A 144,179-nucleotide genomic window follows, 5' to 3' on the forward strand; every position below is an offset into this window, starting at 1 on the left:
CTTTCAGTTCCAACTATTCAACATGAACGTATTCAGGGAAAGTAAGCACTGTTCAGGACATCCAGTTCCTTATTAATGAGGTCAATAATAGTTTTTTTTTAATTATCTTACTTTGGGACCCATGGGCCCACATGCATCCTTTTACTCACTGTGTGTAACAGCTTCCACACTTCCACTGGGTGCCCTCAAGGCCAGGTAAGTGGTAACTCACAGCATAAGGAGTTGTCACTTCTGGCTCCATTCTCCCTGCTGATGTGGGGTTAGACAGAGAGGTTCTGCCCTAGACAGCAAAGGCTGGCACCTGAGGTCACTGGGTCCCACCTTTTTCCCTGGTCATCCCGTTGGAGTTACGTCAAGGGCGCACAGAAGGCTCAGAAACTTTCAGGACTATTTTTTTTTTAGAGATATTGTTGAACAGTGCTTACTTTCCCTGAATACGTTCATGTTGAATAGTTGGAACTGAAAGATACATTTGGAAGCCTGATTTGGAAGTAGAACCGCATTATTGTAAATAATGATTATTGAGACATGTTGAAGATAGAAGAAAAGAACTTGCATTTATATAGTGCCTTTTATGACCTCCCAAACCACCTCACAATGCAGTTGGTGTTTTAATATATGGAAATGAGCCAGCCAATTGGCACACAGATAGGTCCCACAAACTTCAATAAGGGTCTGAATTTTACCGGCCCTTGATGCCGCGGGTCGCGGTGCAGGGACCGGATAAATGCTGTGGGCAGACGCCCAGCCTCGACCCGTGACGTTGAGACGGGCCCGCCACATTTTAATGACGGCCACCCCATATGGTAATGCTTACTTACCTATACTGATTATGCAGCCCAACGCCTCTCCACCAACACTGCCGCATTTTTCGTTAAACGGGCGGCCGTCTCCTGCCATCCCGTTCATGATCTGAAAAGCCGGCAGGTCCTCACTCTGCGTTACGGAATGAAGGAGGGAGGGGGGATACACGAGGGTCTAACTCTGCATCCTTAAAGGGGGGATATGCAGGGGTCTAACTCTGCATTCTGAAAGGGTGGAAGGAGGGGGGATACACAGGGGTCTAACTCTGCATTCTTAAAGGGGGGATATGCAGGGGTCTAACTCTACATTCTTAAAGGGAGGAGGGAAGGGGGATACACAGGGGTCTAACTCTGCATTCTTAAAGTGGGGATATGCAGGGGTCTCACTCTGCATTCTTAAAGGGAGGAGGGAGGGAGAATACACAAGGGTCTAACTCTGCATCCTTAAAGGGGGGATATGCAGGGGTCTAACTCTACATTCTTAAAGGGAGGAAGGAGGGGGGATACACAGGGGTCTAACTCTGCATTCTTAAAGGGGGGATATGCAGGGGTCTCACTCTGCATTCTGAAAGAAAGGGGGTCTGGGATTACTGGAGGGAAAACTGTGTTGCCATGAAGGGAGATACCGTGTACCATCCCTCCGTTAACAGTGTTTGGTCTGTGTTTGTGAGGGGACAATGGCACACTAGGCACCCTGTGTGTGGGGAGGGTGCCAGAAAGGGCAGGTGCATTAAGGTTTTATAGATGATGGGGGCAATCGATTCAGCTGATAGGATCTTGATGTGGTCATGCTGTGCCACTCTGAGTGTTGGCCAAGATGGGCAATGCCATGGCACGCCACATAGTTGATCCAGGAAAGCAGCTGATGTACCCATCAACACCAATCCATGCCCTGTTAGGAACCTGCGAATACATGAAGGGTTCAACTTTATTTATCACATGAAAATAGGTATGGCTCATCCTACATTGTGTGATCCTCTGCACGTGATAATCTGTATGCGCAAGAGGCAATACCAACAGGCAGGTGCAATCCACATAGGGACCCCCAGTCGTGAGCAGCAGCCCCCAAGGGGAGCCCGCCATTATGGTTGCTTTGCATCTACAAGCCTCACATGACATGTCATCAGATGTCAGAGTACCAGTGTTAGAGGAGATTGCGCATATAGAGAGGGTGGTGACACATCCCTGTGCCCAGCTCAAGGATGACCTACAGCCCATGGGCTCCGGTGGGCATCCCATGCCTTTGTTCCTCATAGTGGCAGCGGTTCTTATGCCTGATGCCTCTGCAGCCTTTTAGGGGCCCACCAGAGACCTTTGTGGGGTCACACAGTCAGCAGTGCACCGCTGCTTCAAGGAGGTGACCAATGGCCTGCACTGGACGGCCAGTGAGGATGTCCGCTTCAGGACAGACTCTCACAAGCAGGCCCAGAGGGCCATTGGTTCTGGCACCAGTGCCGGAGAACCATAGGTTATAATGTTCATACACTGCACTCATGTAGCCATCAGGCCTCCCGCCAGGCTACCACCGGCAGACGTCACCATTAAAAGAGCCCTCTCAATCTAGGTGAAGCTGGTATGTGATCACCGCGGCTGCTTGCAGCGAATGTGTGACCGTTTCTCAGGCAGCTGCCATGACACCTGGTCTTGTGCCAGTCCCAGTTATCACCACTGTTCACTGAACTGGCTCAGATGGAGGGGTTCTTGGAGATAAGGGCTATCCTTTGCAGACATGGCTCCCGACACCTGTGAGAGACTCCATCAAGGCTGCAGAGGAGAGATATAATGCCAGCCACTGAACTACATGAACCACCATTGAGCAGGAGATCGGCACACTGAAAGAGCGCCTCCAATGCCTGGATGGATAGGGTAATGCTCTGTACTATGGGTCAAAAAGGCCAGCTCCTTTCTTTGCTGCTCTGCACAACTATGCACCCAATAGGAGCCAGGCCTGGCATGATGAGGAGAGACATCAACAGGATTCCTCCTTGGACTGTGAGAACGCTGAAGACCTACAATCTGAAAGATGCATGGGAGGGCAGATGGCACCCAGGCTCTGCACACAGGGCTAGCAGTGAGGTAGTGACATACTGAAGTGGCTTATCAGTCAATGGCTGTCTGCTCCATAGGAACTGACATGAGCTCTGCAAGCCACACATCACCCTCGCTCACCTGCTGTGCACCAGTCTACATCTGCAGCATCCCTGTGTAAACCATTAGAGGTAGCAGATGGCTGAGCCAATGACCATGTCACTGAGTCCGTGGAGCCGCTCATGAGTAGTGGTGGCATGGCAATGATGTTATTACATATGAAATGCAATCCTGAAAGGCCAACAGTGCAAAGGGACGTGACATTGGCGCTACATGCTGGCACACCTCATTCCCACAGAGAAAAGGACACACATGTTGGTGAGGAACATTTAGTGAAAGACATATTTACATTGCTATGACACCCATGCATTCCCATTTGTGTCAGTGTGTTCTCTGTAAACCTCTGTAATACCTTTTATGGTCTATTTAAGTCTCACGTCCTGGAATGTGCAAAATTAAGATTATTCACCCAGGTGCAGCTACAAGAAGGAATATTACTCTTGAGTGGGAGAAGAGGATCGCAACTTCACAGGACACTGGGACACAGCAGGGTGAGTATGTGGCAGCAAAGTGGAAGGTGTTGGGGTAACTCAGCAGTTCAGGCAGCATCTATGGAGAGAGAAGCAGAGTTAACTCTTAGGTCTGTGAACTTGGATAAGTTAACTCTGCTTCTCTCTCCACAGATGCTGCCTGAACTGCTGAATTTCTGCAGCACTTTCTGCTTTGCTGCCAGATTGACAGCAGCCTCACTCTTCAGCAGTCAGGTAAGTATTCCTTTGACAGCTGTCAGGAAGCAGGTACTGGAGCGCTTACAATAGGGCCTCAGCACCTGCTGCACAACTGTCAAAGACTTTCCCACTGCGCCGAATGTCCCGCCTCTCCGCACATAATATGGGGAGGGTGGCTCGGCGCCGTGATTCTATTGAGAACCCGCGATTAATATCGCAGGGGCTCGGTGGCGGCCGGTGAATGCGGGCGCCCCGCCAAGTTCAAAGGGCACCGCCATTCATGCCGGCGCACCAATAAAATTCAGCCCAAGGTAATTTAACAGATAATTTATTGTTAGGATTGAGAGATAAATGTTGGTAAGAACACCAACAGAACTCTCCTACTCTTCTTCGAATAGTAGCACAGGTTGTAAATACATGGATAATATCTCTCAAGAAACTGCTGATATACAAATAATAATTTCTGGATAATGTAGGTTGTCAAAGTGCCTTGTAGTATTAAAGTCAGGCCTGAAATCTTCCACTTACCAACTGATTTCATCACTTTTAAACTTTAATGACCCGTAAAATGGTTTGAGAAGATTAAGGGGTGAATTAATAGACATTTTCAAGGTGATGATAGAGTAGATAGAGAAAAATAATTTTCCCTCTGCAAGTGGGGCAGTAACTAGAGGTCATAGATTTAAAATTATTGGTAAAAGATCTGGAGGGGAGATGAGGAAAAATATTAATTCATATTCATTGAAATATTCATTCAGGAACAGTCTGCCTGAAAAGATGGTTGAAGTTGATTCCATAAATAATTTTCAAAGGAAATTGGACTTGTTATAGACAAAAAGCGAGGATGTGGAACTAAGCATGACTGCTGTTTCAAAGAGCCAGCACAGGAATGATGGGCTGAATGGCCTCCTTCTGTGATATAAGTTTCTATGTTTCTATTAAAAAGTCAAGTAATATTGGCAGCTTTATCCCTATCTTCAAACTTCTCTGTTACTTTCTATTAGTTCTCTTGGTGGATCCATTTGTTAGGTGCACTGCCTACTGTAGAGCTGATCCATATAGAATGAGTTTAATTACCAGTCTATGCTGACTTACCTGACCTCAAGCAAGGCAAAGGATGATGTCCCACAATTGGCCTGGTCTAAGAGGAAGAAGAATAAAATCAGCCACTGTTTCTGCTCCCAATCTTTCTGTGGTGGTTGTAGCTGGAAAGATGCTCTACTTCGAATGTTGAGTGAAAACAGGATCAAGCTCAGCTGTGATGTCCCTTATGGCCATTGAGTGTGCACAGGATTAGGCTCAGTAATGATGCCCTCCAAGGTCAAATAGCTTGCCGATGCTCACTTCCTAATCTCACACAAGTAATAGTCATTTGAGTGAGATACCAGAGTGCAAACATCATCCATGAAATTGAGGGGCCTGGAATTGTTCTTCCTTGTTTTGCAGATACAAGTGTAGTGCACAGGATGTGCAAAATCTGGAACTTCATCCTTGCACAATGAAATTGTGCTCTGCCTAATCTGGTCTGTCACATATTTTAATTATTGTTCATAGGCATATTCTCAGGTCTGTTAGAGGGTAATTGTTGTTGCTAAAACAAGTTTGTGGATTGACAACTGTGTCCATTTCAACATCTTCAAGTCCAAAGTAACCAGGCGTATCTTTTTTTCTAACTTTATCTCAAGATTGCATTTCTTTGATAATTTGTTCATTGGGACACAGACTTCCCAATTCAAATGAAATCACTAGATTTAAGACTTTTATATGTATGAGCAGATGTCCCATGATCAATTATGTTAATGCTGAGGTTACTCTGTTTTATGCCAAGCAAATATAACATTCTGCTGCAAAGCTGGAGCTGTGTCCCTTCAAGGCCATAAGGTTTCATTGCTGTCAGTAGGCCTTGAAGTAAATAGAGGCTGAGAGACAACCTGAAATTAATTAAAGGGTGATTGAGAATGGCAGTTGGTTGTAAGCCATTGGCTGCTGCTGGAGGTCAATTGAACTTGTCTTCAAATAATTGCCTGTTACTTTTTCTTTTCTTCAATACTGGTTTGCACCTGTACCACCTGAAATGTGATATTTGGAGTGTGAGAAACCAGAATGGTAACAAGAATTTGACATATATAACTGATAGATGTGGAGATCTTCTTTCCCAGAATACACTCTGAGCTATGTCAATGTCCACATTGCTGTCAATGACAAAATCTTGTCTAATTTTTAACAAAATTATACATCACAAAGATGTGAAAGCGGACACTGTAAAAAGTAAAAGCTAATTACCTAATTGAGGCAAGGGCTGCAAGCTGTCTGGAACTGCTTTGGAAAGATGTGTGGTCATTCTGAATAATGGAAGTGGTATGTGCCTTATTGAACGACTATACTTAAACAGCTTTTGACTGAAATATATAGATTCTACTAACAATCAGGCACCAGCAGCAATAATGTATCCTGCATATAGCAAGTATACAAAATAAAAAAATCACTCATCCAATGTATAGCAGTTAAAATGCTGTTAGATATTCTCCCTAGTCTGCCAGTTTTATAAGGAATAAAGAATGTGTATTTATATTGCGCCTTTCACAAACTCAGGACATCCCAAAATGGTTTACAGCCAATGAAGTAGTTTTGAAATGAAGTCACAGTTGTAATGTAGGAAACACGGCAGGTAATCTACACACAACAAACTCCCACAAACAGCAATGTGATAAATGACCAGATCATTTGGCTTAGTGATGTTGGTTGAGGGATGAATGTTGGCCAGGACACTGGGGAGAACACCATGCTTTTCTTCGAAATACGGCCATGGGATCTTTTATGTCCACCCTGTTTTCCATGCAACTCATAAAGTCAGTATTATCATCTTAGCGCTTGATGATTTGGTTATGAGTTTCATTCCTGATAAATGCATCCTTTCATTTCAGTCAATTTTATACACAGATGGAAAATTCAAAAGAATGGAGCCACATCAAGTGTACATTCTCAAATGGTTCTTGCATGCACACTGAATAAGGAAAAAGACTTGATTTGCATCAATGCGGTGCCATATCACATTGCTTACAAATATCCCAAGATGTCTCACAGACAATGAATTACATTGTGGTGCAGTGACCATTGCTGAGCATTTTGGATCAAGCCAGCGTTACAACCTCAAAATGGAGCCGGTAGACTTATTGCCCCATTAATGCCAAAGTACCAGTTACCGCTATTTTTAAAGGGGTCTAACACTGGGTGCCAAATGCCTGCCTTTTGCAAGCAGTCGGCCCTATTAATATGCAAATTGAAGTCAAAGGCAGGCACAGAACCCTAATTATCATTTTCAGACACAAGTGACTGCAGAATGCACCATGCACTTTCCGGCCAGACATATTGTTGAAACTGCAGAAGAGGGCCCAGAAGGTTAAGCTTTAAAATAATATTATGGGGCCAGGAGGAGCAGGAGTACTTCTCCTGGTCCCACAAATGCAATCTGAGCTACCACAAAATTGGGCTCCCTTCAGTACCCAAACCCCTCCCCCTACAATACAAAATACTACAGATGCTGGAAATCTGAAATAAAACAGAAATTGCTGGAAATATTCAGCAGATCTGGCAGCAACTGTGGAGGCAGCCTTCAGGAAGCCTGATATTGTGGCCCCAATCTGGACAACCACATCGGGATGCCTACTTGGCACCTGCAGCACACCTAGTCTATTTAAATCAAGGCCAGACCTCAGAATGGCTCCTGCTGATTGGCATTTGTAGTGTTGTAGTGTTTTGAAATTGCAATTGCATTGTGCATTCTGTACACAAGAGACCGCTATGGAGCATACATGCTAGCAAAGGGAAAGTGAAAGTAAAAACAGAATAAAGAAGACTCCATTATGTTCAACAGCTTGCTGCTTCTGTCTCAGTCTCTGTCTCACATATCTCTTACTAAACTCGGTAAACCTCACTCCCGTCCTGAGGACATCACAGCATCCTGCTGGTCAAATGCAGAAAAGCCATTTAGTCTGCAATAAGTCTCTCATTTGGTTCTCCTTTCTGGAAATCTATATATAATTTAGGGTTAGAATTAGCTGTCAAAATAATGGAAAGGCTAATGGTTAAATGGTACAGCAATTACAGGTGCGGGGCAGGTGCACAGTTCAATGCAAATATTCTAAAGGTTGCTGTTCAAGCTGCACCTCTCTGCTATTAGCTTCACAAAAATGGCATCTCGTAAAGCCTGGCTCGGATATAAAATTAAAACCTGACCCAGGCCCAACCCGACCACAGCCAACCCGAACCCAACCCGAGCCCAAGTCCTTTAATTTTTTTTCGCGCCCGACCCGACACGAATATCGTTCATTTGTTCTGGCAGCAGGCTATTTCTACAGATGGAGTTGTGGGGAATCGTGGGTGAGCTTGATCCAGTGACTTCCCGGAAGCAGCACTGTCCAGCTCGACCTGATCCGAGCCTGAATGCTGGACTCAGAATATAGACCGACCCGAAACCAACATATGTAGTCGGGTCTAGTCGAGTTCAGGTCGGGTAGCCAGGCTTTAGCATCTCGCCCTTGGCTTCCCCATTTATCTTTAGGGACTTGCTGTATTTGCCCTTTAAACTCGCCATAGAAAGTGAAGTCTTGTCATTACAAGTTTAACTACCATATTAACAAAGTGATATGTGTTAATTACTGCCAATCAAATTTTCTGGCACTGAAATTCATTATTACAAGGATTCTCATTCCCTCAGGTTTTGAATTTTTCAAGGAGATTTTAAAAATTACATTTAAAATCTTTTCTTAATTTTCCTCTTATCTCAGTCTCTTAATCCAATTTTTGTTTCCCTGTCTTTATTTCTCTTTATGTATCTAATTTGACACTGAATTCATCCACTCTAATTTGCACTTCCTTTTCTGTCATGCTACTGTTTATTTCCCAAACATTAAATTTGATTGGTTCAGGAGATACCCTGTTCACTCAGGTCTCAGATACTGTTTCCTTCACTGCATTGTTGTCAGCTCACGCTTTCAGCAGCCTCGTGGGCAAAAATGTTTTGAGCTGGGTGGGGCAATTCTAACTAACAGCACACACCGTTAAATGTCCTACTGCAGAAGATTCTCGCACTAATGTATAATTCAAGAATATGCAATAGATAACATTACAAAGTGTTTCTTCAGGCAGCACCTGTGGAGAGAACAAAAAGTGGCAGCTTATATATAAGTCTTTATTTTTATTTTCTGGTGAATTCTACACTGATCAAAGATCGCTGATCATTGCTGGGGTTTGGCTCATTTTTGTCCTTTTTTGTGCTGTCATCTCTTATAGGCCAGTCCTACCATAGATCACATGGGAATGGTAAAGCTACATCTCTTCTACCCCAATGTGTTATAAGTCACATCCTGAGTAGTGCATTCCTTCCTGCTCTATAATGTGACATTTTCATTTCCTGTCTCATCTATCCTTGTGGCTACTTTGATTGAGTTTACCAATCGTGCCAATTTGTTCTAATTTTTTCTGCTGTGGCCTCACGCACACTAGAAACTAGGTCAAGACTGCTCTTAACTCATTTCGCTTAAAGCCCTACAGCCAGAAAGGGACTGGGCTGAATTCATATCAAGATTCAGAAGATGAAAGGATGGCTCTGTAATCCACTGCCCATTAAGTCCCCTTGAACTCACTTCCTTTTCAGCGTGTATTCTTGGAACCATGTGTGACATCATACATAGGATATTGGTTTGAAGAATTGAATACCATTCCGCACTTTTCTTAAAAACCCAGCCACCCTTCGACAGCAAAGATTAATAATGCAAAAACTCAAGAGTACAACCAGTGTCAGAAGTTGCAGACTGATCTTTTATGCTGACCTTGAGACCTACAGTTATCAAGATGCACCATCTCAATGTTAGTTTGGATCATGTTCTAATCTCTCATTGTTAGTTTAACTTAAATGTGAATTAAATTAATTCAAATAAAGCTGGTGAGAATGGAGCAGTCTAAAATCCTACAATCCTCCTGTACGCCACATGTGACAGGTTCGACACTTGACACCATCCACTGCTCAACCTAGTTCAGTCAGAGGTAAGTGTTCACAGTAGGCAGATTGACCCTAATTTGGATCAGTGTGATCAAATTGAATTCATTCCCCAGAGTGAAGGTATGTATTCAGATTAAAGTTCAGCGCCCGAACCAATAGTTCCTCCATGAACCAGTGCTAACTCTTAAACTATTCCCTACGGTCCTAGTGTAAAACAGATATACCAGCAGGACAGGCTATCCTAGTTACATATCTTCATAATAAATAAAGTAAATTATTACAGGATGTTAGTTTATCTTAACTCTATATCCACTATAAGTAATTGCATGTGTTTCATGGAACCTTGGGTTCATTCCAGATTTTATGAATTTTATGTTCAGCCAACTTTCATGAGACTTAACACTCTACTTAACTGTAAAATACTCTAGGTATTCAAGGCCCTGATTCAGTTAAAAAGAATGTAATATACTTAGATCGCAAATGAAAAATTTCATTAAATAAAATACCAATTTCACCAAGGAAACCACTTTTGGAAAGAACTCTGTTTAATATATTTCCAATTGCCAATCAGTTTAAGACCCTTTACCCACAACATTCTTGTGTTCACTGTCTGTGTTTTTTGAATCTGTTTATCCAGCACAGGGTAGTTTATTTTAAGGATTTCTTTTCTTTTTAAACTCTGTTGGTAACTGTAGCGTAAACCAGGCCATTTTGAGGACTGTACATTTTACAACTCTATATAGATTGGCAAACTTGTTTGTGCCTTTTATACTCGTCTAGGGAAGGAATGCTGTGGATTATTTGGCACCGTGTCACCATCAATTACTCTTAAATTATGTAACCTATCAGCTCAATTCAGAGTAAAGCCTCTCTATGCTGTCCCCGGCCTCAGAAAACCACTGCCTTCTCTATCAATGTGACTTCTTCACTCTCTTTCACCAGGGGCACAGGCTCAAGGGGCTAAATGGCCTTCTCCTGTTCCTAGCAATGATTTCAGCTTCTCTGGGTCAGATTCTCAATTGGTGCCATATTACAAGCAGCTTTGTGCTGTGGATTCACATTAAACACCTAAGGGGTGGATTTCTGCAGTGGACCTCCTGGCGGCCAACCACAATTGCAACAGAAGAGCCATGGGAAATCCAGGCAATTTACCCTCTTCATTTCATACCCTTACGTAAAAGTGCAAAGACAGAAGACTTTTTGTTGCAATAGTTTGTTTTGGATTTAAATCCAAGATCTAGAAGTAAAAACTGTGTTTTACTGTAATAACCCATCCTTTATCTACAGTGGTACCCTCAACAAAATTCCATTCAAGCATGACCAACCCCTACAAATTTATACTGGCTGTGCCAGATTAGCTCATGCCTTTCTCAGTCAAAATAAATTCTTTGTCCGTTTTATTGTGCACATGTGTACAAGACCATCTGTGCTTTACATGGAACAGGCACTTCATACAGGTCTCACAATTAGACTCTGCTTGAAAGCTCTTCCTGCCTGCAATTGTGGTTCGACAGGCATTTCTATCAACTCATGCACTCCTCTGTCAATGATGGCAGCTCACCCAGCTCCTCCAACTGATCCATGGTGAAGTTTCTTCTATGATTGTGCAAATTGCAGCATTCGATAGTGAGCTTTGATTGGAGATAAGGGCATTTATGCACTTGCATGTGGCAACAGTAACAACGTGAACTTTGCGGAAATCTGCCGTGTCAGAAAATGCACTGATCTTGCAATGCTGCTGCCTGCTTTCCATGGGGAAAAGTGAAGAAGGAGGTAGGCTGAAACCCAACCCTTTGTGATGGAAGTCCTCCTTGCCTTATTATTGCAGCAAAACAAACCTATAAAGGTAAGACAGCATCTTCAAGAGTGTATTTGCCAAAGAAGCTGCCCGGTCCTTCTCTCCAGTGCATGTTTAAAATGATTACTCAAAAAGATTTGTGCATTCCTGACAAAAAGAAATGCAGAAAATGGCACCCCATCGTAACTCAATTGGATTGAATCATTTCTGGTTCTTAAAGGACATGGACCCCAAGGGCCGAATGGCCTCCTTTGCCTTTATGACTCTACGACAAGAGCCCTCTGTGCTGAAATCAGGATCTGATGTAGGCCTAAGCCTCATTTTCCATTGATCGGGAAATTGGCACTGTGATCTCTAGTATTTTTATAAAAGATCATCCAATATCAGAAAGTTTGGCACAAACAGTGAGATTGCACAGCTGATGTGTAAAGGCCTCATTTAAGCAATTAGGAGACTTGCTGGGAGATCACTCACTGCAATAATCCAGCTAGGATCTGGCAAGAGGGATTTAACACCTGATTTCCCAACTCCCACTTATAGGATCTGCATTGACCCGATTGATACTGCGGACTTGTGTTAGTGAGGTAGATAAAAACCCACTGCTGGGACATCAAGGTCTGCCACAAATTAAACTGAATCAACAGGGAATCAGACATAGCAACATAGGAATAGAAATAGGCCATTCAGCCCCTTCACTTCCACCATTCAATTAGACCATGGCTGATCTGTATCTTAACTCCGTCCACCTATTTTGGTTTTTAATCCTTGCCTAATAAAAATCTCAGTTTTGAAATTCTCCATTGACCTCGGCTCAAGGGCTTTTTAAGTTCCAGATTTCCACTACCTTTTGTGTGAAGATGCAAGGGAAGAGATTGCCGCGCCTTTGGCGATGATCTTTGCGTCCTCACTGTCCACTGGAGTAGTACCGGATGATTGGAGGGTGGCAAATGTTATTCCCTTGTTCAAGAAAGGGAATAGGGATAACCCTGGGAATTATAGACCAGTCAGTCTTACGTCGGTAGTGGGCAAATTATTGGAGAGGATTCTGAGAGACAGGATTTATGATTATTTGGAAAAGCATGGTTTGATTAGAGACAGTCAGCATGGCTTTGTGAGGGGCAGGTCATGCCTCACAAGCCTTATTGAATTCTTTGAAGATGTGACAAAACACATTGATGAAGGAAGAGCAGTGGATGTGGTGTATATGGATTTTAGCAAGGCGTTTGATAAGGTTCCCCATGGTAGGCTCATTCAGAAAGTAAGGAGGCATGGGATACAGGGAAAGTTGGCTGTCTGGATACAAAATTGGCTGGCCCATAGAAGACAGAGGGTGGTAGTAGATGGAAAGTATTCAGCATGGAGCTCGGTGACCAGTGGTGTTCCGCAGGGATCTGTTCTGGGACCTCTGCTCTTTGTGATTTTTATAAATGACTTGGATGAGGAAGTGGAAGGCTGGGTTAGCAAGTTTGCCGATGACACGAAGATTGCTGGAGTTGTGGATAGTGTGGAAGGCTGTTGTAGGTTGCAACGGGACATTGACAGGATGCAGAGCTGGGCTGAGAAGTGGCAGATGGAGTTCAACCTGGAAAAGTGTAAAGTGATTCATTTTGGAAGGTCGAATTTGAATGCAGAATACAGGCTTAAAGACAGGATTCTTGGTAGTGTGGAGGAACAGAGGGATCTTGGGGTCTATGTCCATAGATCGCTCAAAGTTGCCGCCCAAGTTGATAGGGTTATTAAGAAGGCGTATGGTGTGTTGGCTTTCATTAACAGGGGGATTGAGTTTAAGAGCCGCGCGGTTATGCTGCAGCTCTATAAGGCCCTGGTTCGACCACACTTGGAATATTGTGTTCAGTTCTGGTCGCCTCATTATAGGAAGGATGTGGAAGCTTTAGAGAGGGTGCAGAGGAGATTTACCAGGATGCTGCCTGGACTGGAGGGCATGTCTTACGAAGAAAGATTGAGGTTGCTAGGGCTTTTCTCATTGGAGCGAAGAAGGATGAGAGGTGACTTGATAGAGGGGTACAAGATGATGAGAGGCATAGATAGAGTGGATAGCCAGAGACTTTTTCCCAGGGTGGAAAGGGCTATCACCAGGGGGCATAATTTTAAGGTGATTGGAGGAAAGTTTTGGGGAGATGTCAGAGGTAGGTTCTTTACACAGAGAGTGGTGGGTGCGTGGAATGTGCTGCCAGCGGTGGTAGTAGAAGCAGATACATTAGGGACATTTAAGCGACTCTTGGATAGGTACATGGATGATAGTAGAATGAAGGTAGGTAGGTAGTTTGATCTTAGAGTCGGTTAAAGGTTCGGCACAACATCGTGGGCCGAAGGGCCTGTACTGTGCTGTACTGTTCTATGTTCTATGTTCTATGTTCTAAGATGTGCTTCCTGACATCCTGAATGGCCTAGCTCTAATTTTTAAGTTATGCCCTCTTGTTCTGGGCTCCCGCTAACTTAGGAAATAGTTTCTCTCCATCTACCCATAAAATCCTTTAATTATCTTAAACATCTCAATTAGATCACTTTAAATCTTTCATCCTCAAGAGAATACAAACTTCATCTATGCAACCAGTCCTTATAAATTAACCCTTTTGGCCCCAATATCATTATAGCAACAAACTTACCACTGGAATCATACAAAAACTGACCACTGTAACAACAGTAACAGGAATAAACTCACAATCAGACCAACAGTAGAAAGACACAATCTTACCATTAGCCCAACAGGAATCAAATATAAACCCACCATTGGGTCAATAGAAATCAAATATAAACCCACCATTGGATCAATAGGAATCAGATGTAATCTTACCAGTGGGCCATCAAGGAAATCTGACGTATATGCCTAGGAAGTCACTGGGGAAGTAAGCACGTATCACCCTGGACTTTCCAACAAATTGGACACAAATCCACAACTGGACCATCAGGAAAATCAGGCATAGACCCACGTAGACCATCAGGGAATCAGAAGCAGACTCACCAAGGCAGCTAGGAGCTAACTCTATACAAAATTCAGTGCTTTGAATGGAGATGGATCAGGATATATACTCTCTGCGTTGATCAGATGTGCAGAGTATTTCTTAAATGGTCAGCGATTAGAAAGTGGAGATGTACAAAGGGACCTAAGTGTCCTCGTCAATAAGTCACTGAAAGCTAACACGCAGATGCAGCAAGCAATTAAGAAGGCTAATGGTATGTTGGCCTTTATGGCAAGAAGATTTGAGTACAGGAGTAGTGAAGTCTTGCTTCAATTGTATAGAACCTTGGTTAGACTGCACCTGGAGTACTGCGTGCAGTTTTGTTCCCCTTACCTTAGGAAGGATATGATTGCCATAAAGAGAGTGCAATAAAGGTTCACCAGACTTGTTCCTGGGACGGCGGGACTGTCCTATGAAGAGAGATTGGGAAAACTGGGCCTGTATTCTCTAGAGTTTCAAAGAATGAGAGGTGATCTCATTGAAAGCTACAAAATACTTAAAGGGATAGACAGGGTAGATGCAGGTAAGATGTTTCCCCTCATTGGGGAGTCTAAAACCAGGGCATACAATTTCAAAATAAGGGGGAAGCCACTTAGGACAGAGGAGAAATTTCTTTACGCAGAGGGTTGTGAACCTTTGGGATTGTCTACCCCAGAGGGCTGTGCAAGCTCAGTCATTGAGTATGTTTAAAGCAGAGATTGACAGATTTCTAAGTACCAATGACATAAAGTGATGAGGGGATAGTGTGGGAAAAAGGCATTGAAGTGGATGATCAGCCGTGATCGTATTGAATGGTGGAGCAGGCTCGATGGCCTACTCCTGCTCATATGTTCCTATCAAAGTGGTGATTTGCAGCTCCTGGAGTAATATGGAGAGAGATAAGGGCCCATTTTTTAAAACTCCATTTTGCTCTGAATCAGTGGCCCTGAAAATCTGTGGTTCTTTCACCAGTTTTACACTGTAACTCCTGCAGGAGACAGGTGGAGCTCACCGGAAAATGGCAAGGACTCAGTTGCACTTGTTCCTTGCCATTGCTGGGATTTTCCAAGCTGCCTTGTAAGGGGCCGAATCTCCGCTCATCCTATCCAAGGCAGGTGTCTACAGGGGTTGGAGCCAGAGGCAGGGGGTCCCTACATCAGAGTTCCCACTTCTTTTACTCATTTGGGCCCAACATAGTACTGAAGGCTGAGGGAGGTGAGGTAGACCAGCCTCCAGATGAACTGTAGTGGGTGCACTGAGGGGACCGGAGGGACAGTGAGGGGACTGAGGGTTCCAGGGAAGTGACCTGGAACCCCAAAGAATGACTCAAATGTTATTTTTACAAATCGGGATTCACATCCCTGGGGCCTGGGAGCTGGAACCTGGACAGTCTCTCCCCCCTCAACCAGATATTATGGGGTAAGGAGATGATGCAGATACAACCATATTGGTTCTTTCACCCCACAGATGCGTCCACCCCCCCCCCTCCCCCCCCCCCCCCGCCCCCGCAGACATTACAAACTCCCACGTATTTTCAGAGAAGAGCAGTTTTTACTTCAGTCACATCTCGCAGCAAGGGCTGTTGACTCTCTAGTATTGTCCAGGAATCTGCAAGAATTAAAAATTAATCTCCAGGACACTGCAACCAACACAGCAGAAATATCACAGGGGTGTTAAGAAAAGTTGTGTTTTTGTCTCATTTTCTTTGAACTGTTTTATTTAGTGGTTCTAAAATATTGGAGATGAGGAAAAAAGTTTGTTTCACTGGGCCGAGCAGTCGGAGGCGGGAGGTCATGTGACGAAAATCCATGCATACGGGTCAACCCAAATTGGAAAGCCTACCATATCTATCTACTTTAATTGTTACAATTTGAAATCCTAACACATTTGTGAATTTTACACTTTAATTCCAGAAACCTTTTGTTTTTGTTTGCTATTTTTCAGGAGTCTTTACCCAGTCCTGAATTCAAAGAAAGAGAAATGCCTGAAGAATCCCTTGAGGTCAGATACACCCATTTTGTTTCAAGTAAGTTTGAGCCTTTGCTCAGTGTTTTAGGATATGTTTGGCTTGTGTGGTCTAAAAGTGATTAAATAACTGCTGAGCTTTAGATTAGAAGCAACAGAATAATATAAACAAGAATGTAAGGTCATGACATTCGGATAGAGAAAAAGCTTAAATTTTCTGAAACTTCTAATGATTCTTACTGAGCAACAGCCTTTGATAAAATCCCGCCACTGACACTTAATACTTATTGTAACCAGAATATGTTTTTTTGAGTAGAGTGCAGCTGTCCTTTGCTGATAGGGACATGTCAAAGAAGTCAGTTGAAGAACGGTTTGAATTTCTTTTCATCATCTAAGTGAGAGTGATGGATAGCAGGAAAGTGCTAAGGACAGATGAGGATGAAATTGTCCTTCCTTTTTGAACCTATATTCACCAGTGGCAAATCATTTTCCTAACTTTTTACCATTTGCTTTTTAAGCCAATAGCATAGGAGCACATGTTGGCACAATATATACACCATGTCATGGTGAGACCCTAGTTTATATCTGCCATTCCCTATAATTTAAATTCTTAGGAGCATGTACACTAACAGGGGAGTTCCTATGTTTCAAATTCTCAGGAGCCTATATACTGTCAGAGTACCTGCAGAGTGGAAGCATAGGAAACCTCTCACAGCACACATCTGGTGAAATCAAAACCAGCATTGACAGAGACGAGGGAGCAGCTTTTCTGACCAGTCTCCAAAAGGAAAAATCTAAGAACAACAACAACAACTTGTATTTCTATCACACCTTTAACATAATAAAAGGCATTTCACAGGAGCATTATAATACAAAATATGACACTGAACCACATAAGATATTAGAGCAGATGACCAAAAGCTCTGGTCAAAGAGGCAGGTTTTGAGGAGCATCATAAAGGAGGAAAGAGGGATAGAGAGTTGGAGAGGTTTAGGCAGGGAATTCCAGAATTGACAGATAAGGCAGCTGAAGACACAGCCACCAAAGGTGGAGCAATTAAAATTGGGGAAGTTCAAGAGACCAGCATTAGAGGAGTGTGCTGTGGGACTGGAGGAGATTACAGAGATAGGAAGGGACGAGGCCATGGAGGGATTTGAAAACAAGTGTTTTGCTTAACTGGGAGCCAAAGTAGGTCACTGAGTACGAAGGTGATGAGTGAACGGATTTGGTGCGATCTAGGACGGGAACAGCAGAGTTCTGGATGATGTCAGGTTTACGGAGGGTAGAGAGTCAGAAGCCAGCCAGGAGTGTGTTGGAATAGTCAAGTCTAAAGGTAAAAAGTTGTTAATCTGTGGATGCAAGCCTGATTGTAAAACTTGGAGCAAATTTGCTCATCTTCTAATTTAAGAACAAAGTTCAAAACTTTATTTCATTCACTTTCAAAAACCAATCGCAAATCCATGAATCGATTTGCCATCTGCCACCTTGATTTCAGAATTCAAAGTCCCTGAGTTGATATTCAATCAGATTATCACACTGCAGAAATAATGTTGTGTGTTGATTCAGTCCAGACTGGTAACTAGGTAAAAGCCTAAATCGATGATTTTGACGTTCTTTTAGAAATTCCATTCTACCACAATTAACTTTTTTTTAGATACTTCACCACTGGTCTCCCACTGTTGATCTGCACAAAATCTCCCACAGTTGATCTCTCATATCAGCGCTGAGGTGATCATACTACAATATTTCAGTTGTTAACAGCAATCAGGGTTTTACATTAATGGTGGTAAATCAGCATCACAGAGAAATGCATCACCATCTATCACCATTTCTTTAAGTGAGAAGTGGAGCAAGGGTTTTCTTTAATCTTGTTTTCCCCACCCTGCCCCCAGATTAAGTTGACTCGTTACTCTGACTCCATATGCACTGCCACTGCTAGATAGTGTTCAGGAGCCACCCCGGTGTGAGTACTCAGGCTTTGGGGCAATATCTGAAGAGTTTTTGTTACAGTTCTTTGAGCTCACTGTAGAGTCCTTGATTGTCGGTAGATCTTGCTTTTCGTTGGGGCTCAGTATTCTTCTTAAACCTTGTTCGCTATAGGAGATTTTTCTCTCTTGGGGTTCATGTGTCTTCAGTGGACTCAGAGGCTTGTGAGAAAGAGATGGGAGCAGACAGGAGAGATCTTCTCAGTCCAGGAGCAAAAGGTCATTCTGAGTTCAATCTCTCTGTGGTTAGTTCAAAAAAAACCCTGGAGCAGCCAGTTAGTCATGTGATCAGCTGGTCCAACCAGTCCTGGATTGTATCACCTTAGCAGTCTCTGGAATGCTCCCCTTACACACAATACCTGGTGAATGAGTTGTGGGTTGAATGAGTCAGGGAATGGTCCTTTGCACTTCCAAGCACGGTTTGTTAATATGAAAATGTATTTTCCAGCCACGGTGATCTGTTTAATAAGTCCTTTCCTCGCTCCAGCAACAGTTTAAAATCAATGTTCATGACAAAATTAATGTGCCTCATTCTTGGCCGGTGGGGGCCTCACATGACAGCAGAGTGACTGAAACCGACCCAATGGAGTTTCAGGAATATTTCATTACTAGAATGATTGGCTACACTGACATCACAAAGATATGTGGCAACAACCAGGCAGCGGTGCTGATACGCCACTAGGCGTTGCAAGATTCCACTTTTTTCTGAGTGACTTTTGCCCCTCCCCCCGACTTCCTAATTCACTTTTTTTTCTCTATTCACTTACATAAATAAAACAAAAAACATTATTCACCACCCACGCCCCCCCCCCCCACCTCCCCAGCGAACAGCTCATGGAAGAGTTGCTCTTCCTTTGTCCCGCCCTCATGGGCAGCTCCTCAATCAAATAAGTGAAAATAAAAGTGACCTGAGGTCCATTTCCAATTCAATTGATTGTGAGCCAAAGTTCAGTAAAGTGCAGTGAACCAGAGGTGTGATGACTTCACTGACAGATGAAATAGGACCATGGCTGAAGCACTGCTTGCTCCTCTTATCAAGGCAGCTCTTCTCCTTTGTAAACTGAACATTCCTTTATGACAGAGGCAATTTACTTTTACACTATATTTGTTTCATCTTACAGATGTTTTCGAAATAGTGACAGAAGAGAGTGCTTTGAAATAAATGGATAATGTTTGTACATTTAATACATTCCATAGATGGCTAACAGTTAAATGAGTCAAAATGAATAAAAGTGGAAATACCGAAGCCGGATGTTCAGATCCTTATTGACTTTTTTTGTTCATTTTGGCTTCATGGTTGCAATTAAATTCAGAAATAATTTAAAGAAGTTTTTTTCAGGATAAAGTTTCTGTATCATGTATTTTAGTAGTATCAGCATGACACCTTGGGTAGCCTCCATTGTAAATTTTGGGAAACATTGGATATTCTGTAATCAGTCAGTATTTATAGTCTGGGACCTGCAATCTTAGCCAAAATATCAACTGGAGCCAATCATTTTAATGCTTAGCTTATATCTTGCCATGATTGCCCGGTACAGTACTTGGCGACTAGCAGGATTTTGATCTGGAAGTATTGGTTGTGAAATTTCCACTTCAGGGCCCTAACTTCACCAGACATGCAGCAAAAGCTTGTTTACCTGCATAAATGGTGTTTCTGCCCCAATTCCTGTGAAGTTACAGGGACAGAGTGGGAGCAGCTCTGAGAAAATCCCAGTCATTGTCTGAGACACTCGGATCAACCCACACATAAGAAAGTTACAGGACTAGAAAAGGGTCTGCAGTCAATCATTGATCCCAAAATCTAATAACTCTCAATTGCGCACTGCCTTAAATAATCTGTCAAATTCTTCCACATTATCGGCCTCTCCCTGAACAATCCATTTGGCATTCAGCGCTTCCATTCTTCTAAACTTGAGTCCATACAGTAGAGGAAGAGGTCAGCATGTCAGACATCCCAAGGAAACTAATATTGAAGTGAGGTCAGGGACTCACCAAAATTAACAGAAGCAAAATAGCAGTAAAGAAAAAAGTAATGGCACCAAATTCCCAAGACCAGATAGTTTCCACTCAAGGGTTTTAAAGGACATAGGTGAGGACATTGCAGATGCCCTAATTATAACCTTCCAAAGGTCTCCTGATTCAGGAAACATTCTTTCAGATTGGAAAATTGTGCCTATCACTCCGCTATTTCAGAAAGGTGAGAGGAAAGCCAAGGAATTATAGACCAGTTAGCCTAACATCTGTTGTTGGGAAATTATTGGAGTTTATAATTAAGAATAGGGTAATTGAACACCTTGAAACTTTACAGTTATCAGAGACAACCAGCATGGATTTGTAAAGGGTAGGCCACACTCAACGAATCTGACTTTTAAAGAGGTGGCTAAAGGAGTGGCTAAAGGAGATCTATGGATCTTATTTATATGGACTTCCAGAAGGCATTTGATAAAGTTCTTCTTAAGAGTGTCATGATCCTTTTATTTTCTCCTCAAGAAATATTGCGGTACGCCTTTAAGGCTGTAAAAAGATCAGTACTGCTTTAAGGCATCAAGCTCCAGGGACTGTAAGCCAAAGTGCATTCTGGTTACCCAGCAACAACCATACAAATCGAGAAGAGACGAAATACAATGTTGTCGTTTGACTTTGAAACTGGCTGGCAGACACAGACAGTTGACACAACTGCATGCTAGCAGCTGAAGGGAGAAAGAAGCGCTCTCAGACCATTTAAACTGAAGGAAGAGAAGTTAGTTTATTATTCTCTCTCAAAATTCTAAAAACTCAAGCCAGATTAATTCCTTTAAAAAAAAACAAATTATTGATCCGCTGTGTTCATCGCTGCAAAGAAGAAAAGTTTAATGCTTCAAATGCTAAACTGAACTGCTAAATTCCTATCTCTGAAAGGACCATTTCCTCATCAGGCCTTGGAAGAGTGTAAGTGAACTTTGTATCAGAGGACCGTTCGTCAGGAAGCGTTATCTGCAAAGACGTTATTGTTATTTCTAGTTTTTTTAATAAACAATTAGTTTGTTGCTATCTAAAGATACCTGGTTTGGTGTGCCTCATTCGGGGGCGGGGGGGGGGTGGTTACTAGATTGTTTCAATTTGGCTACTGCCTTATTTGATTTGGAAAGCTTAAAGAAATGGATAATGCAACCTGTGGAGCGGCGGGACTGAATTGACAGTGCATTGCTTCCACCGCAATCAGAATCATATATTTTGATTGGATCCTTTGTCCTGAGCAGTTGTACCATAACAAGAGACTGTTCGCTCAAGTTGAAGCTCACGGAATTGAAGGCAAATTATTGACTGGCTCAGAAATTGGCTGAGCGCAGAAGCCAGAGAGTAGGGACAATGGACAGGTTCTCTAAACGGCAGGATGTGCAAGTATCTGTGCTGGGGTCTCAACTATTACGATATTTATTAATGAATTAGATGATGGGATAGAAAGCCAATATCCAAATATGCTGATGACACAAAAATGGGTGTCATTGAAAACAATGTAAATGGAAACGTAATATTGATAGGTTAAGTGAATGGGCAAAACTGTGGCAAATGGATTTCAATGTAGGCAAACATGAGGTCATCCACTTTGGACCTAGATGGTAAAAAGTTAAAAATAATGTATGTCCAAAGAGACTTGGGGATCCAGCTACAGAGATCATTAAAGTGACATGAACAGGTAGAGAAAATAATCAAAAAGGTTGATGGAATGCTGGCCTTTGTATCCAGAAGACTGAATACAAGACGGTAGGCGTCATGCTTCAGCTATACAAAGCCCTGGTTAGACCACACCTGGCGTTACTGTGAATAGTTCTGGGCACCACACCTTAGGAAGGGTATTGGCCTTGGAGGAAGCGCAGTGTAGATTTATCAGAATGATAAATTATGACAACAGATTACACGAGATAGGGTTGTATTCCCTGGAAGTTAAAAAGTTAAGGGATGGTTTTCTCAAAGGTTTGAAGATATTAAGGGGAACAGATAGAACAGATGGGAACCTGAGGGCAGTTTCAGATAGGACAATTTCAGGGCAGGGAACGGGAGGCAGAAAATTAGCAAGTGACTCTGAAAGACAGAAGAAGCAAAGGTTAGAAAGTGTGCAGTACAGGAATTTGGCTGTGTTAAAAGGTATTTACTTAAATGCAAGGAGTATAGTAAATAAAGCCAATGGTTAAGGAATCAGTAACAGCTGTGAGGAGGGATGATATGCTAAATGAATCATCAAATAAGGCCATATGAGTTGTGCTCAGAAATAAAAAAGTGGCAGCCACACCACTAGGAGTGTACTCTTGACCCTCAAATAGTGAGAGGGAGATAGAACAAATATGTAGGCAAATTTCAGAATGCAAAAACTATAGGGCAATAGTAGTTGGGGATTTCAACTACCCTAATATCAACTGGGATACAAACAGTGCGAAGGGCACAGAGGGAACAAAATTCCTGAACTGCATTCAAGAGAACTTTTTTAACCAGCACATAACAAGCCCAACGAGAGGGGGCGCAATTCTAGATTTAGTCTTCGGTAATGAAGCAGGGCAAATGGATGAAGTAGCAGTGGGTGATCATTTTGAAGATAGTGACCATAATACAGTAAGTTTTAGCATAATCATGGAAAAGGACAAAGATAAAACAGGAGTAAAAGTTCTAAATTGGGGCAAGGCAAATTTTACGAAACTGAGAGGTAATTGCAAAAGTGGACTGGATGCAGCTACTTGAAGGAAAATCAGTGGCAAACCAGTGGGAGGCATTCAAAAGCAAGATTCTACAGGCACAGTGTAGGCATGTCCCCTCAAAGATAAAGGATGGTACTGCCAAATCTAGAGCCCCCTGGTTATCTAGAAGCTTACAGGGTAAGTTAAAGTAGAAAAAGAAAGCTTATGACGATCACAAAAGTCTTAATACTTTAGAAAGCCTAGAGGAGTATAGAAAATACAAGGGTGAAGTATAAAAGAAAATTAGAAAAGCAAAGAGAGGACATGAAAAATTATTGGCAGGTAAAATCAAGGAAAACCCAAAGATGTTTTATCAGTACATTAAGAGCAAGAGGATAACTAAGGAAAGGGTAGGGCCTATCAGAGATGTACAAGGGAACTTATGCATGGATGTAGAAGATGTGGGCAGGGTTCTTAATGAGTTTTTTGTCTCTGAGTTCACAGAGGAGAGGGTTGATGCAGACATTGTAGTAAAAGAGGGGGAGTGTGAAATATTAGATACAATAAGCATATTGAGTGAGGAAGTACTAGAGGGTCTGTCAACCTTGAAAGTGAATAAATTGTCAGGGCCGGATGGATTGCATCCCAGGTTGTTAAAGGAAGCCAGGGAGGAAATAGCAGATGTGCTGAGGATCATCGTCAAATCCTCACTGGATACAGGTGAGGTGCCAGAGGATTGGAGGTCTGTGAACGTTATACCATTGTTTGAAAAGGGTGCAAGGGATTGGCCAAATAATTATTTGTCTGACCTTCATGGTGGGTAAATTATTAGAATCAATTCTGTGAGACAGGAAAAACTGCCACTTAGATAGGCACGGATTAATCAGGGATAGTCAGCATGAATTTGTTAAGGGAAGGTCATATCTTACTAACGTGATTGAATTTTTTGAGGAGTAACAAGAAGGATTGATGAGGGAAGTGCAGTGGGTGTGGTCTACATGGATTTTAGTAAGGCATTTGAGAAGGTCCCGCATGACAGACTGGCCAGAAAAATGAAAGCCCATGGGACACAAGGGAATGTGGCAGGGTGGATGCAAAATTGGCTCAGTGAGAGAAAACAAAGGGTAGTAGTTGATTGGTGTTTTTGTGAATGGAAAGCTGTTTCCAGTGGTGTTCCACAGGGCTCAGTGCTGGGTCCCTTGCTGTTTGTAGTATATATTCATGATTTGGACTTAAATGTGGGAGGCATGATTGGGAAATTTGCAGATGATACAAAAATTGGCCACGTAGCTCACAGTGAAGAGGATGGCTGTAGACTCCAGAATGATATCAATGGTTTGGTTGAGTGGGCGGAAAAGTGACAAACGGAATTCAATCCAGAGAAGTGTGAGGTAATGCATTTGGGAAGGGCAAATAAAGCAAGGAAATACACAATAAATGGGAGGATATTGAGAGGGGAAAGTGAGAGATCTTGGAGTGCATGTCCACCGGTCCCTGAAGGTGGCAGGACATGTAGATAGAGTAGTGAAGAAGGCATATGGAATGCTTTCCTTTATTGGCCAAGGTATAGAATACAAAAGCAGGGATGTAATGCAGTAAACTGTATAAAATGCCAGTTAGGCCACAGTTGGAGTATTGTGTACAGTTCTGGTCACCACATTACAGGAAGGACATAATTGCTCTGGAGAGAGTACAGAGGAGATTTACAATAATGTTGCCAGGGTTTGAAAGTTGCAGCTATGAGGAAAGATTGGATAGGCTAGGGTTGATTTCCTTAGAACAGAGGAAGCTGAGGGGTGACTTAATAGAGGTGTACAAAATTTTGAGGGGCCCAGATAGAGTAGACAGGAAGGATCTGTTTCCCCTAGTGGAGAGGTCAATTACCAGGGGGCACAGATTTAAGGTGATTGGTAGAAGGAATAGAACAAAGAACAAAGAACAAAGATAATTACAGCACAGGAACAGGCCCTTCGGCCCTCCAAGCCTGCGCCGATCCAGATCCTCTCTAAACATGTCGCCTATTTTCTAAGCTTCTGTATCTCTTTTCTTCCTGCCCATTCATGTATCTGTCTAGATACATCTTAAAAGACTCCATCGTGCCCGCATCTACCACCTCCGCTGGCAATGCGTTCCAGGTGCCCACCACCCTCTGCGTAAAGAACTTTCCACGCATATCCCCCCTAAACTTTTCCCCTTTCACTTTGAACTCGTGTCCTCTAGTAATTGAAACCCCCACTCTGGGAAAAAGCTTCTTGCTATCCACCCTGTCTATACCTCTCATGATTTTGTACACCTCAATCAGGTCCCCCCTCAACCTCCGTCTTTCTAATGAAAATAATCCTAATCTACTCAACCTCTCTTCATAGCTAGCGCCCTCCATACCAGGCAACATCCTGGTGAACCTCCTCTGCACCCTTTCCAAAGCATCCACATCCTTTTGATAATGTGGCGACCAGAACTGTACGCAGTATTCCAAATGTGGCCGAACCAAAGTCCTATACAACTGTAACATGACCTGCCAACTCTTGTACTCAATGCCCCGTCCGATGAAGGAAAGCATGCCGTATGCCTTCTTGACCACTCTATTTACCTGCGTTGCCACCTTCAGGGAACAGTGGACCTGAACACCCAAATCTCTCTGGACATCAATTTTCCCCAGGACTTTTCCATTTACTGTATAGTTCACTCTTGAATTGGATCTTCCAAAATGCATCACCTCGCATTTGCCCTGATTGAACTCCATCTGCCATTTCTCTGCCCAACTCTCCAATCTATCTATATTCTGCTGTATTCTCTGACAGTCCCCTTCACTATCTGCTACTCCACCAATCTTAGTGTCGTCTGCAAATTTGCTAATCAGTCCACCTATACTTTCCTCCAAATCATTAATGTATATCACAAACAACAGTGGTCCCAGCACGGATCCCTGTGGAACACCACTGGTCACACGTCTCCATTTTGAGAAACTCCCTTCTACTGCTACTCTCTGTCTCCTGTTGCCCAGCCAGTTCTTTATCCATCTAGCTAGTACACCTTGGACCCCAAGCGCCTTCACTTTCTCCATCAGCCTGCCATGGGGAACCTTATCAAACGCCTTACTGAAGTCCATGTATATGACATCGACAGCCCTTCCCTCATCAATCAACTTTGTCACTTCCTCAAAGAATTCTATTAAGTTGGTAAGACATGACCTTCCCTGCACAAAACCATGTTGCCTATCACTGATGAGCCCATTTTCTTCCAAATGGGAATAGATCCTATCCCTCAGTATCTTCTCCAGCAGCTTCCCTACCACTGACGTCAGGCTCACCGGTCTATAATTACCTGGATTATCCCTGCTACCCTTCTTAAACAAGGGGACAACATTAGCAATTCTCCAGTCCTCCGGGACCTCACCCGTGTTTAAGGATGCTGCAAAGATATCTGTTAAGGCCCCAGCTATTTCCTCTCTCACTTCCCTCAGTAACCTGGGATAGATCCCATCCGGACCTGGGGACTTGTCCACCTTAATGCCCTTTAGAATACCCAACACTTCCTCCCTCCTTATGCCGACTTGACCTAGAGTAATAAAACATCTGTTCCTAACCTCAACATCCGTCATGTCCCTCTCCTCGGTGAATACCGATACAAAGTACTCGTTTAGAATCTCACCCATTTTCTCTGAGTCCAAGCATAACATTCCTCCTTTGTCCTTTAGTGGGCCAATCCTTTCTCTAGATACCCTCTTTCTCCTTATATATGAATAAAAGGCTTTGGGATTTTCCTTAACCCTGTTTGCTAAAGATATTTCATGACCCCTTTTAGCCCTCTTAATTCCTCGTTTCAGATTGGTCCTACATTCCCGATATTCTTTCAAAGCTTCGTCTTTCATCAGCCGCCTAGACCTTATGTATGCTTCCTTTTTCCACTTAGCTAGTCTCACAATTTCACCTGTCATCCATGGTTCCCTAATCTTGCCATTTCTATCCCTCATTTTCACAGGAACATGTCTCCCCTGAACGCTAATCAACCTCTCTTTAAAAGCCTCCCACATATCACATGTGGATTTACCTTCAAACAGCTGCTCCCAATCTACATTTCCCAGCTCCTGCCGAATTTTGGTATAGTTGGCCTTCCCCCAATTTAGCACTCTTCCTTTAGGACCACTCTCGTCTTTGTCCAGGAGTATTTTAAAGCTTACGGAATTGTGATCACTATTCCCAAAGTAGTCCCCTACTGAAACTTCAACAACCTGGCCGGGCTCATTCCCCAACACCAGGTCCAGTATGGCCCCTTCCCGAGTTGGACTATTTACATACTGCTCTAGAAAACCCTCCTGGATGCTCCTTACAAATTCTGCTTCATCTGGACCTCTAACATTAAGCGAATCCCAGTCAATGTTGGGAAAATTAAAATCTCCTATCACCACCACCTTGTTGCTCCTACATCTTTCCATAATCTGTTTACATATTTGTACCTCTATCTCACGCTCGCTGTTGGGAGGCCTGTAGTACAGCCCCAACATTGTTACCGCACCCTTCCTATTTCTGAGTTCTGTCCATATTGCCTCACTGCTCGAGTCCTCCATAGTGCCCTCCTTCAGCACAGCTGTGATATCCTCTTTGACCAGTAATGCAACTCCTCCACCCCTTTTACCTCCCTCTCTATCCCGCCTGAAGCATCGATATCCTGGGATATTTAGTTGCCAATCATGCCCTTCCCTCAACCAAGTCTCAGTAATAGCAATAACATCATACTCCCAGGTACTAATCCAAGCCCTAAGTTCATCTGCCTTACTAACTACACTTCTTGCATTAAAACAAATGCACCTCAGACCACCAGTCCCTTTATATTCATCATCTGCTCCCTGCCTGCTCTTCCCCTTAGTCACACTGACTTCATTATCTAGTTTCTTACAGGCTTTTGTTACTACCTCCTTACTGTCAACTGACCTCAATTGGTTCCCATCCCCCTGCCACCTTAGTTTAAACCCTCCCCAACAGCGTTAGCAAAAGCACCTCCAAGGACATTGGTTCCAGTCCGGCCCAGGTGTAGACCGTCCAATTTGTAATAGTCCCACCTCCCCCAGAACCGGTCCCAATGTCCCAAAAATCTGAACCCCTCCTTCCTGCACCATCTCTCAAGCCACGCATTCATCCTGACTATTCTTTCATTTTTACTCTGACTATCACGTGGCACTGGTAGTAATCCTGAGATTACTACCTCTGAGGTCCTACTTTTTAACTTGGCTCCTAACTCCCTAAACTCTGCTTGTAGGACCTCATCCCGTTTTTTACCTATATCATTAGTGCCTATGTGCACAATGACAACTGGCTGTTCACCCTCCCCCTTTAGAATGTTCTGCAGCCGATCTGAGACATCCCTGACCCGTGCACCTGGGAGGCAACATACCATTCGGGAGCCTCGTTTTCGACCACAGAACCGCCTGTCTACTCCCCTTACAATCGAATCCCCTACGACTATAGCCCTTCCACTCTTTTTCCCGCCCTTCTGAGCAGCAGAGCCAGCCACGGTGCCATGGACCTGGCTACTGCTGCCTTCCCCTGGTGAGCCATCTCCCTCAACAGTATCCAAAACGGTATACTTGTTTTGGAGGGAGATGACCGCAGGGGACTCCTGCGCTGCCTTCCTGCTCTTTCTCTGCCTTTTGGTCACCCATTCCCTTTCTCCCTCAGCAATCCTAATCTGCGGTGTGACCAATTCACTAAACGTGCTATCCACGACCTCCTCAGCATCGCGCATGCTCCAAAGTGAGTCCATCCGCAGCTCGAGAGCCATCATGCGGTCTAACAAGAGCTGCAGCTGGACACACTTCCTGCACGTGAAGGAGTCAGGGTCATCAGCCATGTCCCTGAGCTCCCACATTGAGCAAGAGGAGCATGATACGGGTCTGAGATCTCCTGCCATTTTTTAATCTTAAGTTTAAACTTAGTTAAATGAAAAAGGAACGAAAAGTTTTTACCAATCACAATGAAACCAGAGAAATCGAAAAGCCTTACCTTATAAACACCCCACCGAGTCCTTTTTTTTTTTGGTTAGAGGAGGAGGGCGGGTGGGAGACACTACAAGTGTGGTGTCTCGGGTTCAGAAACCGCCCAAATATATAGTGTTTTACTTACCCAGCAGCCCCCTGGCCTCCGCCGAAAAACAAAAGGAAATTAAATTTACTTTCAAACTGACTTTCCCAGCTGCTCACTCGCTCACACGCTGCTCCCGAAAAAGCTGCTGCACTGAAAGGAAAGTTATTTTAAACCGCCCAAATATATAGTGTTTTACTTACCCAGCAGCCCCCTGGCCTCCGCCGAAAAACAAAAGGAAATTAAATTTACTTTCAAACTGACTTTCCCAGCTGCTCACTCGCTCACACGCTGCTCCCGAAAAAGCTGCTGCACTGAAAGGAAAGTTATTTTAAACCGCCCAAATATATAGTGTTTTACTTACCCAGCAGCCCCCTGGCCTCTGCCGAAAAACAAAAGGAAATTAAATTTACTTTCAAACTGACTTTCCCAGCTGCTCACTCGCTCACACGCTGCTCCCGAAAAAGCTGCTGCACTGAAAGGAAAGTTATTTTAAACCGCCCAAATATATAGTGTTTTACTTACCCAGCAGCCCCCTGGCCTCCGCCGAAAAACAAAAGGAAATTAAATTTACTTTCAAACTGACTTTCCCAGCTGCTCACTCGCTCACACGCTGCTCCCGAAAAAGCTGCTGCACTGAAAGGAAAGTTATTTTAAACCGCCCAAATATATAGTGTTTTACTTACCCAGCAGCCCCCTGGCCTCCGCCGAAAAACAAAAGGAAATTAAATTTACTTTCAAACTGACTTTCCCAGCTGCTCACTCGCTCACACGCTGCTCCCGAAAAAGCTGCTGCACTGAAAGGAAAGTTATTTTAAACCGCCCAAATATATAGTGTTTTACTTACCCAGCAGCCCCCTGGCCTCCGCCGAAAAACAAAAGGAAATTAAATTTACTTTCAAACTGACTTTCCCAGCTGCTCACTCGCTCACACGCTGCTCCCGAAAAAGCTGCTGCACTGAAAGGAAAGTTATTTTAAACCGCCCAAATATATAGTGTTTTACTTACCCAGCAGCCCCCTGGCCTCTGCCGAAAAACAAAAGGAAATTAAATTTACTTTCAAACTGACTTTCCCAGCTGCTCACTCGCTCACACGCTGCTCCCGAAAAAGCTGCTGCACTGAAAGGAAAGTTATTTTAAACCGCCCAAATATATAGTGTTTTACTTACCCAGCAGCCCCCTGGCCTCTGCCGAAAAACAAAAGGAAATTAAATTTACTTTCAAACTGACTTTCCCAGCTGCTCACTCGCTCACACGCTGCTCCCGAAAAAGCTGCTGCACTGAAAGGAAAGTTATTTTAAACCGCCCAAATATATAGTGTTTTACTTACCCAGCAGCCCCCTGGCCTCCGCCGAAAAACAAAAGGAAATTAAATTTACTTTCAAACTGACTTTCCCAGCTGCTCACTCGCTCACACGCTGCTCCCGAAAAAGCTGCTGCACTGAAAGGAAAGTTATTTTAAACCGCCCAAATATATAGTGTTTTACTTACCCAGCAGCCCCCTGGCCTCCGCCGAAAAACAAAAGGAAATTAAATTTACTTTCAAACTGACTTTCCCAGCTGCTCACTCGCTCACACGCTGCTCCCGAAAAAGCTGCTGCACTGAAAGGAAAGTTATTTTAAACCGCCCAAATATATAGTGTTTTACTTACCCAGCAGCCCCCTGGCCTCCGCCGAAAAACAAAAGGAAATTAAATTTACTTTCAAACTGACTTTCCCAGCTGCTCACTCGCTCACACGCTGCTCCCGAAAAAGCTGCTGCACTGAAAGGAAAGTTATTTTAAACCGCCCAAATATATAGTGTTTTACTTACCCAGCAGCCCCCTGGCCTCTGCCGAAAAACAAAAGGAAATTAAATTTACTTTCAAACTGACTTTCCCAGCTGCTCACTCGCTCACACGCTGCTCCCGAAAAAGCTGCTGCACTGAAAGGAAAGTTATTTTAAACCGCCCAAATATATAGTGTTTTACTTACCCAGCAGCCCCCTGGCCTCCGCCGAAAAACAAAAGGAAATTAAATTTACTTTCAAACTGACTTTCCCAGCTGCTCACTCGCTCACACGCTGCTCCCGAAAAAGCTGCTGCACTGAAAGGAAAGTTATTTTAAACCGCCCAAATATATAGTGTTTTACTTACCCAGCAGCCCCCTGGCCTCCGCCGAAAAACAAAAGGAAATTAAATTTACTTTCAAACTGACTTTCCCAGCTGCTCACTCGCTCACACGCTGCTCCCGAAAAAGCTGCTGCACTGAAAGGAAAGTTATTTTAAACCGCCCAAATATATAGTGTTTTACTTACCCAGCAGCCCCCTGGCCTCCGCCGAAAAACAAAAGGAAATTAAATTTACTTTCAAACTGACTTTCCCAGCTGCTCACTCGCTCACACGCTGCTCCCGAAAAAGCTGCTGCACTGAAAGGAAAGTTATTTTAAACCGCCCAAATATATAGTGTTTTACTTACCCAGCAGCCCCCTGGCCTCCGCCGAAAAACAAAAGGAAATTAAATTTACTTTCAAACTGACTTTCCCAGCTGCTCACTCGCTCACACGCTGCTCCCGAAAAAGCTGCTGCACTGAAAGGACACAAGGGAGCAGTGGCTGCTGCCAATACTGCAGAGGCCTTGGACCCAGGCCCAGTGCTGGAGCCGGATCTAAGGTAAGGGAGGCGGGGTCGACGGAGCCAGACTGGCAGGTCCCAGCGAGAGGTGGGGGGAGGGTAGGTGTTTAGCATAGGTGGAGGGGGTTCAATTTGATACAGGGATGGTGGAGACCCTCCATGGGCCACAGAGAAGGCCCCCTCCCCAAGCCCACAGGGAGGTTGCATCATTTTACTGGGCAACTTCCCCGTGTGGCAGAGGTCCCCTGCTACTGGTTAAATTCCAGCAGTGAAAGGAAGAGGCCCTGAAGTGGCCATTAATAGGCCACTTACGAGCCTCAATTGGCCTCTTGGTGGGAAGGCCATCGTCGGCCTATCCCATCCCCAACAAAATTGCCTTGCAACGGGGGAGGCGGTGGACCCTTCACCCACCCTCCACCCCCCCCCACCCCCCCTCCCCACCGGCCTCCCTTCACAATTCTATAGGGCCCCCATTCCGCCTCCAAACTCATCTTAGGGAGCACCATAAAATTCAGCCCAGACCAGAATTGTACATAATACTCTAGGTGTGGTCACACCAAGTGCCATGTACAGACTTACTTTCATCTCGTGGAAGTTCTGCTACTTTTACCTATACATCGCAAGATCTGACTGAAAAAACAGAAAATACTGGAAATACTCAGTTGGTATGTGGAAAGAAAAGTAGAATTAACATTTCACCTGGATGATTTTTCATCAAGATCTGACTAGCTTTCCTGACCACTAGTGCACATTATACCTTTGGTTTCCGTGAGGTACCCACCAATATTCCCTGATTCCTCTTCTGTGTGCTGCCCTGCAGCCTACAACCACTTAATTATTTTTCCTCATTGCTTATCTCCCTTCCCTAGACCTATTATCTTGCATTAACCTGCAGTAAATATCTTTTGTCATTCATCAACCTACCTATCCAGCTCAGTTTGCATTGGGTTTACTGGTTCCCACCTCCTTAATATTGTGCTAACTGGAAACTTAGACCCATCCCCAGCCCCAAACCATTTATTTACATAGTGAACAGTAATGGCTCAGAGTTGGTTCTTGTACCATCCCACCAGTAACTCCTTGACATGTTGACCCAATTCCATTTATGATTCCCTTTCACTCATCTCAGAAGCTTGCTTCCTATTCTATATCTTCCAACCTACCTTTCCAAGAATTTGACCCAGCTACACTGAAGGAACTACTGTCCATCGAAAGTATGTGGGCAAGTGCAAGTCTATTGAATGTCTGGTGTCGTTAGCATGCCGCTGAGAGCAAAATCTTGCCCATTAGTCTGAGTTCCAAACTTGACTTTAAGTCAACAAGAGTTGCCTATTAGTTCACTGTACCACCCTGTGACTGCTTTCCTCTCGCCACCGCCACCCGCCCCCCCCACCTTTCCTACATCATAGTTGAATTGCTTCTCAGTACATGATCAACAACGGGATGAAGTCATTGCACCACAAATTGTATTTGCCCTGGCATATAGTTCAACTGAACATTAAAACAAACATGTAGTGTAATCAGATTGGCTGCAGTAAATGTAGTTTTCTGAATGTTTGTTTTTTGCAATATTATAAATTATTAGAGCCACACATTGTACCAGCATATTGCCCCACACCCAAAAGCCTCTTAAGAATACTAGCTGCTGTATATACTTACTGAAAAAAGTAGCTCTGCCAATTATCTATTGTGGCAGATTTTGCTGAAACAATTACAGCATCTGAATAGTGCACTCTGCTATTAATGGACAGATCAACGATCAATTTGTAGTGAGAGAGAGTGAGGGAGAGATACCTGCATTGCAAATTTTCCACGAGTTGCTAGCTGATTTGTGCCACTCTGCCATGAGCTTCTCGAAAATGGCATTTCACCCTTAACCTCCCCGTGATTTTCCCCGTGAAGTTGCTGCATTCGCAATTCACCGTCCATTAAACTCCCCACCATGATTTGAAGAAAAGCAGGGGATTTCTCCCTCAATGAACATCACTAAAAACCACTAATTATCCTTATTACATTGCTATTTGTGGGATTTTGCTGCGTGCAAATTCACTGCCGCATTTTCTACATTACAACAATGATTACAGCCGGAATTTTATGTCGAGGTGGAGGCCCCGCCCATCAGCTAGAAAGTCGGGGGCGAGCCCGCCTCCACCAGACCTGGAAGCCACACTGTAATTTTACGTAGCCCAGCCCCTAATTGGCCTTGGGCGAGACTTCCGCCCCTCTGAGGCAGGAGGTCCCACCTCCATGAGCTGGTGGCCAATCAGCAGGCCGGCAGCTCTTCAGTCCCAGCAGCGTCACTGGCAGCAGTGGCCACTACTGGGACTGCATTCAGCGAGAGAAGCAGCGATGGAAGTGGTCCTGGAATTAAGGTAAGTATATGGGGCCTCACCAGGGACAATTGGCTGGGCCACGGTGAGACGGGGAGTGGGGGGGAGGGTCAGTTGAGAGGGGTGTTGAGGTGCTCCAGTGGGTCTGTTAGTGCTGTGGGGTGTGGTGGGCCCTCAGTGGGGCCTGATCAGGAGGTTCCCCCCTTACCGAGATCTGGCGGTCTCCCCATGTGGCAGATGGCCCTCCCAGGTCACGTAAAATGCCAGCACCCCCGCCTCCCACTCAATTTTATACCCCCATCCCCCTCGCTTCCAGCTCACTTCCTGCCTGCTTCTTCAGGCAGCGTAAAATTCCAGACTAGATTTCAAAAGTACTTCATTATCTGTAAAGAATGTTGAGATGTCCCGAGGTTCTGAAAGGTGCAATATAAATGCCAGTCCTTTCTTTCTTTTCTTCCTTCTTCAGTATGTCATTTGGAATATCTAACCTGTGGCCTCATTGATAGGACTCAAATTGAAAACTCACTGTGATAACTGCAGGACTTGAGCACAAAAATCAAGGCAATCAAAAGGTAGAGGGGTGGCTCTGTAAATTAATGGCATTAGCACAGTAGAGAGGGATGACCTAAATTCAGGAGAGCAGGATGTAGAAGCAGGGTAGAGATGAGAAATTATAAAGGCAAGAAGTCACTTGTGAGAGTGGGGTACAGGGCACCTAACGTGAACCACACTGTAGGATGGGGTATAAAGGAAGAAATAATGGAAGCTTATCAGAAAGGTACGGCAATAATCATGGGGGATTTTAACCTACATATAGACTGGAAAAATCAGATGGACAGAGGTAGCCTAGATGAAGAGTACATAGAATGTTTTCGGGACAATTTCTTGGAACAATAATTTCTGGAGCCAACCAGAGAGCAGGCTATACTAGACCTGGTATTGTGCAACGAGTTAGGATTAATTAATGACCTCATTGTAAAGGTGCCCCTAGGTAGCAGTGATCAAAATATGATTGAAATTTACATTCAGTTTGAGGGAGGGAAGAATGGGTCCAAGACTAGAATTTTAAACTTAAATAAGGGCAATTATGAGGGCATGAAAGCAGAGCTAGCTAAAGTGAGCTGGCAAATTAGGTGAAGGGATAGGTCAATAGAGATGCAATGGCAGACATTTAAGGGGATATTTCAGAATAGATACATTCCAATGAGAAAGAAAAATCCCGCCATTCGTGGTTAACTAAAAAAGTTAAAGATAGTATCAAACTTAAAGTATAAAGTATAAACTTATAAGTATAAACTTAAGTATGACAGGTAAGGCAGATGAATTTAGAGCTTGGATTAGTACTTGGAACTATGATGTTGTTGCTATTACAGAGACTTGGTTGAGGGAAGGACAGGATTGGCACCTAAATGTTCCGGGATTTAGAAGCTTCAGGCGGGGTAGAGGGGATGTAAAAGGGGTGGGGGAGTTGCATTACTGGTTAAGGAGAATGTCACAGCTGTACTGCGGGAGGTCTCCTCAGAGGGGTCATGCAGCGAGGCAATATGGGTGGAGCTCAAGAATAGGAAGGGTGCAGTCACGATGTTGGGGGTTTACTACAGGCCTCCCAACAGCCAGCGGGAGGTAGAGGAGCAGATATGTAGACAGATTTTGGAAAGATGTAAAAGTAACAGGGTTGTAGTGGTGGGTGAGTTTAACTGGACCTGGTATTGGGGAATGAGCCCGGCCAAGTGGTCGAAGTCTCAGTAGGGGAGCATTTCGGGAACAGTGACCATAATTCCGTAAGTTTTAGTACTTGTGGATAAGGATAAGAGTAGTCCTCGGGTGAAGGTGCTAAATTGGGGGAAGACTAATTATAACAATATTAGGCAGGAGCTGAAGAATTTAGATTGGGGGCGGCTGTTTGAGGGTAAAACAACATCTGACATGTGGGACAAAAACAAGAAATGCTGGAATCACTCAGCAGGTCTGGCAGCATCTGTGGAAAGAGAAGCAGAGTTAACGTTTCGGGTCAGTGACCCTTCTTCGGAACTGACAAATATTAGAAAAGTCACAGATTATGAGCAAGTGAGGTGGGGGTGGGGCAAGAGATAACAAAGGAGAAGGTGCAGATTGGACCAGGCCACATAGCTGACCAAAAGGTCATGGAGCAAAGGCAAACAATATGTTAATGGTGTGTTGAAAGACAAAGCATTAGTACAGATTAGGTGTGAATACACTGAATATTGAACAGCAGCAAGTGCAAACCTGAAAAAAAAACCTGAAAAAAACAGTCGGTAAGCAAACTGAACAAACTAAGATGAAATGAAATAAATGCAAAAAAAGATTGTAAAAAATGTAAAAAAGAATGTAAAAAAAGGAAGAAAAAATAACTAAAAATGAAAGTAAAATGGGGAGCTGTCATGCTCTGAAATTATTGAACTCAATGTTCAGTCCGGCAGGCTGTAGTGTGCCTAATCGGTAGATGAGATGCTGTTCCTTGAGCTTGCGTTGATGTTCACTGGAACACTGCAGCAATCCCAGGACAGAGATGTGAGCATGAGAGCAGGTGGGAGTGTTGAAATGGCAAGCAACCGGAAGCTCAGGGTCCTGCTTGCGGACTGAGCGGAGATGTTCCGCAAAGCGGTCACCCAGTCTGCGCTTGGTCTCCCCAATGTAGAGGAGACCACACTGTGAGCAGCGAATACAGTACACTACATTGAAAGAAGTACAAGTAAATCGCTGCTTCACCTGAAAGGAGTGTTTGGGGCCTGGGATAGTGAGGAGAGAGGAGGTAAATGGGCAGGTATTGCACCTCCTGCGATTGCAGGAGAAGGTGCCCTGGGACGGGGACGAGGTGGTGGGGGTAATGGAGGAGTGGACCAGGGTGTCGCGGAGGGAACGATCCCTTCGGAATGCTGACAGGGGAAGGGAGGGGAAGATGCGACTGGTAGTGGCATCACGCTGGAGGTGGCGAAAATGGCGGAGGATTATCCTTTGGATATGGAGGCTGGTGGGATGAAAAGTGAGGACAAGGGGAACCCTGTCACGGTTCTGGGAGGGAGAGGAAGGGGTGAGGGTAGAGGTGCGGGGAATGGGTCGGACACGGTTGAGGGCCCTGTCAACCACAGTGGGGGGAAGTCCTCGGTTGAGGAAAAAGGAGGTCATATCAGAAGCACCGTCATGGAAGGTAGCATCATCAGAGCAGATGCGTCGGAGACGGAGAAACTGGGAGAATGGAATGGAGTCCTTACAGGAGGTAGGGTGTGAAGAAGTGTTGTCGAGGTAGCTGTGGGAGTCGGTGGGCTTATAATGGAGACAGAGAAGTCGAGGAAGGGAAGGGAAGTGTCAGAGATGGACCATGTAAAGGTGAGAGAAGGGTGGAAATTGGAAGCAAAGTTGATAAAGTTTTCTAGTTCGGGGCGGGAGCAGGAAACGGCACCGATACAGTCATCAATGTACCGGAAAAAGAGTTGGGGGAGGGGGCCGGAGTAGGACTGACATGTGGGAGTATTTCAAACGTCAGTTGATTAGAATCCAGGACCGGCATGATCCTGTGAGGAAGAAGGATAAGTTTGGCAAGTTTCGGGAACCTTGGATAACGCGGGATATTGTGCGCCTAGTCAAAAAGAAAAATGAAGCATTCATAAGGGCTAGAAGGCTGGGAACAGATGAAGCCCTTGAGGAATATAAAGAAAGTAGAAGGAACTTAAGCAAGGAGTCAGGAGGGCTAAAAGGGGTCATGAAAAGTCATTGGCAAACAAGATTAAGGAGAATCCCAAGGCTTTTTATACGTATATAAAGAGCAAGAGGGTAACCAGGGAAAGGGTTGGCCCATTCAAGGACAGAGGAGGGAATCTATGTGTGGAGCCAGAGGAAATGGGCGAGGTACTAAATGAGTACTTTGCATCAGTATTCACCAAAGAGAAGGACTTGGTGGATGATGAGCCTAGGGAGGGGAGTGTAGATAGTCTGGATCATGTCATTATCAAAAAGGAGGAGGTGTTGGCGTCTTGAAAAGCATTAAGGTAGATAAGTCCCCCGGGCCTGGTGGGATCTACCCCAGAATACTAAGGGAGGCAAGGGAAGAAATTGCTGGGGCCTTGACAGAAATCTTTGCATCCTCATTGGCTACAGGTGAGGTCCCAGAGGACTGGAGAATAGCCAATGTTGTTCCTTTGTTTAAGAAGGGTAGCAAGGATAATCCAGGAAATTATAGGCCGGTGAGCCTTACGTCAGTGGTAGGGAAATTATTAGAGAGGATTCTTCGGGACAGAATTTACTCCCATTTGGAAACAAATGAACTTATTAGCAAGAGGCAGTATGGTTTTGTGACGGGGAGGTCATGTCTCACTAACTTGATTGAGATTTTTGAGGAAATGACGAAGATAATTGATGAAGGAAGGGCAGCGGATGTTGTCTATATGGACTTCAGTAAAGCCTTTGACAAAGTCCCTCATGGCAGACTGGTACAAAAGGTGAAGTCACACGGGATCAGAGGTGAGCTGGCCAGATGGATACAGAACTGGCTCGGTCATAGAAGACAGAGGGTAACAATGGATGGGTGTTTTTCTGAATGGAGGGATGTGACTAGTGGTGTTCCGCAGGGATCAGTGCTGGGACCTTTGCTGTTTGTATTATATATAAATGATTTGGAGGAAAGTGTAGCTGGTCTGATTAGTAAGTTTGCGGACGACACAAAGGTTGGTGGAGTTGCGGATAGTGATGAGGATTGTCAGAGGATACAGCAGGATATAGATCGGTTGGAGACTTGGGCGGAGAAATGGCAGATGGAGTTTAATCCGGACAAATGTGAGGTAATGCATTTTGGAAGATCTAATACAGGTATATACAGTAAATGGCAGAACCCTTAGGACTGTTGACAGGCAGAGAGATCTGGGCGTACAGGTCCACAGGTCACTGAAAGTGGCAACGCAGGTGGATAAGGTAGTCAAGAAGGCATATGGCATGCTTGCCTTCATCGGTCGGGGCATAGAGTATAAAAATTGACAAGTCATGCTGCAGCTGTACAGAACCTTAGTTAGACCACACTTGGAATATTGCGTGCAATTCTGGTTACCACACTACCAGAAGGACGTGGAGGCTTTGGAGAGGGTACAGAAGAGGTTTACCAGGATGTTGTCTGGTCTGGAGGGCATTAGCAATGAGTAGAGGTTGGGTAGATATTTTAAAAAGAAACGAGTTAACAAAGTGAGTATTGGTCCTATAGAAAGTGAGTCTGGGGAATTAATAATGAATAATAAAGAAATTCAGATGAAATTGCATCTGTCTTCACTATAGAGGATACAGGTAACATCCCAGAAATAGCTGTAAATCAGGAAATGAATGGGAGGGAACTCAAGAAAATTACAATCACCAGGGAAGTGGTACTGAACAAATTGTTGGAGCTGCGGGCTGACAAGTCCCTGAGTCCTGATGGACTTCATCCGAGGGTCTTAAAAGAAGTGACTAGTGAGTTAGTTGATGCGTTGGTCTTAATTTTCCAAAATTCCCTTGATTCAGGGAAGGTTCCATTAGATTGGAAAATAGCAAATGTAACTCCTTTATTCAAAAAGGGAGGGAGACAGAAAGCAGGAAACTACAGGCCAGTTAGCTTAACATCTGTCTTCGGGAAAATGTTAGAATCTATTACGAAAGATGTTATAGCAGGGCACTTAGAAAAATTGAAGGTAATCAGACAGAGTCAACATGGTTTTGTGAAAGGGAAATCATGTTTAACCAATTTATTGGAGTTCTTTGAGAGAGTTTCTGACATGCAGGCCCCCACCTGCCAAGAATGAAGCATATTAATTTCTCCACATGGACATTAAATTTCAAATTGTTGCTGTTACAAGGACTGCCACACCTTGGCTGGAAAAAAACATTTCCATACTAAAGACATTGAAGGCAGGGAAGTCCATTCCATTCCCTGCTAAGATTTACTAAAAAAGTTAAAGATAGTATCAAACTTAAAGAAAAAGCATATATTTGCACAAAGATGGGTGGCAGGTCAGAAGATTGGACAGAATATAAAAACAGCAAAGAATGACTAAAAGATTGATAAGGAAGGAAAAATTAGAGTATGAGAAAAAGCTAGCTAGACATATAAAGACAGATAGTCAGAGTTTCTGTAGATATTTAAAAAGGAAAAGCATTAACAATGTGAGCATTGGTCCTATAGAAATACACAGAGCTAAGACGTGGTCAGACCAGTTAGTCACATGACTAACCTGCTTGGCAACCTGTGGGTTTCTGAATTGTACAGTTTAACTGAGAGCCTGCAGAAAGCAGAATGCCTCTGGACTGAAGCAGACCTCCTCTTCTGTCTGTCTGCTCCCATCTCTTTCTCACGGCACTCCAAAACCCACTAAAGACACATGAACCCGAAGAGAGAAAAGTCTCCTACAGTGAACAAGGTTTAAGAAGAATAGTGGGCCCCAACAAAAAGCAAGATCTACCTACAATCAAGAACTCTACTGCGAGCTCGCAGCACAGTAGCAAAAAACCCTCTTCAGTTATTGTCTCAAACTTTTCCACATTATTTTTTTTCTACTCTTTTCTGTCTCTATTTGCATGTGTGTATCGCCTATGCATGTTAGCGTGGGTGCGTTGTGTATCCAGAGGCATCAACCGTATTAGAGTTTAAGTTTAATAAATTTCAACTTTTCTTCTTTAAACCTAAGAAAGCCTGTTTGTGCTGGTTTCTTTGCCTTATAATTGGAAAGCGGTGAACAAGGATTCACCAAGGGGGAGCTCAAAACAGTGTGTTTAAAAATAAACCCTGTTACAATAAGACCAGGTGAAGGCTGAAAGGGAACCCTAGACCTCTTTCTCACCAGGTCATAACAGCTACATGTGCTGTGGAAGAAGGTGAACCGGTGGAGGTATTGTACTTAGATTTCCAGAAGCTATTTGATAAGGTGCCACATCAAAGGTTACTGCAAAAAATTACATTTCATGGTGTAGAGGGTAACATATTGGCATGGATAGAATATTAGCTAACTGACAGGAAACAGAGAGTAGGCATAAATGGGTCATTTTCTCATTGGCAAGACATAACAAGTGGTGTGCCACAGGGATCAGTGCTGGGGCCTCAACTTTTTACAATCTATACAAATGACTTAGATGAAGGGACCGAAGGTATGGTTGCTAAATTTGCTGATGACACAAAGATAGGTAGGAAAGTAGGTTGTGAAGAGAACATAAGGAGGCTATAAAGGGATATACATAGGTGAGTGGGCAAAGATCTAGCAAATGGAGTATAATGTGGGGAAAATGTGAAATTGTCCATTTTGGCAGGAAGAATAAAAAAAGAAGCATATTATTTAGATGGTGAGAGATTGCAGAGCTCTGAGATGCAGAGGGAATCTGGGTCTCCTAGTGCATGAATTGCAAAAGATTAGTATGCAGGTACAGCATATAATTAGGAAAGCTGATAGAATGTTACTGTTTATTGCAAGGAGAATTGAATACAAAAGCAGGGAGGTTATGCTTCAGCTTTACAGGGCATTTAGTGAGAACATATCTGGAGTACTGTGTACAGTACTGGTCTCCTTATTTAAGGAAGGATGTAAATACATTGGAAGCAGTTCAGAGAAGGTTTACTAGACTAATACCTGGAATGGTCGGGCTGTCTTATGATGAAAGATTGGACAGGCTAGGCTTGTATCCGCTGGAATTTAGAAGAGTAAGAGGCGACTTGATTGAAACATAAGATCCTGAGGGGTCTTGACAGGGTGGATGTGGAAAGGATGTTTCACCTTGTGGGAGAATCTAGAACTAGGGGTCACTGTTTAAAAATAAGGGGTCACCCAGTTAAGACAGAGATGAGGAGAAATTCTTTCTCTCAGAGGGTCATGAGTCTTTGGAATTCTCTTCCTCAAAAAAAGGTGGAAGCAGAGACTTTGAATATTTTTAAGGCAGCGGTGGACAGATTCTTGATAAGCAAGGGGGTGGAACGTTATCGGGGATAGGTGGAAATGTGGAGTAATCAGTTCAGCCATGAACTTATTGAATGGCGAAGCAGGGTCAAGGGGCCGAGTGGCCTACTCCCGCTCCTAATTCGTATGTTCATGTGTTCTGAGCCCCAGTGCAGCTCTGAGGGAGTGCTGCACTATCGGAGGTGTTGTCTTTCAGATGAGACACTAAACGGAGACCCTGCCTACCCTCTCAGGTGGGCATAATAGATCCCATGGCACGATTCCTCAGAAGAGCAGGGGAGTCTGCCCTGCCTCCTGGCCAATATTTAACCCTCAATCAATATCACAAAAACAGACAAATCCAGGTGATTGCAGCGGTGTGTAAAGTTGTAAACTCAATGTGAGCGCCTGTATACTTCAAACATCAGGGCTTTATTTGTCTTCATTTTTTTTAAGATCGTTCTGTATCTACAACAAACTTTGGGGGCATGAAATTCAGTTATGTAGCACCATTTCTAGTGGCAATATGGAGGCCTAAGTGAACTTCTCATGCACGCAATCTGCCGCTGGTTGCATCCCGTGCGGCCCACATGGTGTTAGTGAATTGGAGTGGCACATGCCACATCATATCAATGCTCCGAATGGTTTGATGCAATGCCGAGATATCAAAATTGGTCAACGCACGTATAGGCAGCGTCTTCCTTATTGTCCTGAAACAACAAGCTTTATGAAGCAAGATGGGCCCTGTTCTGGGGTTAGTTAAAGGGACACTCAGCAAGCTTCATTTGAGGTCATTGTGACTTACTTGTCCTGAAGCAAAGTTTGTGGAAGAACTGTGGTGACTTACTGGAGCAATTTTGAAGTAGCAGTGCATTGCATAGGTCTGGGGGCAGTGGTTGCAGCGACATTTTTCTCTGCAACATGAGCAGAACATGCCCAGGAGGAGGCAGAGAGGAGAAACTTTGTGAGGAGGGAGAAGGCGAGCTCTCCATAGAAGACCCTACCCACAAAGGGTCTTTCAGGAGCACCATGAGTCAGCAGCAGTGCCTGAACAGACTACAACACGCAAAGGAGATCCTCATGGTTGCTGACTTTCAGTGGGGGAGACTGCAGATGGCCTTGCAGGATTGAGACATTAGGAATCTGTGCTGCAGTGGAAGCTGAGACAGCAGCTGGCAGACGCTCCATCAGGGCTTGGTCTGGCAATGCTGTCATGGAGGTGCCGACCACTTCCACAGTGGAAAGGATGGGTCCAAGTTCTGCGCTGTGCTGGGCTCCTCCATGCTCCTCAGCAGTAACTATAGGCTATCTGGCAGGCTGCCAATGCACCAAGCATCTAGTGTGCATCATCAGCCTTTTCCTGTAATCCACCCCAACGAGGTCCTTATCTGAGCCCCCTGCAGCAGAACTCATCTGGGACATCACCCTCCAGAAGATTCGCACATAAACTGATGTATCCCCAGGCCTGGCTGCAGCTTACTCATGCCAGGTGACTCAGCACGTACTAATGCCAACTCTAAATTAGTTTCTAAAGCACACACAATGCCAGTATCTGAGCTGGTGGCTGCGAGTGTAAGGTCAAAGTTCTGCTGTTTCTCCCACCCTTCCTCATGAGGCTGCAGTGGCTGACCAGGTGGCAATTCTTCACTATCTGAAAGCACTAAAGCACAAAGGGAGGGTGGGGTTGTGGGAAGGGCAGGATTGTGGAGGAAAGCAGGAGTTCCATGATCATCCTGTCTACAGTTTCCTTTTCATGGCACCTTTCTGGATGAGGGTGAGAAGTGAGCGGAGAAGATGCATAAAGCAGCAACTTAATATCATCCTCTATGGTCTCGGCAGTGCCAGGTGCCACTGGCTCCGTGGCATTGGTTGCAATAATTCTATGGATCATCTCCTCAAGGAGTTGAGGGGATGCAGGCGTGCTGGTCCTCCACCGTTACTGTGGGTCTCCCTCCCGTTTTGGGCCAGCTTCTCTAGCAAGAGAGAGAGCAGAATGTCAGTGACTGTGGGTCAGCGTGCTTGGGTGGTGTGCCTTCTACAGCTGACATGATTGGAAGGTGTGTGTGGGTGAGATGTAGTGTAAGGATGTTAGGGTTAAGTCCTGAGTGTCAGGGCGTGCTGCTGGGTGAGTGATGGAGGTGTGACATGAGGGTGGTTTGGTGGGTGTGACGTGTGATGTACAGGTGCACTCACTCACCTTGACTGCCCGAGTGAGGTCATAAAACTTCTTTCCACGCTGCTACCATGTCCTGGGCATTAACCACCCTTAACACCTCCTCTCAATCTCTTCTGAGGCTCATTCACGAAGGTTTTCTGCCTCACCCCCACCCCACAGAACCATGATCTCCTTCCCGGCCTCCACCTGCCTTACCAGTGCCTCCAGGGCAGCGTCACTGAAGTGGGGAGCCCTTTCCCTGGCATCGTGTGAATATTCCTTCACCCTCAGTGTTTTAAAGTGATTATCTAGCAGCCAGCAGTGCTTTGCTGTAACTTCCCTTTTATACGGACTATGCTTTTAAAAAGGGAAGACTGCCTGGTGTACTTGGTCAGTTCCAAACATGACTCTTCCCCCTGCGTTGCACAGAGGTCAACAGCAGTGGTACAGGGACCAGTTCAGCATAGGAGCCACAATCATGGAGATGAGGTGGGTACATGAACTTTATGTGCTGCCCACCTTGTTTTGATCTGGCCCCCATGTGCAGAAAACAGGGCAAACAAATTTCTCGCCCTAACACTTTGAGGCACGAATGTAACATCTGGGGTACGACTGGCACATGCTAGACATAAACATTTATATAGAGTAGATTGGAATAAATTATAGTCACTTTTCTGTAAATAGCAATTATTAGAGTAGACAAGAATGAATCTGCTATGATGTTACACTACATATTGCAAATAGTTTGGCAACAAGCTCTTCATAACAATACATTGCAATACAATGTATCCCTGATGGGAGGGTTAAAAGCAATATATGAAATATATTTTAATTTACTTAAGTAACTTTGGCCCCAGGTAATGACATAGTTGATTTGCATTTTAACCTACAACAGTTTATGAACCCATATCACTTTACACCCTTCAAGGAATGTTTTACTTGACACAATCTCCATGGGTACAGAATAACAATATCACTCACCAGTAGCTGTGATGGGGAATGTAATCATTATCAGTGTACGGTATCGGAAGTGGTATTTTCTATTCACTATCTCAACCCTTCAAATTCCAATCTGTTTTCTAGTAGAAATATAATGATATGCAATGATGACTGGGAAGTTTTGTATTACAGTGTCACATCATGAGGAACAAACTTGATTACAATGGTAGCATTTAACTTTTTGGAACTGACCTAACCAAATATAAAACGACAAGCATTGAATCTGCATCTATGCCTTAGGGCATTGGAAATGAAAGCCTTTCTTTCTAAACTGAGTGAAGTAACCTCAGTAGATCTGACTGCTGATAGTTCTAGTTATAATGTACATCTGCATCTATTTCAGTTGCCCAGCTCTATAAAATAATGGAAACATCTGGAGTTTCAAGCAAGGGGAAACATTGCATTTGGATTCAATAAAGTAACTTAAATTTTTGAGATTATCCCATTCATTATCTATCTTTCACATATCACATAACTAAAGAAACCAGTCCCACATTGTGTCGACTTACAGATGATTTTATTTATGGAAGGGAGTAGGTACTGACAGCTTTCATGCAACTTTATCCCAACATCAGGTAAAGTGTTTCTCATTTTACTAATAATATCTGCTTGATGTCTTCATAATTTCCTTGAGTTAAATGCAACCAGTCAATGGCTGACTGTCCACTGAACTACAAAGTTTTATAGGGCACTGGTTCGGACAACTGATGTACTGTAATATCTTACATCTGCTCAAAGCACAAATGAACCTCTCTCGGTGTTGTACAAGGTATGTTAAAGCATACATTTAATTGTAAAGACGGGAGCACTATACCATATACAATGGGTTCACATTTTCACAGTGCTTCTCACAATCTTCCACCTTAACTTTCCCAGACGCTCCATGGAAATCCCATGTAGTTTCCATGGATCTTCTGACACAGTTATGGCAGACGATGGGGAATTACCCCACTCCTCCCAAGGAAATTCAACCCCATTGTGCATCACGGTAACTGCCAGGCCTTATTGTCATGTTTTCGGTCAGCTGTCTGCCTGAAACGGATGGGAAGCAGCAGCTAGTCAGCAGGCGGGAATGGAGTATCAAAGGCAGGAAAGGACTGGCCAATGCCGAAGGAACTGTCACAAGCAAGGTAAATCGGGGAGAGAATTTTAGGGAGAGTCTCACAGAAGGGAATGAAAGGGGAGAGCTTGAGGCAAGTAGCCTTAAACTTTGTTTGGAGGAGCTCAGGACTTACTCCTGCTCCTCCGAGTCCCACAGGGAACATTAATGACACAAGTTTAAAAAATGTGGCCTCTTCAGGGCCTGCATCATCTTCCTGTTATCTTCATTTGATCATAAAGCTGCAATGGCTTCCCCGCTCAGGTCAGAGTTAAGTTTACATTTGGGGCCTGATGACATTATCAGACCCCAATCTCCAAGGGTAAAGAACCACTCCGCAGGTATTCCGGCTGGCACCCATCTGATTTCTGGATGGTAAATTGAGTATAAATGGCCACCTCAGCATCTTACAATTGTTTTGTATCTAAAAAGAGACATCTGGTGTTTGATATTTGAATTTTGTAGGTGTGCCATTAATATTTAAAAATATTAATAGGTACATGAAAATCTTATAAAATATAGAAAAAGAAAAAAATGTTTTCCTACTTTTTTTCCTGACCTTGAAATAACTTGGAAAATAATAAGGAAAAGTAAAGCAGCTAACAGCCTAGAGAAAATAATAATTAGCCTCTAATTGACCTCAGGATCTATTTCGACTCTTTACCCCATGGGGATCACCTGCAGCAGCCTTGAAGAAAGACTTGCATTTATACAGCGTCTTTCACATCCTCGAGACCCCTCCCATCCCCACCAAAGTGATTTACAGCCAATGAAGTACAATTGAAGCATAGTCACTGTTGTAATGTAGGAAATGCAGCAGCCAATTTGTACACAGCAAGCTCCCACAAACAGCAATGCAATAAATGACCAGATAATCTGTTTTTAGTGAAGTTGGCTGAGGTATAACTATTAGCCAGGACACCAGGGATAACCCCCGTGCTCTTCTTCAAAATAGTGCCATGGGATCTTTTACATCTCTCCAGGGTTTTAATGTCTCATCCAAAAGATACCAATTCCAACAGTGCAGCACTCCAGGCCAGGTTAGCGACTAACTGGTGCAACCATGCTCCAACTCCTAGACTACCAGTGAGTAACACTACAGGAGACCAGATCTATATCTATATTTATATATATGTTAACGTGTGTCTCTATAGATAGGCTTCTCCACATACAAGAGCAGACATTCTGTGCTCATCATTCTGTGTGTTAGAGTTTTCGCAGTCTTTTGATGTAAGAATGTTCAAGAATGATTTAACTCTGAGATGTAAATGTCAGACTCGGGTTTTGCCTTTATTTTGATCTCCCGTCCACAATGTTAGTGCTGAGCACCAATTCAGCAATAACCTGGGCTGGGAGTAGAGTGATAAAGAGACAACATCCTCACCACTATCAATCTAAACCTTCCCTTGCTCCTAGAAAACACCTTTATGACTTTCAGTTTTCCACATAATGCAGGAGTATCATATTTTAAAGTATTGGTGGATCCTAAATTTATAATTCAACCGTTACATTTCTGGTTGGGCCCTGGAATTGCCTCCTAAAACTGTGGCCTCTCTCTCTCCTCCTTTAAGATGCTCCTTAAAACTTACCTCTTTGACCAAGCTTTTAGTCTCCTGTCCTAATATCTCCTTATGTGGGTTGGTGTCAAAGTCCAAGTGCCTTGGGATGTTGTACTATGAAAAAGGCGCTATATAAATGCAAATTGTTTTGGAAACCAGGGTGAATTTAATGTGAAACATGAAGCTCGGAGGCTCCATATTCCGCTTTGGCAAAGTCTTGACCCAAGCACCATCTTCAGATGATGATTCAGAGAAAAATCACTGATAATCTGTTAGAGACAATAAATAAATCATTCATTTTGAATAATGCACATGTATTGAAATGTGAGAAAAGCCAATTGAATTAAAATGGATGGCTGTTGAAGTTAAGACAAGCTCTACTGACATCAGTCAGGGGGGCTGTTGGGTAGTTTAACCTCCTGCCTGTTCACAGCCCTGATCTATTTCATACTTTCTCGCTCTTGAAATTCCATCCCTTCAAAACGCCTGGAGACAAAATTTTAAACTAAAACAAAAACACGTCAAGAGTTGTTACATTTGAAAGGAAACTGAGGAGCCGCACATATCCAAACAAGCGTTTCCATAATTTGGGTTAAGTGAGGAGTGAGGGTTGGCTGGTTGGCCGCTAATGTTAATTGCAGTCGGACTGAATGGTCGGGAATTAAAATAGTCTCATTGATCCCCACTATCACTTGGCAGTCATGGTACTTTCTAGAAAGTAATCCGAGAGTGACCTGTGCGTGTCTAGGAAAGCAGCACTTGGCATCATTTGATAGGATTATTGTCACTATTAGCGTGACTGAGGGAAACTGAACAAACTGGAAGCTTGTAGAAAAACAAACAGACCCTCAAGTAGGATCCACCTGGGAATTGTAGTCTCGCCTTGTGCTCGCCGTTAACTGTTCATACATTTGGGGATTTCCAAACATTCAACGGCAGAAATAATTTTTTACACTAAATCTAAAAATAACAGTTTCCTAATCCCTTTGTGTCTTTCTGTAAATACAGGGAGCCTCGGCAACCATTGTCTGTTTTTTTTCTCAGTTATTATTGGTCAGTATCTTATTTGTGAACCTGACTTTTAGGGGTATGCAAACTGGAGTTTAATCCGTCAGGATTAGCATGGGTGATAGCTGCAGTCTCAGTTTACACTACATTGCAGATTGCTGTACTGTTCTGTCTGCCCTTATAATATACTGCAGTTCAAAGTGCCATTTTAGAGCAATTTAATCCCCCATTTTAAAGGAATGATAACACTTATCTTTAGACTGACCCATTAAGTTATTAAGCAGTAGTCTGGCATACAACTAGAATAGGGCAATGCCAAGTTTACCCTACAGAAAGTAAGTGCACCAGACTGCTATACACTGGCAATAACCTCATCATTCCTTGTTTACTTTCCACTAGTGATCCAAGTACTTTCATTAGCATATAATTCTCTTTTCACGAAAAGCACTGTGTCCAAACTCCAAGTTCTGATGAAGGGCCACTAACCTGAAACGTCAACTCTGCTTCTCTCTCCAAGGATGCTGCCAGACCTGTTGAGTATTTCCAGCGTTTCTTGTTTTTATTTCAGATTTCCAGCATTCGTAGTATTTTGATTTTATCCAAGTACTTGGTACCTTACAGCATTGTACCCAATATCTTCTTTTTCTTTTTTCTTTCTTTCTTTCTTTTGGGCCTCCTTATCTCGAGAGACAATGGATACGCGCCTGGAGGTGGTCAGTGGTTTGTGAAGCAGCGCCTGGAGTGGCTATAAAGGCCAATTCTGGAGTGACAGGCTCTTCCACAGGTGCTGCAGAGAAATTTGTTTGTCGGGGCTGTTGCACAGTTGGCTCTCCCCTTGCGCCTCTGTCTTTTTTCCTGCCAACTACTAAGTCTCTTCGACTCGCCACAATTTAGCCCCGACTTTATGGCTGCCCGCCAGCTCTGTCGAATGCTGGCAACTGACTCCCACGACTTGTGATCAATGTCACACGATTTCATGTCGCGTTTGCAGACGTCTTTATAGCGGAGACATGGACGGCCGGTGGGTCTGATACCAGTGGCGAGCTCGCTGTACAATGTGTCTTTGGGGATCCTGCCATCTTCCATGCGGCTCACATGGCCAAGCCATCTCAAGCGCCGCTGACTCAGTAGTGTGTATAAGCTGGGGGTGTTGGCCGCTTCAAGGACTTCTGTGTTGGAGATATAGTCCTGCCACCTGATGCCAAGTATTCTCCGAAGGCAGCGAAGATGGAATGAATTGAGACGTCGCTCTTGGCTGGCATACGTTGTCCAGGCCTCGCTGCCGTAGAGCAAGGTACTGAGGACACAGGCCTGATACACTCGGGCTTTTGTGTTCCGTGTCAGTGCGCCATTTTCCCACACTCTCTTGGCCAGTCTGGACATAGCAGTGGAAGCCTTACCCATGCGCTTGTTGATTTCTGCATCTAGAGACAGGTTACTGGTGATAGTTGAGCCTAGGTAGGTGAACTCTTGAACCACTTCCAGAGCGTGGTCGCCAATATTGATGGATGGAGCATTTCTGACGTCCTGCCCCATGATGTTCATTTTCTTGAGGCTGATGGTTAGGCCAAATTCATTGCAGGCAGCCTCAAACCTGTCGATGAGACTCTGCAGGCACTCTTCAGTGTGAGATGTTAAAGCAGCATCGTCAGCAAAGAGGAGTTCTCTGATGAGGACTTTCCGTACTTTGGACTTCGCTCTTAGATGGGCAAGGTTGAACAACCTGCCCCCTGATCTTGTGTGGAGGAAAATTCCTTCTTCAGAGGATTTGAACGCATGTGAAAGCAGCAGGGAGAAGAAAATCCCAAAAAGTGTGGGTGCGAGAACACAGCCCTGTTTCACACCACTCAGGATAGGAAAGGGCAATATCTCACATTCATATATAGCACCTTTAACATAGCAAAACTTCCTATTGTAAGTTTTCAATTGGAGCTGTGCTCCTGGGAGGAGATCAAAGGAGTCATTTACAGACAACAGAAGAGCGTGAAGTAACACTAGTCCACCTCCCCTTGGTTGCACACTGGGAGCTGAATTTTGTCAGCCCATTCCGGGTCCCAGCGGGTCCCGGCGTCACCGGAAGAGCGTGTCGTCGTCACATGTCACTTTTGCAGCTGGCCGACTGTGATCATGCGATGGCCAGCCAATTAATATAACTGAGACACAGGACCTGTCCTATTGCAGGATGGTGCTGATGGTAGTGTTGGCTGACAAAAACATAAGTGCTGGCGCCATCTTTAAAACGCTGCCAGCTCTGCCTGTAATGCTGCCTCTCACTGATGCAGTGAGCCTGGAGTGCTGCTGGACACCCAACCCCCCCAACCACCTCCCCACCACCCAATCCTGCTGTTACTGCTGGACTCCTCGATTGCTGCTGGACCCCCCCCCCACTGCTGCTTGCTCCCCCCACCTCCCCACCCCCTCCCCACTGCTGCTGTTACTGCTGGATCCACCTTACTGCTGCTGGACCCCCCCACCTCCCCTCCCGTCCCAACCAACTGCTGCTGTTACTGCTGGACCCCCTACTGCTGCTTGACCTCCCCACCTCCCCTCCCCCACTGCTGCTGTTACTGCTGGACCCACCACCCTTCCATTTCTGCTGCTGCTCCTGGACGCCCCTGCTCCCAGCACCAGGATTGAGAACCCAGCAACCCAGAGAGCCAACCAGAACCATGCCTGAGGCAGGACATCGGGTGGCCCCACCTTTAGTGATGCCCCCACCCCATCCCCCCTGGATATTCTCCACCATACTGCGAGGGAAAGGCGGGACACCGTCTTTCCAAGGGATAGCAGGAAAAGGCTCTCCCGCCTGACCAAACAAGCCTGCACGAAGATAACAGAGGAGATCAGCAGATGTGGGGTCACCCGCCAGAACTGGGTCCAGTGTTACAAGAGGGTCAATGACCTCCTTTGCTCTGCCAAAGTGAGTTCTCCATACCTATCTTCTCTTTGGGGTTTGCATGTGGCTACGTGGGAAGGAGCACTAGATGGTGAGGAAGTGACCACAAAAGGTGGTGGCAAGGGGCTGAGGCATCGGCACATCCTTTCAATTGCATGGCTGCACCTCGGCAACAGGCTGCCTCCTTTCAGAGCTCACTCCCCCATCATCCCCTGAGAGTGAACATGACCAGGAGGCATTAGACAACCCATCAGGGGACAAGGGGCTGCCACTAGCATAAGTATCCTGTTGTTCTTTGTGCAGAGTCTAACTGTGTCCTGCATTCTGCTTGCAAGACAAGCATGCTTATAACACCAGGGAGACATCGAGGGGCTGGCGGTGGGACCTCTGATGTGCATGCTCTGATGCCTGAAGCTAGCAGGGCAGATGGTGAGACTGGAGTCTCCACAAAAGAGAGGGTTTTTTTATTTGTTCATGGGATGTGGGCATCGCTGGCTAGGCTGGCATTTGTTGCCCAACCCTAATTGCACTTGAGAAGGTGGTGGTGAGCTGCCTTCTTGTTCCGCTGCAGTACATCTGGTGTGGGTATATTCACTGTGCTGTTAGGGAGAGAGTTCCAGGATTTTGACCCAGCAACATTGAAGGACGGCAATATAGTTCCAAGTAAGGATGGTGTGCGGCTTGGAAAGGAATTTACAGGTGGTGGTGTTCCCATGCATCTGCTGCCCTTGTCCTTCTAGGTGGTAGAGGTCGCAGGTTTGAAAGGAGCTGTTATAGGAGCCTTGGTGCGTTGCTGCAGTGCATCTTGTAGACGGTACACACTGCTGCCACTTTGCGCCGGTGGTGGAGGGAGTGAATGTTTAAGTGAGGAAACATTGTGTTTGTGTGTCCTCCACCACACTTCTGCAGATCCACATCAAACCTGGTTGGCAAGAGGAGATCCGAACAAACAAACCCACAAATGTTTGTTATAGAAACAGAACATGCTGGAAGTACTCAGCAGGTCTGACAGCATCTGTGGAGAGAGAAGCAGAGTTAATGTTTTAGGTCTGTGACCTTTCAAATCGTTGTGTTCTCTCAAGCAGGTCATGCAAGCACCTTGGAGGCAAGCCCAGCCGTTGGGACAGCGGGCCTGCCATCTAATTCTGAGGAGGAGGAACCATCAGACGATGCACTGCAACATCATTCCCCTGCACCCTCCACCAGCACAGATACTCTCACATCGGCGGGTATGCCCTTGGGCTTAGATTCAGGGTTAGAAGCTGGTGAGAGCACCACACACACACCCGAACAGCTGACAGAGGCTGTGACAGCTGATGCCACTGACAGTCGGAAGACTGTGGGTGGCCAGGCCCAAGCTGAGCCTCAGGCTGATGACGAGCCTCTGGTGTTGACAGCACAGAACATACTGGAGCTGGAGAGAGAGGTAAGGCAACATCTGGCGAAGCTGCCAGAGACAATGCACAGCCATGAGCAGACGACGGAGGAGTCCATCCATGCCATGTTTGCTGCCATGCCTCAGACATATGAGCATATTGTTTCCTCCAGCGAGAGGTTGGTGACCCTCATAGAGTGTCAGATCCCACAGGACCTGCACATTATTGCCTTGCCATGAGTTTAACGCAGCAGTGGCAAGGCAAGAGAAGGACCAGGTATCTGGAGTCTTCTCCCGCTCTCCATCCTTCTCTGGTTAGCAGGGAGGTTCAAGTGGGCCTTGAAAGGGAGGAGGAGAGGCTGACATCCACAGCTGGGGCTCCCCTCAGTGCGCTCTGAGGCTGGACACAAGCTCCTCAGCCCCTCCGCCAGTGAGCCCAGCTGCAGTAGCCACGAGGACTGAGGAGGCCGCTGCACCTGTGCAGCAACCCCTCTGCCAGCCGGGCTCCTCCAGGCCTCAGGCAGCCAGTGGGACACCCCCCAAGTCATCCCAGGCCAAGGGACTGCCCAATCAGCAGCCTGCCTCCACCACAGGTGTCATACTGTGTAGAAGCACACAACAGCATCTAAAGAAGACACCTAGATGCACTTGGAGCTTCACAGATGTATTACATAGAAAATAGGAGCAGGAGTAGGCCATTCGGCCCTTCGAGCCTGCTCCGCTATTCATTATGATCATGGCTGATCATCAACTCAGTAACCTGTTCCCGCTTTCCTCCCTTACTCTTTGATCCCTTTAGACCCAAGAGCTATATCTAACTCCTTCTTGAAAACATACAATGTTTTGGCCTCAACTGCTTTCTGTGGTAGCCAATTCCACAGGCTCACCACTCTCTGGGTGAAGAAATTTCTCCTCATCTCAGTCCTGAAAGGTTTACCCCATATCCTTAGACTATGACCCTGGTTCTGGACTCCCCCACCATCGGGAACATCCTTCTTGTATCTACCCTGTCGAGTCCTGTTAGAACTTTATACATTTTTATGAGATCCCCCTCACTCTTCTGAACTCCAGCGAATATAATCCTAACTGACTCAATCTCTCCTCATACGTCAATCCTGCCATCCCAGGTATCAGTCTGGTAAACCTTCGCTGCACTCCCTCTATAGCAAGAACATCCTTCCTCAGATAAGGAGACCAAAACTGCACACAATATTCCAGGTGTGCCCTCATCAAGGCCCTGTATAATTGCAGCAAGACATCCCTGCTCCTGTACTCATATCCTCTCGCTATGAAGGCCAACATACCATTTGCCTTTTTTACTGCCTGTTGGACCTGCATGCTTACCTTCAGCGACTGGTGTACGAGAACACCCAGGTCTCGTTGCATATTGCCCCCTCAGTTTATAGCCATTCAGATAATAATCTGCCTTCCTGTTTTTGCTACCTGTTTATCCACATTATACTGCATCTGGCCATGCATTAGCCCACTCACTCAACTTGTCCAAATCACCCTGAAGCCTCTCTGCATCATCCTCACAACTCACCCTCCCACCCAGTTTTGTGTCATCTGCAAATTTGGAGATATTACATTTATTTCCCTCATCTAAATCATTAATGTATATTGTGAATAGCTGGTGTCCTAGCACCGACCCATGCGGTACCCCACTAGTCACTGCCCGCCATTCGGAAAAAGACCCATTTATCCCTACTCTTTGTTTCCTGTCTGCCAACCAATTTTCTATCCATCGCAATACACTATCCCCAATCCCATGCACTTTAATTTTACACGCTAATCTCTTATGTGGGACTTTGTCGAAAGCCTTCTGGAAGTCCAAATAAACCACATCCACTGGCTCCCCCTCATCAACTCTACTAGTTACATCCTCGAAGAATTCTAGTAGATTTGTCAAGCATGATTTCCCTTAGGTAAATCCATGCTGATTCTGCCCAATTCTTCCACTGTTCTCCAAGTGCTCTGCTATAAAATCTTTGATAATGGACTCTAGAATTTTCCCCACTACCAACGTCAGGCTGACTGGTCTATAATGCCCTGCTTTCTCTCTACCTCCCTTTTTAAATAGTGGGGTTACATTAGCTACCCTCCAATCTGTAGAAACTGTTCCAGAGTCTATAGAATCTTGGAAGATGACCACCAATGCATCCACTATTTCTAGGACCACTTCCTTTTGTACTCTGGGATGCATACCATCAGGCCCTGGGGATTTATCGGCCTTCAATCCCATCAATTTCCCCAACACCATTTCTCTACTAATACTGATTTCCTTCAGTTCCTCTCTCTCACTAAACCCTGTGTTCCCCAGCATTTCTGGTATGATAATTGTGTCCTCCTTTGTGAAGACAGAACCAAAGTATGCATTTAGTTGGTCAGCCATTTCTTTGTTCCCCATAATAAATTCCCCTGTTTCTGACTGTAAGGGACCTACATTTATCTTCACTAATCTTTTTCTCTTCACAAACCTATAGAAACTTTTACAGTCAGTTTTTATGTTCCCTGCAAGCTTGCTCTCATACTCTATTTTCCCCTTCTTAATCAATCCCTTGGTCCTCCTTTGTTGTGGCCTTGTCATTAGTTGCTCCAATTGTGGTAATAAATAGAGGTTAAAGTCATTGCTGTAAAGGGATCATGCTTTCATTGCTGCCTTGTCAGATGCAACCTTCATCCTTGCTCCCTTAATGGGCTGCCAGTGTAGGCAAAGGTCACGTTTGGGAAGCATCTCAGATGTGTCAAAGCAAGTGGTGAAACTGGGAGCTAGGCATGGAGTGCAATAGGAGGGAGGCGAAAGGCAGAATACAGTTAGGTAAGTCTTTATTGAGTTCACTTTGAAAGGCCATCATGGTGGCAGGAACCGGGTATGTATGAGAATATGTCATGCCTCCCTTGTGTGTTTCTCAATGGCCCTGGCCACCAGTGCAAGGGAATCAAGATCCAGTGCTGCCTTCTCAGTAACTTCCGACACATCTTCCTCGTTGGTTGAGGACTGGAGATCAATCATGTCCTCTTCATGCAAGGCCTCCCCCCTCTGCTTTGCTGGGCTGTGCAAAGCACATCAGACCACCACAATACACGAGATCCTCACTGGGGCATACTGCAGGAATCTCATCCTCAGCTGGTGTTTTATCTCTCTTCTGCTGAATTGTGAGGGTTCCTCACAGGAGTGAGTAGCCATGTCTTCAATGGGTAGCCCTTGTCCCAGAGAACCATCCCTGAAGGCCAGCAGGGGGCCTGAATAGCTGTGGCACCTGGGACTGTAGAGGTATGTTGGTGTCGTGGTGGCTTCCTGGAAATGAGCACACAGCTGCAGGACGTGCTTCCAGTGGTCGCAGACCAGTTGGACGTTGATGGAAGGAAGCCCTTGCTGTTGATGAAGGCAGCTGGCTGCTCCGTGGGAGCCTTGATGGCCACATGCATACAGGCGATGACAGCTTGCACTTGGGGGAATCCAGCGATGGCACTGAAGTCTGACTGCTAGCGTCGGCCCAGTAGGGCACATAGTCGCTGGCCCTCTTGAACAAGGCATTGATCACCTCCTTGGTGCAGCGTGCTGCCTGGGAGACCCCACACATGGCTGCAGTGGATCCCTGGAAAGACCCGGACGTGTAGAAGTTGATCATGATGATCTTCAAGGCCACAGGCACTGAGTGTCTGTCCACTGAAGACCATGAGACACAGCTCGTTCTGCATAAGTTAGTGATGGGCTCCCTGGAGAGCCGTAGTCTTCGCTGACACTGCCACTCGGACATTTGCAGGTAGTTGAAGTGAGTCCAGTACACTCTGACGTGTATAGGCCCTTCTTGGTGTGGGCAGCTGCTGCCGCTCCCCTATTGGAACTTCACCAATGTGCCCGACCGGATTCTGGCCCTCCCTCCCTCTGAGCCACTGCTGCGCAACATGGGGGTCCACAAAGACTGGGAGTGCTAGAGACCCATGCCAGCTGATTCCTGCCCCTCCCGTACATTGTCCTTGGAGGGACAATCTTGCCTTGGGACCTTCCTGTTGCGACTCCCATCTGAAGACATGCTAATGCTCCTCACGGCACAACCTTGCAGAGACTCCAGCACCCGAGACTGTACCCACCCTTGCAGAGAGCCCAGTACCAAGGACTGCACCCACCCTTGCAAGGAGCCCAGTACCAGAGATTATGCCCACCCTTGCAGAGATCCCAGCACCTGAGATTGTGTCCACCCTTGCAGGAAGCCCAGCACCTGAGACTGTGTACAGTTTTGGTATCCGTACCTAAGGAAGGATATGATTGCCTTTGAGGCTGTGTAATGCAGGTTCATTAGTCTGATTCCTGCAATTAGAGGGTTGTCCTAAAAGGAGAGATTGAGTAGAATGGACCTATCCTGTCTGGTATTTAGAAGACAGAGAGATGATCTCACTGAAACATATAAGATTGTGAGAGTGCTGGTAACCCTTGCTGGAGAGTTTAGGATTAGGGGCCATAGTCTCAGAACAAGGGGACAATCATTTAGCACTGAGAGGAGAAAAAAAAATTTCACTGAGGGTTGCGAATCTTTGGAATTCTATATCTCAGAGGGCTTTGGCTGCTCGATTCTTGCGAATATTCAAGGCTGAGATAGATTTTTGGGCTCTAAGAGAATTAAGGGATATAGGGGTACTGTGGGGAAGTGGAGTCAAGGTCAAGGATCAGCCATGATCTTACTAAATGGCAGTACCGGCTCAAGGGGCTGAATGGCCTACTATTCTTATTTCTTACTTTCTAAGTATAGTCTTCACGTGAAGGGCAGTGGATAATTAGACCAGGGTGTGCATTAATGATTCATACCCTATTTTAAAGTCACACCTTCTGACCTTATCATTTATAGTGGAAATATAATCTGCACTGAGTGAGAAGAAGGGAGATTGGTAAGTGAGTGAATGTTAATGGTTAATCTCTCTAGACTAGTTTTTGTTTTGTTTACATCGAGCAATTAATTGCAATTCCTGTTTCAGTTAAGAGTTAAGTTAGGTTTCTTGCAGTTTTAAACAGGGGTATACTAACACTCTGAGACTAACTGCAGCTAGTTAATTAGGTAGCTAGCTTAAACTGGTTTCTGAGCTATAGCAAAGCAGTGCTGCTGGAGGGCACAGAGTGTTAAGAAGGGAGTTTGGAAACTGAAGGAGTTCGGGAAGGAGGGGAACTATAAATTAAGAAGAAAATAAATTTGAGTGCACAGAGTGTTAAGTGGGAGTTTGGTGCGTGAGGGAGGGGTTCCTTTCTTTCTTTCTTCTACCTTTTTTTCAGCCTTCAGTAGCTGCCCCTCTCTTCGTCACAGGGAAGAAGTTGATTGGTGAGTAACTGGTAAGTTCTTTTACTTTTCATTATAATAAAATATTTTTAAAGTTACAGTATGGCAGGTCAGCTTGGCCAAGTAGAATGTACATCCAGCAGTATGTGGGAAGTCATGGACGCACCATGTGTCCTAGACGAACACATCTGCAGAAAGTGTCACCGGCTACAGAAGCTTGAGCACCGGGTTTCGGAACTCGAGCGGCGGCTGGAGTCACTGTTGTGCATCCGTGAGGCAGAGGACTATGTGGATAGCACGTTTAGGGAGGTGGTCACACCACAGTTAGGAGCATGCAGGCAAAGAGGGAATGGGTGACCGCCAGGCAGTCTAAGAGAACCAGGCACGCAGTGCAGGAATCTCCTGAGTCTATCTTGCTTGCCAATCAGTTTTCCATTTTGGTTCCTCGGAGGAGTGCAGCCAGAGCAAAGTCCGTGGCACCACAGGAGGGAGAAAAGTGGAAGTGTAATAGTGATAGGGGATTTGATAGTCAGGGGATCAGACAGGCATTTCTGTGGCAAACGTGACTCCAGGATAGTGTGTTGCCAGGGCCAAGGATGTCATGGAGCAGCTGCAGTATTAATTAGTATTAGTAAGAAGGTTGCATTGGAGAAATTAATGGGGCTGACGGTTGATAAGTCTCCAGCACCTGATATTCCACAACCCAGAGTGTTGAAAGAGGTAGCTTTGGAGATAATGGATGTATTGGTATTCATCTTCCAAAATTCTATAGATTCTGGAGTGGTTCCTGCAGATTGGAAGGTTGTAAATATCACCCCACTATTTAAGAAGGGAGGGAGAGAGAAAACAGGGAATTACAGACCAGTTAGTCTTACATCAGTCATTGGGAAATGCTAGAAACTATTCTCAAGGATGTGATAAATGGACACTTGGGTAACAATGATCTGATTGGGCATACTCAACATGGATTTATGAATGGGAAATCATGTTTGATGAACCTGTTGGAGTTATTTGAGGATGTTACTGACGGAATTGATAAAAGGGAGTCGGTGGACGTGGTATACTTGGATTTTCAGAAGGCTTTTGATAAAGTCCCCACAGGAGATAGGTTAGCAAAATTTAAAGCACATGGGATAGGAGATAATATACTGGCATAGATTAAGGATTACTTAACAGGCAGAAAACAGACAGTAGGAATAATCGGGCCATTCTCACACTGGCAGGCTGTGACTGGTGTGGTAACGCAGGGATCAGTCCTTGGGCCCCAGTTGTTCACAATATATATCAATGATTTGGATGTGGGGATCAAATGTAGTATTTCCAAGTTCGCGGATGACACAAAACTAGGTGGGAATGTGTGTTGTGAAGAAGATGCAAAGCGGCTTCAAGGGGATTTGGACAGACTTAGTGAACGGGCAAGAATGTGGCAGTTGGAATATAAGGTGGAAAAATGTGAGGTTATCCACTTTGGTAGGAGGAATAGATGTGCAGAGTATTTCTTAAGTGGTAAGAGATTAGAAAGTGTAGATGTACAAAGGGGCCTGGGTGTCCTTGTCAATAAGTCACTGAAAGCTAACATGCAGGTGCAGCAAGTAATTAGGAAGGTTCATGGTATGTTAGCCTTTATCACAAGAGGATTTGAGTACAGGAGTAGTGAAGTCTTACTTCAATTGTATAGAACCTTGCCTAGACTGCACCTGGGGTACTGTGTGCAGTTCTGATCCCCTTACCTTAGGAAGGATATTATTGCCATAGAGGGAGTGCAACGAAGATTCACCAGACTTGTTCCTGGGATGGCGGGACTGTCCTATGAAGAGAGATTGGGGAAACTGAGCCTGTATTCTCTAGAGTTTCGAAGAATGAGAGGTGATCTTATTGAAACCTGCAAAATACTTAAAGGGATAGACAGGGTAGATGCAGCTAAGATGTTTCCCCTGGTTGGGAGTCTAGAACAAGGGGACACAATTTCAAGATAAGGGAGAAGCCACTTAGAACAGAGATGAGGAGAAATTTCTTTACTCAGAGTGTTGTGAATCTTTGGAATTCTCTACCCCAGAGGGCTGTGGAAGCTCTGTCATTGAGTATGTTTAAAAGTAGAGATTGACAGATTTCTAAATACAAATGACATAATGGAATGTGACGATAGTGTGGGTAAAAGGCATTGAACTGGATGATCAGCCAGGATGATATTGAATAGTGGGGCAGGCTCGATGGGCTGAATGGCCTACTCCTGCTTGTATGTTCCTATGCCCTATGTTCCTATAAAAATGTTTCTAGATTTTGAATGAAAACTGCCCATGTAAATTTGACCCTCCGTCATTACAGTGTCCTGTCAGTAGTGCTGCTGCAGCAACTCCGCTGGTGGGAGGATGTAGCTACAGGTTTCAAATTTGGGTTGGCAGTTTTGATTATAAATGTGGATATAGGAATGTAAAGTGGAAAAACTGACAGCAAATGTGAGCAAACATAATATTTGGGCACCATGCTTTAGGAAGGATGTCAAGGGCTTGGAGAGAGTGTGAGATTTATTAGATTGATACCAGGGATGAGGGATTTCAGTTACATGGATAGACTGAAGAAGCTGGGATTGTTCTCCTTAGAGCAGAGAAAGTTAGGGGAGATTTCATAGAGGCGTTCAAAGCCATGAAGGGTTTTGATCGAGTAAATAAGTAGAAACTGTTTTCACTGGCAGAGGGATCAGTAACCAGAGAACACAGTTAATGTAATTGGCAAAAGAGCCAGAGGTGAGATGAGGATAACTTTTTTTTGACACAGTTGTTATGATCTGGAATCCACTGCCTGAAAGGAAACTGATACAGTAATAACTTTCAAGAGGGAATTGGATAAATAATTGAAGGAAAGAAAATTACAGACTTTGGGGAAGGGCAGTGGAGTCGGATTAATTGGATAGCTCTTTCAAGGAGTAGCACAGACATGATGAGCTGAATGGCCTCTTTCTGTCTGCATGGATCTTTGATTCTATATAGATCGCATTCCAACACGTCTGTGCCTTTTGATTTATCTCAGTCCCACTTACTAAATCCCTACTCGCCTCTCTCCAGAAACACAATTGCCTCTGTTCACTTCAGTTACCCATCACCCATTGTGTAAATCTGATCTTTCTCTGCTCCTAGTTTCCCAATTTTTGACTTGTGTCCCTTAATGTTCGAAAAAGGAAAAACTGGAGGAAAAGTCGTTGCTCTCAAATGCCTCCTGGGGGCTTGGAGTTAGATTCCCACCTGACTTTTAGGTCATGAATTAATTAGCTGTAAAGTGCTTCAGATGTTCTAAGGTCATGAAAGACATAACATAAATGTAAGTCTTTTTCTTTAATATTCTCTGATGTTAGAAGAAATTTCACATTGGTGGGGGGGGGGGGGTGGTGCAATTGGGAAGAGGGATAAAAAAAACAGAACTAATGGAATGGTCAGGATGCTGATCTCCAATCCATTCCTTCCATATTAGTGCTAGGAACATTTTCCAATTCTCTCATACATTTGGTCTGCCTTTCTGTGTCTTCCCCATTTGATCACCTGTTACCACACATATATCCCAACTGCGTCCTAATACCTGAATAAGCAAGACAACATCTGATGCCAAAATACTCTTCTAAATAGATGCTCTTAAATATAAGTATGGCTTCTTGTTGTCCTCTTCAAATAAAGTAAATGTTAAATAATAAAAGCCTTTTGATCATCAATCACCTCCACTGCCTCACATGCTACGAAAGTTTAATATTACCGTGAAATATGCATCGGAATAGTTTGTGGTGCAGCAAATATAACATTAATAGCATCTGTTATTATAGATACCACATGTGCTTCAGCATAAACGTTCCTTAGCGTGTAAGTCGGTTGATTGGAACTGATCTTTTTTTAACCAGACTGCCCCAGCATAAGGACTGCTCAAACCCGAATGATGTGTCTCTAAAAGATAAATGCATATTCTACTAAAATGTCATACAGTTCTACAGGCCATGAACGGAGATACCCATATGTTTATTGTCTTTCAGTCAACTTTTATGACCATTTTAAAATTGCTGGTTTGAAGCAGGCTAGGAGCAGACATTTTGTGCACAGCTCCCTCTAGTGTGACATCATGAACTTCCATTCCATGATCAGGCATATGGAGAGTGTTAGCAGAAGCCCACTATTTCCCATTTGTGAAATCACTGGGGTAGATACATAAGTACACAGATAATGCCCTTTATATCATTTTAGGTCTATGCAGCAATTCAGTAGACTACACAACCACTTTAACAATAAATGCTTTGTATCAGTATGATACAAAATTAGGCAACATTAGTATATAGGATATACACTAGTATAGGATATATATATTAGCATAAAGGTGGGGCTAAAGTGTGGCGAGTCGAAGAGACTTAGCAGTTGGAAGGAAAAAAGACAGAAGCGCAAGGGAAGAGCCAACTGTGTAACAGCCCCAACAACCAATTTTTTCTGCAGCACCTGTGGAAGAGTCTGTCACTCCAGTATTGGCCTTTATAGCCATTCCAGGCGCTGCTCCACAAACCACTGACCACCTCCAGGCGCTTACCCATTGTCTCCCGAGACAAGGAGGCCAAAGAAGAAGAAGAAGAAGAAGTATATAGGAATAAATCCTTTTAAATCAGGCCTGTAATAACAACAACAAGCTTGCATTTATATAGCACCTTTTAATATAGTACAAAATGTCCTAAGGCGCTTTACGGGAACATTATCAGACAAAATTTGACACCAGGCCACATAAAGAGATATGAGGACAGGTTTCCAAAAGCTTGGTCAACGATGTAGGTTTTAAGGACTGACTTGAAGGAGAAGAGGGAGAGATAGAGAGGCAGAGAGGTTTAGGGAAGAAACCCAGAGCTGAGGGCTTAGGCAGCTAAAGGCAGAGCTGTCATCAAAACATCATAAATAACTTGCATTTTTAGAGCACTTTAATAAAAAGAAACCCAAAGTGCCTCATATGGGGAAAAAAACAGACTACAAGGGATAACCAAAACCATGATCAAAAACAGTAGTTTTTTGAGGAGGTTTTTAAAAGGGGAAAGGAATATAGGAAGTTGAAGATGTTTAGAACATGAGTAGGAAGCATGCAGGAACTAGACAACTGAATAGTCTGCCACCAAATTAGGAATGTCAGAAGAGGGAAAGGACGCAGAGCAGCAAAGAGGACCATAGGGCATGGACTGGAATGTATTATTGCAGATGATACATGGAAATACATTGAAATTATAACACAGAAACAGGCCATTCAGCCCAACCAGTTCGTGTCTGCATTTATCCTCCAAGTAAGCAAATAGTTTCAATCACATTTACCCATATCCCTTTACCTTGTTTTCCTTCATCCACTTATCCAATCTAGTCTTGAATGTTGACATAAAATCTACTTCAATCACTAACTCTGGAAGTGAATTCCACAGCTTTGCAACTCTGTGTAAAGAACTTTCCCTGGCTCTTTATTCTAAATCTCTTGCATTTGATCTTGTATCTATTGCCCTTCATTCTAGACACACACACACTCTGCCCCCAGGAAACAGTCTGCTTCTATCAACCTTGTCCCATCCTTTCATAGCATTAAACACTTATCATATTGCACTACAATCTGCATTGTTGTTTCAAAAAAGCTAAGGTGAGTAGGGCCATAGAGGGATTTATAAATGAAGTGCAGGATTTTGAATTTAGTGTTACGGGGAGACAGGGAGACAGTGGAGGCCAGATAACTAGAAGGACTGGCAGGCATGAACCTCCAACCAAGTGAGGAGTCAACGCTATAATCGGAGGAAGGCATGATGGATAAAAACAGCAATAAAATGAATGAGGAAGAAATCCTCATGCATGGAAAATATTCTGCTTTTCAACAAATGTATGTTGTATTTTATAACATTTACATATGAAATGGGTATTAAGTATTTTATATTGTATGTTGAAAGATAAATGCAGTAGTTAATCTATTTATAATACCTTAGGACGTTGTTTACCATGAGAGGAACATAAGAAATAGAAGCAGGAGTAGGCCATTCAGCCCCTCGAGGCTGCTCCACAATTCAATAAGATCATGACTGATCTTCTACCTCAACTCCATCTTCCTGCCCCATTCCCATATCCCTCGATTATTGTGGTGCCCTAAATGTATTTGTTTATACAGAAAAACTCAAGAGTTGTATCTATAGGCTCCAGAAGCTGGCCGAGCGCGTCTACCCTGAGGCACAGTGTGGCTTTCGTGCAGAGAGATCGACTATTGACATGCTGTTCTCCCTTCGTCAGATACAGGAGAAATGCCGTGAACAACAGATGCCCCTCTACATTGCTTTCATTGATCTCACCAAAGCCTTTGACCTCGTCAGCAGACGTGGTCTCTTCAGACTACTAGAAAAGATCGGATGTCCACCAAAGCTACTAAGTATCATCACCTCATTCCATGACAATATGAAAGGCACAATTCAACATGGTGGCTCCTCATCAGAGCCCTTTCCTATCCTGAGTGGTGTGAAACAGGGCTGTGTTCTCGCACCCACACTTTTTGGGATTTTCTTCTCCCTGCTGCTTTCACATGCGTTCAAATCCTCTGAAGAAGGAATTTTCCTCCACACAAGATCAGGGGGCAGGTTGTTCAACCTTGCCCGTCTAAGAGCGAAGTCCAAAGTACGGAAAGTCCTCATCAGAGAACTCCTCTTTGCTGACGATGCTGCTTTAACATCTCACACTGAAGAATGCCTGCAGAGTCTCATCGACAGGTTTGCGTCTGCCTGCAATGAATTTGGCCTAACCATCAGCCTCAAGAAAACGAACATCATGGGGCAGGATGTCAGAAATGCTCCATCCATCAATATTGGCGACCACGCTCTGGAAGTGGTTCAAGAGTTCACCTACCTAGGCTCAACTATCACCAGTAACCTGTCTCTAGATGCAGAAATCAACAAGCGCATGGGTAAGGCTTCCACTGCTATGTTCAGACTGGCCAAGAGAGTGTGGGAAAATGGCGCACTGACACGGAACACAAAAGTCCGAGTGTATCAGGCCTGTGTCCTCAGTACCTTGCTCTACGGCAGCGAGGCCTGGACAACGTATGCCAGCCAAGAGCGACGTCTCAATTCATTCCATCTTCGCTGCCTTCGGAGAATACTTGGCATCAGGTGGCAGGACTATATCTCCAACACAGAAGTCCTTGAAGCGGCCAACATCCCCAGCTTATACACACTACTGAGTCAGCGGCGCTTGAGATGGCTTGGCCATGTGAGCCGCATGGAAGATGGCAGGATCCCCAAAGACACATTGTACAGCGAGCTCGCCACTAGTATCAGACCCACCGGCCGTCCATGTCTCCGTTATAAAGACGTCTGCAAACGCGACATGAAATCGTGTGACATTGATCACAAGTCGTGGGAGTCAGTTGCCAGCATTCGCCAGAGCTGGCGGGCAGCCATAAAGACAGGGCTAAATTGTGGCGAGTCGAAGAGACTTAGTAGTTGGCAGGAAAAAAGACAGAGGCGCAAGGGGAGAGCCAACTGTGCAACAGCCCCAACAAACAAATTTCTCTGCAGCACCTGTGGAAGAGCCTGTCACTCCAGAATTGGCCTTTATAGCCACTCCAGGCGCTGCTTCACAAACCACTGACCACCTCCAGGCGCGTATCCATTGTCTCTCGAGATAAGGAGGCCCAAAAGAAGACTAAATTATGCAATTCATAGTTAGTAAAACGTAATAATTAATCCAGCCACTGAGCCAGGAATTAAAGTTTTTTCAAAAAACACTTGGAATGAGAAAGGTTTAATATTCTGTAAACTATCCACTCTTGGTAACACCACCTTTTTCAAAAATGATGAATATGTTCAAGTGAAGCTTAAATATATTTTTAACTGCTTATGCACCACTTTCAACTAATGTACGTAATGCATCATGTCTCTCTGCAGCCTGTGGTTTATAGAGATTAAGCCATTTTGGTCATCGCCAACAAAATTTACTGTTACAGCACTCATAAGTAATAAACCCTGTACTCCTCAGTTAATTTCTGTACTCCATGCAGCCTTTGGCATGTATCCTTTATCTGTATTAGAAGTGTTTGATATGTCCTAGGACATCGAAATAATGATCACAAATTCTAGTGTGACATGATATTTATTAGATGGTAGGATAACAATATGACCAGAACTATTTCTCCCTCCCAGCGGCTGTAAATCTGGCATATCCAGGTGTTCTACAGCTGTATTGCTGGAGGTATGGAGCAGTGGTACAAATGGGTTTCTTTGAATAATTATTGGCATATTTCATAATTTACCTTTTGTTTTCTTATCTAAATTATGGGACTAAACATTCATAGTTGCTTCTCGGCATTTTAATGAAGGAAACAGCATTTTACGAACATACAAACATACAAACATAAGACCATACGAATTAGGAGCAGGAGTAGGCCACTCGGCCAGTGGCAGTGTGTTATTCTGGCAAAGGACAAGAGGGTATAGCCTCAAGATTAGAGGGAGCAGATTTAGGACTGAATTAAGAAGGAACTTCTTCACCCAGAGGGTTGTTAATCTATGGAATTCCTTGCCCAGTGAAGTAGTTGACGCTTCTTCAGTAAACGTTTATAAAGCTAAGGTAGATATCTTTTTGAACAATAAAGGAATTAAGGGCTACGGTGAGAGTGCGGGTAAGTGGATCTGAGTCCACGAAAAGATCAGCCATGATCCTGTTGAATGGCGGAGCAGGCTCGAGGGGCCGGACAGCCTACTCCTGCTCCTAGTTCTTATGAAGAGGATTTTTTAAATAGTGATTTATATTGTGAGAGGTGAGAAGACACCCATGGGCATGATATAAAATGCCAAACTTGTAACTAGAAGTAAGTATTTAACTATTAACATGGAATACTTTGCTAATTGCTTTATATGTCACTTCCCTACTTCCTTGCAAAAATGTATTAAGACAATACCCATATAAATATGTCTATATATAGTGAGCACCACAATTAATTTTGCCTTACCTGAATAATCTCCTCAAGGTCCTCAAAAAGTGTCCGATTAACAGTGAAGTGATTTAAAGTTGCTAGAATGTCACCTGATGGCTATTTTCAGTGAAGACATTCAAGCAAGACAAGCTTAATCGTAATCTTTATTATAAATGCAGTATGTATATTCCGTATCACAGACATACGAACATACGAATTAGGAGCAGGAGTAGGCCACTCAGCCCCTGGACCCTGCTCCACCATTCAATAAGTTCATGGCTGAACTGATTACTACTCCACATTCCCGCCTACCCCTGATAACCTTTCACCCCCTTGCTTATCAAGAATCTATCTACTTCTGCCTTAAAAATATTCAAAGACTCTGCTTCCACCGCCTTTTGAGGAAGAGAGTTCCAAAGACGCACAGCCCTCTGAGAGAAAAAATTTCTCCTCATCTCTGTCTTAAATGGGCAACCCTTTATTTTTAAACAGTGACCCCTAGTTCTGTTTTCTCCCAGAAGAGGAAACATCCTTTCCACATCCACCCTGTCAAGACCCCTCAAGATCTTATATGTTTCAATCAAGTCGCCTCTTACTCTTCTAAACTCCAGCAGATGCAAGCCTAGCCTGACCAACCTTTCATCATAAGACAACCCACCCATTCCAGGTATTAGTCTAGTAAACCTTCTCTGAACTGCTTCCAATGCATTTACATCCTTCCTTAAATAAGGAGACCAATACTGTACACAGTACTCCAGGTGTGGTCTCACCAATGCCCCATATAACTGAAGCATAACCTCCCTACTTTTATATTCAAGTCCCCTCACAATAAACAATAACTTTCTATTAGCTTTCCTAATTACGTGCTGTACCTGCATACTAACCTTATGCGATTCGTGCACTAGGACACCCAGATCCCTCTGCATCTCAGAGCTCTGCAATCTCTCACCATTTAGATAATATGCTTCTTTTTTATTCTTCCTTCCAAAATGGACAATTTCACATTTTCCCACATTATACTCCATTTGCCAGATCGTTGCCCACTCACTTAACCTATCAATATCCCATTGTGTCCTCTTCAGTCAGTCATTTGTTTTGTTAAAAATCAGAACTAAAAATATTACAGACCTATGGAGGTACCTTAGCTCAATTAGAAATATATATTTCAGATAAAACGGAAACTGTGAATTCTTCAAATTTGAAATAAAATCAAAAGATGTTGAGAATATGCCCAAAACTTTAACCTGGCATTATCTTCCAAATGTTAATTGACTATCTCTGTTTTATCAGCATTGTTTTCTCCTACTTATTTCAATTTGCAAGTCCAGCCTGAATTTTCATTTAAAATGAAATTATCCTAACACTTATGACATGAGCAAATGAATAATGGGGAAAGTTGAAATAGCCGATTCATTATACTGATGTGAAAGGCTTTCATACATAACTATTGTCACATAGGAATTACCAGACTCTACTCATTATTTAATAAACTAAGTATGCTCCTGTCAACTCTCTCTGGAGTGAGATTCCTCCTGTGGATATTTTAGATTTTCAGCAAAATTATCAACAAGAGGAATTTCAATTCTTATGTATCCCATAATAATTATTCTTATCTGTGAGACAACCCTTCATATGATCGATTGAGCTTTTCAAAGGAAAACAACATCTTATATGAAAAGTGAGTCAGTCAGGGGACGTAATTTTGTAATATATACTAGAGTAGTGTTAGACAATTGAGGCAGATACTTTCTTAATGACGGCATTGGTAAGGGAGAATGATCATTGGGCAGAGACATTCAAGGGTTACACTACCTTGTCTTTGAATAGGGCTGGGTCGAGTCAATATTACTGAGGTGGATGTGGCAGAAGCAGTAGTGTTCTCATCTTTACTGTCATGTTTGCCAGTCCCTCCCATGAAGGCATACTAAAATGTGTACAGATGTGTTTACATGGCTGTAAATAATAGATCAGTGGACAAAAAAGGAAAGCAAAACTTGCATTAACACAGTCTTTCGTGCCCTCAGGATGTCCCAAAGCTTTAGAGACAATGAAGTACTTTTGAAGTGTAGTCACTGTAGAAAAACATGGCCATCAATTTGTGCACAAACAGCGATGAGATAATAACCAGATAATCTGTTTTAGTGATGGTGCTTGAGGGATAAATATTGACCAGGGCACTGGGGAGTTCCTCTGCTCATCTTTGCCTAGTGCTGTGGGATGTTTTAAGTCCATCTGAGATGGCAGAGAGAGCCTTGGTTTAACATATCATCCACAGAGATAATCTCACACCATCAAAATGTAATAGTTTTAGTGTATTCCTTGTGCTCACAAAATTGTGTCCATGACAGATTATTATCATCTCTTATTAGGATCATAATTTTTTAAAAAACTCATGGAAGGGAGGAAGCATTTTTGGCATTGGAGATGTCAAACCAAGAGAAGAAATGCTTAGTGCAGGCTCACTCAGCAACAGTACCAGCCAATCTGCTGGTTTCCCAACAGTGATCTTTCATGAAGACTGATTCTATGCCTCACCTCCAACTTTTTGGAGGAAATTGCAATATTGACACTGAAAGATGCTCCAATGCTTAAGAAACCATCTGTGAGGGAACTCGGGGCAACAACTTTCAGTCAAACCGATACTTCCAGCTTAGGGTGTTAGTGAGGAGCTGCCAAAGTGAATGAATGCAACCTCTCACTATCTTTTACACTGCAGGCTTGCATTCAATAACAAACCTCGTGTTAGAGGCGACATACTGGTATAAATAAAATTGCAGTGCAGTCGGAGGCAGTGAAATCCCCCTCAGGTTAACTCCCACTGTGGCATCGACTTCTTCATCCAACGGATCTGTCAGGTCACTTGTGTGTGCCAGCACCTGAACTTTCCAATTGGCCATATGGTCATTTTGTACCTGGGGCTTTGCATTCACCTGGATGGATTATAAATTAAACCGATGGGAGACTCTGTCCGACAATGAGCTTTCTCATTTCCTGGCTTCATTGTGACGGGACCTGATTCCTGAGTTATATTGCCACTTTTCCATCAATGACGAGCAGTTATGGATGTGCATCAACATGAAAGTGGCAGCAGTTTGCCGTGCCTTAAATCCCATCAATCTGGTTTGGAATTAGCCCCAAGTCTCAGAGATAATATCCTTACCCACTACTGCCATCTAGTCTTTTATATTCATATCGGTAACACAGATTGAAATATGGATTGAATTGAAATAACACTATCTCTTAAATAATAATGAAGCATAACTATGTTTATTTATATGGGATGGAAAGGTTGTTTATTCTGAATGTACTATTTATTTGACTTATCCGGAGAAAAATAAATTGCAGGGCTACAGGGTAAAGGCGGGGGAGTGGGACTGAGTTGCTCTTGCAGGGAACCGGCACGGACACGACGGGCCGAATTGCCTCCTTTCTCTGCTGTAACCATTCTCTAATTGTATAAGGCAGTGATAAAACAAAATTTGGAGGGGGGGGGGGAGGTGCTGCGGTGAACCTGCTATGAGAAGATAGCCAATTTAACAGAGATTACAGGGGGCATTTGGGAGGCAAATTGTGATTTTACTTGGTAAGGGTTGAGATTTAGACCTGTAAAATAGTGAGAGAAGTGACTTTGTGGAAGATGACTTCTTTTTGAAAAGAGCCCCCCCCTCGCCATGCCACAAGAATGATCGTCATAAACCTATCCCTTTGATGCAGTGCTGAAGAGGCAGAGTCTCCACCTCCTGACCCTCAGCCAGTGCTGATGTGCTTGGGAACTGAGAGGCCTCTCAACACACAGAGAGACAGACAGACACACAGACAAACTCAAAGCAGCTGAGCAGAGGAATAACTGGAGCAAGTCCCGGAGTGAACACACACACACACACACACACACAGCTCCTCTGGATGAGCTGCCTCAGATGTAAGGGACTTTCAGACAAAACAGGGACAGTTTGTTTTCTTGGAAACTTTTTTTTTGAAAAGAGAAACTTCTACACAGTTGATCTGATCGAGTTCACCCTGCCGTTTAGTGAAGTACAAGGGGCTGCGAACTGAAGAGCAGAGATTAGACGAGACAGCAGCAGAGAAAAACTTACCGCCGCTCTTTCTGGCTAAAGAACGGAAGGAGGAGAAAGGGACAAGTACATCAATCTTTGTTTTTAATCCAAATCATATCCCTCACTTCTCCCCCACTCTCCGCTCCGGCCTTGCTGTAGCGGCACTTTCAGTACAATTTACAGCGGCCTTTTGACTTTTGAGTTGAGCACATCTCGGGGCTGTTGCCCGGACCCAGTCTCTCCTGCTTGGGGCGAACTTCAGACAACAAATAACTAAATGAAAGCGATGCCTTCACAGCGCCTCGCACCAATCCTCCCATACCTGCTGCTGACACTAATCCTCCCAGGTGAGTTAGCAGTCGATCTCTTGCTTCCTGGCGTATCTTTCTTATTTCTGGTCTATATGTGTGTGTGTGCATTTGTCCATGTGTTTGTGTGTGTGTATTTGTCCATGTGTGTGTGTGTGTATTTGTCCATGTGTGTGTGTGTTTGTGTGTGTGTATTTGTCCATGTGTGTGTGTGTGTGTGTATTTGTCCATGTGTGTGTGTATTTGTCCATGTGTGTGTGTGTTTGTGTGTGTGTATTTGTCCATGTGTGTGTGTATTTGTCCATGTGTGTGTGTGTGTGCATTTGTCCATGTATGTCTGTGTGACTTTGTCCATGTGTGTGTGTGTGTATTTGTCCATGTGTGTGTGTGTGTATTTGTCCATGTGTGTTTGTGTGTGTGTGTTTGTCCATGTATGTCTGTGTGACTTTGTCTGTGTGTGTATTTGTCCATGTATGTCTGTGTGTGTATTTGTCCATGTGTGTGTGTCTTGTGCATGTTACACACACATTACGCCCATCCATACTCTTAACAAAATTTATGAAATTAAGTCTTCGAATGGATGCTACATGCAGCTGACAAGTGGATTGAGGTGATATTTTGACAGTGCTAATCTTACCTGTAGTTATTACCCTTCATTACATTTAATATTGCGGGTGGCAGTTGCAAGCAAACACTGCTTAATATTAATGGATAACCCATTTCCAGTGACACTTCTTTCTCTGTGAGCGGCGCCCAGTTAAACCTTAGCTGACTGCCTTTTTTTAGTAAAGCTTGTGCAACCTTTTCAGTGGTGACCACGCAGACTTGTCCGACCTGTCAAAAGATGGGGGAGAGAGTGCGGGGGGTTTACATCGGAGATATCAGCCGGAATCGATCCTGCACCCGGGGAGGGGGCAATAAATCCATGGCTCTATGTGAAGGGGTTTTTTCAAAGTGTATGCAGCATTTCTCCAAATGGTGCGGGGATTTTTTTTTTGTTGTTGTAGAAATTATTTATGTTCAATGTATTTAGAGTTCCGGGTTCTCTCTGAAATTTAAGCAAGTTTCCAACTTGCACTTAAAAAGGTTAAGGCGGGAGGGAGTTCTGAGAGGTCGGTGTTTTGTGTTGAGGGTTGACTTTAAAAGTTGAAGATTTGTTGGCTTTAAACCTGAGAGTGGCTTTTCCCGTTTCTCAATATCGCTCCAGTTTCATTCATCCAAAAATCCCTGACCTTTACTGGTTGCTCAGTGTCTCCGCAGTACAAGAGAATCTTAGCAACAAAAACACATCAGCCAAAAAAAACTCCTCGACTAAATATCAGAGATAGAATTCTACATCTCCATGCGGAGATAGGGAAAGTTCACCCAAAATATAACTAGTCTGGAGCTGTGAATCATTGAAGAGCTGATTATAGCGGGGGGGGGGGGGGGGGGGGGGCGGTATCCCATCTGTTTGAAATTACAGAGCAACTTTTTTAATCTCGTTCAGACCAGTGAACTAAATCAAGGAGACTAAACTGCGTCTGACGAGGAGATGTTTTCTCAGAGTATTCTTAACAACTTAAAGCAAAGCACATTACTGAATAATTATTTACCAACCCTTTCTGATTTGAAGTAACTCCAAAATTTAACGGAGTTGTATTGTACGTCACATCACTATAATACACAGTAATAGTTAATTGTGCTATCATTATTATGAAAAACTGTCAGTTTTCAGTTTGCAAAAGTCAATGTGCGGAGGGATTCAGTGTGGTGAATATGTTAGCACTAAGCAGTTTCTTATGGGTTCCGCCAACTGAATTTTAAGGAGTATTTTAATACAATTTGCTGCCTCCTGTTGCCTTTCTTGAAGCAGCTTATTGGTTCACAGACAATGTCAAAAAGCTGGACGGGTGCCAGAGTAGAGGCTTATCTCCCAGATCCCGCTTCCCTTAATAAAATCAGTACATCTTTAGATCTTTTTTTAAAATCTAATCTCCACCCCACACCCCTTCCACTTTGTTTTTCTCCAGGGCTGATTGCTGGAGGAGTAAGTGTACACAGATAGAGTGCAGTTTTTTTATGACTGCATTTAGGATGTAAAGAAGAGACTTGGCAGGACTTTTCCGCATGTGGGGAAATAAGTTGGGGAGACTCTGCTGGATTGTATATGGCCTGTGGAAGGACTGGGCTCGATTGGCTGTATGGACACCCCTGATTCGATGCTTTCCCATGTTCACTAACTCTGTTCTGCCTTTTTGTGCTTTATGCTATCATCTCTGTCTCCATTCTATCTGCATCTTTCATTCTATCCCCAGAACCCCCTAGTTCTATTCTCCAGTTCCAGTTTGTGACCTCACACTCTGTAATTCTGAGGCTATCTCCTCAACACAGGCTCTGCTTTCAAAGTTCCCTTAACAGCTTGAACTTCTATATAACACATTTAGAATGAAAATCAATTCCAAGGCACTTCGCAAAAATGGATTCTAAACCAAAGAAATAGATTCCATAAGGTGAGCAAAAGCTGCAGCAAAGAGATGGGTTTTGAAAGTCATTGTAATAGTTGAGTTAATGAAGGCATGGCTGCTTATTTCAAGTCAATTAAATGACTGAGTCACATCAGATTCAGCAAGAGTACATTACATACTGAAAGGTAACATTTCTTCTTTTATCCTCTGGCTGGGGAGTCAGTGACAAGGGGGGGTCATTAATTTAAACATGTTGCTAAGGAGAGAGAGATTGGAAGAAATATCATGACATGGAAGGTTGTTGGAGCACGTAATGCTTTGCCACAGGGAGTAGTTGTAGCAGAAACCATTGCAACTTTTATGGAAAAACAGGTCAATATTTGAAGCAGAAAGCTTTGAGGAGAAAGCAGGACAATATCATTAGCTCTAGATTGTTCCATCGAAGAACAAGTAAACACACAAAGGGCTGGATAAAATCATCTGCTGTAATCTTCTATGGTTCAAAATAAAATCTTTAATGATTCACTTAATAAATCTGAGATTGCGACTTGCAGTTTAGGGTCCAGCCAGGCACAGCCTGTTTCACGTTGATTCTGCCTAGCTGGAACTCTTCAGGAGACAAGTATGCACTAACCAGAATTTATACTTGCACAACATGCGCTCTCGTCAGTTAGAAATTTGAATATTTAGAGAACAGGGAGGGGAGAGTCTCTTCTCTCTAATCATTTCAGCTGCAGGAAATTAAGTTGCAAGCATAACCAGGGGTCTAGTGGATCCCATGAGCATTTTGTCAATTGGTTTGATGCTGCACTGAATTTAAACTCCACACCGTGTCAGAAAGTGCTGTGAGACTACGACCTCCAGAGAATCTCACTCCACTTCATTCCACAGTCTGAAATTCGACTGAAAATTTAGCTTTGGTAAACAGTCTAGGTATCCAAGAAGACTACTAGCTAAGGTCTGTGACACCTTGTCAAAGACCATTGTCATAAGGGAAGAAGGAAAGAATCTACCTCAACCCCATTCAAGAAGATTGGGACAGATAAGGAGTAAATGGAAGAAAGAGAATGAAATTCCTAAATGTGTACAGGATTCCTTCCTCAAGCAGGTTTACAAGGGTGGAGATGATGCTATATCTGGTTATGAGCTTTTCAGAGTGGTTGAAAGTGGGTTATGGTGTTCCCAATGTTTAGTTTTGGGGTATGGTGGGTGGGAAAGTGGAGTTGAATCCTAAGATCAGCCATGATCGTTTTGAATGGCGAAGCAGGCTCGATGGGCCATATGGTCTACTCTTGCTCCTATCTCTTGTCTTCTTGTGTTTTCTTGTGGCCACTTCTGTTCACTGTGTATATCAATGATTTCAATATAGGCCCAGAGAGAATGTCGATAACATTTGCACATGATGCCTTTGATAATTATTTAGAAGACCAAAGGAAACTGCAAAGAAATACTGATAAGATGGGGGAATGGGCTAAATGGACAGATGGAAATCAGTATCAGTAAGTGTGAGGTGATTCATTTGGTTAAAGATAACAGCTGTAATTTATACTCTGGATGGGAGTAGATTTTTTTTTATTCATTCATGGGATCTGAGGGATGCTAGCAAGGCCAGGAATTGTTGCCCATCCCTAATTGCCCTTGAGAAGGTGGTGAGTTGCCTTCTTGAACCACTGCAGTCCATGTGGTATAGGTACACACACAGTGCTATTAGGGGTATTGAGTACAAGGGTTGGCAGGTCATGCTACAGTTGTATAAGACTTTGGTTCGGCCACATTTGGAATACTGCGTGCAGTTCTGGTTGCCACATTACCAAAAGGATGTAGATGCTTTGGAGAGGGTGCAGAGGAGGCTCACCAGGATGTTGCCTGGTATGGAGGGCGCTAGCTATGAAGAGAGGTTGAGTAGATTAGGATTATTTTCATTAGAAAGACGGAGGTTGAGGGGGGACCTGATTGAGGTGTACAAAATCATGAGAGGTATAGACGGGGTGGATAGCAAGAAGCTTTTTCCCAGAGTGGGGGATTCAATTACTAGGGGTCACGAGTTCAAAGTGAGAGGGGAAAAGTTTAGGGGGGATATGCGTGGAAAGTTCTTTATGCAGAGGGTGGTGGGTGCCTGGAACGCGTTGCCAGCGGAGGTGGTAGACGCGGACACGATAGCGTCTTTTAAGATGTATCTAGACAGATACATGAATGGGCAGGAAGCAAAGAGATACAGACCCTTAGAAAATAGGTGACAGGTTTAGATAGAGGATCTGGATTGGCGCAGGCTTGGAGGGCCGAAGGGCCTGTTCCTGTGCTGTAATTTTCTTTGTTCTTCTTTGATGGGAGTTCCAAGATTTTAACCCAGCGACAGTGAAGGAATGACAATATAGTTCCAAGTCAAGATGGTGTGTGGCTTGGAGGGGAACCTGTAGGTGGTGGTATTACCATGCTGCCCTTGTCCTTCTAGGTGGTAAAGGTCGTGAGTTTGGAAGGTGCTGTCAAAGTGAGTGTTGGCGAGTTGCTGCAGGGCATTTTGTAGATGGTACACGCTGCTGACACTTTGCGTGGTGGTGGAGGGAGTGAGTGTTTAAGGTGGTGGATGGGGTGCCCATCAAGTGGGCGGCTTTGTCCTGGATGTTGTCGAGCTCTATGAGTGTTGTTGGAATTGCATTCATCCAGGCAAGTGGAGAGTATTCCAACACACCCCTGACTTGTGCCTTGCAGATGGTGAACAGGCTTTGGGGGGTCAGGAGGTGAGTTACTCACCACAGAATTCCTATCCTCTGACCAGCTCTTCTAGCCACAGTGTTTATATGTCTGCTCCAATTACGTTTCTGTCAACGGTAATCCCCAGGATAGTAATGTTGGGGGTTCAGTGATAGTAGTGCCATTGAATGTCAAGGGGAGATGGTTAGATTCTCTCTTGTCTCTTGCTGGAGATGATCATTGCCCACCACTTGTGTGGCGCAAGACTAGTGTTGTTCAGCAACACATGGATTTTGAGATACAGGTTCGCAAGGCATTAAAGGCAGTGCTACAGGTTGTTAAGGCTGTAAAAAAAAATGCTAATGATATTCTAGGTTTTATCACAAAATACAGAATATAAAAGGCAATGATGAGCCTGTAAAAAACCTCAAGAAGATCTCAATTAAGTATACTCAAGGCAGTATTAGGCTCCAACTGTAAGAAGGGTATTGGAAGTTTAAAGAGGCTAAACACACATTCAATTTGATGCTGGCTGGGGAAGAGCAAATATAATTAGAAGGAAAGACTTGATATTTGGGTCTTTGCTCCTTAGAACAAGGACAATTTAGAATGGAAGTGTTTAGAAGTATGAAAGGATAGGACGGGGTAGATAGAAGCAAAGTGTTTCCAGTCACTGAATAGTTTAGATTAAGGTGCCTTGTAAGGGATTTCAAACAGAGAACAGAAAACATTTTTCCCCAGAAAGTTGTGAAGTTGTGGAATTCAGTTCCAGTGTTAATGGTTGAGGCAGAAACTATATCGTTCCCAGCATTAGATCCGATCTTCAGTCAGAGTCCACCTCCGTGGGCAAGGTGAGGTTTGGTTCTGTATCACATGATGTTTTAAAGAGAGCAGAAGCCCCTAAAAGTGCTGAACTTGTAATTCTTAGTAGGCTCTGAATGAAGCCAGCTAAAAAGGAGCAGGTAGTTTGAAGGGTTAGTAGTGGAAAAGGGCAGGAAGGAGATCTCCTACCTTTTGAGCCAGAAAATTATTCAGCTTGCCTCTGGCCACCACTACCCCCAGCCCACCACTGTCACCTTCTTCCCTCTGGCCACCTTCTCCATCAGTAATGCAGAGGCAGGAAAGTCCTAAGTCCTGTCCTCTCACCTTCATTTAGATGCATTGGTAGTGAAGAGAGTGAGGGAACTTCTCAACTGACAAGCTTAGGGGTGAGGATTTAGAGGGTGGTCTTCATCTTGCAATTTCCTCACTTCTTCACCCAGCAACTGGCTAATTTCAGATGGAGGACAATCCTTTTTATAGTATTATGTTAAATATGGATATTATATTATAATATAATATATATAATATAATATGGCCACTTGGGAGGGGGGTACTTGCAGGGCTGCAGGGATTGAGCTGGGGGCTGGGACTGGCATGTGCTCCCTGGAGAACAGGCATGGACTCGATGGGCTGAATGTCCTCCTTCTGTGCTGTAAATGACTCTAAGACAAAACTTCCATTATGTTCTATATTAGCAACATCAAGAGGCTGAGATAAACTGTTTATCATATTATCAGTGTTGCTTCAGTCTCACGGTATGCAGCTACCTTGAAACACACTCCACATAAAGGGTTAATGTTAATTACATTTCTTTATGACTTTCTGGTTTTTCTTGGCGGCTGCGAATAAGTGCCACGGCACCAGTCATGCACTGCTGGCTCGTACAATCAAATGACTTGACTTGAACAGAAGAGGCATTGTACCACATGATTTGAAGAACAGTGATATTAGGATTATTCCACTGCATACTGTAAAAGAACATTGTAGCAGAGATAAATGTTATGTAATTATGCAATATTGTATTCCTGTGTGTTAACCCATAACAGTTTAATGTTTAAAATGTAAATTATAACATTTTCCTGTGATACAGATTACTTTGAGAGACCATCACCTGCTCCAAAGCAATTCTAATCTTGTAATGTGCTGAAAGACTTCACCACAACCAATGGGGCCAATTATAAGCTCTCAGCTAATACACTTATACTGAAAGAAATATTAATATAAAATAAAACCAATCAAATATTAAAAGTAGCCAGATTACCCTCTGCCCTCTGAAAAATGCTACCAGCTTCTCAGTGCTAATGGATCCCAGATTCTGACTCTTCCAGCTGCTATCAAAGATAGTTACCAAATGGTCTTTGGCCCAGCTGCCCTTCCTTGCTGGCCTCATGAACCTCCTATCCCGTGGTGCTTTGAAGGGACTGGGTGCAACCCACAAGGCTGACCTTGTAGAGACCCAATGGCTCTCCATCTCGGGCAAAGACCCAGGAAAATGATGTTGGAGGTGTATTGTCACAACCCCTACATCTTTGATATGTAATATACTCCCAAAAATGTGTGTGTGATGGTGACTTGGCATAACAGGTCTCTGCACCATTTTTCCTGCATTGTATTTACCAGGTGCAAAAGCAGGGGGGAATCAGCCCCAAACAGCTCGAATTTCCTTGTAGCTAGAAAGAAAAAGAAAGGGTAAAATGGACAACTAAATGACTGGGCAGTCAAACCTTTGGTGGAGGATGTTGTATGGATCTCTGTATGAATGGTTAGTTGAGGATAATTGAGATGGGCTTTGCAGTGAGACTATTAACCTGTTCTCAGTGCTGGCTTTCAGAAGAAGTAACTGGCAAACTCTTCTGAGAAAGTGGTTGTATGCACAACATTTCCTTATGGAACTGAACTGAAGGTCAATGTGCCAATTAGTGTTTCTAAAACTAATTGGATTCTGTAGCTCAGTGTACTCAGGGAAGGCTGTTGTTTCCCTGGTGAAGTAAGCTGACCAGTTTGTTTTGTTCGTAATTACTGAATCAACCAACAAGTTGAAACAACATTTTCTGCAGAATGTACTTAAATAGCAAAATATGAATCATATCACAGTCAATCCACTTATTCACCTCAAAATTATAGATGTACATGTACATGGGATAAGGAAGCAAGTGTAGGCCTGATGTGTGCAGAGATGAGTGGGAATATTGCTACTGCCTTTTAACATACTTAAATTACCAAAATATGCTCAAAAGGCAAGTTTTAAAGGTCCATTCATTACAAAAAGGCAAAACAAATTTAATTTGAAAATATAGATCCTGAAAATTGGGTACGATAAGAACATTAATACACAACCATTCTATTCCTGGGAAGTTTATGCTAAGTTCTTTTTTATATTCATAAATTTGAATCTTTTCATATGAATCTTTATAACAGCCTGTATTGAAGAGTTCAATTACGAGGACTGTATTTGTGTTTCATGTAGGTTCACTTATGTTTGTACTCTACATGTATGTCTTTTAATTCCAGAACTGGGTAGTGCTTCATCTCTCCACTACTCAGAGGGAACATCAAGCAGGTCCATTGAGAAGATCCAGGGCAAGTTTAGCAAAGATTTTCAATGTCATCATATGCTAAAGCACCTGTACAATGGAGCCAGGATCACAGTGCAAATGCCACCCCAAGTGGAGAGCCATTGGGTCTCTACAAGGTGAGTAAACTCCAGTTGTATTACAAGTCCATTCGACTTATATGAATAACTGATAAGCAGATAATTCTATTAAGTGAATACAAACTGAAAATTCAAGGTGATTTTCTATTTATATCCATTCTACTCCTGGGCAAGATGCAAGAAAACATAATCCTTCTCTTCCAACCACTCTCTATTGCAATCTTTGTCTCTCTATTTTATCAATATTTTTATGATCATTGCTTCTCTGCATTTTCCTCTCTTTTTCCTCCTGTGCTGTATTTACACTTTTCTAGACTGTCTCCTCCTTCTTGCATCCTCACTGTATTGAAATGAAGGCACTTTGTGCCATTTCATACTGTTCATTCCTTCAGGATCTCTAAGCTACTGAACTTTTATGTTCTTTATCTTTTCTTCCTCTTACAATCTACCAGTTTTTAAAATATCCCATCACATACTTGCTACTTCCTGACCTACTCAGTCTTCTCGCCTACTCTTTTCATACTTGGTGTTGTCTTGTACTAATGGGGCTTAGCCTTTCATCTAACTTTCCCAATAACAAAAATAATTTGGAATAATTTCATCTCCACACAATGGTAAATGAATGCTTACTTAGTGGGATCCCACATTATTGATCATGCAGCTCACATTATACACAGTTATCTGTGGTATGACTTATGTTACATCAATAATTTACTAAACTCTCAAGTACTAACAAGAAGCAAATATCAGTTACTTAATTGCACAAGAACTTAACAGTCCTGTACCAAATTCCTCACTGCCTTATTTTACTAGAGATGTTAATGCCTGGGGAGAGAAATTTGGAATTGGCATGTTAATTGTTTGTACAATAACATTACCATCAGTATCTTCTACCTTTCTATGTTCCATAGCATGTTCAGCTGACAATTAAATGTAAGAAATTGTGCAGCAGACAACTCTACCAATACATATGTCAGACAGAACTCGCTGAAAGAGAGTTAGGATACTTCGTAAACTCAACACTAAATATGTTCAACCAGGGCACAGCAGCAATCAACAAAACAATAGGATATTGAACTATATAGCAAAACTAGAATGTTATAGAGAAAATTAGAATCAAACTGTATAGTGGTCTGGTCAGACTGCAACTTGTTCTGGTCATAGAGTCATAAGGCTGAATGTTATCAGCCCTCCAGGGATGGGTAAGGAAGTGGGGCCCATAAAATTGCAAGGGAAGGCAGGGCAGGGTGGTGGTGGTGGGGGGGGGGGGGGGGGCGGTTGCGGTGGTGGGGGCAGTGGGTGGAGTGCCTGTCGCCTTCCTGATATAATTCAATTTAGTCAGAGGCGGGAAAAGCCAAGAATGGCCAGAAGCCAATTGAGGCCCTTAAGTGGCAGCAGGCAGTTAATTGCCTGTGCGCAGGAAAACGCAGCTGGGGGTCTCCCAAATGGCTGACCTGGCATCGGGACCCCCTCCACCTGCACAAGATTCAACCCATAGAGTGATTAGGGCACAGAAGCAGGCCATTCGGCCTGTTGAGTTCATGCCGGCTCTCTGTACAGCAATCCAGTCGGTCCCATTCCCCTGCTCTATCCCTGTGGCCCTGCAAACGTATTACCTTCAAGTGCCCATTCAATTTCCTTCTGAAATTATTTATCATCTGCTTCCATCACCATCATAGGCAGTGAGTTCCAGGTCATTATCACCAATCACTGCATAAAAAAGTTCTTCTTCACGTCCCCCCATATCTCTTGCCCATTACCTTAAACCATGTTCCAAGGACAACAACCCCAGCTTCTCTAACCTTGTAGTTAAATTCCCTCATCCCTGGAACCATTCTGGTAAATCTCTTCTGCATCTTCTCAAGAACCTTCACATCCTTCCGAAAGTGCGGTGACCAGGAACTGGATGCAGTACTCTGGTTGTGGCTTAACCAGAGCTTTATAAAGGTTCAGCATAACTTCCCTGCTTTTGAACTCAGTACCTCTATTTATGAAGCCCAAGATCCCAGATGTTTTGCTAACCACTGTCTCAATATGACCTTCAAAGATCCATGCACATGCTCCCCAGGTCCCTCTGTTCCTGCACATTCTTTAGAACTGTGCCATTTGGTCTGTATTGCCTCTCCCCATCCCTTCTGCCAAAATGCATCACCTCACATGTCTCTGCACTGAATTCCATCTGCCTCTTGTCTGCCCATTCTGGTAGCCTATATATGTCTTATTGCAGTCGATTGGTATCAACCTCACTGTCTGCCATATCTCCAAGTTTGGTATCATCGGCAAATTTAGAAATTTTATTCTGTATTCCAATATCCAAGTCAGTCACAAATATCATAAAGGACACTGGTCCTAGCACTGACCCTTGTGGAACACCACTGTCTACCATCCTCCAGTCTGAAAAACAACCATTTACCATGACTCACTGTCTGAACTATCAAGATTAATTTACCAGTTCTGAGGTGATATCGCAGCAATAAACTGCTGGAAACAGGGTTCAGTGAATGTGGTTTGAAATATGTGTAAATATTCAGTGATTCAGTGACCTGGTGATTTGACACAGTCCCAGCCTCATGGTCCAACTGAACTCGGATTCGGCTCTTAGACTGGAATGGTGGGAGTAGAGTGAACTGAGAATCATGCTGGGCTGTGACATAGTCATCATTGAAATCCAAACTCCAGGATTTACTGCTGATCCCAAAATAAGACTTTTCCCCCTTCCTCTCCACACTCCCACACATAATACCCATTCCCCAGCTTTTTTCATCAGTCTTCACATCCCAGGAATCAGATCCTGAGGAGAAACTCCAGGAGCAGAGGACTTGGGAATGGTGTTTAGACATCTCTGGGTGAGGTAGATAGGGCTGTTCCTGTTCAGTCCCTGTTACTGATTTCAGCTCATCAGATAGAACCAAGTTCCAGTTCGTTGCCTTTGGATCCAGGCTCATCGATGACAAGACACAATTTCTGGAGGCAGTGTCGAGAAGCGTTTGATCTCTAGTATCAAGGGTCTGAGTTATGAGGAAAGACTCAAGTGACTTGAGCTTTTTAGCTAGTCTGAGAGGTGATCTTACAGAGGTATATGAAATGGTTAAAGAAATGGAAAAAATTAAACCAGAATGCTACTTTAAATTCAATTTTTGAGACAAAATAAGGGATCACAGGTTCAAAACAAGTAAAGTTAACTTTAGGACTGTCATCAGGATTTTCTTTAAACAAAGACTGATGTGTGGAATGGATTTCCAAATAGAATAACTAAGGGATAAACACTGGAATTATTTAAGAAACAGTGGGGTGCTTCAGGATGGATAATTTAAGTTGTGCCAAATGATCTTTGTCATCCATAATCATTGTAATCTGGTGAACATCCTACTGATGTTCACATCAACACATTTCTTTGTTCAGTTGATGCATTCATCAGTACTCTCTTGATGACCTTTTGTGGGTGAGGGATAGTGAATTTCATGCTGTGGAGTGGAAGGTTTTCCTATGTTCTGTACAGTAACAGCATTAGCTGCTATAGGGTTAAGTATAACACAGAGCTGTCTGAGATTAATGCCATAATTTGAACTTGAGGTTGCTGCTGTGTTTGATTCTTCTGCCTGGTGGCTACAAAGGGAGTGTTGTTGGATTGCTTTTTCTATTGGCTGCAATTTAACAATCTGACACAATGGCCACAACAACCACAACAACTTTCATTGATATAGTGCCATTAATATAGTAAAACATTCCAAGCTGTATCTCAGGAGTGTTATCAAACAAAATTTAACACCGAGCCACAGCATATTTGCACAGATGACCAAAAGCTTGATCAAAAAGGTAGGTTAAGGAGCGTTTTACAGGAGCAAAGTGAGGTAGAGAGGAAGAGAGATTTAGGGAAGGAATTTCAGAGCTTAGGGCCTAGGCAGCTCAAGGTATGGCCACCGATGGTGGAGTCATTTAAATCAGGGATGCACGTGAGGCCAGATTAGGGGAGCGCAGAGATCTCGGAGAGTTGCAGGGTTGAAGGAGGTTGCAAAGATAGGGAGGGTGAGGCCAAGGTGGGATTTGAAAACAAGGATGAGAATTTTAAAATTGAGGCGATTCCAGGCCAGAACCCAATGTAGGTCCACAAACACAGGTGTGAGTTAGGATACAAGCAGCTGAGTTTTGGATGAACTCAAGTTTATGTAGGGTGGAAGATGAGAGGCCAGTCAGGAGAGTGTTGGAATAAAAGCAAAATACTGTGGATGCTGGAAATCTGAAATAAAAACAGAAAGTGCTGGAAATACTCAGCAGGTCTGGCAGCATCTGTGGAGAGAGAAACAGAGTTAACGTTTCAGGTCTATGACCTTTCATCAGAACAGTTCATCAGATCAGAAATATTGGAATAGTTATGTCTAGAGGTAACAAAGGCATAGAAGAGGATTTCAGCAACAGATGAGCTGAGGCAGGGACAGTACTGGGTGATGGCACAGAGGTGGAAGTAGACAGTCTTGGCAATGGCACAGATATATGGTCAGAAACTATTTCCAGGGTCAATCATGACACAAAGGCTATGAACTGTCTCTTCAGCCTCAGACAGTTGCAAGGGAGAGGTATGAAGACAATCCACTTTTTTCAATGACAGTTCACTGTTTGTGTAAATGAACTGTTTTGCTATTCTATTTGGTGTTAATTGAAGAGAATTCATTGGCTTTGTTCAATTAGTAGGGCATACACCTGCAATGTAGATGACCAGAACTATTCTCCCCAGATGGTTAGTGTAACTGAAGTACACAGCTTCATCAATGTTCTTTAATTACCCTGCTCTGTCCATGCTGTGCTATGCAATGGTAGAATGCAGTTTTGTATTGAGTCAGCTCCTGAATTTGACTGCCTTGTTGGTGGGGCAATTAGCAAAATATAAATAAAAAGAACAAATTTTACTCCCAACCTCTTGGCTGATGTAGATGGACAATGCATGTGAAGGATTTAAGATAGAAAATGTAACTTTGTTTCTTAAGGTTCATGCTGAAAATACTGTCTATTTTTCAAACAACTATGGAATTTTATAAATTATGTTAAAACCAAATATTATTGCCTTGCTGGTTGTGAAGCTAATTGTCACCTCTCTCCACAGTTGCGAGGTGAGACCAGGTCCTGAGTTCATTACCAGATCCTACAGATTTTACTCCAATAACACATTCAAAGCTTATCAGTTTAATTATGGAGACAATCACTGTACACATCCCACCTACACCTTGGTGATCAAAGGGAAACTCCGCTTGCGCCAGGCTTCCTGGATCATTCGAGGAGGAACTGAGGCTGATTACCATCTGCACAGGGTCCAGATCATTTGTCACAAAAAGGTGACAGCTGAGGAGATGAGCCTGAAATTGAACAGGTCGTGCCCAGGGTTCGTGCCAGGACAGAACGTGTGGGAGCCTAACGTGAGCTACGACCTGTGGAGTGATGAGACTGGCTGCAACTGTTTCCAAGCTCTGAATTTTGCCATGCACGAACTGCAGCTCCTCAGGGTCGAGAAACAGTACCGGCACCACAATCCTGAGCATGTGGTGCAAGAGCTCTTCCTGGGGGACATCCACACAGATTGGTCCCAGAGGATGTATTACAGACCCTCCAGCTATCAACCTGCATTGCAGAATGCTAAGGTAACTCTAATTTCCTGAGGCTGGTATCTTCCTCTGTTACCCTTAAATATAGTTCCTCTACAACTTCTGACAAACAAAAACATTCCTATGAATTTAGTCATCTTTAAAATGTACTTATTACTATTGTTCTTAAATATTGAGCATTAGTAGAAAAGAAAACATGGAGGCCAACAGCAAGTCATTAAAATGTGGTAGTGTGCTGCTCATGTCTGACACTGATATTATCAGCCTGACCCCCGAAATCTCAAATTACCCTGAATTCAGAGCCATGGGAAGTAATAATTTGGATCCAGGTTTTTTTTAGTAAAAGCTACTATTTCTTGATCCAATGTCATTTATAACATTGGATAAATACCTGAAAGAAAAATTGGCAGTGCTATGGGGAAAGAGCAGGGGAGTGGGATTAATTGGATAGCTCTCCCAAGAGCTGGCACAGGCACAATGGACCAAATGGCCTCCTATGTTGTATCATTCTATGATTCTATAATCTTACTTCTTTTTAGTCCACTTTTTCAAATATAACAGTTTCACAATCATAGTTCTGTCCAACGTTGGGTAGTGCTGTAGCTTAAAGCAGTCTCTTTAATTTCATGCCACCTCTAAATAGAAATTTAGTTGCGCAACCTTTTGCCAAAAGTCATAGCTGAACAAGAATCAACATTAGGGCAGCATAGGAGATGGCAGGATACAGGCAGAGTGGCAGATGGCAGGACTGGCACAGGGCAGCAGATGGCAGGAGTGGTGCAGGCAAATGGTTGGGATCATGGCTTGAATGATGTTAATGAAGCCCTCATCAATAGTTCCAAATTTTAAGATACAGAGTGAATGAAAAATTGGATTTCTATTTCAAATACCTGTACGCCGTCCCAGCGGGTCAGATGGTGGCGTGGGGGCGGCGTAAAATTGAGCGGGAGGCTCCGGTAGGCCTACCCACCCCGCTCCCACCTCCGGTCAACTTTACGGCAATCGGGCGGGGGGAGGGGGTGGAAATGGCCCGACCGCCCAAGGTCAATCAAGGCCCTTGAGTGGCCACTTAACGGCCACTTAAGGGCCTTCGCCCACCTCCAGGGGTATTTTACCCATGGCAAGTGGGCGTACTGGGGACGTGAAAGGCCTTTCCGCGCCCTGGGGGATGGGGGATCGTGGCAGTTGGGCACAGGCTGCCCAATTGAGGGCCGCCTCCGCCTCCCAACTCATCCCCAGGACCCAAGATGCCACCCCTTCCCCCAAACAACCATTCCAGTCTCACCAGGGAAGGACCGATCCAACTTACCTCGTCTCCAGGCTCCGTGGCGCGTCTGGTCTGCAATCCCAGCAGTGGACACCGCTTCTGGGGGCACTGCTGGGACTAAGAGCTGCCGGCCCGCTGATTGGCCGGCAGCTCACTGAGGTGGGACCTCCTCCCTCAAGCGGGTGGAAGTCCCGCCTCGGGACAATTAAAGCCTGGGGACCCGTACAATACGGGACAGAACCCTCGGGCTAGGCGGAAGCGGGTTCGCCACCGACTTTTACGTTGGTGGCGAATTCCCATCTGCCTAAGGTAAAATCCAGCCCCTGCACTTTTGCTGTATGGCTTACATTTTAGAAATTCAGAGACCCACCATTGGCTTGTTCAAAATTAGACCTGCACCCAATTCGGAATTGTGTCAGAGGCAGCGAGTAGCCAACTAACATTTGCTTGGCAGGGGAAAGAAGTTATATAGTGTTACTCAGCCATACACCATGGCTCAGTTAGTAGCACTCTCACCTCTGGGTTACAAGGTTTCAGGTTCAGGTCCGACTCCAGGACTTGAGCACAAAAAATCAAGGCCGACATTCCAGTATGGTACTGAGGGAATGCTGCACTGTCCGAGGTACCACCTTCTGGATGAGATGTTAAACTAAGGCCCCATTTGCTTGCTCGGGTAGATGTAAATGATCCCATGGCATAATTTTGAAGAAGCGCAGAGGAGTTATCCCTGATGTCCTGGCCAATATTTATCCCACAATCAACATATAAATAGATTATCTGGTCATGAACACATTGCTGTTTGTGGGAGTTTGCCATGTGCATAATGGCTGCCGTGTTTCCTGCATTACACTGCATTCGCTGTGAAGCACTTTGAGATGTCATGAAAGGTGTTGTATAAATACAAGTCTTTCTTTGATATTATATATATATATATATATAAAAGAAATGTAAACTTTATTTGTGACCATCTTCAAGTATATTAGTAACATTGACTATAGCAGTATGGAAGCATGCCACTATGAGGCAGCCTTATCAATCAGGCCACAGGGATTATCTCTGGCATGGAAGCCATGCCAACTGAGGTTTCTTTCATCTGTGAAAGGTTCACCATAGCTCCAAGTCTAGGTGCCGACCCTCTCCTTTATACCCTTATCATTATTACATGATAGTCAGCATCCTGCTCCAGTTATAATTTCCCTTTGTCTCGCAGACTTTAAATAAACGTAATCACATGACAAAAGGTTGTAATGTTTTGACCAAATAGTTTGTTTTGCTGAATTAACACCCTGGTGCCCTTACGATTTGCATTTGTGAGTACCAGTTACCTTATCGCACAGCATATGCATCCTGCAGTTCAACCAGTTGAATCTGGTGAATCTAAGTCTAATTACTATTTGGCTTGGGAACTTGTGAACTTCCAAGTTTTCCTGTGGCATCTCGAAGTGCAATATTCCATTACAAATACAAACCCTACTTGTTTTTCCACTTGTATCATCTTCGAACCACATGCTTAATTTCCTAATCCGTTTATCCACTCAACAACTATCTGCTTAAACATTTCCTTATAGACAAACTGTGAAATGATAATTAGGTGTTTATTTGTTACTTGTGGTTTAAGGATCAGGGTAGGCAAATAAAAGTTAAAATTTACTCTTGTGTGAAACAAAGCATAGCAATGTTAAACTAGCAGATTTGCTCATCAGTAGCTCCGATTAACCCTTTCCATATTGGTCTCTTACATTCTCAAAACTTATTATCCATCCATCTAAAAGGTGCCAAAGAATTCTAACAACTTGTAATTGCAGCTGTGTAATTAAAAATGATCAGCGTCCACATGGATCAGTACAACAAGCAGATCTGCCAATAATTCAGCTGAGGGATTATAAAGAGGCGGCAAAAAGGTGATTGATTTTTCATAAGTGATCAGTCAGGTCTTCCAGATACACAATAATATTTTATGGAGAAGCTTAGAGGCAAATTTCTAAAGGAGCCTTTATCCAACCTAAACACTCTTAAGAGGAGCCATTCCCAGTAATTATCTGAGATGCATTTTCCTATCACATTGAAAGAACAATGGGTTTCCTTAATGGCTCAATAATTAATGCACCATATAATGTATTTCCAAGCCATACAGAACAGGTAAGTCCCAGGTACAGTGTATGCTGAGTTAGCCGAATTGAACCTTAGTTACAGTGGGAATATGAAAACTAGCCTTAGCTTCCCAGGTTCAGAAGAAAAAATGGGAAAATAATATAAGGTTTATGCTTTTGATTATTCCTGATTGACCATTGCTTAGAAAGTGGATTCAGTATGAGAACAGGATCAGTCTTGGCTGCAAATTGGCATCGACGCCTTTCTGCATCTTAAAAAATGCTTAAAAGAAAGGAAAATAAACTGTAAAGGAGGTTCAGCTGAGAAAATCTTTTGTTCAGGCTGGTTATGGCTGTATCAATTAATAGAAGGAACAAATCTTGATTAAATCTCTCCTCAGGGCATTCTTCATCCGGACATTCGATCTCAAACATCACTTTATTCCTATGGCTTCTCTTTTCAGGAAATGTTATCTCAATGTCCATCTGACCTATGGTTTCCAGTGCAGAAACATGAGCTGATGCAAAACCCATTTTCTCTAAATAAATTACACTGCATGAATTTACCACACAACAAGACACGCGAGGACGAGTCCTGAAAAGATCTTGCATGCAGAGCTCCGTGCCTTGATGTAGTCACCCTGTCCTTTTACTGAACTGCATAATTTACCAGTACTTTGGCACCATCATGCAATTCATTGATTTGATATCAAAGCACTTTCATGTTTTCAAAACAGCACTTCCAGCGTGTGTCTGACACTGACAGTCACTTGGCAGCAGGTTGGGTGAGATACTGTTTGAGTATGGATCAACGTTGAATGGAAGTACCGAAGATACATTGTAACACAGCAAAAATGTCACAGACAACACTGACAATTTAGTTGCAATCAAAACAACCAAATTCAGCATGTGACTGCTACAGGGCATTTTTATTAATGTCTAGCATTCTTTGCTGTAAACCTTCCTTTTTGTCCTCCATATTGCTTCCACCTTCATATCCACCTTCAACATTCATTCCCTCCACCACCGAGGCACAGTGGCAGCAGTGTGTACCATATACAAGATGCACTGCAGCAACTCACCAAGGCTCCTTCGACAGGACCTTCCAAACCCGCGACCTCTACCACCTAGAAGGACAAGGGCAGCGGATGCTTGGGAACACCACCACCTGCAAGTTCCCCTCCAAGCCACAAACCATCCTGACTTGGAACTATATTGCCGTTCCTTCACTGTCGCTGAGTCAAACTCCTGGAACTCCCTTACTAACAGCACTGTGGGTGTACCTATCCCATATGGGCTGCAACAGTTCAAGAAGGCGGCTCACCACCACCTTCTCAAGGGCAGTTAGGGATGGGCAATCAATGCTGGCCTTGCCAGCGATGCCCACATCCCATGAACGAATAAAAAAAAATTAACAATGTGTAGTGTAACTGATAATTGCCCAGTTTGGCTGATGTCTGATGTGCTGTCCATGATCACACCATAATACTTTGCCTGATGAACCTTTTCAACAATAATCTCCAGGATGTGCTTTGTGTTTCAGGCAATCAATTCATTTTGAATATTGTTACTGATGTAATGATCACTCATTATGGGGTCACACTTACCAGCAGTTCAACTTGGCCAAGAAAAATTGCATAGGAACATAGCAACACAGGAAATAGGAGCAAGAGAAGGCTGTTCGGCCCCTCGTGCCTGTTCTGCCATTCAACTAGATCATGGCTGATTTTCTACCTCAATGCCATTTTCTTGCACTTTCCCCATATCTCTTGCTATCTTTAATATCCAGAAATCTATCAATCTCTGTCTTGAATATACTCAATGACTGAGCCTCCAACGTCCTCTGGGGTAGAGAATTCCAAAGATTCACCACCCTCCAAGTGAAGAAATTCCTTCTCATCTCAGTCCTAAATGGCCTACCACTTATGATGAGCCTCTGTCTCCTGGTTCTACAATCCCCCAGCCAGGGGAAACATCCTCCCGGAATCTACCCTGTTGAGCCTTGTAAGAATTTTGTACGCTTCAATGAGACCACCTCTAATTCTTCTAAACTCTAGACAATATAGTCCCAGTTTCCTCAAACTCTCCTCATAGACAATCCCATCATCCCAGAGATCAGTCTGATGAACCTTCGTTGCACTCCCTCTATGGCAAGTATATCCTTCTAGCTAAGGAGAGCAAAACTGTACACAATACTCCAGGTGAGGTCTCACCAAGGCGCTATACAATTGCAGGAAGACTTCTTTACGACAAATTGCCGAACAATGCAAATGAATCTTGTGAGCACAAATCTCCAGTAATTCTTTTCCATTGCTGATAACTCCATATTGACATCACTAGTCCCTGCTTTCCGTCCTGGATTCACATTACACACATGTACTGGTGAATGTTCGTGCTTAGAATAGACAAAAATGCCCTTGCAAACATTGAAACTATCCTTCAAAAATGATTTTAACGTTTTGTTTAAAAAATAATGCTTCATCTGAAGACTGATAAAACATTGGCTGTGATCAAAGAACTTTGTCTCCATTTTTCAGATGGATGTAGTAGCTCGCCATAATGCACCATGGAACGTTCTCATTGTTTTGTGGAAATTCAATACACATTGTTTTGTTTGGCCTTCTTCTGACAAGTTTGTATCTTTGCACATCAGTTAATCTTCCTGGCCATAGTGCTGGGTCATCAGAGAACATCTGAACAACCTCTGTGGGGTCTCCTTGTGATTCAGGATCTTACGATTCTATTTGTACATTTCCCACAGTTTATTCTAGCATTTCTTCAAGGTTTGCCACCTCAGGGGTCAAAGTTGATATAGAATCATAGAATAGGACAGCACAGAAGGAGGCCATTCAGGTCATTGAGTGTGCGCTGATTCTAGCCTTCTATCCATTCCTCGCCTTTTGCTCCACCAATGGCGGCAGAGTTATCAATCATCAGCCTATCTTTCTGTCAGCCGACGTTGTGAGCTCGAGACATATATATGAATGCAGTATCAACATTGCATTTATGCAAAATGCCAACGCATTCTGGGAGGAATGTGTTGAGCATAAAAAGACCCAGTGACACTGGCTGATACCAATTTTACCTCAGTTATCTGACTTTTTTAAAATTTGTACCTTGTCACATAAGATATAGTTCCAGGTTAAAAAAAAGTCTTCTCTCCCCATAGCTCCCTATGCTTCAAATGTAACCATCTGTAGAAAGAATGGGAATGGTATCAGAGTGGTTATGTTACGAGATTAATAATCCAGTGGCCTCAACTAATGCTCAAGAAACATGGGGCTGAATTTTATGAGTGCGCCGCAGTTTGCGCTGGCACACTCTAAAAACGGCGTGCATCTCGCGCGGATGCGACGTCCCTGAGCCCCTGCGATATTACACACGGGGGCTCATTTAAATAGAGGGGGCGGAACGGCCACCCCGAATGATGTAAGGGGGCAGCTGCCGTGTCCCCGGCAACGGCGTCCAGCGCCATTTTTAAAAGGTTTTAAGCCCTTAATAAACATTTAAATTTTTAAAGATGGACTGCACATAATATGTTATTAATAAATAATTAGGAGATGGAGGCCCTTCCCGAACCCCACCCCCCCCCTCCCCGGCATGGTCATTTCATTGCCCCAAAATGAACATCCATTGATTTTACAAAAACCCAAACTTTCCCCCCAACCTTCAATCTTTTGCCCTTCGACCTCTTCCAACCATCCTCACATCCAATTAAAGTTGATTTTCCAACTCCTCCCTCCACCCCTCCCCGCCCCTGAAGATTCTATTGCCCACCCCTCCCCACCAGGTTGTCGCCCAGAACTCCGTGCACGAACGGCGGCCGTAATATCGGAGTGGGACGGCCGCCACCTGTAGGTAAATTAATTTGAATGTCATTAGGGCTCATTTAATATGGAGATGAAGGGCCCGCAACCTGGTGGCGGGGTGGCCGTACCGAGGTTCCCTCCCCCCCCCCCACCAGTAATATGCGGCGGGCCCTTCTTGGCGTCGCGGGTCGAGGCGGGCCTCTCCCTGCAGCATCAAATCTCTCTGTGGCAGCTGGGGGAATTTAAATTCAATTAATTAAATAAATCTGGAATAAAAATCTAATACCAGTAATGGTGATCATGAAACTACCGGATTGTCATAAAAAATGCATTTGGTTCACTTTAGGGAGGGAAATTCTTGACCAGTCCGGCCTACATATGACTCAAGACCCACAGCAATGTGGTTGACTCTAAATTGCCCTCTGAAATGGCCTAGTACGCAAGGTTGTGTTCAACTACTGAGGAAAAAGTCCAATTAGACTATCTAACAGCACTGTGGGTGAACTTATACTACAAGAACTGCAGTGGTTCAAGAAAGTGACTCAAAACTACCTTCACCAGGGCAATTATGGGTGGGCAATAAATGCTGGCCTTGCCTACATGTTATGAACTACTTAAAAAAGACATTTTTACATATGATATTGGAATGGTACAGAATAGCATGAAGAAACTAGCAGCCAATGAGAGCTTCTTTCTTCATGGCTTTGTGCAAAGTGAGAGTATTTCCATTAATCTCTATGGTATAGTCTTTCTGTTATAAAGATTAAACTGTGTCAATGCACATGGATTTAGAAAGCTCTTAGTGAGGCATTTAAGTGATTTGAGGAACCTGAATGGCCTAAGAGGACAAATATATTTTATTCTTTGCTATATTTTTAATTTAAAAGCATTAAACATAATTTTTTTGCACAATTTTATTTTAAAGCACTCAGAGATTACTCTCAGCATAGAAAGAGTTTAATGACAATTATCGTTGCCACAGAACATTAATCTGAAAAAAAATGCCCAATTAAAATCCGATTGATCACCAATCCTTCGTCATAGTGCCTTGGTGTATTGACCAGAAATGACACAAGTGGGGTCATAACTCGTAGACTCCTCGTCCCGCAATTTCCCACTTGCTAAATTCTTCATTTCGACGAGACCATCAAGGGAAATAACATACTCCCTAGCAGCTAGTTTGAAGGGTGGTAGAGATCCGGGATGGTATGTCTGTCCATTTATTTGGTTGGTGAAGAACTTGCAGTTTGAGTACTTGAATTAGGGGAGAAAATAAATTTTAAAAACTGGGTGGAATGGAATTTAATTGAATAGAACAAAGCGTATTAATCCACTTTGCAAAGTGCTCACAAAAAGTGTTACCAGACACTGGAGATCCCATTTTACAGAACTCCCAGACACTGGAGATTTGAAGTTAAAATACTGCCAACTGTGACATGGCACCAAACATCTCATAGTTCCCTGGTTCGAAATGAAACATTGTAAGTGGTTTTAGAAAAGGAGGTATTTTCTACTCTGCAATCAGGTGTACCGCATGGACACTGCCAGCAGTCATTCTGTATAAGATTTAAACAAAGAATATCCCCATAGCAACCTAGTATTTTCATCTGCAGCAGTACAAATATATGTGGCACAAATGCTCTGTGGTTACTGGAGAGCACAGGGTTTGCTACTTCTGCGTGCAGCCTTTCATTCTATGAGTCATACTGACCAAAGCAATGAATGAAAACCTCAGATTCTCTCAATGCACAATGATGGCTTCTTTGAGCTAACTAGTTCCTCCCACATCAGAGAGGATTCTTGAATTTGCTTGTTACATGTATCATCTGTTTGGTAAGTCCCTGTCAATGAAAAATATACAGGCAGTTTGCTTTGCCATTATCTTCTAAGTTGGATGCAGTTCTGGAGCCATGAATCATACTTCAGAAAATATCTGGCTGTCCCATTCCTAATCCCTGTCCAATGACTCCATGGAAAATCTGGACATCAGGTGAGGACAGAATTAGACATGGGCCCCTCCTTCAAACTAGTCAGAGTATACTGAAGCTCACACAGAGTACCAGAGAATAATGCCCATGGAACTATGCCCGAAAATAAATCAACCTGTTCATTAACTTGTTTGTTTTAAAATAACGGTTGCACTAAAAGCAATCCCATTTGCTCCCTGTCTGTGCTGAAAAGTGAGTTTTTATGGAAGTCAGAGATAGGGTTGGCCTGGCTCTGACAACCTCCATGTTTGAATAGCCTTCCAACATCCCTACCTAGGTTCACATATGAATAATGGGCACCCGAGATTCAGGAGAGATGGGGCAGGGGGGGTGGGGGTGGAATGAGAAGGCAGTACAGACTAGAGGTACCTCCTCAGACTAGGCTGGATACTGGAGGTGAAAAGATGATTGTCTGGCAGATGGCAATTATTGTCTGTTCCTTGTCAAAGAATGCAGGAGCAATATTCCAAGAGTTTCCCAAATATGGCAAGTCTGCATGTATTTTGGCCACTTGGGCTCTATAGGGGATTAAGAGTTGTTTAGGGAAAAAGAAGTCTTCAACGTGGAAGAGGAAACTGTGGCTCTTCGGAGGTAGTTTTGTATAGATGTGGATGTTCCACGAGTTAATAAGATCAAGAATATCAATAGGTGAGGAAAGATAAGGTAGGGGCATCAAGGTAAAAAGTGGCAGCTGTAAGTTATACTTGTGAGAGACGTAAAGAAAGTATGGGCCCGATTTTAATTCTGTACAAGTGGATGGGTTTGAATGAGCTAAAATCTCACCCCATGGGCTCTGAAATTATTCCGCAAAGTACTCGCGGACCAAAACTAATACATTTATTCAAAATTTCTCTCTGCTGTCTTAGTGGAAGGATTATCTCATTTTAAACAGGTCAGCCTTTGCTAATTATAGAGAGGGATTTTAGATGAACATATTGGTATTCATTCGTTAGCATCGGGGTCTAGGTATTGAAAGAAACTAGATTTTAGGGCAACTGTACCATTTTAATGTAATTGCTCAATTCAAATTACTGAATAATTTTTGTTCCCCCATTTGAGGGCAAATAAGGAGATCAAAGTGTGATGAACTGTGAGAGAATTGGACATTGTGCAAGATGAAGGAAGTTGATGAATGTTTTGTGGGCCAGGTTGTATTATGAACAGAGATCATGGATTGGAGGAAATAGAGCAGAAGAGAGGGCGAAACGGACAGGAAACCCTGAGTTAATCAAAGGATGGGAGAGGGTGAACCATCTGGCATCATAAATTCTCATGTGAATCTATTGACATTCTCTGGCACACAAGTTTGAAGTCCTGCCATTAATGAGCCTGGTCTTTAGCAAAATGACTTATGTATATGGAATGCTAACTCACTCCCAGATCCAGTTTTGAGACAGGCCCTGTGATAAAATGCTTCTTATAAAAATAAATGCACAAGAAAAAGTCTTTACTCTGAATTAAAGATAAGAAAAACGACTCTTCAAAGTCTGAGATTCTTGCTGTTTCCCACAGTCTATCTCCCTGGAAGGAGGGGGGGGAGGGGGTGACTCACAGCAGCTGGTTTTGGTATACCATCTACTCCTGTTAATTCAAAAGCTTAATTTGAATTACTGGACAATTTGAAGTTGAATTGCACTTTGAAGGGCTATGTCTACTCTTTTAATGCAATTGCTTCATTCAGATTGCTGGGTAATTCAAATTTTAGGGTCAAAAATCATCTTTGAATTAACAAGAGTAAACTGGGGATTTTTTTTTTGCTTAGTTTTTTGCTTTTTGTCACCCTGTGACAATGAATGAATTAGGCCATTCTTGTTGGACCCATTTGTATACAATGGAATTGATACAGTTTCTTCAAATGAGTTGTGGGGCAAATATTTCATATCTACATAAACTGGAAAATCAATAAAGATTTTTTGGTCTGACTGCTTTTCAACTAATGATCCAGAGATAGTCAAATAAATAAATAAATAAATCTATTTTGTAAGAAGAAAAGAAAATTTGTCAAGTTGGGTACTGCAGTGTAAATTTGAGAGTAATACAAAGAACTGGATTTACTTAATGGAAAACGAGAATTAGATGTACAAAGCATTTTATTGTATGTATCCTTGGTTTATCATGCAGATTTATTAACTTACTTTAGAAATCACCAACCTGAGTTTTTAACTTGAAGCATATTTTGCTCTGTAGATTTTTAAGTCTGCTTACGTTCATAAAACATTAATAAAATACACATTGACCAATACATAATGTTAAGTCTTAACACTATCCAATTCCATAATTAGAATTTCCAATTTTCTTATCATTTCAGAATCACGATCATTCCTGCATAGCCTGTCGGATAATATACCGATCAGATGAGCATCATCCTCCCATTCTACCTCCAAAGGCAGACCTGACTGTGGGGCTCCATGGCCAATGGGCAAGCCAGCGGTGTGAGGTGCGGCCTGAGGTTCTATTCCTCACCCGGCACTTCATATTCCATGATAACAACAACACTTGGGAAGGACATTACTACCATTTCTCAGACCCTGTGTGCAAGCATCCAACTTTCACCATTTATGCCAAGGGCCGTTACAGCCGAGGAATCCCTTCAACTAAAGTAATGGGAGGAACAGAGTTTGTGTTTAAAGGTAATATGAAATTGATCAATTAATATTTTTGATTTGAACCCCATGGAGGTTACAGGAATCATTGCCCCATTAGGAGCGATATCATCATCTGAGCCCCTATACACAACCCACCCACAGCATTAATACTCATACATGCAACCATTGACTGCTCAGCTCTTTGTTAATTTAGCTATGAAGAGGTTAAACAATGTCATTGTGTAAAAACAAAAGTGGGTTGAGGTAAAACTGATACTGACCGCCAGTATAATTTTTGGTTTTAGGCAAAGAAACGAAAATCCGGTGAATTACAGTGCTCTTAAACAAGTCCTATAAGGACGAGATAGATCACTGGTGCGCGAATTATTTTTCATTGCTCTCTAGCTTCTCTCTCAGTGTGATCTCAATTAAAATGACAAAATGTCAGGTCTCCTGACAATAAAGGACCCTCTGAGATATTGTGGTAAATTTTCACCTTCACTATTTTGCCGGTAATTTGGCGAAGCGGGTTGCCCATTCATTATTGAAATCAATTGATTAGAAGTTTGGGTGGGTTCTGTAGCAGGTGGATAATTCACTTTGCTGGATTACCATCCAGACAGTGAAGAGGTGTATAAACAAACATATCTCTAGCTAACTGATTGCCACGTTAACATAGATTAACATTATTCCAAGTCTCCAATGGCAACTTCAGCTCTTAGACCTGAATCAGCGGCTTGGTTCCAGTGAAGTCACATTAACAAGGAGAAGCTACTGGATAACAATCAGAAGCAGGTGTCCTATTCATAGTTCCTTAAGAATATCCTTGCAACGTGCACATGGTATTTGCTGCTGGTAGGGTTGCCAACTTCTTTGCATGTATTTCTGAAGGTTTCATCATACGTCATGCTGCCTTCAAGTGCCCCGCCCCGAAGCTCCCGCCATTGGTCACCCAACACATCCATCCTCATGGTACATTGCCTTCCAGGACAAATTTGAAACCCTTTTTGGATGATTCTTTCTCAACTTCAATATTTTTATAACTAATAAACAAAAGTGTTTAAAGAAAATGTAAAAAAAACATTTTAAATAACCCTATGATTTTTCTCCTGGGCTGCTGGTAGAAGTGCCCTGGAGATTAATCATCAATTTCTGGAGACACCAGGACTGTCGTGAAGGGTTGGGAATGCTAGCTGCTGGCAAGTGTGACTCCCTGTCAGCAGTGCAGACTCATAAATTACCCTTTGTGAGTTATTCTTTCACCTCAAGCGAGGAGACTGCAGAAAACCATGGGCTTCTGTAATGGGAAAAGTGGTGCACCTGTCACAAACAACTAGTGTGAGCACCTAGCACATGTTCATGTTAATATTAAAGCCACCATATCACTCTGTGTCCAAGAGTGCTGAGATGAATATTGCACAATTCCACAACATTGCAAATATTGCATTATGAATGATTTTGCACATGAAATCAGCATCGATAGGACTGCCAAAAATGTACTACCCTTGATGGCATTCAACCTACTTTAGCAATGGAATGACTGAATGCTACTTTATCACACAATATAGGCATTCAAATACTGGAAGCAAAAGCATTAGATGTATCCATATCTTGTGATGTGTCCAAATGACTCTTTTCAGATTGGCTCCTACAGTTGTTCAAATCACTTTATCTTCATTGTTTTTCTGTTACTTAAAGAGCAAAACAATCTCACAAATACAATGATTATGTGCCTGAGTGTATAAGCCATCCATAATATGGTGGACACTACTTTTTTTTCTCTCTATGGCAGTGTTAAATTTTATGTTCCAAATGCTCACCTATTGTTTAGGCATGTTAAATTATTTTATCCCCCTAGTTTTGAAAATTTACTCATCTGTTCTTTGAGGTAGCAAGTACGAATCTTGGAGCAGGTGAGAAGCTGTGTGCAAAGGAGAGCACAGAACACCCCACTAAATAAAGCAGAATGGTTGCCATCACATGCATGAGATGACACAGGCCCGCCTGAGTTCATCCCACTTCCCACATTTTTACCTGAGCTCATCAGAACAAAAATCACTGGAGGAGCACACACTACATTAGCCAAGTTTTGAAGATTTTGGTTTTTAAATGTTAGAAGGTATGCTGTCTTGTCCTGTCAGTTGTATGTTAGCTGTAACACTGTATGTGCACAGAAGACATGCATTCCTGAGCATGTTAAAATAATGGGAGAAAAAAATGAACTCCCATTTAAAGCATTCTCGATGCACTGAGTAACTTCCCTCCATTGTTGGAATAGAGAGAATTTCACTCTGCATCGAAATCACACTATATATGGCCTGGAATTCTGAGGCTGATACTGGTGATTAAAATGGGAAGATTTCCATTTCCCATTGTTAAAATCCCTCACTTCGATGAGCAAAAAATGCACCCAAGGAAACATCAACATTGATACTCACAAACATCCCCAGCATTTATAAAACTAGCTGAAATTGCTTCACTAAGAGCAGTTGCCGCCCAATGCAGTGTGAGCAATAGTTAATACAGAGGATATAGTTTAATATTGATTGTTTGGCATGATCTTTTCAAATCTTGTTTTAGTGAACCACATGAAGGTGACACCAATGGATGCTGCTACTGCATCACTCTTGAATGTCTTCAATGGCAATGCATGTGGGGCTGAGGGATCATGGCATTTGGGAGTGGAGCAGGATGTCACTCACACCAATGGCTGTGTGGCTTTGGGCATACGCCTCCCTCACACCGAGTACGAGCTCTTTAAGATGGAACAGGATGCTAAAGGTCGATACCTGCTGTTCAATGGACAAAGACCTAGCGACGGATCCAGTCCAGACAGGCCAGAGAAGAGGGCAACATCTTACCAGGCTCCTTTAGTCCAGTGTGCTGCAACTGCAGTAGGATTGGATGAGTCAATGGAAGAGAGCAAACAAGATAAATCAATCAACAATGGATCAGAGAGAAATTACCACTGTGGCGGTGCTTTTGTATTACTGTTTATTTGTGTGGTGCCTTGTATGGTCAAGCATGTCTTCAGCTAAGCACAACCTCGTCTTCCTATGGCTTCCATGATGGAAAACTGAGTACTAGGATTTCTTTCTCCATTGAGACAGTTTATTTTACCTGACGCACTTCAATGCCTAAATACTGTTCTTCCATTTGAAGGCGTCGGTACGATTTTTCCACTTTGAACTCCCTCCAGTCAACGTCAGACATGGAACAAGTAGCATCTACTGCACAACAGTAACAGCACTTTATTATGATGGAAGATTTTATCCGGCACGCACTGTAAAAATGTACATAGTTAGCCAAGTATATTCAAGCTAATGTCGTCTGTGACATTCTCCTCCCAATGTCTATGTACTTCAGGTAACTCCAAAGGGTATTTTTAATTGGTAAATTGAACTGGTCTTTGTATATTTCAGTCAAGAATTTCAATGTGCAAGATCTAGAGTTGTAAAGATGAATTATTGCTAACAAGTAGAAAGAAGCTACTGTCTTCCATAATAAGTAACACCAGTAAAAAGTAATGAAGGTATTTTTGGAAATACTGCTTCACATTTTATTTTTTCTTACATGGATACAAGTAATTATTTGTATCATTTCTATAAAAATTAACAACATTTCTGCTGTGGGTTTTGTGTGGCACTTGTTTATCAGTTACTTTGTTAAAAATCTAGGTGTAGGTTCTACATTATTTATATGCCAAACCACCAGATACATTTTTACTGATCTGTTCTTAACTTTTGGCACCATTAATTTTTGTATGTGCTTAATGTGATTTCTAAAATCATATTTTTGAAAAGTGCATTTGGGCAATTATGTAACTAAATCATTATAATGTTGTTTAAATATTTCCTGATTTATATGCGTTGTTTGTTTGTTGCTCCCTCTTAATAATTTCTAGAGAAATCACAAAGGCTTCCAATCAAATCAAGGTACTTGATAATTTTCTTAAATTACAAATGATATTCTGTAATTGTGCCTATGTGCCAGTGAGCACATTATTCAAATCATATCCTAATATTTAATTTAGTGTAAGGCTATTACAAATCATTTGAACACCTGGTGATGAGAACATAAGACATAGGAGCAGGTGTAGGCCATTTGGCCCTTCGAGACTGCTTCGCCATTCATTAAGATCATGACTGATTTTCTACCTCACTACACCTTCCTACAATATTCCCATATCCCTTAATTCCCTTAGTATTCAAAACTCTACCGATCTCTGTCTTGAATATACTCAATGACTGAACATCCACAGCTCTCTGGGATAGACAGTTGTAAAGATTCAAAACCCTTTGAGCAAAGGGTGTCTCCTCATCTCGATCGTAAATGGCCAATCTCTTATTCTGAGACTGTGATCCCTAGTTCTAGACTCCACAGCCAGGGGAAACCTCCTCCCAACATTTACCTTGCCAAGCTCCTTAAGAATTTTGAGATTCTAATGGGATCACCTCTCATAAACAATTTGAAAATAGCAACCTAATTTTTTTCAAGAAAATTGCATCAGAAAAAAGTTGATGTCATGGAAAGTTAGCAATTACATTCTACACTGCCTTAATGATTTCAGCATTATCGCAACAAAATACCAAATAATGGAATAAAAACAGAAAAGGCTGGAAATACTCAGTGGGTCAGGCAGCATCTGTGGAGAAAGAAACAGAGTTAACGCTTCAGGTCTGTGACCTGTCATCAGAATTGGGAAAAGTTAGAACTGTAATAGGCTTTGAGCAAGTGAAAGGGGTGAGAGTGGGAAGAACAACAAAGAGAAAGTATGTAATGGGATGGAGGGTAGGAGAGATTAAATGTCAAAAGGTTTCATGGTACAAGGCCAAAGGCAGTGGTAATGGGACAAGTAAAAAAGCAAAAGATTTGTCTAGAGGAGGTGTGAATGGTAAAATGCTGAGTAGCTGCCATCTGAAAACAAAGTAAAGGAAATAAGAGAGAAGCAAGAAAAAACTAAACCAGCAAAGAAAAATGAAACAAAATGGAGGCAGAGTTTATTATCTAAAATTACTGAACCCATTGTTGAGTCCAGAAGGCTGTAAAGTGCCCAGTCCAAAGATGAGGTGCTGCTCCTCAGGCTTGTGTTGAGTTTCATTGGAACAGGCAGCAGGAAAAGGGCAGAAAGGTAAGTGCCATTAAAATGACAGGCAACTGGTAGCTCGGGGTTACGCTTGAAGACTGAACAGAGGTGTTCTGCAAAGCAGTCACCCAGTCTGCGTTTGGTCCCCCAATGTAGAGGAGACCACATCGTTAGCAGTGAATACAGTATAGTAAATTGAAAGTACAAATAAATTGCTGTTTCACCTGGAAGGAGTGTTTGGGGCCCTGGACAGTGAAAAAGGACAAATGTTGCATCTCCTGCACTTGCATGGAAAGGTGCTGTAGGAAAGGGACGGGGCATTGGGGATGACTGAGGAATGGACCAGAGTATTGAGGATGGACAGTCCTTTTGGCATGTTAAAATGAGAGGGGAGGGGAAGATGTGTTTGGTGCATGGTAGCGTCACGATGGAGGTGATGAAAATGGTGGAGGATGATCCATTGAATACAGAAGCTGGTGGGGTGGAAGATGAGGACAAGGGGAACCCTATCATGGTTCTGGAGGGAGGGGAAGAGGTGGGAGCAGAAATAGAATGGATATGGTCGAGGGCCTCGTTATCCACAGTGTGAGAATCCTCGGTTGAGTAAAAAGGAAAACACATTAGAAGCGCTAGTACGAAAGGTTCAATTGTTGTAACAGATGCAACGGAGATGGAGAAATTGGGAGAATGGAATAGAGTCCATACAGGATGTGGATGTGAGGAAGTGTAGTCAAGGTAGCTGTGGGAATCAGAGGAATTATAGTGAATATGGGTTAATTGTCTTCATTTCAGGGGATAGGTTGAGAAGTGAAGGAAGGGAAGGGAAGAGTCAGAGATAGACCATGTGAAGGTAGAGAAGAATGGAAATTGGAAGCAAAGTCGATGAAATATTTCAGGTCAGGTCGGGAGTAGAAAATGGTACCGATACAATCATCAATGTACTGGAAAAAGAGGTGAGGGAGGGGGCCTGAGCAGGACCGGAACAAAGAACGTTCTTCATACCCCACAAAAAGGCAGGCATGGTTAGGACCCTCGTGGGTATCCATAGCAACACCCTATGTTTAGAGGAAGTGAGTGGAGCTGAAGGAGATGTACTTGTTATCAGCTATCTAAGTCTTTAGAAGAAGTACTAGCTGATGTAGATTTGCAGATTCCTATCTTAAGTTACACTGAATAAAGTTGAACTTGCAAGATTAAATCACAGCTCACTTTCATATCTAAACTAGGAGCTAAGGGAAAACAATTGTGTTGTTGACATGCTGTGACAAAATACAAAACTCAGTTATTACCGTCCGTTGTGTTGTGTGGCACTATCACCGTGCTAAATGGGATAGATTTCGAACAGATCTAGCAATGCAAAACTGGGCATCCATGAGGCACTGTGGGCCATCAGCAGCAGCAGAATTGTACTCAACCACAATCTGTAACCTCATGGCCAGGCATATTCCCCCACTCTACCATTACCATTAAGCCAGGAGACCAACCCTGGGTCAATGAAGAGTGCAGGAGGGCATGCCAGGAGCAGCACCAGGCATACCTCAAAATGAGGTGTCAACCTGGTGAAGCTACAACACAGGACTATCTACGTGCCAAACTGCATAAGCAGCATGCGATAGACAGAGCTAAACGATCCCATAACAAACGGATCAGATCGAAGCTCTGCAGTCCTGCCACATCCAGCCGTGAATGGTGGCGGACAATTCAACAACTAACTGGAGGAAGTGGCTCCACAAATATCCCCATCCTCAATGATGGGGGAGCCCAGCACATCAGCGCGAAAGATAAGGCTGAAGCATTTGCAACAATCTTCAGCCAGAAGTGCCGAGTTGATGATCCATCTTAGCCTCCTCCTGAAGTCCCCAGCATCACAGATGCCAGACTTCAGCCAATTCGATTCACTCCGTGTGATATCAAGAAACGACTGAAGGCACTAGATACTGTAAAAGCTATGGACCCTGACAATATTCCGGCAATAGTACTGAAGACCTGTGCTCCAGAACTTGCCGCACCCCCAGCCAAGCTGTTCCAATACAGCTACAACACTGGCATCTACCCGGCAATGTGGAAAATTGCCCAGGTATGTCCTGTACATAAAAAGCAGGACAAGTCCAACCCGGCCAATTACCGCCCCATCAGCCTACTCAAAATCATCAGTAAAGTGATGGAAGGTGTCATCAACAGTGCCATTAAGTGGCAGTTGCTTAGCAATAACCTGCTCAGTGACGCTCAGTTTGGGTTCTGCCAGGGCCACTCAGCTCCTGACCTCATTACAGCCTTGGTTCAAACGTGGACAAAAGAGCTGAACTCAAGAGGTGAGGTGAGAGTGACTGCCCTAGACATCAAGGCAGCATTTGACCGAGTATGGCATCAAGGAGCCCTAGCAATACTGAGGTCAATGGGAATCAGGGGGAACACCCTCCGCTGGCTGGAGTCATACCTAGCACAAAGGAAGATGGTTGTGGTTGTTGGAGGTAAATCATCTGAGCTCCAGGACATCACTGCAGGAGTTCCTCAGGGTAGTGTCCCAGGCCCAACCATCTTCAGCTGCTTCATCAATGATCTTTCTTCAATCATAAGGTCAGAAGTGGGGATGTTCGCTGATGATTGCACATTGTTCAGCGCCATTCATGACTCCTCAGATATTGAAGCAGTCCGTGTAGAAATGCAGCAAGACCTGGACAATATCCAAGCTTGGGCTGATAAGTGGCAAGTAACATTCGCGCCACACAAGTGCCAGGACATGACCATCTCCAACAAGAGAGAATCTAACCATCTCCCCCTGACATTCAACAGCATTACCATCGCTGAATCCCCCACTAGCAACATTCTAGGGGCTACCATTGACCAGAAACTGAACTGGAGTAGCCATATAAATACCATGGCTACAAGAGCAGGTCAGAGGCTAGGAATCCTGAGGCGAGTAACTCACCTCCTGACTCCCCAAAGCCTGTCCACCATCTACAAGGCACAAGTCAGGAGTGTGATGGAATACTCTCCATTTGCCTGGATGGATGCAGCTCCAACAACACTCAAGAAGCTCAACACCATCCAGGACAAAGCAGCCCGCTTGATTGGCACCTCATCTACAAACATTCATTCCCTCCACCACCGATGCACAGTGGCAGCAGTGTGTACCATCTACAAGATGCACTGCAGCAATGCACCAAGGCTCCTCAGACAGCACCTTCCAAACCTGCGACCTCTACCAACTAGAAGGACAAGGGCAGCAAATACATGGGAACATCACCACCTGCAAGTTCCCCTCCAAGTCGCACACCATCCTGACTTGGAAATATATCACCGTTCCTTCACTGTTGCTGGGTCAAAATCCTGGAACTCTCTTCCTAACAGCACTGTGGGTGTACCTACCCCAAATGGACTGCAGCGGTTCAAGAAGGCAGTTCACCACCACCTTCTCAAGGGCAATTAGGGATGGGCAATAAATGCTGTCCCGGCCAGCGTCGCCCACATGAATGAACAAAAAAAAAGTTATTATAATTCAATTCAACTTTTTTTTAATAAAGGAGCTGAACAAAATCTGCTTACAATGGGAAACATATTATTAGAATAAACCAAAGCGCCAATGATGAAATGGCCTATGTCGATTATGTTATTGACACTGTTAGGACTGAGGAATGTTACCTAGGATACAGACGTCAGAGCTAAGCAATGTTAGCTTCATATATCGGAATTTTATGCTCAATTACTTTCGTGAGTCAGAGAGAAATTGTCACTGTTTTACTTCTTGGAAGTATTATTTGGAAGTATCACATCCACCGATGGATTGAAGTAAATTCGGGGCAGTGGGAATATATAAATACTTATATAAGGCATTTATATATATATATATATATACAAAACATTTACAAACACACACAGTAGATTGACTAACATTGACTAACTAGTCTGTGGCATTGCACAAGACGGGAAGGTAATTTTGACTTTGTGAAGTAATGTAAAATGGGGGATAACGAATTGGCAGCTTCAAGTTCTCCTGACTTTTGTTTCAGTTGGCTAGAATGCAAATAAAAATTGGGAGAGATGTAGAACAGCTGCCAATTCACTGTCACCCATTTTACACTATTGCACAAATTCAAAACCACCACTGTCATGACTAAGTGCAGTCTTCAGATGAAGCAGCATTAGAGGACAGGGGGTAGCTGGCCTAGGATATGCAAACCTATCTCAGTCCCCAATTTTATATCTGTACATTCTGTCTTTTTCTAATTTCCACGATCAAGAACTATGTTGATGTCTATAATAGAAATGGATGTAAATTTGTCATGTTGTAATTACACCCCCCCCCTACTGCTGGCCAGAGGGGAGGGGGAAGTGCAATAAGAAAGAACGAACTTGGATTTACATAGTGCCTTTCGTGACCTCAGAACATCCCAAAGTGCTTTAGAGCCAATTAAGTACTTTTGAAGTGTAGTCACTGTTGTAATAAAGATATAGCAACAACCAATTTGCACACAGCAAGCTCCCACAAACAGCAATGTGATAATGGTTAGATGGACTGTTTGTGGTGGCCGAGTGATAAATATTGGCCAGGACACCAGGGAGAACTCTCCCGTTCTTCTTTGAAATAGTGCCATGAGACCATTTGCATCTACCTGATAGGGAAGACCTATGACTCCAGGAGGCTTTGGTTTAATGTCTCATCCAAAAAGCAGCACTTCTGACAGTGCAACACTCCCTCAGTACTGCAGTGAAGTGCTCAAATATATGGGGAGTGCCTGCCATCTACTAAGCCAAGACTGACACCCTAAACACAGCCTGAGAAGCTTCACTTTAATGGTTTCCATTATAAATGTGGACACAGAAATTTAAAATGGAAAAATGTAATAGTAAATATGCATAGACCTAATATTGTTATTATTTTATTAATCAATCACCCGTAGCATGGTACACTGGGGTCAAGACTAACTTTAGTCTTCGGATGCTGTGGGCTTAAGAGGCCAGAGGGTATTTGGACCAGACATAATTCAGTCCCTATTTTAAAGTCATACATTTTGTACTTACCATTGTAAATTCCTTATATGCACATTTAAAATGGAAAAATGCCTATGCAAACATATCACACTATAATTACACCCGTCTGGCAGTTTAATTGGATCATTTAACTACATTTTAAAGTTATTCATTAGTAGTTTGAGGGGACTAAGGAAAAGTATTGAGCTAAGGCAGTTTTCCAATGTAAGAAATGGGGGAAAAAAATGAACAGGATTTCAATCCAGGCTGGTGGTGTACACTTGTGAGTTTTCCGATTGATGGGAGGATGGCTGGGAAAAACTCCGAGACAAAGCGCACTGAGGTACAAAACCAGACAGAAATTTTGAACACTCATATCTATTAAATAGTCATGAAGCCCCACCAATTGCTTCCAATAAGAATAACATTTCTGACAAAATGGAGAAGAAGCTGGCGAAGGTGCCAGCCAGTTCGTACAACTTTTAACAAGTCTGATCTCTCTCCCTGTCACCTTGGATTCTAGTTTGGACTCAGGTTCCACATGAAAGTAATAACTCTGAGCTGGACCCTCAGTCAGAGCCAACCTGCCTTCTTCTTAGGCAGCCCCTCGGGAACGAGGATGACTTTCTTCCACACCAGGGTTGTGGGGCCTTAGATGACTGAATAGTCTAATTCTGGATCTGCACACTTTGCCACAGATGGGGCAGGTGGTGTGTGGGAGGCGAGTGAATGGGATGCTCAAATTTCCAAACACTCCTTCCGCTGTTTGCACTTGGTCGCTGCCTAGACAGGTCGACGTTCTTCGAACTGGCTGGCACCATCGCGGATGCTTCTTCTCCATTTTGGGCAGTCTCGGGCAAGAGATTCCCACGAATCACATTTTTTCAGGGAGGCTTTAAGGACATCCTTGTAGCGTTTCCTCTGCCCTCCAGGTAGCCTCTTGCTGTGACGGAGTTCGGAGTAGAAAGCTTGTTTTGGGAGTCTTATGTCAGGCATGCAGCCGATGTGGCCCAACCAGCGTAACTGACTAACCATGACCAGTGTCTCGATACTGGGAATGTTGGCCTGAGAGAGGACAATGATATTGGAGCACCTGTCCTGCTACTGAATTTGCAGGATCTTGCGGAGGCACCGCTGCTGTTATCTCTCCAGGGCTTTGAGATGTCTGCTATACAGTGTTCGTGTTTCTGATGCATACAGGAGGGCAGGTAACACTGCGGCCCTGTAGACCATGAACTGGGTGCCAGGTTTGAGGTCTTTGTCGTCAAACACTCTTTTCCTCAGATGACCGAAGGCTGCATTGACACACTGGAGGCGATGCTGAGTTTCATCCTGGATGTCTGCCTTGCTGAGAGGAGGCTCCCAAGGTATGAGAAGTGATCCACATTGTCCAGTGGTTCACTGTGGATCTTAATAGTCGGGGGTGGGGGTGGGGGGCAGTGTTGTGCTGTGGGAGTAGGCTGGTAGAGGACCTTTGTCTTAAAGGTGTTTAGCTTAAGGCCCATTCTTTCATACACCTCCGTGAATGCATCGAGGGTTTGAAGCTCAGCCTCTGAGAGTGCACATAAGCAAGCATCGTCAGCATACTGCAGCTTGATGACGCTTGCACTTCACACATCAAAACTGGCAGATGTATGCTGATCCATAGGAACATAGGAGCAGGCGTAGGCCATTCAACCCATTGATCCTACTCTCCCATTCAATTAGGTCACAGCTAATCACCTACCTCAACCTGCTCTATCCCCATATCCTTTGACGTCATTAGTATCCAGATATCCAACTATTTCTGAGTTGAACATGCTCAATGATTGAGCATCCACAGCCCTCTGGAGTAGAAAATTCCAAAGATTCACCACCCTCTGAGTGAAGAAATTCCTCCTTATATCAGTCTTAAACAGCCTACCCCTTATTCTGACACTGTATCCCCTGGTTCTAGACTCACCAGCCAGAGGAAACATCCTTCCTGAATCTACCCTGTCACGCCCTGCAAGAATTTTGTAAATTTCAATGAGATCAGCTCTCATTCTTCGAAACTATAGAGAATACAGGCCCAGTTTCTGCAATCTCTCCGCATTGGACAATCCCACCATCCCAGGGATTAGTCTGGCGAACCTTCATTGCACTCCCTCTGTGCCAAGTACATCCTCCCTTAGATGAGGAGACCAAAACTGTACACAGGTGTGGTTTCACCAAGGCTCTATACAACTGCAGCAAGACTTCTTTACTCCTGTGCTCAAAACCCCTTCCGATGAAGGCCAACATTCAATTTTCCCTCTTAATCTCTTGCTGCACCTTCATGTTAGCTTTTAGTGACTCATGAACAAGGACACCCAGGTCCCTTTGGACATCAACACTTCTCAACCTCTCACCATTTAAGAAATATTCTGCCTTTCTGCTTTTACTACCAAAGTGGATAACTTCACACTTATTCACATTTTATTCCATCTGCCATGTTCTTGCCCATTCACTTAGTCTGTCCAAATCCCCTTGAAGGCTCCTTGCATCCTCCTCACAACTTACATTCCCTCCTAGTTTTGTGTCAGCAGCAAATTTGGAAATATTACATTTGGTCCCACATCCAAATCATTTATATAGATTGTGAACAGCTGTGGTCCCAGCACTGATCCTTGTGGTATTCCATCAGTAACAGCCTGCCATCCTGAGAATGTCCCGTTTATTCCTTTCTTTTATTTGTTTCTGCGATTTGCACCAAATAGCTAGGCCAGTATTTATTGCATGTCTCTAATTGTCCTTGAGAAGGTGGTGGTGACCTGCTTTCTTGAACAGCTGAAGTTCTTAGAATGTAGGTACACCCACAGTGCTGTTAGGGAGGGAGTTCCAGGATTTTGCAACAGTGAAGGAACGGCAATATAGTTCCAAGTCAGGATGGTGTGTGGCTTGGAGGGAATCTTGCAGGTGCTGGTGTTCCCATGTAACTGCTGCCCTTGTCCTTCTAGGTGGTAGAGGTCACTGGTTTGGAAGGTGCTGTTGAAGTAGCCTTGGTGTGTTGCTACAGTGCATCTTGTAGATGGTACACACTGTTGCCACTGTGCGTCGGTGGTGGAGGGAGTGAATGTTTGTGGATGGGGTGCCAATCAAGCAGGCTGCTTTGTCCTGGATGGTGTCAAGCCTCTTGAGTGCTGTTGGAGCTGCACCCACCCAGGCAAGTGGAGAGTATTCCATCACACTCCTGACTTGTGCCTTGTAGATGGTGGACAGGCATTGGGAAGACAGGAGTTGAGTTACTCACCTCAGAATTCCTAATCTTTGACCTGCTCTTGTAGCCATAGCATTTATGTAGCTGGTCCAGTTCAGTTTCTGGTCAATGGTAACCCCCAGGATGTTGATAGTGGGGGAGTACTGAAGACCTGTGCTCCAGAACTGGCGTGCCCCGAGCCAAGCTGTTCCAGTACAGCTACAACACTGGTATCAACCCGGCAATGTGGAAAATTGCCCAGGTGTGTCCTGTACACAAAAAGCAGGACAAGTCCAACCCGACCAATTATCACCCCATCAGTCCACTCTCAATCGACAGTGCTATCAAGCAGCATTTGCTTAGCAATAACCTGCACAGTGACGCTCAGTTTGGGTTCCACCATGGCCGCTCAGCTCCTGACCTCATTATAGCCTTGGTTCAAACATGGACAAAAGAGCTGAACTCAAGAGGTCAGGTGATAGACATTAAGGCAGCATTAGACCAAGTATGGCATCAAGGAGTCCTAACAAAACTGGAGTCAATGGGAATCAGGGGGAAACTCTCCACTGGTTGGAGTCATACCTAGCGCAAAGGAAGATGGTTGTGGTTGTTGGAGGTCAATCATCACAGCTCCAGGACATCACTGCAGGAATTCCTCAGGGTAGTGTCCTAGGCCCAACCATCTTCAGCTGCTTCATCAATAACCTTCCCTCCACCATAAGGTCAGAAGTGGGGATGTTCACTGATGATTGCACAATGTTCAGCACCATTTGCGACTCCTCAGATACTGAAGCAGTCCATGTAGAAATGCAGCAAGACCTGGACAATATCCAGACTTGGGCTGATATTTGCACCTCACAAGTGCCAGGCAATGACCATCTCCAACAAGAGAGAATCTAACCATCTCCCCTTGACATTCAATGGCATTACCATTGCTGAATCCCCCACTATCAACATTCTAGGGGCTACCATTGACCAGAAACTGAACTGAAGTAGACCATATAAATACTGTGGCTATGAGAGCAGGTCAGAGGCTAGGAATCCTGTGGCGAGTAACTCACCTCCTGACTCCCCAAAGCCTGTCCACCATCTACAAGGCACAAGTCTCCATTTGCCTGGAAGGTGCAGCTCCAACAACACTCAAGAAGCTCGACACCATCCAGCCCGCTTGATTGACAGCTGATTCACAAACATTCACTTCCTCCACCACCGATGCACAGTGGCAGCAGTGTGTACTATCTACAAGGTGCACTGCAGCAATTCACCAAGGCTCCTTAGACAGCACCTTCCAAACCCGTGACCTCCACCACCTAGAAGGACAAGGGCAGCAGATGCTTGGGAACACCAATACCTGCAAGTTCCCCTCCAAGCCACACACCATCCTGACTTGGAACTATATCACCGTTCCTTCACTGTCGCTGGGTCAAAATCCTGGAACTCGCTTCCTAACAGCACTTTGGGGGTACCTACCCCACATGGACTGCAGCGGTTCAAGAAGGCAGTTCACCACCACCTTCTCAAGGGCAATTAGAAACAGACAATAAATGCTGGCCTAGCCAGAGATGCCCACATCCCAGGAACAATTTTTTTTTAAAATCACGATGGTAATGCCATTGAACATCAAGTGTAGATGTTTAGATTCTCTCTTGTTTGAGATGGGCATTGCCTGGCACTTGTGTGGTGCGAATGTTACTTGTCACTTATCAGCCCAAGCTTGAATGTTGTCCAGGGTTTTGCTGTATCTGGATTTGGGCTACTCTCTGTTTTCTGTCTGTTAAGCAATTCTCAATCCATACCAGTATATTACCCCCCGTCCCAAGTGCTCTAATTTTGTTTACTAACCTCCTGTGTGGGACCTTACCAGAAGCCTTCTGAAAATCCACATCCACTGGTTCTCCTTTTCTGTACTACAGGAAACATCCTCAAAAAACTCCAACAAGTTTGCCAAACATGATTTCCCTTTCATAAATTCATGTTGACTCTGCCCAATCATATCCTTATTTTCCAAGTGTCTCTTCCCAACCAGGAGAGAGTCGGGAGCAACGGCGGATCTGGGAGGAACCTACCGGGGAGAGAATAAATCCAGACCCAGGCTCAGGGCCTTCCACTTACCCGGACAGAGTCGGGAGCAGCGGTGGACCTGTGAGGAACTTACAGGGGACAGAAAAAATCCAGACCCAGGCTCGGGGCCTTCCACTTGCCTGGAGAGAGTTGGGAGCAGCAGCGGCGGACCTGCGAGGAACCAAGTACCTCTCCGCACCAAAGTTTGAAGAAATTTTTTTTAAAATCAAACCGTGACATTACAGGAAAGCAGTGAGTTGATTGGTTGGTGAGTATTTGCTGCTTAGAAATGCAGTCTAAACAACAGCGAGTTTAAAAATGTTAAAAATATTAAGTACAAATCGCAAGTAAAAGGTTGATAGCTGGTGAGTCTTATCTTTTATTTGAAAATAAGGTTTGTTTTTGAATAAGGTTTGTTACTATTGGTGAGGTTATTACTACTATTGTTAGCATTTTTGTATTAGCAGGGTATATTAATAGTGGTAAGATAGATTAGTATTGGTAAAGTTTAGTATTAGCAGTAGTAAGGTTATTATTACTATTGATAGGGTTATAGTATTAGTAGCCTCAGGGTTTATGAATAGCAGGGTTTAGTTGTAGTACCATGGTTTGTTATCCAACAGATAGAGGAATGGTAGGGCTGATCCAACCTCAGGAGTCCACATCCTGTGCTATGTGGCAACTCCAGGAAGCTTCTTGGGTCTGGATAACCATATGTGCAGGAAGTATCGTCAGTTGCAGCAGCTTGAGCTCTGGGTTTCGGAACTTGAGCAGCAGCTGGCAACACTGCAGTGCATTCGTGAGAATGAGAGCTTCGTGGGTAGCACGTTTTTAGATGTGGTCACCCCACAGCTTAAGAGTAGACCGGGACAGAGGGAATGGGTGACCAGCAGACAGTCAGGAAGAAACAGGCAGTTAGTGCCAGAGACCCCTGAGTGCGTCTCATTCTCCAGTAGGTTTTCGGTACTGAATACTGAGGAAGGTGATGGTTCATCTGGGAAGTGTAGCCAGAGCCAAGGCCATGGCACCACAGGTGGCTCAGCTGCACAGGGGGCACAAGGAAAACTGGACGAGCAATAGTGATAGGAGAATCGATAGTCAGGGGAACAGACATGCATTTCGTTGGCCGCAGATGTGAATCCAGGATGGTATGTTGCCTCCCTGGTGCCAGGGTCAAGGATGCCACTGAACGTCAGCAGAGCACCCTGAGGCGGGAGGGCGAACAGCCAGCAGTCGTGGTCCACATCAGTACCAACGACATAGGTAGGAAGAGGGATGTGGTCCTGCAGAAAGAGTTTAGGGAGCTGGGTAAGAAATTAGCAAGCAGGACCTCAAAAGTAGTCGTCTCCGGATTACTCCCAGTACCACGTGCAATAGAAATAGGAATAAGAGGATAGTGAAGATGAATGCTTGGCTGGAAAGATGGTGCAGAAGGGAGGGCTTTAGATTCCTGGGACACTGGGACCAGTTCTGAGAAGGTGGGATCTGTACAGGCTGGACAGGTTGCATCTGAACAGAGCTGGGACAAATTTCTTTATGGGGCAATTTGCTACTGCTACTGGGGAGGGTTTAAACTAACTTGGCAGGGATGTGGGAACCAGGAGGAAATATCAGAGAGGAATACCAAGGTGCACAGAATACTGAAAGAAATAGATAGTACTAGAGAAGAAAATAGTAATTTATTAGGTGGGGTCAGAGTAAGGAAGAAAGTAATAAAGTCTAAATCAGGATTAATGTGCATGTATGTGAATGCATGGAGTGTTGTTAATAAGATTGGTGAGTTACAGGCGCAGAGTGACATGTGGAAATATGATGTTGTGACTATAACAGAGGCCTGGCTCAAACAAGGGCAAGACTGGGTATTGATATTCCCGGATACAAGGTGTTCAGGAAAGATAGAAAAGGGAAAAGGGGGGAGGAGGGTGGAAATCATGGCGGTACTGACGATAATTTTTCAGTCTTCCTTCGACTCAGGGGTGGTGCCAGAGGACTGGAGAATTGCAAACATTACACCCTTGTTCAAAAAATGTGTAAAGATAATCCCAGCAACTACAGACCAGTCAGTTTAACTTTGGCGGTGAGTACACTTCTAGAAAGAATAATTCGGAACGCTATTAATAGTCACATGCAAATGCAGGTTAATTAAGGAAAGCCAGCATGGATTTCTTAAGGGAAAATCATATTTAATTAAATTGCTGGAGTTTTTTGAGGAGGTAACAGAGAGGGTTGATGAAGGCAGTGCAGATGATCTTGTGTACATGGACTTTCTAAAGGTGTTTGATACAGTGCCACACAACACACCTGTGAGCAAAGTTATACCTAATGGAATTAAAGGGACAGTAGCAACATGGATATGGAATTGGCTGAGTGACAGGAAACAAAGAGTACTGGTTAATGGATGTTTTTTGGATGTTTTTCGGGCTGGAGGAAGGTTTGTAGTGCAGTTCCCCAGGGGTCAGTGTTGGGACCCTTGCTTTTCCTGATATAAATTAATGACCTTGACCTTGGTGTACAGGGCACAATTTCAAAGTTTACTGATGTTACGAACCTTGCAAGCATTGTAAACTGTGAGGAGGATGGTGTCGAACCGCAAAAGGACATGGACAAGTTGGTGGAATGGGCAGACAGGTGGCAGATGAAAATCAATGCAGAGAAATGTGAAATGGTTCATTTTGGTAGGAAGAACATGGTTGAAATTTTACACCGCCCCACGCCCCCGCCCCGCCGCCCCAACAGAAGCGGGCTCGTGGCGTGGTCGGATGGGGGAGGCTGTAAAATTGAGTGGGAGGCAGGGGGTGCCGTTCCCAACGCCTTCCCTGCCCCCGCTGCAATTTTACGAGGGGCGGCTGCGGCAAGAAATGGCCCGCCTGCCCCAGGCCAATCAAGGCCCTTAAGTGGCCAATTATCTTAAGGGCTTGCTCCTACCACTGCTGGTATTTTACCAGCAGCCCCCTCAGGCCAACAGAATGCCACCTGGTGGCCTCCTTGCAGGCTGAGGGGGGCCCTCTTGATCAGGCTCCCTGTACCCCATGGAGGGCCCTCCCCCGAAGCCCCAACCGCCTCCACTGAAATAAAGACACCCACCCTCCCAACCGACCATCCGCTTGCCTCACTGGGGCCGACCGATTGTCCCCGGCGAGGCCCCAAAAACTTACCTTGTTTCCGGGGCCATCATCCCACTTGCTGCTGTGGCTGGGTGCAGTCCCAGCAGTGGCCACCACACCCAATGGCGCTGTTGGGACTGAGAGCTGCCGGCCCACTGATTGGCTGGCAGCACCATTAGGTAGGAATTCCTGCCTCAGAGAGGTGGAAGTCCTGTCCAAGGACAATTAAAGGCCGAGGGTGTGCAAAATCCTGGCATAACTCCCCAGACCTGGCAGGGGGCAGGCTCGCCCCTGATATTTTGGCTGATGGGTGAGGCCTCCAATCCAACATAAAATTACGGCCAATATAAAATAAAGGGTGCAATTCTAAAGGATCAGAGGGACCTGGGTGTATATGTGCATAAGTCATTGAAGGTGGCAGGACAGGTTGAGAGAGCAGTTAATAAAGCATACAGTATCCTGGGCTTTATTAATAAGGGCATAGAGTACTAGAGCAAGGAAGCTATGTTGAAATTGTATAAAACACTAGTTCAGCCTCAGCTGGAGTATTGTGTCCAGTTCTGGCAGCACTGGGCATTGGAGAGAGTGCAGAAAAGATTCACGAGAATGGTTCCAGGGATGAAGAACTTCAGTTATGCAGATAGATTGGAGAGGTTCGGACTGTTTTCCTTGGGGGAGAGAAGATTGAGAGGCGATTTGATACAGGTATTCAAAATCACAGAATCACAGAATAATACAATGCAGAAGAGGCCCTTCGGCCCATCGAGTCTGCACCGATGCATTAAAACATCTGACCTGTCTACCTAATCCCATTTGCCAGCACTTGGCCCATAGCCTTGAATGTTATGACGTGCCAAGTGCTCATTCAGGTACCTTTTAAAGGATGTGAGGCAACCTGCCTCTACCACCATCCCAGGCAGGGCATTCCAGACCGTCACCACCCTCTGGGTAAAAAAGTTCTTCCTCAAATCCCCCTTAAACCTCCTGCCCCTCACCTTAAACGTATGACCCCTCGTAACTGACCCTTCAACTAAGGAGAACAGCTGCTCCCTATCCACCCTGTCCATGCCCCTCATAATCTTGTACACCTCGATCAGGTCACCCCTCAGTCTTCTCTGCTCCAGCGAAAACAATCCAAGCCTATCCAACCTCTCTTCATAGCTTAAATGTTCCATCCCAGGCAACATCCTGGTGAATCGCCTCTGCACCCCCTCCAATGCAATCACAAGCCAAAAGACTTGCAGGTTGTTAGGTAAATTGGCCATTATAAATTGTCACTAGTATAGGTAGGTGGTAGGGAAATATAGGGACAGGTGGGGATGTTTGGTAGGAATATGGGATTAGTGTAGGATTAGTATAAATGGGTGGTTGATGGTCGGCACAGACTCGGTGGGCCGAAGGGCCTGTTTCAGTGCTGTATCTCTAATCCTTCCTATAATGTGGCGACCAGAATTGCACACAGTACTCCAGCTGTGGCCTTACCAAAGTTCTGTACAACTCCAACATGACCTCCCTGCTTTTGTAATCTATGCCTCGATTGATAAAGGCAAGTGTCCCATATGCGTTTTCCACCACCCTATTAACCTGCCCTTCTGCCTTCAGAGATCTATGGACAAACACGCCAAGGTCCCTTTGTTCCTCGGAACTTCCCAGTGTCAGGCCATTTATTGAATACTTCCGTGTCACATTACTCCTTCCAAAGTGTATCACCTCATGATGGACAGAGCAGATAGAGAGAAATTGTTCCCAGTCGTGAAAGGATTGATAACGAGAGGGCACAGATTTAAAGTATTTGGTAAGAGAAGCAAAAGTGACAAGCAGAAAAACTTTTTCACGCAGCAACTGGTTAAGTCTGGAATGCGCTGCCTTAGACTGTGGTTGCGGCAGGTTCAATTGAGGCATTCAATCGGGAATTAGACAGTTATATGAAAAGGAAGAATGTGCAGGGTTACGGGGAGAAGGCAGGAGAATGGCACTAAGTGAATTGCTCTTTCGGAGAGCCACTGCAGACACGATGGGCTGAATGGGCTTTTTCTGCGCTGTAACAATTCTGTGATTCTGTGATAATAAATTCTAATATTTTCCCTATTACTGAGGTCAAACTAACAGGTCTGTAGTTCCCCGTTTTCTCTCTTACTCCTTTCTTAAATAGTTGGGTTACATTTGCTACTTTCCAGTCTGTAGAAACCTTTCCAGAATCTAAAGAAGTTTGAAAGATAACCACCAATGCATCCACTATCTCTATAGTCCAAACCAAACCGAGAGAGTTTGCAGTGGGCTCGGTATTTGGGGCATTTCTTGCAGGGTCCATTGTCCTAAACTCAGTTTAGCATCAACATTTCTAAACCACCCTCTGGGCTTGCACGCAAGAGTTTTTTCATAAATCATATAAATATTAGTCCAGGAGGAGACCATTCAGTCCCGCTGCCTGTGCCAGTTCTGCCGCTCTCTCCTGTAACCCCATTACCCCTCAGATCCTTTTCTATTCCTCCTTTTCAAATATTTATCCTAATATCTTTTAAATCATGATATAGTCTCTACCTCAATAGCCACTTGTGGTGAAGCATCCCATCATCCAATAGACCATACGAACATACGAATTAGGAGCAGGTGTAGGCCACTCGGCCCTTCGAGCCTGCTCCACCATTCAATAAGTGCATGGCTGAACGGATTACTCCACATTTCCACCTACCCCCGATAACCTTCCACCCCCTTGCTTATCAAGAATCTAACTACCTCTGTATTAAAAATATTCAAAGACTCTGCTTCCACCGCCGTTTGAGGAAGAGAATTCCAAAGACTCACGACCCTCTGAGAGAAAAATTCGCCTCATCTCTGTCTTAAATGGGTGACCCCTTATTTTTAAACAGTGACCCCTAGTTCTAGATTCTCCCACAAGGGGAAACATCCTTTCCATATCCATCCTGTCAAGATCCCTCAGGATCTTATATATTTCAATCAAGTCACCTCTTACTCTTCTAAATTCCAGCGGATACAAGCCTAGCCTGTCCAATCTTTCCTCATAAGACAGGCCAACCATTCTAGGTATTAGTCTAGTAAACCTTCTCTGTACTGCCTCCAATGCATTTACATCCTTCCGCAGTCTCCCTTTCTTTCCCAGAATCCTATTTCCCAGTCTCACAGTCTCCCCTTTCCCCAGTCTCCAACTCTCACCCTGACCCTCATTCCCCTGTCGCCCACTCTCCCCATTCCCCAGGCTCCCATTCTCTCCAACCCCCCCATTCCCCAGTCTCCCCATTCCCCAGTCTCCCACTCTCCCCATTCCTCAGTCCCCCACTCTCCCCGTTCCCCAGTCTCCCATTCTCCCCTTTCCCCAGTCTCCCATTCTCCCCAACCCCCCCAATCCCCATCTCAAATTCTCCCCGTTTCCCAGTCTCCCAGTCTCCCATTCCCCAGTCTCCCACTCTACCTGACCCTCATTCCCCAGTCTCCCACTCTCCCCATTCCTCAGTCTCCCACTCTCCCTGACCCCCATTGCCAGTCTCCCACTCTCCCCAGTCCCCAGTCTCCCACTCTCCCCTTTACCCAGTCTCCCACTCTCCCCATTCCCCAGTCTCGAACTCTCCCCATTCCCTAGTCTCCCACTCTCCCCTTTCCCCAGTCTCCAAGTCTCTCCATTCCCCAGTCTCCCACTCTCCCCATTCCCCAGTCTCCCACTCTCCCTTTTCCCCAATCTCCCACTCTCCCCGATCCCCAGTCTCCCACTCTCCCCATTTCCCAGCCCCCCACTCTCCCCTTTCCACAGTCTCCCACTCTCCCTGACCCCATTCCCCAGTCTCCCACTCTCCCCGTTCCCCAGTCTCCCACTCTCCCCGTTCCCCAGTCTCCCACTCTCCCCATTCCCCAGTCACCCACTCTCCCCATTCCCCAGTCTCCCACTCACCCCGTTCCACAGTCTCCCACTCTCCATTTCCCAGCCTCCCACTCTCCCCCTTCCCCAGTGTCCCACTCTCCCCGTTCCCCAATCTCCCATTCTTCCCAACCCCCCATTCCCCAGTCTCCCACTCTCTCCATTCCCCAGTCTCCCACCATCTCCATTCCCCGGTCTCCCACTCTCCCCGTTTCCCAGTCTCCCACTCTCCCCTTTCCCCAGTCTCCCACTCTCCCTGACCCTCATTCCCCAGTCTCCCACTCTCCCCATTCCCCAGCCTCCCACTCTCCCCGCTCGCCAGTCTCCCATTCTCCCTTTTCCCCAGTCTCCCACTCTCCCCCTTCCCCAGTCTCCCAATCTCCCTTTCCCCCAGTCTCCCACTCTCCCCGTTCCCCAGTCTCCCATTCTTCCCAACCCCCCATTCCCCAGCCTCCCACTCTCCCCGCTCCCCAGTCTCCCATTCTCCCTTTTCCCCAGTCTCCCAATCTCCCCTTCCCCAGTCTCCCAATCTCCCTTTCCCCCATTCTTCCCAACCCCCCATTCCCCAATCTCCCATTCTTCCCAACCCCCCATTCCCCAGTCTCCCACTCTCTCCATTCCCCACTCTCCCACTCTCCCCGTTTCCCAGTCTCCCACTCTCCCCATTCCCCAGTCTCCCATTCTCTCCTTTGCCCAGTCTCCCATTCTCCCCAACCCCTCCATTCCCCAGTCTCCCACTCCCCATTCCCCAGTCTCCCACTCTCCGCAACCCCCATTCCCCAGTCTCCCACTCTCCCCTTTCCCCAGTCTCCCATTCTTCCCAACCCCCATTCCCCAGTCTCCCACTCTCTCCATTCCCCAGTCTCCTACTCTCCCCGTTCCCCAGTCTCCCATTCTCCCCTTTCCCCAGTCTCCCACTCCCCCTGACTCTCATTCCCCAGTCTCACACTCTCCCCATTCCCCAGTCTCCCACTCTCCCCTTTGCCAAGTCTCCCATTCTCCACAACCCCTCCTTTCCCCAGTCTCCCACTCTCCATGACCCTCATTCCCCAGTCTCCCACACTCCCCATTCCCCAGTCTCCTACTCTCCCCAACCCCATTCCCAAGTCTCCCACTCTCCCTTTCCCCAGTTTCCCACTCTCTCTGACCCCCATTCTCCAGTCTCCCATTCTTCCCAACCCCCCATTCCCCAATCTCCCACACTCTCCATTCCCCAGTCTCCCACTCTCTCCATTCCCCAGTCTCCCACTCTCCCCATTTCCCAGTCTCCCACACTCCCCGTTTCCCAGTCTCCCACTCGCCCCTTTCCCCAGTCTCCCACTCTCCCTGACCTTCATTCCCCAGTCTCCCACTCTCCCCATTCCCCAGTCTCCCATTCTCCCCTTTGCCCAGTCTCCCATTCTCCCCAACCCCTCCATTCCCCAGTCTCCCACTCTCCCCATTTCCCAGTCTCCCACTCTCCCCATTCTCCCCTTTCCCCAGTCTCCCACTCTCCCCAACCCCCATTCCCCAGTCTCCCACTCTCCCCTTTCCCCAGTCTCCCATTCTTCCCAACCCCCCATTCCCCAGTCTCCCACTCTCTCCATTCCCCAGTCTCCCACTCTCCCCGTTTCCCAGTCTCCCACTCTCCCCATTCCCCAGTCTCCCACTCTCCCCTTTCCCCAGTCTCCCACTCTCCCTGACGCTCATTCCCCAGTCTCCCACTCTCCCCGTTCCCCAGTCTCCCATTCTCCCCAACCCCTCCATTCCCCAGTCTCCCACTCTCCCCATTTCCCAGTCTCCCACTCTCCCCATTCCCCAGTCTCCCACTCTCCCCAACCCCCATTCCCCAGTCTCCCACTCTCCCCTTTCCCCAGTTTCCCACTCTCTCTGACCCCCATTCCCCAGTCTCCCACTCTCCCCAACCCCCACTCCCCAGTCTCCCCATTCCCCAGTCTCCCACTCTCCCCATTCCCCAGTGACTAATATGCTTCACCTGTGAGATGTGGGAAGTCCGTGATGCTTCCAGCATTCCGGACGACTACATCTGCAGGAAGTGTACCCAGTTGCAGCTCCTCACAGACCACATGGATCGGTTGGAGCGGCAACTGGATGCACTTAGGAGCATGCAGATGGCGGAAAGCGACATAGACAGGAGTGTTAGAGAAGAGGTTACACCCAAGGTGCAGGCAGATAGATGGGTGACCGCTAGAAGGGGCAGGCAGTCAGTGCAGGAATCCCCTGTGTCTATCCCCTTCTCTAACAAATATACCGTTTTGGATACTGTTGTGGGGGATGGCCTATCAGGGGAAAACAGCAGCAGCCAGAGCAGTGGCACCACGGCTGGCAAAGTTGTCCAGCAGGGAGGGACAAAGCGCAGAAGAGCAATAGTTATAGGGGACTCTATAGTCAGGGGCACAGATAGGTGCTTCTGTGGACGTGAAAGAGACTCCAGGATGGTATGTTGCCTCCTTGGTACCAGGGTCAAGGATGTCTCTGAACGGACAGGGGGCATTCTGAAGGGGGAGGGTGAACAGCCAGAGGTTGTGGTACACATCGGTACCAACGACATAGGCAGGAAGAGTGATGAGGTCCTGCAGGGGTAGTTCAGGGAGTTAGGTAGAAAGTTAAAAAACAGGACCTCTCGGGTTGTAATCTCGGGATTACTCCCTGTGCCACGTGCCAGTGAGGCTAGGAATAGGAAGATAGTGCAGCTAAACATGTGGCTGAACAGCTGGTGTAGAAGGGAGGGTTTCAGATATCTAGACCATTGGGATCTCTTCAGGGACAGATGGGACCTGTACAAGAAGGACAGGTTGCATCTAAACTGGAGGGGCACTAATATCCTGGCTGCAAGATTTGCTAGCGTCACTCGGGACGTTTTAAACTAGTGTGGCAGGGGGGTGGGAACCAGAGCAGTAGGACAGCTAGTGAAATAAATGAGGAAAATAGTAAATAAGGCTAGTAGGACTAAGAGGAGGAGCAGGCAGGGAGATGTTGCTGAGCACAGCGGGACTGGTGGTCTGAAGTGCATTTGTTTCAATGCGAGAAGTATAACGCGTAAGGCAGATGAACTGAGAGCTTGGATTAGTACTTGGAAATATGATGTTGTTGCTATTACAGAGACTTGGTTGAGGGAAGGGCAGGATTGGCAGCTAAATGTTCCATGATTTAGAAGCTTCAGGCGGGATAGAGGGGGATGCAAAAGGGGTGGGGGAGTTGCATTACTGGTTAAGGAGAATATCACAGCTGTACTGTGGGAGGACACCCCAGAGGGGTCATGCAGTGAGGCAATATGGGTAGAGCTCAGGAATAGGAAGGGTGTTGGGGGTTTACTACAGGCCTCCCAACAGCCAGCAGGAGGTAGAGGAGCAGATATGTAGACAGGTTTTGGAAAGATGTAAAGGTAACAGGGTTGTGGTGGTGGGTGATTTTAACTTCCTCTATATTGACTGGGACTCACTTAGTGCTAGGGGCTTGGATGGGGCAGAATTTGTGAGGAGCATCCAGGTGGGCTTCTTGAAACAGTATGTAGATAGTCCAACTAGGGAAGGTGCCATTCTGGACCTGGTATTAGGGAATGAGCCCGGCCAGGTGGTCGAAGTTTCAGTGGGGGAGCATTTCGGGAACAGTGACCATAATTCCATAAGTTTTAAGGTACTTGTGGATAAGGATAAGAGTAGTCCTCGGGTGAAGGTGCGAAATTGGGGGAAGGCTAATTTTAACAATAGCAGGCAGGAACTGAAGAGTTTAGATTGGGGGCGGCTGTTTGAGGGTAAATCAACATCTGACATGTGGGAGTCTTTCAAACGTCAGTTGATTAGAATCCAGGACCAGCATGTTCCTGTAAGGAAGAAGGACAAGTTTGGCAAGTTTTGGAAGCTTGGATAATGCGGGATATTGTGAGCCTCGTCAAAAAGTAAAAGGAAGCATTCGTAAGGGCTGGAAGGCTAGGAACAGACGAGGCACTTGAGGAATATAAAGGCAGTAGGAAGGAACTTAAGCAAGGAGTTAGGAGGGCTAAAAGGGGTCATGAAAAGTCATTGGCAAACAGGATTAAGGAAAATCCCAAGGATTTTTATACGTATATAAAGAGCAAGAGGGTAACCAGGGAAAGGGTTGGCCCAGTCAAGGACAGAGATGGGAATCTATGTGTGGAGCCAGAGGAAATGGGCAAGGTGCTAAATGAGTACTTTGCATCAGTATTCACCAAAGAGAAGGACTTGGTGGATGATGAGCCTAGGGAAGGGAGTGCAGATAGTCTCAGTCATCTCATTATCAAAAAGGAGGAGGTGTTGGGTGTCTTGCAAAGCATTAAGGTAGATAGGTCCCCAGGGCCTGATGGGATCTACCCTAGAATACTGAGGGAGGCAAGGGAAGAAATTGCTGGGGCCTTGACAGAAATCTTTGCATCCTCATTGGCTACAGGTGAGGTCCCAAAGGACTGGAGAATAGCCAATGTTGTTCCTTTGTTTAAGAAGGGTGGCAAGGATAATCCAGGAAATTATAGGCCGGAGAGCCTTACGTCAGTGGTAGGGAAACTATTAGTCTGTTCCTAGCCTTCCAGCCGTTACAAATGTGTCCTTTTTCTTTTTGATGAGGCTCACAATATCCCGCGTTATCCAAGCTTCCCGAAACTTGCCAAACTTGTCTTTCTTCCTCACAGGAACATGCTGGTCCTGGATTCTAATCAGCTGTCGTTTGAAAGACTCCCACATGTCAGATGTTGGGCGGCACAGTGGTGCAGTGGTTAGCACCGCAGCCTCACAGCTCCAGCGACCCGGGTTCAATTCTGGGTACTGCCTGTGTGGAGTTTGCAAGTTCTCCCTGTGTCTGCGTGGGTTTCCTCCGGGTGCTCCGGTTTCCTCCCACATGCCAAAGACTTGCAGGTTGATAGGTAAATTGGCCATTAGCAATTGCCCCTAGTATAGGTAGGTGGTAGGGAAATATAGGGACAGTTGGGGATGTGGTAGGAATTTGGAATTAGTGTAGGATTAGTATAAATGGGTGGTTGATGGTCGGCACAGACTCGGTGGGCCGAAGGGCCTGTTTCAGTGCTGTATCTCTAAACTAAACTAAACTAAACCCTCAAACAGCCGCCCCCAATCTAAATTTTTCAGTTCCTGCCTAATATTGTTATAATTAGCCTTCCCCCAATTTTGCACCTTCACCTGAGGACTACTCTTATCCTTATCCACAAGTACCTTAAAACTTATGGAATTATGGTTACTGCTCCCGAAATGCTCCCCCACTGAAACTTCGACCACCTGGCCGGGCTCATTCCCCAATACCAGGTCCAGAATGGCCCCTTCCCTAGTTGGACTATCTACATACTGTTTCAAGAAGCCCTCCTGGATGCTCCTCACAAATTCTGCCCCATCCAAGCCCCTAGCACTAAGTGAGTCCCAGTCAATATAGGGGAAGTTAAAATCACCCACCACCACAACCCTGTTACCTTTACATCTTTCCAAAACCTGTCCACATATCTGCTCCTCTACCTCCCGCTGGCTGTTGGGAGGCCTGTAATAAACCCCCAACATCGTGACTGCACCCTTCCTATTCCTGAGCTCCACCCACAATTGCCTCACTGCATGAACCGTCTGAGGTGTCCTCCCGCAGTACAGCTGTGATATTCTCCTTAACCAGTATTGCAACTCCCCCACCCCTTTTACATCCCCCTCTATCCCGCCTGAAGCTTCTCAAGCCTGGAATATTTAGCTGCCAATCCTGCCCTTCCCTCAACCAAGCCTCTGTAATAGCAACAACATCATATTTCCAAGTACTAATCCAAGCTCTAAGTTCATCTGCCTTACCCGTTATTCTTCTCGCATTGAAACAAATGCACTTCAGACCACCAGTCCCGCTGTGCTCAGCAACATCTCCCTGCCTACTCTTCCTCTTAGTCCTACTGGCCTTATTTACTATGTCCTCCTCATTTATTTCACTAGCTGTTCTACTGCTCTGGTTCCCACCCCCCTGCCACACTAGTTTAAACCCTCCCGAGTGACGCTAGCAAACCTTGCAGCCAGGATATTAGTGCCCCTCCAGTTTAGATGCAACCTGTCCCTCTTGTACAGGTCCCATCTGTCCCTGAAGAGAGCCCAATGGTCCAGATATCTGAAACCCTCGCTTCTACACCAGCTGCTCAGCCACGTGTTTAGCTGCACTATCTTCCTATTTCTAGCATCACTGGCATGTGGCACAGGGAGTAATCCAGAGATTACAACCCTTGAGGTCCTGTTTTTTAACTAACTACCTAGCTCCCTGAACTCCCCCTGCAGGACCCCGTCACTCTTCCTCCCTACGTCATTGGTACCGATGTGTACCACAACCTCTGGCTGGTCACCCTCCCCCTTCAGAATGCCCCCTGTCCGTTCAGAGACATCCTTGACCCTGGCACCAGGGAGGCAACATACCATCCTGGAGTCTATTTCACGTCCACAGAAGCGCCTATCTGTGCCCCTGACTGTAGAGTCCCCTATAACTATTGTTCTTTTGCGCTTTGTCCCTCCCTGCTGGACAACATTGCCAGCCGTGGTGCCACTGCTCTAGCTTCTGCTGTTTTCCCCTGATAGGCCATCCCCCACAACAGTATCCAAAACGGTATATTTGTTAGAGAGGGGGATAGCCACAGGGGATTCCTGCACTGACTGCCTGCCCCTTCTAGCGGTCACCCATCTATCTGCCTGCACCTTGGATGTAACCACTTCTCTAAAACTCCTGTCTGTGACGCTTTCCGCCACCTGCATGCTCCTAAGTGCATCCAGTTGCCGCTCCAACCGATCCATGCGGTCTGTGAGGAGCTGCAACTGGGGACACTTCCTGCAGATGTAGTTGCCCGGAACGCTGGAAGCGTCACGGACCTCCGACATCTTACAGGTGAAGCACTTCACCCCTCTGACTGACATTTATATCACTAATTAATAAATTAATTTAAAATAAATAAATGCTTATTAAATCCTTACTAAATTATGATCCACTTAACTATGTGGTCCCTAGTGCTAGATTTCTACAATAAATACTAAATGCTATCTAAATACAGTAATCTCCTTCCTCTGGTTTAGTTACTCTACTTATTAAGTAGTTAATTAGTGTTTTAATCAATTTTTATCAGTTTTATTTTCAAATTCAGTACAGATTCCCTGCCAGCCAATCAGGTCACAGCTTTCCTGTGACGTCACTTTTTCAGTTATTTTTCCCCACCCGAGGTAACCTACCGGTCCGGAACTAGGGGACATAGGTTTAAGGTGCGAGGGGCAAAGTTTAGAGGGGATGTGCGAGGCAAGTTCTTTACACAGAGGGTGGTGAGTGCCTGGAAGTTGCTGCCGGGGGAGGTGGTGGAAGCAGATACGATAGCGACGTTTAAGAGACATCTTGACAAATACATGAATAGGATGGGAATAGAGGGATATGGGCCCCGGAAGTGCAGAAGGTTTTAGTTTAGGCAGGCATCAAGATCGGCACAGGCTTGGAGGGCCGAATGGCCTGTTCCTGTGCTGTACTGTTCTTTGTTCTTTGTCCTCCCCATTCCCCAGTCTCCCACTCTCCCCGTTTCCCAGTCTCCCACTCTCCCCGTTCCCCAGTCTCCCACTCTCCCCGTTCCCAATCTTCCACTCTCCCCGTTCCCCAGTCTCCTACTCTTCCCGTTCCCCAGTCTCCCACTCTCCCCATTCCCCAGTCTCCCACTCTCCCCATTCCCCAGTCTCCCACTCGACCCCGACTCCCGTCCCCCAGTCTCCCACTCTCCCCCGACTCCCGTTCCCCATCTCTCACTCTCCCCCGGCTCCCGTTCCCCAGTCTCCCATCTCCCCCGGCTCCCGTTCCCCAGTCTCCCATCTCCCCAGGCCCCCACTCCCTCTTTCCCCCGTGACTCCAGAGGCTCTCTCCCCACCACCTCAACTCCTGGTTCCCAGTCCAATTTTCTGCAGCAGCTCTGGGGAGGACATGACATCAGTGAGCCAGAGGATTTCTCTGTGGACATACGCACACCTGCACACACACACACAAACACAGGCAATCTATCCAGAGGTCAGTGACTCTCCTGACACCTATACTAACTATATACATTTGGAGCCTTTACCGAGGCCCCCCTAGTCCTCCCCAGCCTATTTGCCTGAAATAGTCTGGCCCCTAAAATAGAATCAAATCCATTCATTATTTTAAATACCTTAGACGTCTGCCCCTTTCCTGGGTAAAATGTTTTGTTCTCCACAGATACTGCCAGACCTGTTGAGTATTTCCAGCACTTTTTGTTTTTATTTCAGATTTCCAGCATCTGCAATATTTTGCTTTTTCATATTACTATATAAACTATAAGCTAGTTTTCAATCACACTGCTGGTTCACCCTCTCAATGAACTATTTCATTTACTTGGAAAAGCAATCGATAGATATGCAATTTACCTACATAATAATCACTGCACTTCAAAAGTAATTAATTGTGTAATGTGTTTTGCAATACTTTATTGCAATAAAACCAAATATAAATGCACGTATTATAGTTAGAACTTTTGAAATATCTCATTTCAGAAAACTTGGTGATATCTTGGAATTTTATTCAGTGTTTTCAGAGGACAGGGCACACATTAGATTGCTCTCATTTTAGAAGTGCTACTTATCGTTATTTGACTACATTTGGTTCAGGGATGTAGGATAAATAACCTTGTCTTTTTCCATATTTTATAGATTTATTTTCTGTCCACACAGCCTCCCTCCTATAAAACTAGAGGGCGCACTTCCACAATCTGGCTAAAAATAAGCAAAATGCATCCTTTGAGAGTATGTAAGTGGGTCATCCTTCGGTTTGACTTCATGATCTTCTATGTAAAATTCCTATCAACTACTGCTAAATATACCCAGGACTCTAAGGTATCCGTAATCCTTATCTTAATTAAACCACTCTCATCTTCACCCTTTCTGCTGTAAATAGTATTTTGACCTTGGAACATTGGTTACTAAATGGCAATAGTTTAAAAAAAAGAGTGCTGGATTCCTGTGGGATTAAGTCATAGTTCAGGATGGGAAAATTACTATTGTTATCAGCCTAGGAAAGCTTATGGAGGGGTGTCAGTAATCTATTATGAATATAAAATGGACTAGGGTGGTAGAAGTTTGGACCTCTTTCGCAACCTGTGATTGATGGGTCAATTGTTTAATTTTAAATCTGAGATTGATATATTACTATGAACCAAAGGTATTAAAGGGTATGGGGCAGGTATATGGAGTTAGGTCGCAGATCAGCATCTCATTGATCTCATTGAATGGGGGAACAGGTTTGAGGGGCTAAGCTCCAGTTCCTATGTTCTTAGCAGTCCTCGAGGCGGCCAACATCCCCAGCTTGTACACACTACTGAGTTAGCGGCGCTTGAGATGGCTCGGCCATGTGAGCCGCATGGAAGATGGCAGGATCCCCAAAGACACATTGTACAGCGAGCTCGCCACTGGTATCAGACCCACCGGCCGTCCACGTCTCCGCTTTAAAGACGTCTGCAAACGCGACATGAAATCCTGTGACATTGATCACAAGTCGTGGGAGTCAGTTGCCAGCGCTCGCCAGAGCTGGCGGACAGCCATAAAGACAGGGCTAAAATGTGGCGAGTCGAAGAGACTTAGTAGTTGGCTGGAAAAAAGACAGAGGCGCAAGGGGAGAGCCAACTGTGCAACAGCCCCGACTAACGGATTTCTCTGCAGCACCTGTGAAAGAGCCTGTCACTCTAGAATTGGCCTTTATAGCCACTCCAGGCGCTGCTTCACAAACCACTGACCACCTCCAGGCGCGTATCCATTGTCTCTTGAGATAAGGAGGCCCAAAAGAAAGAAGAAAAAGAAGTACTGTAGATAAGCCAATTCTCATTCTGACCTCCCCTGCCAAACACCACCCCCCCCACCACCACCGCACCACCCCCCCCCCCCCCCCCCACCACCACCACCATGTTACCAGTTCCGCAGGTTCAGAAAAGCTATTTTTTTGATAACTGCTTCAATTAAATAATAACTTTTGGAATATTTCATGATTGCAATCAAGACTATCCACTCAATGCTTAAAGAGACAGGGAAATCTCCCAAACTCCAATCTCTTGCTGTCCAGCATAAACAATTGGGAAATAAAACGATGAAAAACAGTAACTTATTAGGGCATCAAAAGCCTGTTCAGGAAATATCAGAACCAGAAATACAAACTTTTCTTGGACCCTTTTTCTTCACATGACTATATCTTGAAATTTCTTTGCAAGTATAAATGAATCAATAGCAGAGAATTTTACTCTGAATTTGCAACTCCCAACTTTCCTAGTGGTAAATAATTAAGGAAAATCACATTTCGGTTCCTTGCAAACTCCTGAACAAATTTATTTTAAAATAGCAAGAACAATTTCACTACCCTGCCAGCGAGCAATTAAAGCCACATCCTTTAGACTTGCCTATCTATGAATAACATATCAAAATATGCATAACCTATTTCAGTGCAAAAGCAGCAGAACTTTACAGCTTATTATAATAAATTATTTTGACCTGGGAAAATAAATTGCCTGTGTTTATCTTCACACCATTTAGATACCACCATTCACCACTACTAAACCAATAGGATAGAAAGGACAACATGATTCAGAGCATGTCAAGCTGTTCCTGTACCAACCACAAGATGGCACCTAAGAGCAACACAGTTTGATTCCTCTCCAAAATTTCCCTGCCTCTGAGGAAGCACCTCTAATATTCAATTTAACCACTTGTTCATTACAGAAGAGGGGCAAAACTGCTTCAGCTTTAATATGTACGCCTCTCCCAGCCCCACCACCACCACCAAAGCATAATGTTTAAACTGGTTTACTGTGACATTGTTTTTCAGACCATAACATATTATGTTTCTTTTAGGAGGGATACTTTGCCACACTTAAGCTCCAAGATCAGTTTTATTTACAAACATCTTTATAGTTAGGGTGACAAGTTGCTCACCGGACCTCCAGTAAAGCTATTGTAAAACAACATGGCAGAGGGTGTGCGAAGACAGGGAGTTGAAAATTTCTCATCAGTCATTCTCTTTCCCTCCTTGTGATGGAATATCTTACAGCAGCTCCACCAAAGCAGCACAGCTGAGATTGGCAACACAGCATCTCAGATATGAAGCCAGGGCTGAGCATGGTAGAATAGTGTTTACATTACTGGACTAATTATCCAGGGACGTGAGTTCAAATCTCACTATGGCAGCTGGGGAATTTAAATCCGGACTAAGAAGCTACTGTCAGTAATGCTGACCACGAAACTACCCTGACTTGTTTTATAAACTCAGCTAGTTCACTAATGTCCTTTAAGGAAAGAAACCTGCTGGCCTTAACCAGTCTGGCCTGAATGTATCGCCTGATGTGTTTGAATTTTAACTGCCCTCTGAAATCTCCCAGAAAGCCACTCGGTTGTATCAGAAAAATAATTACGACAGACTGCAGCAGGTCACAAAGTTGGCTCACCGCTGCTGTCTCAAGGGCAATTACTGATGGGCAATAAACGCTAGCTTTGACAGCAATGCCCACATCCTGTGAATTAATAAAAACAATCTCTATACAAGGCATGGCCATATATTGGTGGAAGTGGGCATGAGTAAATTGGGCCACCCTAGAAAGATCAACCTCTCAATATTTTATAGTTTTCCAATCAATTGTCATACTGCTGCCATCAAATACAGATACAGACATTAGAGTCTTCGTGAACTCTTGTACAATCTGTAAGATGACACATGATTTTTTTAAAAAAGCAAGTTAATTTGCTTGTGGTTGCATAAGTTATTGGACTGTTTTATGCTATGGATGGAGGCTTTAAAAACAAACTTAGCTGCAACTGATAAATGATTCATATTTTTACCTAGGGTTTCAATTAAAAGGAAACAGGCACCTCATTGGTGGGCATTATTGTTTGCTTGAGATGCGCATCCAAAATGGAACAAGGAGTCTTGATATTGAAATGTATTATCAAGGTTCTGCAGGTGCTTTTGGTGCAGTTAAATTTCCAGCCAAATTCCACAGGACTGAAGCAATGAAAAACTAGACAGTTGTTTCAAAGTTACAATTTGCAAGTTGTTACGAGTGTTTCCAATTTTTTGTTAAATTTTGAAAATTTGTGTTTTAAAACCAAAATGGATTCCATAGATGCTGGTGTTTTTTTTTTAAAGGAGATCACCAGAAGGCTTGGATTGAGTTTGAACTGTAAACAGTTACTGAAAAGCGTCTGTTATCAAATAACTTCCCGATAATGACTTGGAGAGATGTTTACAAAGAAGTGACAAGCCAAGATTTATGGTTGTCAGGAATCTTGCTTTCTGAACTGTTTTAATTTCAATTTGAACTGTTAAAAAGGACAATTGGTGTTTCCGGGAGCAGTGGTCACTTCTGGGACTGCAACCCAGCCATCGCACGGAAGGTGTCAGGGAGCCCTGGAATGAAGGTAAGTTTTTGGGATCAGTCAGGCCCTGGCGAGGCAAGGGTGGCCATTTGGGAGGACAGGGGGTGTGTTGGGTGTTGGGGGTGGTTGGGGTAGCGGGGACAGCCCTCCATCGGACACAGGGTACTTGATCATGAGGGCCCCCGCCCCCAGACCATCAGAGAGCCGCCTGCTTTTGTCAGCTGGCTTCTCTCGGGCCTGGGCCGCCCGACTGGCCATGCGTAAACTCCCCATGGTGGGGGGGGGGGGGTCAGGAAGGGCCCCCCAAGCCTTCCGCTCCATCTTACGCCCATGTATGGTTTGCAGCACAATCAATACAAATTGGTGAGAATTAAGTGAAAAAGGTATTTGTCTAAAAGTGCTGGAAATACTCAACAGGTCTGGCAGCATCTGTGGACAGAGAAGCAAAGTTAACGTTGCAGGTCTGCGAACTTTCATCAGAACTGACAAAAGTTAGAAAATAATTCGGTTTTAAGCAAGTGAAGGGAAGGGAGGTGGGGGAGAGAACAAAAGGGAAGGTGTTTGATAGGGCAGAGGGTGATTAAATAACAAAGCTGTCCTGGGACAAAGGCAATAAGTGTGTTCATGCTTGTGGTGAAAGACAAAGCATTAGTCCACAGAGACTGATAATAGTGGAATAATGAGCAGCTCTGACTCAATGAAAAGCAGGCACGTGGTTAAAAAATAAAATATTTTTTAAAATAGTGATGCTCTGAAGTGTGAGGCAAACCCCCACGTACCAAGACTAAGGCACACATTATTTCGCCACATGAATTTGAAAATAAAACTGATAAAAATTGATTAAAACACTAATTAACTACTTAATAAGTAGTGTAACTAAACCAGAGGAAGGAGATTACTGTATTTAGATAGCATTTGGTATTTATTGTAGAAATCTAGCACTAGGGACCACATAGTTAAGTGGATCATAATTTAGTAAGGATTTAATAAGTATTTATTTATTTTAAATTAATTTATTAATTAGTGCTAGAAATGTCAGTTAGAGGGGTGAAGTGCTTCACCTGTGAGATGTGGGAGGTCCGTGACACTTCCAGCGTTCCGGGCGACTACATCTGCAGGAAGTGCACCCAGTTGCAGCTCCTCACAGACCGCATGGATCGGTTGGAGCGGCAACTGGATGCACTTAGGAGCATGCAGGTGGCGGAAAGTGTCATCGACAGGAGTTTTAGAGAAGTGGTCACACCCAAAGTGCAGGCAGATAGTTGGGTGACCGCGAGAAGGGGCAGGCAGTCAGTGCAGGAATCCCCTGTGGCTATCCCCCTCTCTAACAAGTATACCGTTTTGGATACTGTTTGGGGGGGGATTGCCTATCAGGGGAAAACAGCAGCAGCCAGAGCAGTGGCACCATGGATGGCACTGTTGTTCAGCAGGGAGGGACAAAGCGCAGAAGAGCAATAGTTATAGGGGACTCTATAGTCAGGGGCACAGATAGGCGCTTCTGTGGACATGAAAGAGACTCCAGGATGGTATGTTGCCTCCCTGGTGCCAGGGTCAAGGATGTCTCTGAACGGACAGGGGGCATTCTGAAGGGGGAGGGTGAACAGCCAGAGGTTGTGGTACACATCGGTACCAATGACATAGGTAGGAAGAGTGACGGGGTCCTGCAGGGGGAGTTTAGGGAGTTAGGTAGTAAATTAAAAAACAGGACCTCAAGGGTTGTAATCTCTGGATTACTCCCTGTGCCACATGCCAGTGAGGCTAGAAATAGGAAGATAGTGCAGCTAATCACGTGGCTGAACAGCTGGTGTAGAAGCGAGGGTTTCAGATATCTGGACCATTGGGATCTCTTCAGGGACAGATGGGACCTGTACAAGAAGGACGGGTTGTATCTAAACTGGAGGGGCACTAATATCCTGGCTGCAAGGTTTGCTAGCGTCACTCGGGAGGGTTTAAACTAGTGTGGCAGGGAGGTGGGAACCAGAGCAGTAGAACAGCTAGTGAAATAAATGAGGAGGACATAGTAAATAAGGCCAGTAGGACTAAGAGGAAGAGCAGGCAGGGAGATGTTGCTGAGCACAGCGGGACTGGTGGTCTGAAGTGCATTTGTTTCAATGCAAGAAGAAAAACGGGTAAGGCAGATGAACTTAGAGCTTGGATTAGTACTTGGAAATATGATGTTGTTGCTATTACAGAGACTTGGTTGAGGGAAGGGCAGGATTGACAGCTAAATGTTCCAGGCTTTAGAAGCTTCAGGCGGGATAGAGGGGGATGTAAAAGGGGTGGGGGAGTTGCATTACTGGTTAAGGAGAATATCACAGCTGTACTGCGGGAGGACACCTCAGACGGTTCATGCAGTGAGGCAATTGTGGGTGGAGCTCAGGAATAGGAAGGGTGCAGTCACGATGTTGGGGGTTTACTACAGGCCTCCCAACAGCCAGCGGGAGGTAGAGGAGCAGATATGTAGACAGGTTTTGGAAAGATGTAAAGGTAACAGGGTTGTGGTGGTGGGTGATTTTAACTTCCCCTATATTGACTGGGACTCACTTAGTGCTAGGGGCTTGGATGGGGCAGAATTTGTGAGGAGCATCCAGGAGGGCTTCTTGAAACAGTATGTAGATAGTCCAACTAGGGAAGGGGCCATTCTGGACCTGGTATTAGGGAATGAGCCCGGCCAGGTGGTCGAAGTTTCAGTGGGGGAGCATTTCGGGAACAGTGACCATAATTCCATAAGTTTTAAGGTACTTGTGGATAAGGATAAGAGTAGTCCTCGGGTGAAGGTGCTAAATTGGGGGAAGGCTAATTATAACAATATTAGGCAGGAACTGAAAAATTTAGATTGGGGGTGGCTGTTTGAGGGTTTAGTTTAGTTTAGTTTAGAGATACAGCACTGAAACAGGCCCTTCGGCCCACTGAGTCTGTGCCGACCATCAACCACCCATTTATACTAATCCTACACTAATTCCATATTCCTACCACATCCCCACCTGTCCCTATATTTCCCTACCACCTACCTATACTAGGGGCAATTGCTAATGGCCAATTTACCTATCAACCTGCAAGTCTTTGGCATGTGGGAGGAAACCGAATCGCTAACTCCTGATCCCTGATGAATAGTGTAAATTTGCAGGCATAGAGCCCCGATTTTGATGCCTACCTTTGTCCAGTAACCTAAATCTCACTGTGGTGGCTGTCATTGCCAGTTGAGCCTTACTCCAGCATGAATTTGGGAGGGGAACAGAGAAAAGATAAAATTGATGGAGAAAAGTCGATTGTGGCTAATTTCTGTAAATTTATTTTGACTGAAATTTTCTAGCACCTAGTAATATGCAAAACAAGAATTGTAAATGGTTTTTTTTCTTGCATTTACTCCTCAAAGTGTCCCATGTCACAACACTTTTCTGGCCAAGAGGTTGGATTAGGAACTAGCTCATAAGTCTGTACAAGCGCTACTCTCAATAGCTGTGGGAGATGTGTGAGAATACAGACTGAGTTTACCTTACTCCCTGGCCTAATTCTGAGTTGCTAATATGCTATTTGGTGAATCTGTCATTGAGGCTGTTTTCTTTCCACTCAACTCCAGATAACTTTGCATGCCAATGCTTTATAATGGGTAGGAAGAGCTAGCTGAATAAATAAAAGTTTACTATTGGTAAACTGAGCAGTTTTGGCTAGCTAAACAGAGTAACTCTAAACATATTGAGCTAGTTGTAAGTGAAGGGGAGGGAACAGAGACAGTGTGTGGGCCTTCACACTTGCCAACCTGCACCTGACTTCTCTGGGTTTGGGTCATGTGCCTCTGGGGAGGTGTGTGTGCGCATTACCATCAGGAGAATAGAAACTTGATTTGCATAATCTCTCAGTAGATTAGCTGGGCAAGTCTTGAATGTGGCAATGGGTAACTTCCCATATAAGGGTCAGCTAACCTGGATCAAAAAAATGGGGAATCAATGTTATAAACCCATGCTCGACTGGCATAGAATACTAGTCTCATTGCTGCATGAATATCCAGTTTTTTTTTTAAGGTTCCTGTGCATTTCTGAAATGATACTTGAAATGTTCAAATGCATTATCGTGTGTTTAAAAAAAGATAAGAAGTCTTGACAGTCGTATGGGCGGTGCAGTGGTTAGCACCGCAGCCTCACAGCTCCAGCGACCCAGGTTTGGTTCTGGGTACTGCCTGTGCGGAGTTTGCAAGTTCTCCCTGTGACTGTGTGGGGTTCCGCCGGGTGCTCCGGTTTCCTCCCACAGCCAAAGACTTGCAGGTTGATAGGTAAATTGGCCATTGTAAATTGTCCCTAGTGTAGGTACGTGGTAGGAGAATGGTGGGTATGTGGTAGGGAATATGGGATTAATGTAGGATTAGTATAAATGGGTGGTTGTTGGTCAGCACAGACCCGGTGGGTCGAAGGGCCTGTTTCAGTGCTGTATCTCTCTATGACACTCTATGAGGGTTGGCCCACTCAAGGACAGAGAAGGGAATCTATGTGTGGAGCCAGAGGAAATGGGCAAGGTGCTAAATGAGTACTTTGCATCAGTATTCACCAAAGAGAAGGACTTGGTGGATGATGAGCCTAGGGAAGGGAGTGCAGATAGTCTCAGTCATCTCATTATCAAAAAGGAGGAGGTGTTGGGTGTCTTGCAAAGCATTAAGGTAGATAGGTCCCCAGGGCCTGATGGGATCTACCCTAGAATACTGAGGGAGGCAAGGGAAGAAATTGCTGGGGCCTTGACAGAAATCTTTGCATCCTCATTGGCTACAGGTGAGGTCCCAAAGGACTGGAGAATAGCCAATGTTGTTCCTTTGTTTAAGAAGGGTGGCAAGGATAATCCAGGAAATTATAGGCCGGAGAGCCTTACGTCAGTGGTAGGGAAACTATTAGAGAGGATTCTTCGGGACAGGATTTACTCCCATTTGGAATCAAACGAACTTATTAGCGAGAGAGAGCATGGTTTTGTGAAGGGGAGGTCGTGTCTTACTAATTTGATTGAGTTTTTTGAGGAAGTGACGAAGATGATTGATGAAGGAAGGGCAGTGGATGTTATCTATATGGACTTTAGTAAAGCCTTTAACAAGGTCCCGCATGGCAGACTGGTACAAAAGGTGAAGTCACACGGGATCAGAGGTGAGCTGGCAAGATGGATACAGAACTGGCTCGGTCATAGAAGACAGAGGGTAGCAGTGGATGGGTGTTATACTGAATGGAGGGATGTGACTAGTGATGTTCTGCAGGGATCAGTGCTGGGACCTTTGCTGTTTAGTTTAGAGATACGGCACTGAAACAGGCCCTTCGGCCCACCGAGTCTATGCCGACCATCAACCACCCATTTATACTAATCCTACCCTAATTCCATATTCCTACCACATCCCCACCTGTCCCTATATTTCCCTACCACCTACCTATACTAGGGGCAATTTATAATGGCCAATTAACCTATCACCCTGCAAGTCTTTGGCATGTGGGAGGAAACCGGAGCACCCGGAGGAAACCCACGCAGACACAGGTAGAACTTACAAACTCCACACAGGCAGTACCCAGATTTGAACCCGGGTCGCTGGAGCTGTGAGGCTACGGTGCTAACCACTGCACCACTGTATATATTGTAGTATATATAAATGATTTAGAGGAAAATGTAGCTGGTCTGATTAGTAAGTTTGCGGAAGACACAAAGGTTGGTGGAGTTGCAGATAATGATGAGGATTGTCAGAGGATACAGCAGGATACAGATCGGTTGGAGACTTGGGCGGAGAAATGGCAGATGGAATTTAATCCGGACAAATGTGAGGTAATGCATTTTGGACGGTCTAATGCAGGTGGGAAGTATACAGTAAATGGCAGAACCCTTAGGAGTATTGACAGGCAGAGAGATCTGGGCGTACAGGTCCACAGGTCACTGAAAGTGGCAACGCAGGTGGATAAGGTAGTCAAGAAGGCATACGGCATGCTTGCCTTCATCGGTCGGGGCATAGAGTATAAAAATTGGCAAGTCATGTTGCAACTGTACAGAACCTTAGTTAGGCCACACTTAGAATATTGCGTGCAATTCTGGTCGCCACACTACCATGTGGAGGCTTTGGAGAGGGTACAGAGGAGGTTTACCAGGATGTTGCCTGGTCTGGAGGGCATTAGCTATGAGGAGAGGTTGGAAAAACTCGGATTGTTTTCACTGGAATGACGGAGGTGGAGGGGCGACATGATAGAGGTTTACAAAGTTATGAGCGGCATGGACAGAGTGGATAGTCAGAAGCTTTTTCCCAGGGTGGAAGAGTCAGTTACTAGGGGACATAGGTTTAAGGTGCGAGGGGCAAAGTTTAGAGGGGATGTGCGAGACAAGTTTTTTACACAGAGGGTGGTGAGTACCTGGAACTTGCTGCCGGGGGAGGTGGTGGAAGCTGGTACGATAGCGACGTTTAAGAGACATCTTGACAAATACATGAATAGGAAGGGAATAGAGGGATATGGTCCCCGGAAGTGCAGAAGGTGTTAGTTTAGGCAGGCATCAAGGTCGGCGCAGGCTTGGAGGGCCGAATGGCCTGTTCCTGTGCTGTACTGTTCTTTGTTCTTTGTTCTAGTAACTGACTCTTCCACCCTGGGAAAAAGCATCTGACTAGCTTGAGAAAGTGAAGGCGTATGGGGTCCAAGGTGTACTAGCTAGATGGATAAAGAACTGGCTGGGCAACAGGAGACAGAGAGTAGCAGTGGAAGGGTGTTTCTCAAAATGGAGATGTGTGACCAGTGGTGTTCCACAGGGATCCGTGCTGGGACCACTGTTGTTTGTGATATACATAAATGATTTGGAGGAAAGTATAGGTGGTCTGATTAGCAAGTTTGCAGACGACACTAAGATTGGTGGAGTAGCAGATAGTGAAGGGGACTGTCAGAGAATACAGCAGAATATAGATAGATTGGAGAGTTGGGCAGAGAAATGGCAGATGGAGTTCAATCAGGGCAAATGCGAGGTGATGCATTTTGGAAGATCCAATTCAAGAGTGAACTATACAGTAAATGGAAAAGTCCTGGGGAAAATTGATGCACAGAGAGATTTGGGTGTTCAGGTCCATTGTTCCCTGAAGGTGGCAACGCAGGTCAATAGAGTGGTCAAGAAGGCATACGGCAAGCTATGAAGAGAGGTTGAGTAGATTAGGATTATTTTCATTAGAAAGACGGAGGTTTAGGGGGGACCTGATTGAGGTGTACAAAATCATGAGAGGTATAGACAGGTTGGATAGCAAGAAGCTTTTTCCCAGAGTGGGGGATTCAATTACTAGGGGACACGAGTTCAAAGTGAAAGGGGAAAGGTTTAGGGGGGATATGCGTGGAAAGCTCTTTACGCAGAGGGTGGTGGGTGCCTGGAACGCGTTGCCAGCAGAGGTGGTAGACGCGGGCACGATAGCGTCTTTTAAGATGTATCTAGACAGATACATGAATGGGCAGGAAGTGGAGATACAGACCCTTAGAAAATAGGCGACAGGTTTAGATAGAGGATTTGGAGCGGCATAGGTTTGGAGGGCCTGTTCCTGTGCTGTAATTTTCTTTGTTCTTTGTTCTTTATGAAGATTAAAATTTTAAAAATTGTAATCTCTGACTGGAAAAACATTTCAGTGGTAACAGACCATGTTGAAACAATAGAGACTCTGCAGTTGCTCTCCAATACACAGAAGTGGTCAGACTAGTTTTAGTCACATGGCTAGCTGGCTGGGGCACAGAAATTCGAGCCTGCAACATGTGTTGTGAAGAGATTGCTCCATATAAGGAACTAGTCACCTGACTACCTGCTGAGCACCCTGGGAGCTTTTTGAATTTGAACTCCCAAACAAAGGAATTGCCAGGCAGAATGCCGTGTGCTCTCCTGGAACTAAGAACATCTCCTCTGCCTGCCATCTCTCAGGGAACTGAAACCATTGAAGACATGTGAAACTCAAAGAGAGAAAAGTTTGCCACATGAACAAAGTTTTAAGAAGATTACTGGGCCCCAACGAAACGCAAGAAAATAACTTCAATCAAGGACTCCAGCGAGCTCGAGAAACAGTAACAAGATATTACCTCGAACTGTTCTACTTATCTCTTCTTCTCTTTTCTGTCCCGATCTTGCATGTTTATATCACGTGTGCATGCTAGCGTGAGCACGTCGTACATCCGCAGGCGTGGACCGTATTAGAGTTTAAGTTTAAGGTTTAATAAATTTCATCTTTCTGCTTTAAATCAAAGAGAACCTGTTTGAGCTCAGTTATTTGCCTGATAATTGGAAACTGAACACGGATTCATAAAAAGGGGAGCTTTTAACACTGTGTTTAAAATTAAACCCTGTTACAATAAGATCCGGTGAAGATAGTAAGAGACCCCCTAGACACATTGCTCACCTGGTCATAACAGAAGTTATTGAACTCAATGTTCAGTTGTTCAGTCCGCAAGGCTGTAGAGTGGCCTAATCGAAAGACCAGGTGCTGCTCCTCGAGCTTGCGTTGATGTTCACTGGAACACTGGAGCAGGCTAAAGACAGAAATGTTGGCATGAGAACAGGGGGGAGTGTTGAAATGGCAAGCAACCGGAAGCTAGGGATCATGCTTTCGGACTGAGTGGAGGTGTTCAGCAAAGCAGGCACCTAATCTACGGTTGGTCTCCCCAGTGTAGAGGAGCAAATACAGTATACTGAATTGAAAGAAGTACAAGTAAATCGCTGATTCAGCTGAAAGGAGTGTTTGGGGCCTTGGATAATGTTATGACCGACCGCTCAGTCAAAGCCCCCAATCAAAATATACGATTCTGATTGTATTGGGAGAAACGTACTGTTAATTCAATCCCATCCCTCCACAGATCGCCTAACATATCATTTTAAACGTTCCAAATTAAAGAAAGATCCAGACAAATTGTACCATCGATTAACCCCCGAATGAAACTAACCAAACCAGGTATTGTTATATCAACAAATTAACTGTTTAATTAGAAAAACTAAATTCTTAAACACTATGAAGATAGAAACAACATTTAAAATAGAAAAAATTAGAGTCCTTGCAAATTTACACTTCCCAATGAAGTGTACACTTCCCAATGAAGGATTCAAGTCCACGCACAATCTTCCAGGATCTGATGAAAAGAAAACAGTCCAAGTTTCAAACTCCTCTTTCTTCGAGCGATGACCACAGTAGATTAACAACTCACAACCACTTTCAATAGAATCAATCTGGCTTTAGAATTTTTGAGGGATAAAAGATTGTCACAGTCTAACTTCACTTCCTTCAGTTTAACTTATCAGAGATCTCTGTTTTGGCTTGACTTATCAGAATTTTGAGAGAGAATAATAAATAAATAGACTAAATTCTCTTCCTTCAGTTTAAATGGGTTGAGAGTGTTTCTTTCAGTTGTTAACACACAGCTGTCTGTCGGTGTCCCCTGCTAGAACAGGCTGTTTGCACTTTAAGCCTGTTCAAAATTAAATTGTCTCAGTCTGAGTGTCACCCTTTGAATTGCAGTCTCCAAATGGCTGTATCCAAGGCAACGAGATCGCATTCTTTGATTCAGTCTTTGGAGCTTGCTGCCTTAAAGCAGTACAACTCTTTTTCCAGCCTTAAAGGCACACTGCGTCTTCCCAGAAAAATAAACCACAGGATCATAACAATAGTGAGGAGAGAGGCGGGGAAATGGCAGGTATTACACTTCCTCCGATTGCATGGGAAGGGGACGAGGTGTCGTGGGAAATGGAGGAGTGGACCAGCGTGTCGCGGAGGGAATGATCCCTACAGAATGCTGACAGGGGAGAGGTGGGGAAGATGCATTTGGTGGTAGCATCACGCTGGAGATTGCGGAAATGGCGGAGGATGATCCTCTGGATGTGGAAGCTGGTGGGGTGGAAAATGAGGACAAGGGGAACCCTGTCACGGTTCTGGGAGGGAGGGAAGACGTGAGGGCAGAAGTACGGGAAATGGGCCAGACACGGTTGAAGGCCCTGTCAACCACAGTGGGGAGGAATCCTCGGTTGAGGAAAAAGGAAGACATATCAGAGGCACTGTTGTGGAAGTCAATAGCAATTGTGTGAATCTGTAAAAAAAGAAATCTAAAAATTAGAACATCAAACGCAAACGGTGCAATTTCCTCATTTTGTTGAGAAAAATCCAGCCTCCGCAAATGAATAGAATATTGCCTTCATTCCATGGTCACTATGTCTTTAAGGTATTTTCTTCTGGTGCAATTAGATGACTTTGTCCATTATGATGTATAAATTAGAACCATAAAATGGTTACAGCACAGAAGGAGGCCATTCAGCCCTTCGTGTCTGTACCAGCTCTCTGCAACAGTAACTCAGCTAGTCCCACTCCCCCGCCCTTTCCCCGTAGGTCTGATTTTCCAACCCCTTTTGAAAGCCCCGATTGAACCTGCCTCCACCGTACTGTCAGGTGGTGCCTTCCAGATCCTAAACATTTGCTGCGTAAAAATGTTTTTTCCTCATGGCACCATTAGTTCTTTTGCCAACCACTTTAAATAAGTGACCTCTTGTTCTTGACCCAACCGCTAAAGGGGACAGTTTCTCTCTATTGATTCTGTCTAGACTCCTCATACAACACTTCTATCAAATATCCTTTCAATCTTTCTTTAAGGAGAACACTCCCAGTTTCTCCAATCTATCCATGAAACTGAAGTCCCTCATCCTTGAAACCATTCTCATAAATCTTTTCTGCAACCTCTCTAAAGCTTTCACATCTGCTTCAGATTGCTGTTGGTTTATGTCCAAAGAAGGATAGCAATGAGACCTAAATTAACAGCTGTATAATGCTTTTCAAAGAATGATGAAGGCATGCTTATTACAAGAAATATAACAGCATGTTTCTCCCAAAGGAAGCTGCCAAGGTTGACAAAAATCATGAGAAGCCTGTGTACCATCAAAAATAGTCCTACGACAGAGCTGAGGGGAGGGGAACAAGGAGTTGTGGCAAAGCAGGTAACTCTGCTGCTCACTATAATGGCCTGATCCCTCGCAACAAGCCCTAGCTTTGGATTACACTGGTATGAGACATTCTTTCTCAACTAGACACACGCCCAAAATAGGGGCAAGCTGATAAGGATAGGGTCAGCCAGTCAGTGCAGATACCAGCTCCCAAATAACAGAATATTTTCGGAACAATATGATCCTGGAACACACGCATCTGTCGGGCCAGGGTAGGTGGATAATGATGGTAGGCTATTTAATACCTGATGGAGCACACAGTTGCAACTGGGTCAAAGGTGAAAAACCCAATGATGGACAGCTTTGAAAGACACCCATACGAGCACCTTAACACACAGTCCATCACTCAATATCATTACCAAGCATCAGGACCTTGAAAACTTGGGCTTGAGATCTGAGTTAGAGAGGGGTGGAAAGTCCTGTGCTTGATATGGTTATTAGCCATGACCAATATGGTAGATGCATTTATCTGGGCACCATATTATTAAGCATTGACTGGCCTCAGTGGTCACTCTATAATGGAAGAATAAGGATATCCCTCACAAATTTGGCCTTTTCTGCCATCTGGAACCTTTCTCAGGAATGGATTTATGTCCTTGACTAAAGAAAAGAATGGTCAATGTCAATTGTCTATGCATAATAACCTTACCATAGTTACCAAGTAATTATGGGACTATGAACACATATCTAAACAGAGCCTGGGCTTGACTTTGATCTTTGACCAGGACCTGCAGAGGAATTTTGGGTCACTTTGCGAACCTCATTTCTTAAAATAGTTCTGCGTTTTGGCTTGTGGGATTCATGTATAGTCCTCAGAAATGCATTGTGCTGAGCCGGAGGATCCACAAGACTAAAGTATGTGTCTTCAGATTACAGATTGGCTTTCTGGCTGTCTATTGCTGTTCATGGATGACAGGAGTATGTCAGACTCAGAGCTTCAAAGGGTGCAAATCTCTGCAGCAGCAAAGTCCTATTTTCCTTTTCTAAATTTCACCTATTACATGGCATTGGCATGGAATCCAGGGAAGCACAACAATCAAATGCAGTCGTTAGTATCTTGAACACTCTTTGCTTTCCAATTTAATT

At 44.4% G+C, this 144,179-nt stretch overlaps 1 protein-coding gene across 1 annotated transcript; it reads left to right on the forward strand.

Annotated features, from left to right (window-relative positions):
- The first annotated feature begins 70,989 nt into the window (after positions 1-70,989).
- Positions 70,990-101,265, forward strand: LOC137369525 (protein APCDD1-like). The gene is made up of 5 exons (XM_068030795.1): positions 70,990-71,594; positions 80,027-80,207; positions 85,267-85,798; positions 97,225-97,546; positions 100,082-101,265. The coding sequence occupies exons 1-5, from the start codon at positions 71,525-71,527 to the stop codon at positions 100,537-100,539; spliced, it is 1,563 nt and encodes a 520-aa protein (XP_067886896.1). The 5' UTR covers positions 70,990-71,524; the 3' UTR covers positions 100,540-101,265.
- The last annotated feature ends 42,914 nt before the right edge of the window (positions 101,266-144,179 follow it).

This window comes from Heterodontus francisci, chromosome 5 (assembly GCF_036365525.1).
Source record: "Heterodontus francisci isolate sHetFra1 chromosome 5, sHetFra1.hap1, whole genome shotgun sequence".
In the NCBI taxonomy this organism is placed as follows: domain Eukaryota; kingdom Metazoa; phylum Chordata; class Chondrichthyes; order Heterodontiformes; family Heterodontidae; genus Heterodontus; species Heterodontus francisci.

What these genes read in the sequence shown, in the direction of transcription:
- LOC137369525 (XM_068030795.1), top strand. Translation starts at nt 71,525, where the DNA reads ATGAAAGCGATGCCTTCACAGCGCCTCGCACCAATCCTCCCATACCTG. An exon ending in AGCCATTGGGTCTCTACAAG is followed by an intron (nt 80,208 to 85,266) that starts GTGAGTAAACTC and finishes CTCTCTCCACAG; the next exon opens with TTGCGAGGTGAGACCAGGTC. An exon ending in AACAGAGTTTGTGTTTAAAG is followed by an intron (nt 97,547 to 100,081) that starts GTAATATGAAAT and finishes ATCTTGTTTTAG; the next exon opens with TGAACCACATGAAGGTGACA.